Source organism: Labrus mixtus, chromosome 23 (assembly GCF_963584025.1).
Source record: "Labrus mixtus chromosome 23, fLabMix1.1, whole genome shotgun sequence".
NCBI classification, from domain to species: domain Eukaryota; kingdom Metazoa; phylum Chordata; class Actinopteri; order Labriformes; family Labridae; genus Labrus; species Labrus mixtus.
In genome coordinates, this window is record NC_083634.1 from 6,584,304 (window position 1) to 6,725,806 (window position 141,503).

The following is a 141,503-nucleotide window of genomic DNA, read 5'->3' on the forward strand; positions in this document are numbered from 1 at the left end:
AAAGTTTTCTATACAATCATACATTAGCCTATATATCCATGTGTTGAGTTAGAGTGATGTTGGCAAAATTAGTCCAGCCCACTTGAGGTGTCATTTGAACAAATCCGGCCCCCGACCCAATAGAACTTTGACATCCCTGCTTTAAACAGTCGACTGAGAGCTGGATCAAACAAAGATGAACTGTGAGCTTTGGAAATGAGTATGTACGTCTGTGTTTGCAGAAAAGTATAGATATAAGAAGATTACAAAGGTCTACATTGAATTACACTCCAATGCAGTAATATACATAAACATGTGTTTACTAAGAATATCACCTTGACCCTTTGATGTAGCTATGGTTACCGGGGGCGTGACTGTCGTGCTAACCTGTACTTCCTGCCGACGGGAGAGGCCGTCTACTTCATCGCCTGCGTCGTCGTCCTCTACCACATCAACAACCAAACGCAGAGACACTACCGGAAACACACAGACTGCGTCCGCTGGTCAGACATATTTATATTATCTACAACCATAGATCATGTGTGTGTGGCGGAGAGGTCACCTGTCTGAAAGAAAGTTTAATGGAAGAATGTGCGAAATAAATATAGCAGAGATCCAGTCTATCCTGTGTAAATGTGTCTCTGAGTCCTGACTGTCTACAATGAGTGAGAAGCTCGAGTCCCACTGGCAGTGTTGTTGTCAGAGCCTTGTTTACATGGACGGGATGGCCGGCTCCTCCCCTTGTGTATAAAAACTGTTTTAGTCAAGGACTAGAGAGAAGAAGAAGAAGAACATACTCACTGATTATTTGGATGTTAGTAAGAGTTTTTAGATCACAGTCATTCTGTGTCAGTTTAAATGCAATGTGAAGCTAACTAAAGAGCGCTAACATTAGCATGCTAACACAACAATGCAGGACACAGGTGATTGCAGCTCGAACAGAGGACCATTTTGTCCACCGCTTGCGCTTGAATTGGGAGGGGGGTTGGAGGTGTGTCTCTGGAGGAGAGCGGAGGCTTCAGTATGGAGGGGGTGTGGCCTAACAGCAGTTTGTTTTAGTGTCATGCTGGTGCTCAAGGGCGACATCTACTGGATCAAAAAGGCACACATTCTTCCTTTAAATAAAATGAGGGTTGCAAACAGAGTGAGTACGATATGTCCAAGGAGCACATGAAGGCAGCATGAGTACAGACTAGCAGAGTTGAAGGCATCGCAGATATTTTCCTCCATCAATTTCTCAGAATTCTGCTTTTCTCTTTCTACTTCCTGCGAGGCATTAATACCGTGTCAGACTCTGTTTTGTCCTCGCCTCCCTCCAGGTCAGGTAGAATCACCTGAGTTAATTCAGTTAATTCATTTGATTGATTGAGGATTTAAAACTTGGCGAGTGAGTCCGTCCTCAGATGAATCAACAGCAGACAAGCCTCGAGCTGGGGGAGTTATTTTTGTCTTAACCTAAAAATGAACTCAGGGCGGGTGCAGGATTGATTGTGTGACACGGACATGTTACCGCCTGTCCTTTAACCCCAAAATGTACAAAATATCAGAAAGGAGGGATGTGATATGAAGTCTCTATGTTCGGACAGAAACACATGTTGGGTCTCAGGTAATCAGGGGACATTCCAGCTGCTTTTAGTTCACAAACCACAGATCTGAGCAGCCGTCAGTGAACTATCTGACATTTTTTAAAAATCACTTTTAATCTCAACTCCAACCCGATGCCAGGATCCGAACATGCAGCGACCTGCAACACGAGGAGACTTATTTGTAGGAGTTTGCTGACAGTCCAGACTTTAATAGACTCAAGTTGTCAAAGTTTTCATCAGGTTTTGATTCCACATGTTTTAAAACGATATAGTCTGTGTTACATTAAGGATTGAAATAAATCTTCAGCCATGTTTCTGACCAAAGGCTGCTGCAAACCAAAGACAGAGAGCGATGTCTAAACTGCACAAACATGTTGCTGGTATTCAGAACAGAGACGTTTGTGATGTATTTGTGTAGTTTAGTCAGTGTGCAGGAGCTTAGCTGCAATTTTTGCTAATTAAAAACAGCAAATGACCAAATATCGAGTGTCTAGGACTTCTATTGTTGTCGCCGTGGTATCAAACGGGTACGGATATTGTTGGATTGAAATGTGAGGTGAGCTTCAGTTAGCTTTGCACACAAACAGCTGATAGAAAAGTCCTTCAGAGGGAGACTTCTGACTTTGACCCTGTGAACACTTTTCAGAGGAGGGTCGTCAAGTTTTAATCTTTGATATGATTCTAGTACAAATCAAATGATATGGTTACCTGTTTGTTACCACGGCAACACAAATAGAAGTCAAAGGTACCCGATATTAAGACATTTCTTGTTTTTAATCTAAATCTAAAAACTGCAGGTAAGCTCCTGCTCGCCGTCTTAAATGCTACGTTGGCAACGTTTCTGTACTGAACTTAGCCAACAGCTTTTGGTTTAAAATATGAACAATGATTTGTAGTTTCTTTAAAGGCTCAGTACTTCTCTATACACTCGATTATTGAAATAACAGAATGTATCGTTTTAAAAAACAAGGAATTGAAGTTTTGACAACCTCTGTGTTAACATCTGGACTGTCAGCAAACTCCTACAAATAAGTCTCCTCGTGTTGCAGGTCGCTGCATGTTCGGATCCTGGCATCGGGTTGGAGTTGAGATTAAAAGTGATTTTTTTATGATGTCAGATATTACATTTCTCCACAGTTCACTGACGGCTGCTCAAATCTGTGGTTTGTGAACTAAAAGCCCCTGATTACCTGAGACCCAACTTATTTACTTGTTTCTGTCAAAAAATCAATAAAATGCACAAATTCAAATGTTGCCAACGTATCAGTGAAGTGTAGGAAGTGTTCTCTTTTTGTCTCTCGTTGCAGCTTTTGGTTGAAATATGACCGAAGATTTAATTTTTTTTCATTGAAATAAGAGAGATAGTTTAATTTAAAACACACGTTATCCAAAAGTATGGAAAACATTTGGACGTTTTTCAGATCCACGGCTCACGAGCGGGAGACCCTTACCGCCTTTTTTATTCAAGTAACTTCTTCTGGACTGAAGAATGTGTGTACTCCAATTCAAACAGATGTTTCTTAAAGCTGTCTCATCATGGAGTTAAGTATTGTTGTTCTTCCTGCAGTCTGACCGTCCATCCGGATAAAATGCGAGTGGCGTCAGGTCAGACAGCTGGCGTGGACAAAGACGGCAAGGTGACGAACACTGGGTCTCTAACCATTCAAAGGTTTACATTTAGCCTCAAAGTCGTTTGTATATGTAGTTCTATCTAACGGTAAGTGTGTGTGTGTGTTTTAGCCTCTGCAGCCTTGTGTTCATATCTGGGACTCGGCCACGCTCGTTACGCTGCAGCAGATCGGTCTGGGAACCTTCCAGAGGGGAGTGGGATCTGTCGCCTTTTCCTTCGCAGTGAGTTCATTCTAATAAATCACCAACTATAGAGTAGTGAGGTATGAACTGATGACCTTGAACACATGATTCAGAACCAGATCTTTATCTGAAACAGAGATGATTCAACCTGTTGGGACAAATCGCTCCTGCTTTCACTTAAATATAATATAAATCAAGTATATCCTCTGAAAATAACTCTGTGAGTCATGACTGTCTACAATGGGTGTAACACCCGAGTCCCACTGTCTGTGATGTTTTCAAAGTTTTATGAGTCATATCTTCAGTTTGTTTACATCGGTGGGACGGCGGCTGACTCCTCCCCTCGCGTATAAAAGTTGTTTAATTGAGGGACTAGAGAAAAGAAGAATAACATACTGTACTCACTGATTAACTGTGTTTCTAGATCACGCTCATTTCAGGTAAATTTACATGCAGTGTGAAGATACCAGCATAATAAAGATCGCTAGCATTAGCATGCTAACACAACAATGCACCGGGAGTTGTTTTGGTTTCATGCTGGTGCTCAAGGGCGACATCTGCTGGATCAAAAAATCGCATATAAAGCCTTTAAGGCAAATGTATTTCCTCAGAGTCAAACAGTACAGGTAAAGATTTGAGAAAGCTAAACACACTCTTCCTAACAGCGAGACATCCTTTCCTTTTTTTACATTTTGCATCAATGAAACGTAAAGCTTCTCTCGCAGGAACATCTTGAAGAGGGGTTGAGTGTCATTATTGAGACACAGAGGGTTAAACACCAACGCTGAGTTTCTATACTCGTTGTTTCTGTTTTCAGGACAGCGGAGCGTCTCTGTGTGTGATCGACGACTCTAATGAACACATGCTGTCAGTGTGGGACTGTAACAAGGGGACCAAGATAGCAGAGGTCAAGGTAAACAACTGTTCAAATATATGATCCGTATCATGCTTCCGTAAAGATGCTTCTTCTCACCAAAGAAAACCACCAAGATTTCTTACTTTGTGTACGAGCAATTACATTTATAAGGTGTTTGATTTGGAACAAAACAAACAGCAACACCTCTACTGTCAAGAAACGTAAAGGTCAAATCAGTAAGATGTGTAGTGAGTGAAATGATAAAGTGATCTTACTATATGATCAGACATTAAGGAAACATGTTGAAGTGCTGGCTTCTCTAACAACAATGCAGCAGCCAGTATGTCCTCCTTCTAACTTTAGATTCTGATCCTGAATGATCTTGATTTGTTTGGACCAGAGAAGGTAGGCGGTTTTAAGACACCCCCACACGGCTGTTTTGGACACCCCTCTGTTTGCCAGATATGAGAGCAGTTATCAGGTCAACAGGTGTTGCAGCGATGGAAGCGGTCAAGAGAAGTGGTTCAGATAGAAGTGATTGTACTCGACCTAAAAAGCCTCTGCATGTTTCTAATAAGCTCCACGAGCAGAAACGTGCTCAAACTAGGATCAATATTGGAGATGCTTTTGAAAAATGGAGAGAGGTTAGAACACAGAAAGGTTTACAGACCGATGCAGAGCTGGATAAACACTGAAGCTTCAGTGTTCACCACATAGTGACCTGTGAGAGCATCGACTCTAGAGAGGAGGGGGGGGGGGGAGACACTAGGTTTCAGAGATACAGATTGCTCCTTTAAATAAGATAACATTGCAATAAAAAATCTAAAACTATATTATATAAACTATGTACAATCATTGACAAAAAGAGCTGGACATTTTGTGCAGAGTATATACTTAGAGTTAGACAGACAAAAATCCAGTAAGAGGAAGGAAGTCGGGGAAAAGATGGCGGACTTCTTTTTGCTTTTATGGGCTCTGATCCCAAAATGCCACAACTTCCCTCAGAGCTGGTCTGCACTGCTGCCATGGCAACAGTGTAAATATTATATACACTGAACATGTGTGTGTGTGTGTGTGTGTGTGTGTGTGTGTGTGTGTGTGCGTGTAACATAGTAGAGGAAGCACACAGTTTAAACATATGTCATGTCAGGAGTTTAATGGTCGTTGTGCAGGATTGTATGTTTTGTGAGACACACAACGTTCAGTTTTTGGACGTGTTTCAGTTCTGTGTGGGTCGACACTGACACACACCATACAGAAACACACATCTATCCAGCAGGAACCAGATAATTAACCCCCCCCCCCCCCTCTATAGGCACTTTATAGCTCTGCGGTGAAAGGAGCTTTTTGTGCAGAAATTATGCTGCTGTACTCGCTGCACTGTACATACTGTACATATGCACAGAGGCTGTGTGTGTGTGTGTGTGTGTGTGTGTGTGTGTGTGTGTGTGTGTGTGTGTGTGTGTATGGTCGCAGTAAACGTTCAAACTCTAGTCTTCAGGCCTGAGAGGAGAGTCCATAAAAAGTTTCAAAAAAGTGAGTGAATGTTGTTGTGTGTGATTTAATGATTGGTGCAGCTTTATGTCCTCGTTCATCCTCAACATTATCTTTATGTTCAAAGATAAAGTCTACCATGTAAATGATTCCCCCTGGAAGGATCCTTGATGTGAATCAGGTTGTTTTTGTGTGTCCGTGTTTTCAGAGCACCAATGAAGCTGTGTTTGAGGTCGAGTTTAATCCCAGCGATAGCTCCAACATCATCACCTGCGGGAAATCTCATGTTTACTTCTGGACGCTCAGAGACGGACAGTTCACCAAGAAACAAGGAATCTTTGGAGTAAGAGATGAATAATTATCCTCACAACAACTTTCTACTTTTCTGCTCTCCTCAGTTCCCATATCGTGTTTGAGTTTGTGTTAAATAGGAAGTTTGAAAGTTTGGTGTCAATTGAGCAGAAAATGTGAAAGCAGATTAACAAATTACACAGTGCTAGTGGAATAATTTATTCCTGCTACCTCAAGCATCTGAATATGTCTGTTCTATGATGCTCAATTATTGTGATTAAATTAAGAGTTGTTGCAAATTAACAGATTTGTTTTAATTTTTGTGAAGACAATGGCTACAGCGCCACCATCTGGGCTGTTACGATGAAAAGCCTGGACTTCTGTGCAAGGTTTTGTTGCATCTCAAAGCAGATTTCTTTGGGAAAAGAAAAAGAAAGTGTCATATTAGTAATTTGCCCACTAAAATCAGTTGTTATTTTTCCTTTCAGAAATACAAGAAGCCGAAGTTCATCCAGTGTTTTGTCTTCAGTCTGACCGGAGACGTTCTGACTGGAGACTCTGAAGGAAACATCCTGACGTGGGGAAAGTCAGCTGCAGACATTAAGACGCTCGGGAAAGGAGCTAAAGGTCGGAGCTGTGGATCAAACGGCCCTTTATCAAATCAAATATCAATATAGAAATTAACTTCTGTGCAGCCAATCAGGCTCAAATGTTTCGTGTTGTGTTGGTGAAATAATAACAAAACATCCCCAGAACGATGAATCTTTCATTTGTGTAAAACTTTGGGTCCTAGTTTGTCGACATGAATTGTGAGTCTTCTTTCTGCCCACAGAGACGTTTCAGATCATGCGTCAGACCCGAGCTCATGAGGGCAGTGTGTTTACGCTGTGCAACCTGCAGGGCGGCGCTCTGCTCAGCGGAGGAGGCAAAGACCGAAAAATCATCCGCTGGAGCGCCGACCTGGCTCCTGAGAGAGAGTGTGAGGTGAACCACAACTCTGTGTGTCTGTGTTTGTGTGTTTAAGTGCACTCGTTCTTCCATCTAAACGGGAACCAGGTTGTCGTTTACAATTCACCAACAGTGGACTATCCGATAAACAGGGAGGGCATTTTTCATTCATACTTTAAGTCATCCTAAAAGCTTGTCAAAGCCACTCTGGTTAAGTTTTAAATTTTTTGCCAACAGTGGCTGAAGGTGTGGGTGTTTATGGTCATGCTCTGCAGCGCCTCTGCTGGCTGGAGCAGGAATTTTATTGACCCATTCACATGGGCGTGTATGCATGTGTGGTTGTGTGTTATTTTGGTAGAGTTGCATTAAGATTTTAGTAGAAGGCTGATCATTGATTATTTGTGCAGATTCCAGAGAAGTACGGGGCGGTTCGTACCATCGCAGACGTAGATGGAGAGGAGCTGTTAGTTGGTACGACCAGGAACGCCGTCCTTAGAGGAACCTTCTCAGACGGCTTTGTGGCCATCGTGCAGGTGAGTTACATTTAAAGCCACTGAACACGTGTGTTTAGTCTAGCAGTATTAAAAGAATGGGTGGAAGGAAAAGTTGCACGTCACACTTTGCCCTCGGCTTTCGATGTTGGAAGTTTTGTTGACAAAACTGAATCATGAAAATCCAACGCTCAAGGCGACATCCTTTGATAATGATCATATTAATCTAAATATAATACATACACAAAGGTATGTAGAAGCAGTGTTAGCATTTAGCTTTTAAACACAACAAAAACTGGTGTTTGTGTGTCTCAGGGTCATGTAGATGAGATGTGGGGTCTGGCCACACACCCCTCTCAGAACATCTTCCTCACCTGTGGTCACGACAGACAGGTGTGTCTGTGGAACACCGAGGAGCACAAACTGGACTGGAGCATCAATCTGGAGGTGAAACACGCTGATTACTGACACTTCATACCCTGAACAAAAAAATGTTTTCCCCCGACTTATCAGAATAAGAATCAAGTTAATTGTCAACCTATAAAGGCACAACAAAAACTTGTTTAGCATCTCTCCCCTGGAGTACAGAAAACAGAGCTATTCAATACAAACTATAACAGTGCAGATTTGTTGTATATAAGAACCAAGAGCTTCGGAGCAGCTGATCAATATTTAATATCGTTAACAGCTTTAATTTTACAGCTGTGACAGATTTTGAAAAAATTAACTGTGCAGTTGCTGCAGTTTGCATTGCATCAGCTGAAGACGCAGAGTCGCAGCCCTCGTCAGAGTCACTTTTGGTCCAAGCAGCCAATAAAATCAAGTAGGAGGCTTTACCTTTTCCCTCCTCGTCCAGGAACAAAGTAACAGCAGGAGCTCTACTTTTGCTCAAATACATTTTTTTCTCACTTATTGTGTGTGTGTGTGTGTGTGTGTGTGTGTGTGTGTGTGTGTGTGTGTGTGTGTGTGTGTGTGTGTGTGTGTGTGTGTGTGTGTGTGTGTGTGTGTGTGTGTGTGTGTGTGTGTGTGTGTGTGTGTGTGTGTGTGTGTGTCTCTCTCCAACAGGAGTACGGTCTGTGTGCTGGATTTTGTCCGAATGGTTCAGTGGTTTCAGTTGGACTCAACTCAGGAAGGTAACACAACAAAGTCACAGCAATGATAGACTTTAAGAAATACTTCAGCTCATCATAAAATCATTAAACGAAACAGTATGGATTTTAGTGTTTGTTAAAAAAGAAGCCAGCTCTGCATCGGTCTGTAAACCTTTCTGTGTTCTAACCTCTCTCCATTTTTCAAAAGCATCTCCAATATTGATCCTAGTTTGAGCACGTTTCTGCTCGTGGAGCTTATTAGAAACATGCAGAGGCTTTTTAGGTCGGGTACAATCACTTCTATCTGAACCACTTCTCTTACCCACTTCCATCACTGCAACACCTGTTGACCTGATAACTGCGTCCAAAACAGCCGTGTGGGGGTGTCTTAAAACCGTCTCTGGTCCAAACAAATCCAGATCATTCAGGACCAGAATCTAAAGTTAGAAGGAGGACATACTGGCTGCTGCATTGTTGTCAGAGAAGCCAGCACTTCAACATGTTTCCTTAATGTCTGATCATATAGTAAGATCACTTTATCATCTCACTCACTACACATCTCACTGATATATACAGTATTATCTTCCCAAAATCAAGCAGCATTGATAGATAAGGCCAAAAAGGCGATCAGGAGGAGTCACATCTGGTTTTTTTTACATGTTTTTATTTTTTTTATATATTGAGGTATTAAAACATTAGAAATGATTTCCATCAACTATGTCCAGTTTCCTGTGATGTAACGCCCCCTGTGTAACTTTCTCTCTCCTTTCTCACCTGTCTCAGGTGGCTGGTCCTGGACCTGCTGACCAGAGAGGTGGTGTCTGAGTCCACTGACGGGAACGAGCAGCTGTCCGTCATGAGATACTCACCCGGTCAGACTTTATTATCTAACAGTGAACAGTATTCTGACGGACATCGTCCTTACCTACATTTCAGAGCACTTTAGAGGATATGAACACCACAGACTCTGAAGAGTTATGTTTGTTGAGATTCCTGTTTCAATGTTCAATGTTCTGCTGTGTTTTCAGACGGCAGCTTCTTAGCCGTGGGCTCTCATGATAACTTCATCTACATCTACACTGTGACCGAGTTCGGCCGGAGGTACACTCGCTTCGGGAAATGTAACGTGAGTCAAACATCAAATACACGTCTACATCAGTCCTGTTTGTTGTTCGCATGATTCAGTCTGACTCCAAGGTTTGAAGTGAATCTCAGTTTGATGAAAAATTAGCATGTTTCCACTAAAGGCTGAAATATGAGCGTGTTGGTTTGACATGGCCAGGATGAAGTGGTGATCCTGAGAGTCACGTCTGTTCATGCACCGATCCAACAGCTATTTGAATCTGATGACTGTGGGTCGGTTTGATTAAAGTCTGATGACACCAGAAGTTGGGAGTTTGTGGTCGTTAAAGTCTCAAAGTTAGAAGCTAAAGCGACTTTACCATCCAGCACACAGAATCCATTTCACAACAGCTTCACAGTATTCTCTCTCCCCGAGGTCCATGTGCGCTTCCTTTATCCTTTGAGTGTTTCATGACCATGTTATGAGTTTCTCTTTAGCACCACAAACAAAAAACTGTGAAGATGCATCCTGTAAAAGATGTGATTTGCAGAGACGTGAATGAGTAAAAATATGTTGGAAGAAGATTCATATCTGATAAGATAAATATGATAAAATAAACATAAAACACCCTTCAGAATAAAATGTTCTTACTCTGGCTTCTCGTCCAATCAGGGACACTCAAGCTTCATCACTCACCTGGACTGGTCCAAAGACGGAAAATACATCATGTCCAATTCAGGAGACTACGAGATCCTCTACTGTACGTAAACTCTTACCCAGAACTTCAACCCGATACGTGTGCGTTGCATAAACACATCAACAATGGTGTCTGACTTCCTGTCCCGCTCGGTCTGCTCTGTGGTAAATTGATGCTCCGTGCTCCGGCACAGACCGAACATGCATCTGGAACTGTAACAATGTGTGTGTGTGTGTGTGTGTGTGTGTGTGTGTGTGTGTGTGTGTGTGTGTGTAATCAGGGGACATCGCAGGGGGCTGTAAACTGCTGAGGAATCGCTACGAGAGCAAGGACAGAGAGTGGGCGTCTTACACCTGCGTGCTCGGCTTCCACGTCATGGGTGAGACATAAAACATTTCTGCTTCTTCTTCTTCTACGTGTTATAATACGTCAGGTGAATGACGGTGTTGTTCTCGTGTTACAGGTGTGTGGTTGGAGGGCTCAGACGGCACGGACATCAACGCTCTGTGTCGCTCTCACAGTGAGAGGATGGTCGCCGTCGCCGATGATTTCTGTAAAGTTCATCTCTTCCACTATCCCTGTCCTAAACCAAAGGTACCGTCTCTCCACGGCCCAATCATTAGACTTACTTGTTGGACAAAGTCGGACATTTTCAGCATTTAAATGAAAGACAACATACCTGTACAAACATTTGACAACATTTTCAACTCCAAATCACAATATTCAAGGCCTGCCAGTGCACTTAGTAAGCTCCATGTTTAATTTTAGGACCGGCAGGTGGACTAAAGAGAGCTTCAGTCTGACCTTTTTAACACATAGTCCTCATTACATCCTGCACAAACGTACTAACATCTCTGGGTTCATGCTTCACGTTAACTTTGGCCACCTCCACATGCAGAGCAAATACTCTCTTCTCACTGTTCCCTGCTCAGAGAGAGGAAAACCCTGTTTTGTTCTGACACTTCTAAACCTTCACCTGGTTCCTCGAAAGCTTTGTGCAACCAGGAGAGAAAAAGGAAAAGGATGATATCAAGTTTGTCACCATCTGAACAGGGCGTGCAAAATAGAACTTTTCTGATTAGTGTTAGTGTAAGATACAACAGTTTCCGCCTCAGCTCCAGCTCTCAGTCTGTTGTTAGGTTGCCTGAAAGTTAGACTGAGACAGCATTTCCAGCATGGAGACCACCATCGATGCGACTCCAGCGCCCCCTGCAGGAACAGACGGGGGACGTCACTCAGGCTTCAAACATACATTTTTACAGTGCACGGTCCAAACTCAGGAAATTGATTCAAGAATTACATGAATGCAGAAGAAGTCCAGATGATGTGTTCTAACTTCTCTTTTTGCGCTTTCTAAAAGTGAACTCTCATTCCTTCCTCTCCAGGCGCCGAGCCACAAGTACGAGGGCCACGGCAGCCACGTCACCAACGTCTGCTTCACGCACAGCGACTCCCACCTCCTCTCCATGGGGGGGAAGGACACCTGCATCCTCCAGTGGAGGGTGTTGGGAGGAGGAGGAGTGGGTGACAGCAGGGAGAGACTCGCTTCAGCCTCGTCCACCTCCACCAGCTCTCCAGAACCGGCAACTGGATAAACAAAAGGACATAGATCTGAACAGTGATGGAGGGGGGCGTGTTAACTCAGCCTGAGAGGAGGAAGACGATCCTCTGAGCTGCACCGCTGCGTCAGTTTCATAGAGAACATGTGGAAGAGTCCTCTCCTCTGAAACCATGTTGTGAAACTGGACGCTGTGATTCAGGATCTCTGTGGTTCTGTCGGGCGTGAGGCAAGGATGATCAGAAGTGGCCGTGTGTGTTTGCTGGTACAGAACACGACTCGACTTCTGCAGAAACTTTCTCATGAACATTTCTGCGTTTTTGTTTATCAACCCACTGCATTGTGGTGCTTGCCATCGAGCCTTAAAGACGTTTTCATGATGTTTTTACATTTTAAAGAGTCATTCTTGTATTTTTAAAGCTGGGTCCCAATGTGAAAAACAGGCTGTAACGTCTGCAGTCATAAAAAGGTCTGTCTCTGAAGGGATCCTCTCTGTATTGTTGTAGAATAACAACAGGAGCCTGACAGGGACAAAAACAACAAGTTCGAGTGGACACACTTTCTGATGGATTGAAAGATGAAATCTGTAAAAGCTCGTTTCGTGGCTGCAGGCTGAGTCGCTCCACTCGAGCAGTTTAAAATCATTTAGTTCCTGTTGTCATTGGATGCCAAAATACATCAAAAAATGGAGCCCAGGTTTAAAATATTGAAGTGACTCTTCTCAGTGTTTTCTTTAACGTCTCAGCTAAAACTGAAGCTGTCTTAATATTCATGTTTGCATTAAAAAGACTGTGACAAATCCTTCCAATGAAATCGTATCTTAATGAACTTTTATCACATCAGTACTCCTGGAAATGATTACTTTAATAACGTTTGACATATTTAATAGAAGTTTGGGAATACTGTGATGTTGTATCTGTAACGCTCCCAATAAAGAAGTGAAGACTGGAAAGTGTAATGTGTGTTACGTGTCACTAGTGGGCAGCGCTGCCTCACACATTGAGGGCTCTGCTGTTTGTGATCCCAGACCAGAATGAACCAGACCAGAGCCCTCACAGGGGTTCTGACCCTGTGTGTGGGTGAGATATTCGAGTTTAAAAGAAGGTGTTGCATCCTACAAAAACGTGTAAACAGTTAAGATTTCTGAAGACTGTGAGATGAAAAAAACATTTGTGGAAATTCAAAATAGTCACAAACACGGGTTAAGTTGTAAATATGAGATAACATTTTAAACCTCAGTTACAAAGAAGTCACACTTTCACAGAAGATGGAGGCATGGTGTTATAAGGAGTACAGGTACAGAGGAGTACAGGTAAAGAGTACAGGTACAGAAGAGTACAGGTATAGAGGAGTACAGGTAAAGAGGAGTACAGGTACAGAGGGGTACAGAGGAGTACAGAGGAGTACAGGTACAGAGGGGTACAGAGGAGTACAGGTACAGAGGGGTACAGGTACAGAGGGGTACAGAGGAGTACAGGTACAGAGGAGTACAGAGGAGTACAGAGGGGTACAGAGGAGTACAGAGGAGTACAGGTACAGAGGGGTACAGAGGAGTACAGGTACAGAGGAGTACAGAGGGGTACAGAGGGGTACAGAGGAGTACAGGTACAGAGGAGTACAGAGGGGTACAGAGGGGTACAGAGGAGTACAGGTACAGAGGAGAACAGAGGGGTACAGAGGAGTACAGGTACAGAGGAGTACAGAGGGGTACAGAGGAGTACAGAGGAGTACAGGTACAGAGGGGTACAGAGGGGTACAGAGGAGTACAGGTACAGAGGAGTACAGAGGGGTACAGAGGGGTACAGAGGAGTACAGAGGAGTACAGGTACAGAGGAGAACAGAGGGGTACAGAGGAGTACAGGTACAGAGGGGTACAGGTACAGAGGAGTACAGAGAAGTACAGGTACAGAGGAGTACAGGGGAGTACAGAGGGGTACAGAGGAGTACAGGTACAGAGGAGTACAGAGGGGTACAGAGGAGTACAGGTACAGAGGGGTACAGAGGGGTACAGAGGAGTACAGAGGAGTACAGGGGAGTACAGAGGGGTACAGAGGGGTACAGAGGAGTACAGGTACAGAGGAGTACAGAGGGGTACAGAGGAGTACAGGTACAGAGGAGTACAGAGGGGTACAGAGGGGTACAGAGGAGTACAGGTACAGAGGAGAACAGAGGGGTACAGAGGAGTACAGGTACAGAGGAGTACAGAGGGGTACAGAGGAGTACAGAGGAGTACAGGTACAGAGGGGTACAGAGGGGTACAGAGGAGTACAGGTACAGAGGAGTACAGAGGGGTACAGAGGGGTACAGAGGAGTACAGAGGAGTACAGGTACAGAGGAGAACAGAGGGGTACAGAGGAGTACAGGTACAGAGGGGTACAGGTACAGAGGAGTACAGAGAAGTACAGGTACAGAGGAGTACAGGGGAGTACAGAGGGGTACAGAGGAGTACAGAGGAGTACAGGTACAGAGGAGTACAGAGGGGTACAGAGGAGTACAGGTACAGAGGGGTACAGAGGGGTACAGAGGAGTACAGAGGAGTACAGGGGAGTACAGAGGGGTACAGAGGGGTACAGAGGAGTACAGGTACAGAGGAGTACAGAGGGGTACAGAGGAGTACAGGTACAGAGGGGTACAGAGGAGTACAGGTACAGAGGAGTACAGAGGAGTACAGGTACAGAGGGGTACAGGTACAGAGGGGTACAGAGGAGTACAGAGGAGTACAGGTACAGAGGGGTACAGAGGAGTACAGAGGAGTACAGGTACAGAGCAGTACAGGTACAGAGGGGTACAGGTACAGAGGAGTACAGAGGGGTACAGGTACAGAGGAGTACAGGTACAGAGGAGTACAGAGGAGTACAGGTACAGAGGAGTACAGAGGAGTACAGGTACAGAGGAGTACAGGTACAGAGGGGTACAGGTACAGAGGAGTACAGAGGAGTACAGAGGGGTACAGAGGAGTACAGGTACAGAGGAGTACAGAGGAGTACAGGTACAGAGGAGTACAGGTACAGAGGAGTACAGGTACAGAGGAGTACAGAGGGGTACAGAGGGGTACAGAGGAGTACAGGTACAGAGGAGTAAAGAGGGGTACAGGTACAGAGGGGTACAGAGGGGTACAGAGGGGTACAGAGGAGTACAGGTACAGAGGGGTACAGGTACAGAGGAGTACAGAGGAGTACAGAGGAGTACAGAGGGGTACAGGTACAGAGGAGTACAGGTACAGAGGGGTACAGGTACAGAGGGGTACAGGTACAGAGGAGTACAGGTACAGAGGGGTACAGAGGAGTACAGAGGGGTACAGAGGAGTACAGGTACAGAGGGGTACAGGTACAGAGGAGTACAGGTACAGAGGGGTACATGTACAGAGGAGTACATGTACAGAGGGGTACAGGTACAGAGGAGTACAGGTACAGAGGAGTACAGGTACAGAGGAGTACAGGTACAGAGGGGTACATGTACAGAGGAGTACAGGTACAGAGGGGTACAGGTACAGAGGAGTACATGTACAGAGGGGTACAGGTACAGAGGAGTACAGGTACAGAGGAGTACAGGTACAGAGGGGTACAGGTACAGAGGAGTACAGAGGAGTACAGGTACAGAGGGGTACAGGTACAGAGGGATACAGAGGAGTACAGGTACAGAGGAGTACAGAGGAGTACAGGTACAGAGGAGTACAGAGGGGTACAGAGGGGTACAGAGGGGTACAGAGGAGTACAGGTACAGAGGAGTACAGAGGGGTACAGAGGAGTACAGGTACAGAGGAGTACAGAGAAGTACAGGTACAGAGGAGTACAGGTACAGAGGAGTACAGAGAAGTACAGGTACAGAGGAGTACAGGTACAGAGGGGTACAGGGACAGAGGGGTACAGAGGAGTACAGGTACAGAGGGGTACAGAGGAGTACAGGTACAGAGGGGTACAGAGGAGTACAGAGGAGTACAGGTACAGAGGGGTACAGAGGAGTACAGGTACAGAGGGGTACAGGGACAGAGGGGTACAGAGGAGTACAGGTACAGAGGGGTACAGAGGAGTACAGGTACAGAGGGGTACAGAGGGGTACAGAGGAGTACAGAGGAGTACAGGTACAGAGGAGTACAGGTACAGAGGAGTACAGGTACAGAGGGGTACAGGTACAGAGGGGTACAGAGGAGTACAGAGGAATACAGAGGGGTACAGGTACAGAGGAGTACGGGTACAGAGGAGTACAGGTACAGAGGGGTACAGAGGAGTACAGAGGAGTACAGGTACAGAGGGGTACAGAGGAGTACAGGTACAGAGGGGTACAGGGACAGAGGGGTACAGAGGAGTACAGGTACAGAGGGGTACAGAGGAGTACAGGTACAGAGGGGTACAGAGGGGTACAGAGGAGTACAGAGGAGTACAGGTACAGAGGAGTACAGGTACAGAGGAGTACAGGTACAGAGGGGTACAGGTACAGAGGGGTACAGAGGAGTACAGAGGAATACAGAGGGGTACAGGTACAGAGGAGTACGGGTACAGAGGGGTACAGAGGGGTACAGAGGAGTACAGAGGAGTACAGAGGGGTACAGAGGGGTACAGAGGGGTACAGGTACAGAGGAGTACAGAGGAGTACAGAGGGGTACAGAGGAGTACAGGTACAGAGGAGTACAGAGGAGTACAGAGGAGTACAGGTACAGAGGAGTACAGGTACAGAGGAGTACAGAGGGGTACAGAGGGGTACAGAGGAGTACAGGTACAGAGGAGTACAGAGGGGTACAGGTACAGAGGGGTACAGAGGAGTACAGAGGAGTACAGGTACAGAGGGGTACAGGTACAGAGGAGTACAGAGGAGTACAGAGGAGTACAGAGGGGTACAGGTACAGAGGAGTACAGGTACAGAGGGGTACAGGTACAGAGGGGTACAGGTACAGAGGAGTACAGGTACAGAGGGGTACAGAGGAGTACAGAGGGGTACAGAGGAGTACAGGTACAGAGGGGTACAGGTACAGAGGAGTACAGGTACAGAGGGGTACAGGTACAGAGGAGTACAGAGAAGTACAGGTACAGAGGAGTACAGGGGAGTACAGAGGGGTACAGAGGAGTACAGGTACAGAGGAGTACAGAGGGGTACAGAGGAGTACAGGTACAGAGGGGTACAGAGGGGTACAGAGGAGTACAGAGGAGTACAGGGGAGTACAGAGGGGTACAGAGGGGTACAGAGGAGTACAGGTACAGAGGAGTACAGAGGGGTACAGAGGAGTACAGGTACAGAGGAGTACAGAGGGGTACAGAGGGGTACAGAGGAGTACAGGTACAGAGGAGAACAGAGGGGTACAGAGGAGTACAGGTACAGAGGAGTACAGAGGGGTACAGAGGAGTACAGAGGAGTACAGGTACAGAGGGGTACAGAGGGGTACAGAGGAGTACAGGTACAGAGGAGTACAGAGGGGTACAGAGGGGTACAGAGGAGTACAGAGGAGTACAGGTACAGAGGAGAACAGAGGGGTACAGAGGAGTACAGGTACAGAGGGGTACAGGTACAGAGGAGTACAGAGAAGTACAGGTACAGAGGAGTACAGGGGAGTACAGAGGGGTACAGAGGAGTACAGAGGAGTACAGGTACAGAGGAGTACAGAGGGGTACAGAGGAGTACAGGTACAGAGGGGTACAGAGGGGTACAGAGGAGTACAGAGGAGTACAGGGGAGTACAGAGGGGTACAGAGGGGTACAGAGGAGTACAGGTACAGAGGAGTACAGAGGGGTACAGAGGAGTACAGGTACAGAGGGGTACAGAGGAGTACAGGTACAGAGGAGTACAGAGGAGTACAGGTACAGAGGGGTACAGGTACAGAGGGGTACAGAGGAGTACAGAGGAGTACAGGTACAGAGGGGTACAGAGGAGTACAGAGGAGTACAGGTACAGAGCAGTACAGGTACAGAGGGGTACAGGTACAGAGGAGTACAGAGGGGTACAGGTACAGAGGAGTACAGGTACAGAGGAGTACAGAGGAGTACAGGTACAGAGGAGTACAGAGGAGTACAGGTACAGAGGAGTACAGGTACAGAGGGGTACAGGTACAGAGGAGTACAGAGGAGTACAGAGGGGTACAGAGGAGTACAGGTACAGAGGAGTACAGAGGAGTACAGGTACAGAGGAGTACAGGTACAGAGGAGTACAGGTACAGAGGAGTACAGAGGGGTACAGAGGGGTACAGAGGAGTACAGGTACAGAGGAGTAAAGAGGGGTACAGGTACAGAGGGGTACAGAGGGGTACAGAGGGGTACAGAGGAGTACAGGTACAGAGGGGTACAGGTACAGAGGAGTACAGAGGAGTACAGAGGAGTACAGAGGGGTACAGGTACAGAGGAGTACAGGTACAGAGGGGTACAGGTACAGAGGGGTACAGGTACAGAGGAGTACAGGTACAGAGGGGTACAGAGGAGTACAGAGGGGTACAGAGGAGTACAGGTACAGAGGGGTACAGGTACAGAGGAGTACAGGTACAGAGGGGTACATGTACAGAGGAGTACATGTACAGAGGGGTACAGGTACAGAGGAGTACAGGTACAGAGGAGTACAGGTACAGAGGAGTACAGGTACAGAGGGGTACATGTACAGAGGAGTACAGGTACAGAGGGGTACAGGTACAGAGGAGTACATGTACAGAGGGGTACAGGTACAGAGGAGTACAGGTACAGAGGAGTACAGGTACAGAGGGGTACAGGTACAGAGGAGTACAGAGGAGTACAGGTACAGAGGGGTACAGGTACAGAGGGATACAGAGGAGTACAGGTACAGAGGAGTACAGAGGAGTACAGGTACAGAGGAGTACAGAGGGGTACAGAGGGGTACAGAGGGGTACAGAGGAGTACAGGTACAGAGGAGTACAGAGGGGTACAGAGGAGTACAGGTACAGAGGGGTACAGGTACAGAGGAGTACAGAGAAGTACAGGTACAGAGGAGTACAGGTACAGAGGAGTACAGAGAAGTACAGGTACAGAGGAGTACAGGTACAGAGGGGTACAGGGACAGAGGGGTACAGAGGAGTACAGGTACAGAGGGGTACAGAGGAGTACAGGTACAGAGGGGTACAGAGGAGTACAGAGGAGTACAGGTACAGAGGGGTACAGAGGAGTACAGGTACAGAGGGGTACAGGGACAGAGGGGTACAGAGGAGTACAGGTACAGAGGGGTACAGAGGAGTACAGGTACAGAGGGGTACAGAGGGGTACAGAGGAGTACAGAGGAGTACAGGTACAGAGGAGTACAGGTACAGAGGAGTACAGGTACAGAGGGGTACAGGTACAGAGGGGTACAGAGGAGTACAGAGGAATACAGAGGGGTACAGGTACAGAGGAGTACGGGTACAGAGGAGTACAGGTACAGAGGGGTACAGAGGAGTACAGAGGAGTACAGGTACAGAGGGGTACAGAGGAGTACAGGTACAGAGGGGTACAGGGACAGAGGGGTACAGAGGAGTACAGGTACAGAGGGGTACAGAGGAGTACAGGTACAGAGGGGTACAGAGGGGTACAGAGGAGTACAGAGGAGTACAGGTACAGAGGAGTACAGGTACAGAGGAGTACAGGTACAGAGGGGTACAGGTACAGAGGGGTACAGAGGAGTACAGAGGAATACAGAGGGGTACAGGTACAGAGGAGTACGGGTACAGAGGGGTACAGAGGGGTACAGAGGAGTACAGAGGAGTACAGAGGGGTACAGAGGGGTACAGAGGGGTACAGGTACAGAGGAGTACAGAGGAGTACAGAGGGGTACAGAGGAGTACAGGTACAGAGGAGTACAGAGGAGTACAGAGGAGTACAGGTACAGAGGAGTACAGGTACAGAGGAGTACAGAGGGGTACAGAGGGGTACAGAGGAGTACAGGTACAGAGGAGTACAGAGGGGTACAGGTACAGAGGGGTACAGAGGAGTACAGAGGAGTACAGGTACAGAGGGGTACAGGTACAGAGGAGTACAGAGGAGTACAGAGGAGTACAGAGGGGTACAGGTACAGAGGAGTACAGGTACAGAGGGGTACAGGTACAGAGGGGTACAGGTACAGAGGAGTACAGGTACAGAGGGGTACAGAGGAGTACAGAGGGGTACAGAGGAGTACAGGTACAGAGGGGTACAGGTACAGAGGAGTACAGGTACAGAGGGGTACATGTACAGAGGAGTACATGGACAGAGGGGTACAGGTACAGAGGAGTACATGTACAGAGGGGTACAGGTACAGAGGAGTACAGGTACAGAGGAGTACAGGTACAGAGGGGTACAGGTACAGAGGAGTACATGTACAGAGGGGTACAGGTACAGAGGAGTACAGGTACAGAGGGGTACAGGTACAGAGGAGTACAGAGGAGTACAGGTACAGAGGGGTACAGGTACAGAGGGGTACAGAGGAGTACAGGTACAGAGGAGTACAGAGGAGTACAGGTACAGAGGAGTACAGAGGGGTACAGAGGGGTACAGAGGAGTACAGGTACAGAGGAGTACAGAGGGGTACAGAGGAGTACAGGTACAGAGGGGTACAGGTACAGAGGAGTACAGAGAAGTACAGGTACAGAGGAGTACAGGTACAGAGGAGTACAGAGAAGTACAGGTACAGAGGAGTACAGGTACAGAGGGGTACAGGGACAGAGGGGTACAGAGGAGTACAGGTACAGAGGGGTACAGAGGAGTACAGGTACAGAGGGGTACAGAGGAGTACAGAGGAGTACAGGTACAGAGGGGTACAGAGGAGTACAGGTACAGAGGGGTACAGGGACAGAGGGGTACAGAGGAGTACAGGTACAGAGGGGTACAGAGGAGTACAGGTACAGAGGGGTACAGAGGGGTACAGAGGAGTACAGAGGAGTACAGGTACAGAGGAGTACAGGTACAGAGGAGTACAGGTACAGAGGGGTACAGGTACAGAGGGGTACAGAGGAGTACAGAGGAATACAGAGGGGTACAGGTACAGAGGAGTACGGGTACAGAGGGGTACAGAGGGGTACAGAGGAGTACAGAGGAGTACAGAGGAGTACAGAGGAGTACAGAGGGGTACAGAGGGGTACAGAGGGGTACAGGTACAGAGGAGTACAGAGGAGTACAGAGGGGTACAGAGGAGTACAGGTACAGAGGAGTACAGAGGAGTACAGAGGAGTACAGGTACAGAGGAGTACAGGTACAGAGGAGTACAGGTACAGAGGAGTACAGAGGGGTACAGAGGGGTACAGAGGAGTACAGGTACAGAGGAGTACAGAGGGGTACAGGTACAGAGGAGTACAGGTACAGAGGAGTACAGAGGGGTACAGGTACAGAGGGGTACAGAGGAGTACAGAGGAGTACAGGTACAGAGGAGTACAGGTACAGAGGAGTACAGAGGGGTACAGAGGGGTACAGAGGAGTACAGGTACAGAGGAGTACAGAGGGGTACAGGTACAGAGGGGTACAGAGGAGTACAGAGGAGTACAGGTACAGAGGGGTACAGGTACAGAGGGGTACAGGTACAGAGGAGTACAGGTACAGAGGGGTACAGAGGAGTACAGAGGGGTACAGAGGAGTACAGGTACAGAGGGGTACAGGTACAGAGGAGTACAGGTACAGAGGGGTACATGTACAGAGGAGTACATGTACAGAGGGGTACAGGTACAGAGGAGTACATGTACAGAGGGGTACAGGTACAGAGGAGTACAGGTACAGAGGAGTACAGGTACAGAGGGGTACAGGTACAGAGGAGTACATGTACAGAGTGGTACAGGTACAGAGGAGTACAGGTACAGAGGGGTACAGGTACAGAGGAGTACAGAGGAGTACAGGTACAGAGGGGTACAGGTACAGAGGGGTACAGGGACAGAGGAGTACAGGTACAGAGGGGTACAGGTACAGAGGGGTACAGGTACAGAGGAGTACAGGTACAGAGGGGTACAGGTACAGAGGGGTACAGGTACAGAGGAGTACAGGTACAGAGGGGTACAGGTACAGAGGGGTACAGGTACAGAGAAGTACAGGTACAGAGGAGTACAGGTACAGAGGGGTACAGAGGGGTACAGAGGAGTACAGGTACAGAGGGGTACAGAGGAGTAGAGGTACAGAGGAGTACAGAGGGGTACAGAGGGGTACAGAGGGGTACAGAGGAGTACAGAGGAGTACAGGTACAGAGGAGTACAGAGGGGTACAGAGGAGTACAGGTACAGAGGGGTACAGAGGAGTACAGGTACAGAGGGGTACAGAGGAGTACAGGTACAGAGGAGTACAGAGGAGTACAGAGGAGTACAGAGGGGTACAGAGGAGTACAGAGGAGTACAGGTACAGAGGAGTACAGAGGGGTACAGAGGAGTACAGGTACAGAGGGGTACAGGTACAGAGGAGTACAGAGGAGTACAGGTACAGAGGAGTACAGAGAAGTACAGGTACAGAGGAGTACAGGTACAGAGGGGTACAGGGACAGAGGGGTACAGAGGAGTACAGGTACAGAGGGGTACAGAGGGGTACAGAGGAGTACAGGTACAGAGGGGTACAGAGGGGTACAGAGGAGTACAGAGGAGTACAGGTACAGAGGAGTACAGAGGGGTACAGAGGAGTACAGGTACAGAGGGGTACAGAGGAGTACAGGTACAGAGGAGTACAGGTACAGAGGAGTACAGAGGAGTACAGAGGGGTACAGAGGAGTACAGGTACAGAGGGGTACAGAGGAGTACAGGTACAGAGGGGTACAGAGGAGTACAGGTACAGAGGAGTACAGAGGAGTACAGGTACAGAGGAGTACAGAGGGGTACAGAGGGGTACAGAGGAGTACAGAGGAGTACAGGTACAGAGGAGTACAGAGGGGTACAGAGGAGTACAGGTACAGAGGGGTATAGGTACAGAGGAGTACAGAGGAGTACAGTTACAGAGGAGTACAGAGGAGTACAGAGGAATACAGAGGGGTACAGGTACAGAGGAGTACGGGTACAGAGGGGTACAGAGGGGTACAGAGGAGTACAGAGGAGTACAGAGGAGTACAGAGGAGTACAGAGGAGTACAGGTACAGAGGAGTACAGAGGGGTACAGAGGGGTACAGAGGGGTACAGAGGAGTACAGGTACAGAGGAGTACAGAGGAGTACAGAGGAGTACAGGTACAGAGGAGTACAGAGGGGTACAGAGGAGTACAGAGGAGTACAGGTACAGAGGAGTACAGAGGAGTACAGAGGGGTACAGAGGAGTACAGGTACAGAGGAGTACAGCGGGGTACAGAGGAGTACAGGTACAGAGGGGTACAGGTACAGAGGAGTACAGAGGAGTACAGAGGAGTACAGAGGGGTACAGAGGAGTACAGAGGAGTATAGGTACAGAGGAGTACAGAGGGGTACAGAGGAGTACAGGTACAGAGGGGTACAGAGGAGTACAGAGGGGTACAGGTACAGAGGGGTACAGGTACAGAGGGGTACAGAGGAGTACAGGTACAGAGGAGTACAGAGGAGTACAGAGGGGTACAGGTACAGAGGGGTACAGGTACAGAGGGGTACAGAGGAGTACAGGTACAGAGGAGTACAGGTACAGAGGGGTACAGGTACAGAGGAGTACAGGTACAGAGGGGTACAGAGGAGTACAGAGGGGTACAGAGGAGTACAGAGGGGTACAGAGGAGTACAGGTACAGAGGGGTAGAGAGGAGTACAGGTACAGAGGAGTACAGGTACAGAGGGGTACATGTACAGAGGGGTACATGTACAGAGGAGTACATGTACAGAGGGGTACAGCTACAGAGGGGTACAGGTACAGAGGAGTACAGAGGAGTACAGGTACAGAGGGGTATAGGTACAGAGGAGTACAGGTACAGAGGGGTACATGTACAGAGGAGTACATGTACAGAGGGGTACAGGTACAGAGGAGTACAGGTACAGAGGAGTACAGGTACAGAGGGGTACAGGTACAGAGGAGTACATGTACAGAGGGGTACAGGTACAGAGGAGTACAGGTACAGAGGAGTACAGGTACAGAGGGGTACAGGTACAGAGGAGTACAGAGGAGTACAGGTACAGAGGGGTACAGGTACAGAGGGGTACAGGTACAGAGAAGTACAGGTACAGAGGAGTACAGGTACAGAGGGGTACAGGTACAGAGGAGTACAGGTACAGAGGGGTACAGGTACAGAGGGGTACAGAGGGGTACATGTACAGAGGAGTACAGACACAGAGGGGTACATGTACAGAGGAGTACATGTACAGAGGGGTACAGGTACAGAGGAGTACAGGGACAGAGGAGTACAGGTACAGAGGGGTACAGGTACAGAGGGGTACAGGTACAGAGGGGTACAGGTACAGAGAAGTATAGGTACAGAGGAGTACAGGTACAGAGGGGTACAGGGACAGAGGGGTACAGGGACAGAGGGGTACAGGTACAGAGGAGTACAGGTACAGAGGGGTACAGGTACAGAGGGGTACAGAGGGGTACATGTACAGAGGAGTACATGTACAGAGGGGTACAGAGGGGTACAGAGGAGTACAGGTACAGAGGAGTACAGGGACAGAGGAGTACAGGTACAGAGGGGTACAGGTACAGAGAAGTACAGGTACAGAGTAGTACAGGTACAGAGGGGTACAGGGACAGAGGGGTACAGGTACAGAGGGGTACAGGTACAGAGGAGTACAGGTACAGAGGGGTACAGGTACAGAGGGGTACAGAGGGGTACAGGTACAGAGGAGTACAGGTACAGAGGGGTACAGGTACAGAGGGGTACAGAGGGGTACAGGTACGGAGGAGTACAGGTACAGAGGGGTACAGGTACAGAGGGGTACAGGTACAGAGGAGTACAGGTACAGAGGGGTACAGGTACAGAGGGGTACAGAGAGGTACAGGTACGGAGGAGTACAGGTACAGAGGGGTACAGGTACAGAGGGGTACAGGTACAGAGGAGTACAGGTACAGAGGGGTACAGGTACAGAGGGGTACAGAGGGGTACAGGTACGGAGGAGTACAGGTACAGAGGGGTACAGGTACAGAGGAGTACAGGTACAGAGGAGTACAGGTACAGAGGGGTACAGAGGAGTACAGGTACAGAGGGGTACAGGTACAGAGGGGTACAGGTACAGGTAGATTAAGTGTACATTGGCAAGTATAAAAATAAAAGGAGAAACTGTATCATGATGTGAAACAGGAATAACATATATTAGGTCTGTCAGCATTAATCTCTTTTTAATCTCGATTAAACTCATACTATTTTGTCCCTTCAGGCTCACCATAGATAGTCGTCCTCAGTGTCTCCCTGTAGTCTCAGTGAGGTAAAAGAAGGACACTGCTGCATCTTTGAATGTCTCAGTTCACTTTAACAAACTCTCAGACAGCTCAGCTGACGAGTCCAAAGTAATATCAACCTTATGACATCACACAGTGACCTATGACATCACACATTGACCTTTGTTAACGTTCCTTTGAGATGTTTGAGCTCAGTTTGGTATCCCTAACCACTTCCTGAGCTTTACTCTACCAGAAGGGCCTTACTTTATTTCAAAATAAAAGCACACAGTAAGTAAAGTACTCTCATCTTAAGACAGTACAAGAATTCAAAATAAAAAAATATATATTTTTAAATTTGAAATAATGTAATTGCAAGCATGCGATTCAAAATTGAAACCATGTGACAGCCCTATATATAGCCTGTAAATGTATTATGTGTGTATTCTTTTTCTGAGAGTTTTTCTACATTATTAATTACACAAACAAATTAACAAGGATATATATATATATATATATATATATAGTTTTTTTGCACACTGGTTGGAGATTTGCCCCGGGAGTTTTTGCCCCAAAGGTCTGCAGACCCACCGCGGTCAAAATGTACGGAAGACAATTAGGGACATGCACAGGAAATAAATCATAAGGGGAGGTAGATTATGTTTTTCATTATGCACTTCAAGGTAAAAGTAGAAATGTCGAGAATAATGTCAGAATTTCACGAATTTGTACATCAACGTAATTCTTAACATTTTGAATTTACTCATGAAATTGTATTTCAACTTTAGTTTTGAAAACTTCTACGTAATTATAGACATTTCAATTTGTCTCAAATTGCATAAGGGGAAAAACTTCCTCATCTCATAAAATTTAATAAAATTTAAACTTTTTTCTGAACATTTCAATATTTCAACATTGTTCCCAACATTTCGACCAAAAATTGGTCGACCATTAAATTCTACTTTATTCTCCCAATTTCCATTTTTCAACATAATTCTAACCCTTCATAAATTGTAGGCTATTTCAACTTAATTCTCATAGGAAAAAATGTATTCCTCCTCTCATCATTTATTTCTCATGTCTGGCCCTAATCCTCTTCCGTAATGAATCAGCTGTGAAATAAAAAATATTCCTGATTATTACATCCTAGTGTTTACATTCCCAAGTCCCTGCTTTGCCTGAATCTGACAGTAACTCTACTTTTTATGTTTGAATTTTACTAATATTTAAACTTAATATTTTTTTTAGAAATAATTTGAGATTCACTTATGAGCATTTCTCTGTAAAGTGCATAAAATAGAGTTTGTATTATTTGTGTGTGAGTTCATATCAGGACTGTTTAGTAAAACAGTAGCTAAGAGTGAAAAGTTAATTGTGAGATACCGGAGATTGTCGACAATGTCCGAAGATGACGATTATCACCCGAGCGAAGGGGGCCAGTGAGTGTGTGTTCTGTGTGTGTGTGCTGAACTGAGCGGAGGTGAAGAAGAGGAGGATGAAGCTGGGAGCGGAGGATGGGAGGAAGAGTGGAGTAAGATACAGGCTAGCTGTGAGTGAATGAGTGAGTGAGGAAGAGGAAGAGGAGAGGAAGGTCGTCCGAGGGGCCGAAAACAAATACTTGGATTTTTTGGGGATAACCTCCGGAGCATTCCTAACGGAAACTTTCAACTTTTTACCCGCCACAGCTCTCGCTCGCGGTGCCCGGAGCCGGCTTTGTTTCTCGGCGGGGGAGTCTACGATAAATGAAGGAATAAAATAGATCCCCATCGACCTTTTTCTACCGGAGCGGGGAATATCCCGGGACTTCTTATCTTACAGTGACGAGAGGATGGCGGCAAATATGTACCGAGTGGGAGGTAAAGAATGTTTTAATATTTTTAAGATCCCCCCCTACACAACGTGATTGTTCGTTTCGACAGCTAGTTGGCTAACTAGCCGCTAGCTGTCTGCGCGGCTAGCCGCTAACTGATGTTAGCTCCGTGCTAACGTCTGTACGTGACTCTTTATTAGAGGGACGCCAAATCTACTCAAACACCCAACAATGTAATCTGAATGAGCCTGTGCATAAATTAAAGAAATCATAACATTATGATTTAAATTATATCCAGCCGAAGTTAAACTGAAGACCTTCTGAATGCATATAAACGCTAAGAAGTGTGAATTCATTTAAAATAGTAACTTTTACAACAGATTTGCGTGATATCCCGACTAGTTTCCTCAAACTACGGTGGCCCGCCGCGAGTAGCGAAAACTAAAACCAACGTGAACCGGTAGAAAGTTTGTATTAAAACACACAAGCGTAATTTAGAGTTTGCAGACTCAGTCATCGGGTAGGTTGCAATTAAAAGCGAAGCAATCGTAATGTGTTTGCAATGTGGATGCAACGTCCTGGAAGTGAACACAATGCTGGTTAGCATTTGCCGCTAGCTGTCTGTGTGGTTGCTAACCAATGCTATAACACTCTGCTAGCCACCGTACGTAGGAACGTCAAATCTATAAAAGCATCCAATAGTGAAGTCAAACATGAGCTAATTATAATACAGCAAGCGTAAAAACTACGTTAATATTCAGTTGGATTTTTCTGTATATATGTTACACATGAATCTGTGTAAACTTGCAGAAAATATCAACTTTGTGAAATAATTTGCGTGACTTCCTCTCATAGTTTCTTTACGTGGCTACTGAGCAGCGTGGACCGGGCAAAAGGGTTGCTTTTAATTAAAATTCAAAACGTACTATGGGTAGTGATAGATTCACTCGTACAGCTGGGGGGTAGCCGTGTCGGAGCAGCGGGTACATTTCCTGATCGCCTCCGCCATATCACTCGTTAGCCGTGTGTGCTAACTTTGATGGCTAAGTTGTGTTAGCCGTGGCTTCGTACTGCGTGTGGGTATGTTCAAGCCGGTGTTATGCCGAGAAATGCACGTCTGCTGAAAATCCCATGGGACAATGTAAAATACGGCAGACAAAATTTTGTCTTCCACCCTTTAAGTTGCTCTAAGGACACTTAAGGTCATATTTACACAGGCTACAGAAAAAGCGTCTTCTACAAAGTCTACAGAACCACAAGGACAGTTTATGTTCATTAAGTATAAACTTTGTCATCACATATCTGCCCCCAGCGCGGTGCATGCAATTTTTCTGGCAGGCATACATTTCTCGTCATTACACCGGTGTTATTTGTTTTGGAAATATTGACGTTGAGTAACCACGCTGTTTTTGTAAGAAAGTTAATGCTTCGTATAAGTCAACACTTAACGATGACAAAACTGAACTAAGTTTGCAAACTTGCAACCTCTTGGACTCACATTATAACATGTACCATTTAAACCAGAACACTGGGAGGAACTCGTAGCATCGAAGTGAAACTACATTGGAATACAGAATCAACATTAATGGACTCAATTCAAAAGACTGTTTTGTGTTATAACAAAGTTTGCTAACAGCAGGAGAAGCATCTCTCCAACATCATTATTTACAAGTGTGTGTGTGTGTGTGTGTGTGTGTGTGTGTGTGTGTGTTAAAGTGTACCTGTGTTACTCTCTGTGTGTGTGTGTGTGTGTGTGTGTGTGTGTGTGTGCTTGTGACCGCTGTGTATTGTGTCTGAGCACTGATGGTGATATTAGGACTTGGTGTACCTTCTGTGATTCCGCTGTTGCAGCCTCAGAGATGGCTGGACTGACTGCCTGTGGGACAGCAGCCTTATCTCAGTGTGTAAGGCCGTGCATCAGTCTGTACACTATATAGGTCACTGCTGCAGAATATTTTGTGCATGCATGTAGCTGTGTTTAATGCAAAGGACGGGAAGGACTGAAGTGAAGGACAGCATGTGCAGTATAAATGTTGGCTCTGCTGTTGCATTGTTTTTTTCACACTGGTTGGTATGATTGTTGCCAGTGGCAGTCTGCTTGGTTAACATTTTATTATTAGATACGGAGCGTTGCTTATTCACACAGTTGCACAGTCCAAGGTGTGATGTAGAAACAATGCATAGCTCGTTGTGCTGATTGGGTTATATTGGATAATATCAATACCCTATGATGATTAAAAAAAAAAAACTTTTTTAAGAGCGGGCATCTGCAAGTTTTGGGGCTGCAACTGAAAAACCTTTTTTTTATTCGAATTTGGTTATTAATTAGTCGTTTATTTAGGCAAATTATTTGTTTGGTCTAGTGTCGTCATCACACCATAATTTGAAGTTTCCATATGATACCAGTAAAATCAAACAATATAGAGACCTTTTTTTTTCTCTAAGTCGACAAAACTAGACGTCTTAGAGACCCTAAATTGCGTGAGTCATTGTTTTTAATTTTATAAATTTGCAGGCGAACTCCAACACACTGTCTTAATTGCACCAAACGTTTGTACAGAAATGATAGAGTCCTTCCTCTTCTTATCACCAGTCATGATATTATTGTGACCGTGTCCTTTAAAAACACGTGGTATCAAACGCTTCGGTGACCTCAGTCGACCTCAGTCTTCAGAGGTAGTAGCAGAGGCGTCACAGAGGAGCGATGGGATCAGCTGGTCCAGCGCTGTGTGTGTGCGCATGTCTGACTGTGTGTGTAAGTGAAGCTCCTGCTGTGCCGTGCTTCCACAACGCCGAAACGCAGTGTGACCTCACAGCCTGGGACACCATTATATGACCGTACAGAGACGGTCATGACGGCTGAGCAGTCTGAAAAATGCTAACATAGTTTTGAGGGATTAATGTTAAACATATTTTAAATGAAAGAGAAAAACTTTAAGGTTGTCTTGTCATTCATCACTTTGGTGTTCCAGTGAAGCTACATCTCACACTCTGATGTTTAAGCTCAGAGTCCTTGTAAGCTTGGTCAGACTGTCAGGAAATGAACACTATTTAGCGTTTCCTTCTCCTTTTGTGTGGTTGTGCTCCACTAGTGGTTATCATCCTCACATTGAGGTAATTTGTCTGCACATGAGATGTGTTGGGATGAGCTCGATCTCTTACCACACAGATTTGTGTGTCAGTCTTGTGTACAGTCAACAGTTCAGTGTCAGTGTGTGTTGTGTCCTGGCCACACAGACCTCCTGGGTCTCTCGGGCACTGTTGTTCTTTCCGCCAGTCTGCTGGATCTTCGTGTGTGTGTGTGTGTGTGTGTGTGTGTGTGTGGAGGAGAAGCCTCAGCAGGAATCGAGTGTGATGAAGCCGTTAAAACATTAGCGTGTAATGCTAAGTCCAGCCCTTGTAATCGTGCGGCTCGCAACAAGCGTATGATTATGTAATGACTGAGAAATGTGTTTTTAAGTAGCCCACACAGCAGCAAGGTTAATAAGTAGTGTGGCGCTTTAATGCAGAAATGATAATTAAGAAATGTATCAGCGTTACTGAAGCTGTTGTTAACCCGTGTGTGTGTGTTCAGTAAGAGTCCTGTTGTTGCATCAGGCAGCTCTGTACATCACCGGTCCTCCACCAGCACATAGTGTTCAGCCTGCATGTAAGATCATTATCCTCCTCAGAGATTAGTCAAAGGGCTTCCTCCTCTTCATTCACCCTCAAGCAGCGGCACACTGCGCCACTCCAGCCGTGTACATCCACAACAAACACACACAGCAGCCTCAGCACACACACTCTTTTTAAAGATCTCTTTTTCATCCGGCTGACACTTAAATCTGTACATTAACATAAAACCCTTTCAAAGGCAATGTGATTATGCCCAATGCAGGCGCCAGCTGAAGCCAGTGTGTGTGTTTTTTTCTTGATTATTGATCCATCACCCCCTCCTTAGTTCTGCTGGAACAGGATCAGTCTCTAATATGTCCCACCAGGCTGGATTATAATAAAATAACTCCCTCTGTCCTCCATCACTGTGTCTTTTGAGGCTAGAATTAGTCATGTCAGGCACATGAGAGTGCAGATCCCCTCTCGCTGCTTCTGCCCGCGTTATGTAATGTGCTGCTGTTGTGTTCCTTCACTGTGAACAAGGAGGTGAAGCCTCTCCGCTCGGGCTCCCCATCACTGTGCTAAGTAGAGCAAGAAATCCTCTCCCCCGTCTGAATCGTCGTCTCTGCGTCTCGGCTCGTGGCGAAGCACCAGAAGTCCTCCTGAGGCTCCGTGTCCCCGCTCGTGGGAGGACCAGATGGAGCCTGACGTGAAGCTGTGCGGAGCGGCTTCAAACGGCACAACAGAAGCTCTGAGTGTGTGATAATGAACGGGCAGCTTCCATCAGTATGCTGTGTAAAGGCTGGAGTGTCTATTAAAGCTGTCGGCAGCTGCTGCTGCGAGCACTTCTTCACTAAATCTGAACATATTTACCAAAAGTCATAAAAACACTCGGGTAATTAAAGTCTGTTTAAAAGTGCAACAACCTCTTTTAAATAAGAACCCGTTTAAACGAGTGTTTAGCATAAATTACTGACGGATGTGCATAAAATAAGATTAACATAAAAAACTTCTCTGCAGATTTTCATTGAAGCGCTGCATGAAGAATGGGAGGCTGATTGACGATACGTTTCTATGCTTGAAAGTTGCTTTAACTTTCTTTCTAATAAGCTGTTTGCCTCCAGAGTGAACTCGATTCTTCCTGCAGAGTCTTCAGTGTTGAAATGAGGCAGGTGGAGCAGGTCGAACAAACTTAAGCCGTTTTCACGTCTGAACTCCTGAAATAGATATTTGTCTTTATATCAATGCTATGTGTAGTTCAACACAATCACAATATGAACTAAAGAGTGAAGAAGAACAGGAAACATTCTTATGTACATGCTCAGTCTTTGGTTTTATATCTCATGTAGTGTGTTGTGTTGAGCAGCTTTCGAGTCTGCAGATTAGGAGACTTCTCTACGTCACATTTAAAAGTGGAGAGGTCAACAGGCCGGCCGAAAGCAGCAAGACAGTGAGATGAGACAGCACAGCAGCAAACCTTCATGTCTCACATCAAATCAACTCACATCAGAGGTCATGACGAGGATCAGAGTGAGGACAGGCACGTTTATCACAACCAATAAAAGTGTTTCAGGAAAAGGAAAGGGCAGAGGAGACCTGGAGGCTTGAAGGGGGAGTTAAAGATAAATCCTGTTTTAAACAGTGAAGAGTAGGGGTGTCACCATTCCAGATCTGTTACGATACTAGTAAAAATAAAATGATATCGCTAATCCGGTTTACAGATCGTAGAGCAGGCGGTGACTTACAACCAAGCCTTGTCAGTTTGTATAGAGTCTCATTGGTCTGCAGGGCTCACATGAGCTGCACCTGGGCCTCGGCTCTCTGACAGCTAGTTTAGTAGAAGGCGTGGACAGCCTTCACTATGGAGAAATCCTGGCGTGTTCTGTCTGTATCTGACTAACATGACTCAAAGTAAGCCACAAAGTCAGTAAAGTTGCTGTCATGGAAGATCGTGCTTAAAGGGATACTTCACCCGTTGAAACATGAATCTGTATTGACATTGGGTCACACATGTAGAAATGTGAAATACATTTTGAAGTTGGTGCCTTCTTGGCCGAGAAAAGGCAGAAAGTGTCTTTTTGGCTCATGTGGATGAAAGACACCAAATCCCAGAATGAACAGCACCGCAGGCCACTTCCACTAAGGTCCTCTAGTTCAGAATCAGAATCAGAAATACTTTATTAATCCCAGAGGGAAATTTGATCGTTACAGTTTCTCCAAAATATACAGTATAACAGTAGAAATATAGTAATAAAAACATTTACAGACATATTTACTTCAACATATAAGGCTGTTTCCTCAACTGATTCAGAGATTTCTTCCAGAATTGATCTTTGAAATTCCTGGCAGAAAACAGACTCTATGTCTGTGTCCATAGGCCTGTGTCCATAACAGTGAGAGCACTGACACTACCAGTCCGCCCCAGCTCGAGCCGGCCCCGGCTCCTCGTCCTCACCGCAGCCGACAGGCAGGCCTTATGTCTCGGCTGCTGAGCTGGCGGCGGCCCCGGTGGCCAGCGGCAGCAGCAGCCAAAACACAAGACCAGCCTGTCGGCAGCAGCCGTCTCGCCGCTATATTTATATTTTTTCGCCATTATCAGCTTTCACCATAGAGCCTGTTAGCATAGCTTCCAAGCAATATGGCGGACGTTAAGTTTCGATTCTGGGAGTGAGTTCCCACCCACTGATCTGTAATAGGTCTGTAGCTTCAGTGGTGGAAAATATGAGGAACTAGCCTTGTAGTTTCACACCGCTAACCGCAACAGCTTCCAGTTTACTACTGATACAATGCTTAATGCAAATGGATGAAGTATCCCTTTAAGCGCAGTGCGGGACAACTGTGGGCTGAGTGTGAGCACGCCTTCATCATTTTTCTGTGATTTTCCGACAATGTAAAGGACGAGGAACTTTCTGTTAATGTGACCTCTGATAGAGACAATCAGTGCAGTGTGTTTGGACCAGCTCATATTTATATATACTGAGGTTAAAGGTCATAAGTGTAGAACCCAGTAAACTTTAATTAGGAATGAGGATGAATGATGTAATCATGTTTTTATGGCCGCCAAGCAGATTGACAGCTGTGTGATATCATGTGTTCTGATTTCCATATGAAGGCAACATTGAAGGTTCTAGGTTTGATTGTGAGTCTGAACAATAACAGTTATTAATAAGATGTTTTTCTGAAGATACAGAAGTTATAAAAGTAGATCACTGGATGAATGCTGCATGCTAACATGATTCAAAGTATTCTGGACATTAGATCACATGACGTCAGTCTGCAGCTCACATTATACCTGTTCATTTACTGAGCTGACGGGGTGTGGGTCTGTTAACAGCTCAGCAGACAGGCTTCATATCAGAGAGGTGTGTGTGTGTGTGTGTGTGTGTGTGTGTGTGTGTGTGTGTGTGTGTGTGTGTGTGTGTGTGTGTGTGTGTGTGTGTGTGTGTGTGTGTGTGTGTGTGTGTGTGTGTGTGTGTGTGTGTGTGTGTGTGTGTGTGTGTGTGTGTGTGTGTGTGTGTGTGTGTGTGTGTGTGTGTGTGTGTGTGTGTGTGTGTGTGTGTGTGTGTGTGTGTGTGTGTGTGTGTGTGTGTGTGTGTGTGTGTGTGTGTGTGTGTGTGTGTGTGTGTGTGTGTGTGTGTGTGTGTGTGTGTGTGTGTGTGTGTGTGTGTGTGTGTGTGTGTGTGTGTGTGTGTGTGTGTGTGTGTGTGTGAGACTGAAGGGTTTTATCCGTCAGGTGAGCCACAGTCTGTCCAAACACTCACTCACTGAGCTGCAGTCTGTGCAGAGGACGATTGACCTGATGTTGTTTAGAGGGTCATGTAGAATATGATCTTCATCATTATTCATGTGTATCCTGTGTGTTATGTCCGTGCATGTGAATCAGATACGACTCTAATGTTTCATTCTCTGTTTTTGTAGATTATGTGTACTTTGAGAACTCCTCCAGTAACCCGTACATGATCCGCAGAATAGAAGAGCTCAACAAGGTACGTGTTTTCTCCTGTTGCCTCACACTGTACGCACCAATAAAAAATGTTTTAGTATAGTTTAGGTGAGTCAACTCCGAGATATCTGCAATACAACCCAGTTTCTAAACTGTGAATTATACTTATTAAAGTGTTGCTTCATGGAGTAGTTAATGCTGGAAAGTGATAACAGCGTTATGCAAGCCACTAACCCATTTCTAAAACATGAACAGAATAAGCTCAACACTCCAGACGTTATTTCAACTTTAGACATTTGAGTTATTCTTGTTTTTATGAGCAGAGTGAACTGCGGACATGTTTTTTTTTTGTGTTTTTTGATGTCTCATTAGAAAGTGACTCCACTGTTTGTTTTTCTCATTGATATGACATATCTTTGTGAACATTTAAAGGAGCAGTATGTAACTCTGACACCTAGTGTTTTAAACATTGTAGAGAGCTGTCTCCCCCCTCCTCTCTAGAGTCGATGCTCATGTTTCCTTAATGTCTGATCATATAGTAAGGTCACTTTATCATTTCACTCTCTACACATCTCACTGATTGGACCTTTAATACTTTATATCCCCAAAATCTAAGTTTGGAAAGTAATGCTCTAGCTTTAATGGTTTTTCTATAACATTAGTTTAAACAGGAACATGCAGAAAGAGCTTGAGATCGGCAAGTTTCAGACGGCACAGGTCTTAAAGTAATGACCTCATCATTGAACGTACGTTAAGATGATTCTTAAAGAATAAATGCTCCAGCTCTTTGGGGTTTTATTGAAGCTCATTTTAGACAAGATCTTGCAAACAACCTTTTTTTTCTTCAAGCCAGTTTGTTGCCAGCTAAATGTTCTTCCCCGGTTATAAACCGCACGTAGTAAACTGTAATGGCCTCATCAACAAACCGACATGATGGTGGAGTGGAAAGCAGAAGCCTGAACTGTCAGCTGCAGGAAAACGGATTGTTTCCAAGTCTTTGAATGCTTTTAAAGCTTTTATTTAAGAAAAGATGAAATGCTCACAATTTGTCCGAGCCAGGACCGAGCTGCATGTCGTCCCCGGGTTTTACCCTGCACAGACACAAAGTGATGACAACATTAATGTTCAGACAGCAGGGTGATGCAAAAGAAAAAAGTCTGCTTCACTCTGCAGAAATAATAAAGCATCAAACTATTTCAATTATTCCGTTAAATAAATAAAAAAAATCGATTACACACACGATAATCTGGAGGTCTGCTTTCAGAGGGTCAAAATCATACATCAGGGTCCAGTCCACACACACACAGTCTCCTGGCCTCTGTTGGTAAACTGTGGTGGCCTCTGTGATGACAGGACTGTGGTACAGGAGCCTCTTATATAACAGCAGCAGCGTATGACACAGGACTCTTTCCCAGTCAAAGGATTAAGCTCATTTATGTAACACTCTTATTCTGAAGGGCTCGTGCTGCAGCGTCCTGAGTGCTAACGGCTGCTCACAGCAATGAATGAAGGGAGAGAGAGTGGACGAGTCTCAGCTCCAGCCTGTGGCTCTGTGTGTGTGTGTGTGTGTGTGTGTGTGTTCTGCTTTCTCTCTGATCAGTCAGTCCAGCCAGATAGAAATCGCTCATCATCTATCAAACCTCTCTGGATATTAGATATGGAGAGATTTGCTCCAGTATGGTGGACGTAGTATCGATGATATCTCGAGAGAATAGAGCAGAGCGAAGGGAACACTTGTCCCGTCCTGTGTGCTGAAGGTTTCATCACATAACCAGGAAAACCCCAAACCACTCTCAACACGTGCAAAGAGATGGTCGGAAAATAAAATGTAGGGGGAAGAAGTGATTCCTCCAGAGGCAGTAACAGAGGGGTGGCAGGCAGGGGCACGACCGGATCGGAGGTGCCAGCGGGGTAGAACAGCGCTGAGTGTGTGTGAGTGTGTATGTGGAGCTCCTGCTGTTTCTCTTCTGCAACACCGTGATACAATGAAAGACCGTGACACCAAAATGATGCCGTTGAAGAATCTATTTTTATTTCGCTATAATCTTAGGGCGCATTCACACTAGCAAAGTTGTCCCGTACCGTTCTTAAGCACGACTGCCCCGCTCCCCATTCCCTCTCTAGTCTGCACTCACACCGCTCCAGGACTAACCGGGCCTGAGCACGGTTACCTCTTGTACATAACGTCGTTATACAACACATGCAAGGCTTTACGTGATCATGAAGCGTGCTCAGTTCACAAGACAGGCGGACTCGAGACAAAAAATATAAATAAATAAATGAGACGCGCTGTCGAGTCCGTGTGCGCACATCCGAAACAACACAGAACTAGACAGCTACTTTACTGACTTTGTGTCTTATTTTGAGTCATGTTAGTCAGAAACAGCCTCTTCGAAATGTGCCAGGGCCAAGAAGTGTACCAAGCTTGAGCATGGATCAGAGCACTCACACTAGTCAAACAAACTTTAGGGGTTAAACGCACGGTACGGCTTGCTTAGTGTGAGTGCGCCCTTAAACTACGTCTACAAAGATAAACGCCCAGCTCACAAAAGAGGAGCGTTATTTACAGGTGGTTAAGTTAAGCCATCAGAAATAGTTCGTAAACTTTCAGGATGATTCCAGTTTGGTACACAATAAATACATTTTGCTACTCGCCACCTTAGAAGAAGTTACTGTAAGTTATGAAATATGTGAGTCATGATGAAGCAGAATCGTTGTTCCTGCACAGAGCAGAAGAGAAACAGACTCCTGACTGTGTGTAAACTGTGTGAGTGGTCTGTGTCGATATGATGGACAAACAGTGTGTCTGTCTGCAGCTGCTGATGCTTACAGCGGATTTGACTCCTGATTTGTTTTGGCTCCCTCAGATGATATAAAATAAAAACATCAGAGCAGGAGGAAAGCTGAACTGAAGCGAGAGTTGTTGTTGTTTGTGTTGAACTCCTTTTAATGAGCGCTGAACTAAACCATGCTAACATGTTACCTGGTTTCTAACCGGTGTAGTGCTTTCTAATGACGCTAACCTCTGCCTCTCTCCTCACAGACGGCCAATGGGAACGTGGAGGCGAAGGTGGTGTGTCTGTTCAGGAGGCGAGACATCTCAGGAAACCTCAACACGCTGGCTGACAGCAACGCCAGTGAGTCCTGACGCCGCTCTCTCTCTTTGTTCTGTATACTCCGTCTGTGATCCTGCTCGCTGCTTTTTAATGAAGCCGCTCCTCTTTGTGTTTCTCATCAAAACCTCAAAGCTCCTCTGCAGATTTTGTGGAGACAAATAAAACAGAACAGCTCACAGAGAGAGGAACACCGTCACGTCTGCCTCAGGATCCGGGAGGGATGACAGTTAGGAAAAGTTCTTGTGTCTTCCTCGCTCATTAGGTTATCTTATAAAGGTGTTAAATTCATTATTATTATTTAAATCCATATTGTTCAAAGACTCTTTGAAAGCACTCGAAGCTAAGTCTATTAAACTAACACTAAGAGGGGTTTCCCATCAGGGCCTGGGGGCTGATCCGAGGACGCTTGACCACAAAGTCCGGTTCATTTGATCAGCGTGAACACACATTTCACATTTCAGTCATTTTAAGGCTATTTTAGTTTTTTATGCTTCTAAAGGCCTTGGCACACCAAGCAGACCGCAAAGAACAAGAGGTGACGAAGGCCGCTTCACGTCTTGGTTAAAAAGTTGCACTTGAACACACCACAAAGACTAAAGCCGACGGTCAACCACCACGTACGTTCTGCTCATGCGTGAGAGGAAATAACTCTCCATGCCAGCAGGCGGTGATAGTCCGTTGTTGTGATACGAGAAGACAATTTTCACAGCGCTGTCGCTCACCACTCGTATTATAGGTAGACTACTAATGGAGAATAATGTCTGATAAAAAGTTGAAAATGGCGCTGGCGTTGTCAGCCCTTGATCTTTTAGTGGAAAAAGAAAAGAAGAGGAGGAGGAGACAAATAAGGAGAAACCGCACTAATGGGTGAAAGCATGGAGACTGTAGAGGCATGCTCAAGGGGCTTTACTGAACCTGAGAGAGCTGGAGAGAAATGAAACCTCCAACAGCCAATCAGAGAGATTCCTCTCACCAACCGCCAACTCCAAAATTGCCAAAAAAAAAGGCTGATGGGTGGCGACGGAGCCGGACACACCGCAAAAACTAGGGCGACGATCGCTGGACAGACGACCGGCGATTTCCTTAATGTCAGCGCGTCAAAGTCAACTTTATTGTCAATTTCAAAATATGCCAGACATCGAAATTGTGTTTGTCTCCGACCCGCGGTGCAATACAACCAAATGAGGTAAAAAGATAAAATAAAATGAGGTAAAAATAAGATAAATAATATTTACAGTAATAAATTCTAAATTGTGCAAAATGGTAAATAAAATACAATTTTAAGAAAAAGTAAACTTGTGCAATATGTGCAGTGTGCATTAAACAGATTGATAATTAGTTATTATTCCAGAGTTCTTGGTGGCAAACGGGAGGGGGTTTCAACATCCAGTGTTCGTGGGGGCAGAGGGGGGGGGGAAGGAAGAGAGGGGAGAGAGTTAAGCTTCCTGACAGCTTGGTGGAAGAAGCTGTTTCCCAGTCTGGTGGAGCCGGCCCGCAGGCTGCGGTACCGTCTCCCCGATGGCAGGAGGCTGAAGAGGCTGTGTGAGGGGTGGGTGGGGTCACGCACAGTGCTGGTTGCTTTGCGGGTGAGGCTGGTACCGTAGAGGTCCAGAAGAGAGGGGAGTGGGACACCGATAATCCGTTCAGCAGCCTTCACTGTGCGCTGCAGGGTCTTGACAGCAATGCAGCTCCCAAGCCACACAGTGATGCAGCTGGTCAGGATGCTCTCGATGGTGCCTCTGTAGAAGGAGCACATGATGGTTGGGGGGGCTCGTGCTCTCTTCAGCTTGCGGAGGAAGTAGAGGCGCTGCTGGGACTTCTTGGCCAGTGATGTGGTGTTGGTTGTCCATGAGAGATCCTCACTGATGTGAACCCCCAGGAACTTGGTGCTGCTCACTCTCTCCACAGCAGCACCGTCGATGGTCAGTAGCGTAGCTCTCGGAGGTCGTGACCTCTGCTGGACGTCTTCCATTGTTGCCCTTAGTTTACTGTGTCGCGCTTTTCTGTCCTAACGCTCTTGCTAACGGAGTAACAGAACAGTCGGCTGTGGAAACTTAAACACGATCAGGGTTTGCCGTACCAAACTGTACTGAACCAGACCGGACAGTTTGGTGGAAACACAGCTGATAACATAAACACACGCTTTCTTTTGTAGATATTCTTCTTATTTATTTGTATCGGATTAACGACTTCAGCTCGCAGTTTTCATTTTTTTCTTGAGGACCTTCAGTATTTGGATTAAGAAACCTTCAGGACATGATATTTCTAAATTTTAGCTCTGGGGAGACATTATAGTAAGAACATTATCTGACACTTTTTAGTATTATCTGTAGTATTCTCAGTATGAGGCACCTGCCCCTCCCCCTCTAGTCCGCCTGGATTAACCAATCAGCTTGCTTCTTGCCGCCTTCTTGTGTGTGTGATCAGAGAGAAGAGGAGGAGAGAGGGTGGAGGTGGTGTGATTGTGCTGCTAATAGTGTGCAGACTACTGAAGCCTGATCACATTCACTCATTACCCCCACCAGCAGCCCCCCCCCCCCCCAGCCCGCAGTGCTCCAGACAAAGACGCCTCCACACACACACACACACACACACACACACACACACACACACACACACACACACACACACACACACACACACACACACACACACACACACACACCAAGATGGATGCATGAATGCTGCTTCTTTTCATTGTGCTCAGCTTAACACACACACACACACACATGCTAACAATGCTAACTGTATTAGCTCCCTGGTCATTGAGGACATTTCTGAGTCTAATTGAAAAAACAAAACGTTTCATTCCATCATGATATTTATTTCATGGACGCTTCTTTATCAAGGTTTTTATTCTTTGACAACGTCAAACAAACATCAAATTATACTCAAACACATTCTAACGTATTTCTAAATCTAAGGCTCATTTCGTCACATTCGGGGTTATGATGAATTTATCCGGTTATGTTGCCTCTTTATGCGAAAAATAATCTTTCTCTGCTGTGTCCGATAGTTAAAGCAAAATGATCTTCCCCATTGTGTGAGCAAGCGGTGGGCAGTAAACTGGTATCAGTACCGATGTAGGTACCATCTGCTCGGGGTCCTGCGTCTGCCAGTCTGCACAAGATGATCGACTGTACATTTGTATAATGATGTAGCACGTTGTGATTGGCTGTTTGTCAGAGAGTTTACAGATGTAGTATTCACAGCTCTTCAGACGAAGAATATCAATCAATGTTGAATCCATGGAGAAAGTCAAAACTGTTGTAAACTGTCACAACAGGAAGTGAGAGCACATGGTGTACTTTTGATGTTTAACAAGTGAAACGTGTTACAGGAGGCTTACCGTCTCTTACCTGTAGGGGGCGTCTTTACAAACATTATGCATTAGCATATTAATATGTTCAGACGGGGAGTCTCATCACCCGTGTAATATTTAAGGCAGTTTGGACGCTGTGTGTCTGAGGACTTCCTCTTTCATGATCTCTCTCTGACTCTGACAGCCAATCACAATCTGCTACATCATCATACAAACGCAGGACCCCGAGCAGAACTTGTACTTACACCGGAACCCTTATTACGCTCTCCCACGCCATGGATTTTTGCCCTACAGTCATCACCGGTGAAAACAACACGTTTTGTCAAAGTGCACACGGCATAAATCGGTTTCTCAGCCTATCAGCTGCAGCGGCAGCTAAATAAAAGTGGCGTTCTTCTGCATGTTTCACTCTGACACTCAGAGTGGAGGCAGCGTCTCACCGCTTAATTCCACCAGATACGTGTTCGGTCCGTGGCCGTGGGGTTGATGTGTGCTTCCAGTTGCTGCGCTGCGTCTCCGCTTCGTCAATCCGGAGTCCTCTGCAGCAGATACACAAGGCTTCTCTTTCTGCAGGACACGTGCGCGCACACACAGGTGCACACACAGGTGAGCACACTCCCACCAGCGGACAGAGAGTGAGCGTCGGCCAAAATGTCGCGTCAACCACCTGAAAAGCAGACAAAGATATCTGCGTTTTTTAAAGGCTCCCAGGGTGGTGAAGATGGCAACACTCGCTCTCCTGCGAGTAGCAGCGGGAGTAAGGCTCCGGGTTTCATGTACAGAGAAGACCCAAGTGCTGCACGCCCTGCCCCTGACAAGCAGCAAAAGTCCAGTCACCATCAGATGACAGGTTTTGCCCCAGCTTGGCTGTCAGAGGAGAAACGCTCCCCCTGGCTCTACAAGACTGATATTGGCAAATCCTTGTTCAGTTATTATATTGACTGTCGCCATTAAAAGAAACACATGAACACCATGATTCCTTTAAGTGTTTGTGTTGGTGTCCGTCTTTTTTTTTTTTTTTTTTAAACTGCAAACCCAGGGTAAACATTGGATTCTGCCTGTTGAGGCCGCGGTCGGTTCGTCCCGTTATGATCCTGTTATAGACCTGAACCTGTGCCTTCTCCCCGCCCCTCTTTCCCACTAGACCATGATTTATTTGCCTCACTTCTTTTTTTATTACTGATCTCCTCCCCTTCCTCCTTCTTCTGCACGCACACACACATACACACATGCACACACACATACACACATGCACACACACACACACTCGCATCAAGTCTCTCTGCAGAACAAAAGGCCCTTGATCTTTCCCTGAGGGCCGCGGCACGCAACGGGTTAATTCTGACTCGCCTTGTGTCTGTCGCTCTTTTTGTGTGTGTGTGGTTTCATCGTGTGTGTGTGTGTGTGTGTGTGTGTGGCTTGAGTTGGGGATACATGTTGAGGGGGGGATGGGCGCCTCAGGTTTGGTACACAGGGTTTCCTACTTTGTCTGGCAGGGACTAGCCGGACAGGGGGGAGGAGGAGGAAGAGGGGGTTAGAGAGGTTAACAGAAAAGGGGTGTGGCTTAAGGTCCCGTCCCTCTCGCTCCCTCACTATCTCTCTGCATGTTGCTCGCTCTCTCTCTCTGTCTCTCTCTCTCTTGCCCTCACTGACAGGGTTTCCTGTGGCTGAGTGCAGGGGTGGAGTCCACGGAGATGGAGCAGTCTAGTCCCGCCCCCTCAGGCCCGCAACAAATTACTCACCCGCCTGAAATTAGGAATGCGCAATCTAGTGGCCAAACACACACACACACACACACACACAATGAGCTGCCCATGGGTTCACTCTTTAGAGCTTTTCTTGGCAGCAAACTCGACTCATGTGGTGCACAGAATGATTGTTTTACAGCGAGTCTGTTAAGACGTGCGTCTGTGGCCCTTTGCTCTAATTCTTCTTTTTATTATCTGAGGACTTTACATATCTTCAGGTCCAAATAACAGACAGGTAGAAAAGTTTGATTGCATAGCTGTCCTTGCAGCTTAAATGGCGTCTACTAAAAGTTGTTGTTTTTGTCCCTGACAGGCTCCCATAGTTATTCTCAGTCCACATCATTACAGAAAGGATCACTACAGAGAGAGACACTTTAATAAAGTTTGAGATGTTTTATTTTTTATCAGAATCAGCAGTATTTCATTAATCCCCGGGCATTACAGTCGCTCCTATACACAGAAAATATAGGATTAAAAAAAGAAATGTGACACAAATAATAAATAAGTCAACAAGTGCAGAGTATTAGAGACAAAATGTTGTGCAGAGAGTTGAAAGAAAAAACAAGGCATAACAAATGTCAGTGTTGCACCGTAGTGTAATGAATCTAATTGTCCACCGGGTAAGATATGCTCTGAGAAATAAATCAAAGAGTTCACAGCTGTTTGGGGGGAAATAAGTCGAGGTTGAGACAGAGTTTCTGACGCTTTGAGGGAGGAGTTAAACCAGAAACACGTCTCACAACGCAGCCAGACTCCATTCATAAAATTGTTGATTTGACCTCACAGAACATCGGAGTTGTTGCTTGTTTGTGTTTTGGTGTTTAAAGCACTTACCTATCCAGCTTTTTGTTTTCTTCGGGCAGAAAAGCGCCGGCTGTGCGCTCAGAACCATGCATGTCAACCTGTCTCTATGACAACAGTCTTTTAAAAACGGTGTGGTTTGACCGTCAATGCTCCGAAGGTTATTACTGCATGTATATTTTTTTCCTTCACTATGAGCATCAAGCGGACGATGTTTGTCCTCCTAATTTGTCTGCACGCGGAGCGGGGAGGATGTAAGTACAGGACACGATCTGTAGGAGACAATAAAATGTGGGTAATATCAGATATTTAAAAAAAGATGTCAACGCCTCTGAAAAGTTAAACAATTGAAAAAAACTAGCTGGACACGGTGCCTAAGTCATTTGTACTTAATTCTCGGCTCCCAGTTAAACAATCCACTGGAGCGATTCTTAAACTTTTTTAGACCCAAAATAATAAAAAATTGAGGAAACCCTAAAACGCCAAAACGGCCCTCAACCACAAGAAAACATCTGAGGAGCTCTGCAGTTGATACTTTGATGATCTCTGAACTCTAATAAAAAGCTTTATAGGGGATTAAAAATGTGTGACCTGCTGCAACAGGGTAAAAGCAAAGTCAAACATTAACTGCGAGTATAATAAAACGTCTGTACGTCGTGGCTGATTTCTCCAAACAAGGGCAGACTCTGATGAACACAAAGAGCTGCATGACATTTAGTTTTCTGCACCGACACGCTCAATGTACAACACTCACATCGAACGAGAGACAACATATCACTATGTTTGTATTACTTTATTTTGTAGCACTCACTTCCTGTCTGTGGGGACAGTTCTTGTAGTTTATGATTCTTGTAGCATTAAAAATGTAAAAAACGGCGCTCACAGTTGAACACAAACCTCAGTGAAATTCTGGACCTTTTCAAATCCTGTCAGTTTGCAACTCGCTCGTACGTCAAGTTTTGAAACAGCGGAACAAAAAGCGGACTGAAATGAAGTCATCATCTCTGTGAGTTACCGAAGCGAGATTGGTGTTAAAAAAAAAAAAAAAGGTTTGATGCTAAAATGTCAACACAACTCTGTTTCATAGTAACAGCGCTCCGCCGTCATTATGCCCTAAGATGTTGATTCCCTGGTGTGCAGAGTAATGTCGGGGTCCCAGTCTGTGAATTCAAATCACGTTTCAGTGTTGTGGAAGTGCAAGAGAGCACGGCACAGCAGGAGCTCCACAAACACAGACATGCAGACATACACACAGCCCTGCGCTCCCCCGCTGGCTCTGCTGATCTCTGTTACTACCTCCAAAGGTGGTACAGAAAGGGGGATCTCTTCGTTCCCCCCATTTCAACACCGCAAAATTCATATTGAAGGTGAAACTTCACAGGGATGTAGATAACGCGCCTTGAAACGGCGGCCTGATTAATGCTACTGACATCAACATTTCATTGTGAATACTTTCTCAGATTAGTGACAAATGTGTGACCACCAGGGGGCGTCTGAGGAAATTCCTGTCCATTGCATCTGTGACGGTTTTGTTCTTTGACACACTGGCTGAAGAGTAGTGCTGCAGTGTTGTTACTGTGTCATGTTGTGATGCTGCGTGCTCTTTGTGTGACTCTGACGCGTTTGTTTGTTTGTGTTTTAGGAGAGTTCGAGGAGGAGTCGAAGCAGCCGACTCTGGCTGAACCACAGAAACACCAGCTCAAACACAGAGAACTCTTCCTGTCCCGACAGTTCGAATCCCTACCTGCTACTCACATACGGTACGTCCTTATTCCAAGACACACACACACACACGTGCACGGTGAACGAGTGAGTCGAAGTGTGTCTGCAGACACATTCAGACAGACATGTTCTGCACGTGCTCAGACTGTCTCATTTTATTTCCTACACAGCATCCACAGCTGTTGATGAATAAATGTGCAGCACATATTTGACTTTGTGAAGCAGAGAATTAAGGACATAAACATCCAAGTATGATGTGAGGAAGTCAAACGTTTCGATGCTCCGATACCACACGTTTCAAAGCGATGCATCGCCTTTATTTTCAGGATCGATGGTGTTAAAAAGTACCTACCTTTTAAAAGAAGGACATATTATTCAGTCAGATCTTTAACAAAGAAAGAAAGAGAGCTTGTTTCAGTGAATGTTTGAAACTAAAAAAAAATTTTGTTGGAATATACTCATAAAGAAATTAGAAACAGAAATGTCCAAGTTGTTGTAATTGTAGTTTTATCCGTGTGAATCTGACTGAATACACTGACTGTCTTAAATACGTCACGGCCGATTTAAAGTCGGATCATTTGAGTTCAACCGTGGCGTCGATTTAAAGGCGTTTCTGTTGTTGGTCGTTAAGTTGTAAAAAACAAAACAGCCTGAAGTAAGAGAAGATACAATTCCCAACCCTAAGAGGTCCAACCAGTGAGATGTGTAGTGAGTGAAATGATAAAGTGATCTTACTATATGATCAGACATTAAGGAAACTTGTTGAAGTGCTGGCTTCTCTGACAACAATGCAGCAGCCAGTATGTCCTCCTTCTAACTTTAGATTCTGCTCCTGAATGATCTGGATTTGTTTGGACCAGAGAAGGTAGGCGGTTTTAAGACACCCCCACACGACCGTTTTGGACGCCCCTCGGTTTGTCAGATATGAGAGCAGTTATCAGGTCAACAGGTGTTGCAGTGATGGAAGCGGGCAAGAGAAGTGGTTCAGATAGAAGTGATTGTACCCGACCTAAAAAGCCTCTGCATGTTTCTAAGGGCGCGGTCACACTGGCCATCCGTACCGTGCTGTACTCAAGCACGATTGGTCCCCCGCTGCGGCATTCCCACCGTCCCGCGGTCACACTGCACGATTACGATTACCTCTTGTACATAATGTTGTAATACAACACATGCATGCTCTATGTTATTATGAAGCGTGCTCAGTTGACAAACAGGCGGAGTCGAGACAGAGAGAGAGAGAAAAAAGGGATGCGCAGTCAAGTCTGCGTCTCCACATCGGAGAACACAGTGACAGCTACTTTACTGACTTTGCGGCTTATTTTAAGCCATTTTAATCAGACACAGCCATAAATAAATAAAATAGACACACCAGAGAACATGACAGCTGCTATGTGTCTTATATTGTGTCATGTTAGTCAGATGTCACATGAAACTCTGGATTTCTCCATAATGAAGGCTGTCAGTGATATGTACCCACGTGCTTGTGCTCATGCATGAAGTGTACCTCTCCGAAGTGTGCCAAAGCCAAGGAAGTGTACCGTGCCTGAGCACGGCACGGTCACACTGGCCAAACGAACTGGACTTTAGAGTTGATGCGTGCTTGGGCATGGTACGGATGGCCAGTGTGGCTGCGCCCCAATAAGCTCCACGAGCAGAAACGTGCTCAAACTAGGATCAATATTGGACAGTCTGGTCTTACTGGCTGAGATGATGGAGCCACGTATCAAACCTTTATTTAGGAGCACCGATAGCCTAGTAGTTATGACGAGCACCCCATCCACAGAGGCTATAGTCCTTGCCGCAGCGGTCATGCTTATGAATCCGGCCCTGGCCCTTTGGTAGGAGAGACTGGGGGATGAAATGCAACAGTGTTTCTGGTCTCTCTTTAGCTGTCCTATCGAATAAAGGGTAAAACCTCTTTATTTATACATACATACATACAGTACATATATATTTATATAGAGTGTTAGTCTGGTATCCTCAAGCTCCTCTCTGTGTCTCCTCAGGGGGAAATGTAACGTCACCCTCCTCAATGAAACAGACGTCCTGGCCGGATACCTGGACAAAGAGGTAGGACACCACCCACTCACCTTTCTGCAGCTCAAACAAACACTATGAACGATCTGATCTCTAATCTCTTCTGTAATCTGTGTGCAGGACTGTTTCTTCTACTCGTTGGTGTTCGACCCGGTCCAAAAGACCCTGCTGGCCGATCAGGGCGAGATCCGGGTCGGCTCAAAATACCAGGCAGAGATCCCTGACAAGCTAGCAGAGGGTGAGTTAGAGAAACCAGACCTGTCTCACCTGTTAGAAACAGGAAAAAAAGCAGAAGTTGAACCTGTTTCTTTTTTTTTTTCACCTCTCAGTTGAGTCAGACACCCGGGTCCAGGAGAAGCTGGAGACCAAAGTGTGGGACCCCGACAACCAGCTCAAGGACCCCCAGATCGACCAGTTCCTGGTGGTGGCGAGGTAACAAACCCCCCCTGTCAGCCATCTGTCACCCTGTTGCATCATCATCACTAGATCCTGTTGCCATGACAACTTCGGGACAGCTTTTCTGGATGAGATGCAGGAATCGTCAACAAGCCTAAACATCTCTCACAGGATCAAAAAAATATCTTTAATTAATTTTGTCTTTAAAAAGAAAATACATCAATGAACATCTTGGTGAAGAGGTGGGAGTTTGAAAAATGCTCATTTATAACTTAAAGATACACATAAAAATAGAAGAACAACATCCGTCTATGTTCAGCAGGAATAAAGAGAACATTTTCTCAGTGCACTCGACATGTTGTCCCGAGGTTTTTTGGACGTATTTGTTTTATTTCAGCGTTTATTCTGAAAATGCAGGTAAACATAAATTATAGTTTATTTTAGCATGATATGGACGTTACACTGCAATCTTTAGTCGCTGCAGAATGATTTAAAAAAAAAAAAAAAAAAAAATCTGCATGAAGTTTGATTTTGGAGGGAATCATCCGGCTGCCTTTAAAGTGGAATGTGAGCCAAATGCTCCCCCTAGTGGTCGTTAAGTGAACATTCAGCAGTTATAGATTCACTTCTCTCCTCCTGTGAGTTAGATATTTACAGGATGTGCTGTGACGCTCTGCACGACATACAGATTATATAGAGCACACTCTTTACTGCACACGTTTCATCTTGAACTTGATAAATCCCGGTGCTCATGAGAAGATCACCGATCAGTGATAAACATGTTTGTTTGTTTGTTTCAGAGCGGTGGGGACGTTCGCTCGCGCTCTGGACTGCAGCAGCTCCATCCGTCAGCCAAGCCTCCACATGAGCGCAGCAGCAGCCTCCAGAGACATCACACTGGTGAGAAGATTTACATCGACATAAATGTATCACTTCATCAGGCCCAAATGTGTCGAAGAAAAGTTGTTCTTCCTGTTTCTGGAGGTTTTAAGGACTGTACATGGCTGAGTTTTTGGATGAGCAGTGCAGCTCATCGTGTTGTTTGTGTAAAAACTACAAAAATATTTAAGATGACTACAAAATGTGTAAAAACTACAAAAAGACTTAAGATGACTACAGAATGTGTAAAAACTACAAAAAGATTTAAGATGACTACAGAATGTGTAAAAACTACAAAAAGATTTAAGATGACTACAAAATGTTTAAAAACTACAAAAAGATGTAAGATGACTACAAAAGGGGTAAAAACTACAAAAAGATGTAAGATGACTACAAAAGGGGTAAAAACTACAAAAAGATTTAAGATGACTTCAAAATGTGTAAAAACTACAAAACTAAGCCACCGGTCAGCTGTTCAGGCTTCCTGCTGGAGTCCTCCAGGTTAAGCCTTTGATATGTAGTTTAAACTTTGCTTCAGAGGAACGATGAGCAACAGCATGATGTCACTGTGGACCGGGTGTCGATAAAACAGCACTGCTTGTTTTGTTTGTGCCTTTGTGCTCCGGCCATCATAAAAAAGATTTTGTAGTTCCCTTCTGAGAGCGGTTGTAATTCTCCTCCTCTTTGCTGTCAGTTCCACGCCATGGACACGCTGCAGAAGAACGATTACGACCTGGCCAAAGCCATGTCCACGCTGGTCCCTCAGGGGGGGCCGGTCCTCTGCCGGGACGAGATGGAGGAGTGGAGCGCCTCGGAGGCCATGCTGTTTGAGGAGGCGCTGGAGAAATACGGCAAGGACTTCAACGACATTCGCCAGGACTTTGTAAGCTCTTCATCTTCTTCTTCTTCTTTATGTTAGGTCATTTCAGGATCTTTTGGACAGCTGGAGAGAGGGGGGAAATAGAGGGGAGAGAGGGGGGATGACATGCAGCAAAGGGTCAAGGTCGGATTTGAACTCCGCTGCTGGGCCGTAGACTTTCTGTACAAAACTGCTAGGCTATTCTGAGCCCCAGATCTTCTTCATCTTTAAAGGATGTTTTTTAAAAGCTTGAATTTGAATGGTTTAAACTCTGCTTCTCCTCCCTCAGCTGCCCTGGAAGTCTCTGGCCAGTGTGGTCCAGTTTTACTACATGTGGAAGACGACAGACCGCTACATCCAGCAGGTACGTCTGCACAGACACACTTACACCAAAAGGCAGCTAAGGTGTGTTCTGACATGAAGCTATTTTAATATTTCACGTGACAAATGTCATGCAGAGTCAATGGAAGGACTCAGAGCTTGTGATGAGGACACAAATGACTGGAAGCAAATAAGTTTCAACTGGAGCGACAGATTTGCTCGACAATGTGTCATCAACACAAATCAGCTCTTAGATTCCCCTGACTCTTTATGATTCATCAGAAACATTCAAAGAAGAAGCATTTTCAAAGTGAACACGAGCCAAAATATTCAGCTTGTTTTTGTCTGAAGCGCTTTCAGATGATTGACTTCCTGTTTCTCTTCTCTGGTCAGAAACGACTAAAGGCTGCGGAGGCAGACAGTAAACTGAAGCAGGTCTACATCCCCACATAGTGAGTAGAAATCCTATAAGTCACCGGAAACTGTACCACCCCCCTTTAAGTCGAGCTCTCAGAAGAACTCTCTGTCTTCTCTTGAACAGCACCAAACCCAACCCAAACCAGATCATGGTTCCAGGGAGTAAACCGGGAATGAACGGAGCTGCAGGCTTCCAGAAAGGACTGAGCTGTGAAGGCTGCCACAGTGAGTACACTCACTCACTCACTCACTCACTCTCTCACTCACTCACTCACTCACTCACTCACTCTCTCACTCTCACTAACACTGGGAAGACAGGGTTCTGAAGTCCTGTCAGGGTTTACATGTGTACAGAAGCCTGTCGTGGTATCTTTGCACATGTAGAATGTGAAGGAATCTGACGATGTGTTCTGGTTTCTATTTATTTAGAATAACTTATTTTATATCTATTAAACCCTCCTCTCACCTCCTCAGCGGCTCAGTCTCCTCAGTGGTACGCCTGGGGGCCGTCCAACATGCAGTGCAGACTGTGCGCCTCCTGCTGGATCTACTGGAAGAAATACGGAGGCCTGAAGACCCCCACACAGCTAGAGGGCGCCGCTCGAGCTGGCTCTGTAAGTCCCCGCTGGCCCATTTCAACATACAAGCCCATACAACAGTTTTTGTTTTCTGAAAGTAAAAGTAGAAATCATCGATTCTGTTTCATCCTCATTTTTCCAGGAGTCAGGCCCCCGCGGTCACATGACCCGCCAGGAGGTCCAGGGTCTGTCCCCGTTCACCCGTAACGAGGGTCGAGCCAAGCTGCTCGCAAAGAACCGGCAGACGTTCATCCTGCAGACCACCAAGCTGACACGCATCGCCCGCCGGGTGTGTGAGGACATCCTGCAGCCTCGACGCGCTGCACGCCGACCCTACGCCTCCATCAACGCCAACGCGGTCAAGGCAGAGTGTACGTACACCTATACAAATTTTACAGGTCGTTTAAAACAACACGTTCCGTGGTTGAAGTGTTTAATCTTAAATGTGCGTGTCCTCAGGTATTATCCGGCTGCCTAAAGCCACAAAAACTCCCGTGAAGAGTAAAGTGATTCCTCGTCCGTCTCTGGCCGCCATCGTGAAGGACTTAGGTGAGAGCACATTGTGTGACATCACTCCCTTTCATCTATCTTTCCTCTGCTCTGATTGGTTGTTGAGTTTTTGTTGTCGTTGTGTCTCTGCAGCCATCTCTGCCCCTCTGAAGCTGAAGGCGTCTCGAGGACCGTCGACCCCCATCAACAGGAACCAGGCCAGCCAGCCACGAGTAGGGCAAAGCCTGCTGGGAAAGAGAGGCTTCGACAGTGTGAGTACACACACACACAAACATAGGTGGACACACACACACACACACACACACACACACATTTAAACACCCTCAGTCTGATTTTCTTTAACATCTTGGTTGATTCATTCTCCTGCTCTCTGATTGAATCACAGGCTTCAGGGGCTCCCTTCCCAGCCAATGGGAGGCCGTACACTTCAGGTATGAGGACCACCTCTCAGTCGGTCATCAAGCGGCAGAAGGTTAGCCAGGGGGAAGCTCCAAACCCGGTGGTGTTTGTGGCTACTAAGGACACCAGGTACATTTGAGTCCCTCACACCTGTTTCACCTGTCGTTATCAAACAGGCAGGTCACTGGACTGTGGTCGACCTTCTCGTTGACGTTCTGGTTCTCTCCCCCCTCAGGGCTCTGAGGAAACACCTGACTCAGTCTGAGATGCGTCGGGCAGCGAGGAAGCCTCACCTTCTGGTCCGAATCAAGCTGCCCCCTCCTCCCCGTTCCCTGGCCATGCCCCTGATCCCCTCCAGCACCAGCGAGCCAATCGTCCTGGAGGACTGAGGAGGAGAGACGGGAGGGGGGGCGGGGCTTTCAGCAGGACACGGGGTTTGGGGGGAGGGGTCTGTGCTCAGGCCGTCACATAACAGGCAGCACAGCACGCCATACCTGTAGTCTTTCTTTCCTTTTTCAGCGTCATTTTACTTTAGTCCTCTGTTACCTCCCACAGGTTGTCCCACAAACAAACACGAAAAAACACACACAAGCACTTAGACAACGACACATTTACACGCACACACACACACACACACACACACACACACACACACACACAAACACACAGCCTGCTGGGATTTGTAGTTTTTTATCAACATCATGAATTATTTTCTCCTTTTTCAGCGCTGCCTGTTTTTAAATGTGTAACTTAAATCGAGATATTTCTCCTCCTGAATCGACGGTGATAAAGCACACTTTGGTTTTTTTCCTCCATGTCTCGATCTTTGTGTAAATACCTGCACCACAGACGGTGCGTGAGACAGCTGAGGTCAGATTTGGCTCAAAAGTTTCCCTCGTCCAATGAAGTCCAGCAGGGAAACGTCCGCTTGCAGCTCATTGGTTTAAATTTAGGAGGCGTTTCGTCAGATCTGCTCTCAGTGTTCGATCCTTCAGCTGCGTTTATCCGTTAGCCAAACTATCAGGAGCCAATCACAAGCTTCTTTTAAGAGTGAATAAATCATGTTGCATCATGTTCCCACCTGCGTCTCGAAATATATAATACGCTCCGTAATACGAAAGCCTCCAAGTGTCAAAAAACTTTGAGCAAACAAAATACAGCTCCAGAAGTAAGACGGATGTGCAAGCATTTAAGAAAACTACGGAAGCCCAAAGAGGACATTCGTACATTTTGCTCCTCTTCATTTTCCAGTGATGACGAGTAATTTCTGATTTAGTTGAAGGAATCTCTTCGGCTTCAGCCGCTCCGCAGATGGTGGTCTGCGGACTTCTTCTGTCCGGCAGAATCTAAAAAAAGATCTGTTCTGATTTGTGTGTTTCAGGACTTCTCGGTTGTTTTCTGGAGATCTCAACTTGTTCCAGTTGTTACCTCGAGAACACAACGCTGGTATCCCAGTGACAACGAGTTAATTTTCCAAGATCTCGAGAAACCGACTGAAATGAACTCCTTACCACCAAAGTTCTCCAGAGAGAAAGAGATAAATAAGTGGTGATCTTTGCTGGTTCTCCTGTGTTATCACAGAAAAAGAACTCGTTATCACGAGGAAAGTGGCGTTATTATCCAGAGATCGGTTCTTATTCATGTCCTGAATTTGAGAACACAACGCTGCTTTTCCCGTGACAAGTGAACTCATCAAGATCTCAACAACACAAATGAAATAGTTTTGTTAACACGGGGACACCAGTGTTGTTATCCCGAGATAAAGAGAAAAAAAAGTCAAGATCTGAAGAACACAAACTTGTTATCAGAAAAGTAAAAAGTACGGATGTTCGTCCTCTTTGGGATCTTAAATCAGTTAAATCATTTTGAGGTCTGCAGCTCAACATTAGTAAGGATTTAATCTACCGGGATAATCTTTAAATATCTTTAGACCGACTAATCCTCCAAAACCTACACGTTCAGTTTAATACAACTTTAGCTGCAAACATAATACCGTCTCAGTCGATGAAACAAGGCACATTTGCAAAGTTAGAACTTTTTTTTCACAATGTTCTGCGTCAAAGAGCTGATCAGCGACGTCCTCACTTAGAGAAATCGTCTAACATTCAGAAAGAAGCATTTTAAGAGTTATAAGCAGCAGCTGATGCTAATTAGTGAAGGAGGAGGGTCTGAATAACTCGACGCGGACATGCAGAATTTGGTACGTTAAAAAAAAAGTTTCAGCTCGAGGGACCAAATCGCTGCGAAAGCTCGTTGAGACTCTCATGTTGCAGACGGAGCTGTCAAATCCAGACTTTTTATAGATCCTCATCCTGGTGTCATTATTTCAGCGTCCTTTAAACCAGTTTCTAGTCGTTAAATCTCCGTGAAGATCTGTTTGTTTTTGGTTCACAGCACTGCAGATCTCAGCCTTCTTTAGAAGGACTTCCAATACAGAGAAATCCTGGTCTTGACCCGAGCTAACGGGTCATCAAATTGGGACCTGGTACTGATACTAGCTAACAGGTTTTGCAGACCAGGACCTGGTCCGGGACACAGTCGATGGAGGAGGAGGGAGATTGAACGAGCTGAGAGAGAGAGGACTGAGGTGTTTGGTTTTCACAGATCTGGATCCCTGTTTGTGTTTGTTCCTCCTAAACTGAACCCCGACTTTGATTTCCTGATGTAGGTGCTTTAATCCACTTTTTTATAGTAATGATTCCTTCGTCCTTTTTAACCCTCCGTACCGGCTCCACCTGAACGCCACAGTTTTCAGTTTTTAAGAGGAGGACGAGGGTTGGAGGTCGTTCCTCTCCTCTTTGCTCGCCTACCGCTCTTTTCTGACCACTGCGAGCTGTTAGACAGTCTGACGCTGAGAGGTGTGAAAAACTGTCAAAAATCAAAAGGTGGGGGCAAATCATTTAGAGTCTGTAGTTTAACAGCGTCGGAGGGGAGACGATTGATGGGGAACTCTACAATGTTTGAGTCTGAAAAGAAGCCATAACGTGAAAAAAAAAAAAAAAAAAAGTGAAGCCGCTGCGTTTCTGACAAAGTACTGTTCGCTCTGTGAGGATGAAACTGACGCACACCGTTACTTTTGTGGTCAGTTGATGAAAAAGTCTGTTTAAAAAAAAAAAAGAAGCAGCAATATGTAAATGTATGGAAGGCAATTAGGGCCAAAAATCAAGTTCTGAAAGGTCAGAGCGGTTTTAAAAAAAACGGCCTTATTGATTGATTGGGTTTGACGTCGGCGTGAAAGTACAGCTGTCTCAACGTGTTTATTTTATTCCCCCGTTCGTGTCGCTCTGAAACGGAGAGCACTAAAAAAAATTGGGTAATTCAGTATCGAGGGGTTACTCTGGTTTTATAATCACGTCTGGTCCCAATGTGGGCTTCGTTATATTTCTCAAAAGAAGAAGAAATTGAAGTGTGGAGTTTGTAGCAAATACTAACGTGTGTAAAGAGAAGCGGGGAAACAGGCGTGTTTTAAACTTTTTTTTTTACATCTAAAGTGTGTCGTTCTTCTGCTCCGGTGTTGTGGAGATGGCTCTAACAGGCGGATGTGAAACAGCGCTCTCCTTCATCATGTGGGCGGGGCTTAGGGTAGGGTGGGGGGAAGGGTGGGGGTGGGGGTGGGGGGTGATTTGAAAAGGGACGGGGCTGATTTTTTTGTATGACGGAGAGACAAACATGCTACAACTGAAACTTTTTCTCAAGTGTTTTTTATTCCGATGTCTCTGTATCCTTTAATGTATCTTGATAAGAAAAGAAATAAAGATTTTTGTTTTCTTCGTGGTCAGTCACGGCTCTTTATGGTGTCTTTATTCCAGATTTTTCACGGTAAATAGGATCGTGGACGTAGCCAATCTAAATGGGAGCGCCACATAGCCGGTCTCTCTTTGGCTGTTTTCACAAATGAACTCCTGAAAATCTCTCAATAATTTCAGAAGGACTGCCCCTGAAATTTTCCTGATCTAGTGCTTCCAAGCAGCAATGAATGAATAATGAAGCGGATGCTGAAGTGTAAAATCCTGCAGTTCCTCGAGTGTCCACTAGAGGCTGGCTGCAGAAGCACAGGAAGTCACATACACACCCATTCTAAAAAGTCTGTTTTTACAGCAGAGATTAACATGTTTACAGTCTGGTTCAAAAAAACAAACAGGTCTGATTAGCTCATGTCTTGTTCAGCACACACTACAGAGGGTGAATGTTTTGATGACTCATCAGTTTTGATTTGATGAAGGATAAGAGTTATTCACAATAAGGCGTGTAGCTGACCTGATTGACAGGTGGGCGCGGTGTAACGGTTTGTCAGGAGGTTTAAAACCCGCCTCAGCTCCAGCTCTCAGCCTGTCGTTAGGTTGACTGAAAGTTAGACTGAGACAGCATTTCCAGCACGGAGACCGCCATCGATGGGACTCCAGCGCCCCCTGCAGGAACAGACGGAGGACCTCACTCAGGCTTCAAACATTCATATTTACAGTTAATGGGTTGTTCACACATGCACCTCACAGCAGGAGACTTCCCCTGTCAGGCGGGGGGTCTCCTGAGGTAAGACGTGATGTAAAGTGAGTGACGAAGTAGCCTACCAAGTCCTCTATACGACGCTAAAATGAGAATATGTGTCTTTGTATCAATGTAGCATTGATACAGCTAGTTGAACAGAATCTCAATGTGAAGAGTGGAGAAGAACATACTGGAGAACAGGAAACATAATGCAGCAGGTTCATTAGAGCACGGAGATGGTAGAGGTGGCGTACATGGGGGCGCAACCAAACTGCTGGGACATCTGCGCCCGTTAGCATTCATTTCTGATGTGACCCTAAGGCAGTCTGGCTGCATACCTTCACTGTGAGGCCCTTCCACTGACAGTACCGGAAATACACGCAAACCATTTCAAAATAAAATCTGGCTACACATTTATAAACTCTTTAACGGGAATTCACGCAAAAGACTTCCATTATACACGTTATAGTCACTTACATAAATACATTTGATGAAAATAAATTAATTTTACTTTACTTTACTCAACATCCTCTTTTACAGTCGCTAATTTATTCAGTTAAGAGGAGAGATGAACAGGAGTCTTCATTTAACTTTACTTGTGAAACAGGTTGAAATTGACAACATATGAATTTCACCAAAACACTTTTTTTATATCTTGTTTTGAGTTATCCATTATTCTATTCCATTCATCCTGTATCAGTTCTGTAGAGTTTTTAACAATATTTAGTTATTAATTAGTTTCGTCGTCAATGTTAACAGCTAATGTACTGAATGTTAAGATAGCGTCTCGCGCAGTGAGAAACCCCGTAGTAGTCTCTGGGGCGCAATTCTCCACATTTAACCCGAAAACATCCCTAAAAGTTGGTGCGAATTTTTAAGTCACTTTTTATTCACATTTAGAGAAATATTTGTCAACTTTGTCATATTTATTTTTTGTGAATATACATTGAAGAGAATTTAATTGACAACTATAAATGTTATTAATTTTGTTTCTAAATGTTAAATGTAAGATAAATATTAAAACTACATACCCTCTGACGAGCGCACAGAGTTTTGAGGTACACATAAATATTTGCAGGTTTGTAGTGACCCTGTGTCTCCTCTGAAGAAGTGTGCTGCTGTCTGCAGAGAGAGGAGTCTCCCTCATGTGAGTTTGCATCTCCTGATTCACGGCCCGTTGCTTTTTCCACAACATCACTGTCTTCATTTACAGAGGTAAAGAGTGAATGCAAAGGTGAAGTTACACTGAGAGCGCCCTCTGCTGGACCAAACTGCAAACTACTTCAGGCAGCCTGATAGGATGATAGACTGAATATTTTTAACTTGAACAGCAAGCCTCCTGACAAAAGGAACAAACATGTAGCCCTCTTTGTATTTACAGCTTCTTTTACAGCATTGTCATCAGAGAGTTGATCAAAGATTCATGTCATATAAATTAAAACGTGTTGGTTTTTTCCAGAGTTCAGTTGAGCAGACAGAGAGCAGAGTCTCCTGTACCCAGCTGTCTGTCTCTGAAGAGTCATCAGTCCAAAGAAGAACCTGAAAACTTCAGGAATGAACCTTGACCCTCAGACACAAAGTAAGAAAACTTACCAACTCATTACACTTCAGATTTCATTTTTACTCAGATTAATCTGCTAGCTTAAACTTTCTGATTTAAAGAGAAATCATTTGATCATTTATAAAACTCCTCCTCACTGTTCCTGTCGTCCATATTTCCTGTTTGTCAGATGTCGTAGTATTTGTCCAGTGTGTCACGTTCATCAGAGAAACATAGGAGGTGGACCTAACTGCAGAAATCAAAAAGACTTCATTTAACAAAAAGTCAAAAACAAGCTACTTCTTTAAAGATCAACATAAGTCCAGAAAAAAATATCAATCTTCTATTTTAAAGGTCCCATATTATGCTTTTTCTGGTTTTATATGCTCTTTAGTGTGTTTTCTAAGTGTCCTGTGCATGTTTAGGCACATCTATGTGCAAAAATTCAAAGTCCACAGAAACACAGCTTCTCCTACGTCCTCCTGTTAGCTGTAGCATTAGCTGCATGTAACACTCGGTTCTAGCCCCCCTCGAAAAAAATTTGTCAGTGCAGCGTCATTGTCAGTGTGAGATCACTGATCTAAGCTCATTGGCTCGTTGTGGCAAGCCCTGCAGCTCATGTTGAAATTTCCGAGAAGCGTGCTGAGTAACTGACCAATAATGACAGAGCTGATCGGCAGACCAATCAGAGCAGACTTGGCCTTCGTGGGGTCTAACAGTGTGGGCTCAGCAGAGCGTAGCTGACGGACTCAGAGCGTAGAGGGAGCAAGGAGGAGCAGTACATGAAAACAGACACTTTTTTCAGACTTTAGCTATTGTGAACGTACAAAAGTAGGTACATAGATTAAATATACGAACCCCAAAAAGGGCATAATATGGGCTCTTTAATAGCAGTTTTTTGGAAGTGGACATTTTTGTCCTTAATGACTTAAGAGGGTAGTAAATTGAACTGATACCTGAGGGTTAACACTGAAATGAACCAAATATGAAACTAAACAGGAATTATGACACAGTGATCTTCTCTGTATCACCACTGTGTGCAGGTCGGTCATTAAAAACAAGAACATCACCTCGTCTGGGTGCCCAGACTTCTGTTTTTTGCTGTGGTATCTAAAGAGGTATTCATGTGATGGAACTATAATAAAAGTTTGTTATTGCAGAGTTCAGTGGAGCAGACAGAGAGCAGAGTCTCCTGTACCCAGCTGTCTGTCTATGAAGAGTGATCAGTCCAAAGATCAACCTCTATGCTTCAGAAATGAACCTGGACCCTCAGACACAAAGTAAGTCTTCTTACTAACTCCTTTTTCACTTCAGATGTTTCCTTGTAGTGTCGGTCGGTCACCTTGTAAAGCTGAAATCTAATCTAAGAGGACTCTTACAAACCTTTGAACCTGCTCCTTATCCTCCTACTTCTCATTAGTACATTTATTACCAACCCCTGTTTCAAAGAGTTTGTTATTGTCTCCGTTTAGTCTTTTCCATCATCATCTGATATGATACTGTGTGGTCATACATAAGAAGGTATTTGAGAAACCAGAGAGCCAAAGGAAAAGGCTGTGTGACAGGTAAAGTGTAGAGATGATAAACTGAGTCTTTACTTCAGCTGAGGTGAAATTCTTTAGCTGGTTCTCTGCCGGAAAAAGGTGGATTGCTCTCTCCGGGTGGGGAGTGAGTCCTTGCCCCAAGTGGAGGAGTTCAAGTATCTCGGGGTCTTGGTCACGAGTGAGGGTAGGAAGGAGCGTGAGACTGACAGACGGATTGGCTCGGCGTCAGCAGTAATGCAGGCGTTGTGCCGGACCGTTGTGGCGAAGAGGGAGCTCAGCCTGAAGGCAAAGCTCTCGATTTACCGGTCGATCTACGTTCCAACCCTCACCTGTGGTCATGAGCTATGGGTAGTGAGCGAAAGAATGAAGTCGCGGACACAAGCAGCCGAAATGAGCTTCCTCCGGAGGGTGGCTGGGCTCAGCCTTAGAGATAGGGTGAGGAGCTCAGACATTCGGGGCAGGTGGTTTGGGCATCTGTTAAGGATGCATCCTGGACGCCTCCCTTTAGAGGTTTTCTAGGCACGACCAACTGGGAGGAGACCCCGGGGCAGACCCAGAATGCGCTGGAGGGATTATATATCCCGTCTAACCTGGGAAATAAAACTGAAATGAACTTTGATGTGATTCCTCTGTCAGTCCCTGATGGATGAAGCTCTCCTTCTCCACGCACGAGATGGTGGAGGTTCATCCTCTGTGGATCATCAGGACACAGCTGCTCCTCTCTGCACCACCAGCGTCCTGATCGCTCACATTCTGTCAGTTACCCCAGCTAATGAGAGAAGAAGACAGAACACAGAAATCATTTTCTACACTGGCTCCCTTCATCAGCTGGAAGTCATCAGATTCCCCCACAGAGCTCCAGAATCTCTCCCAGGGGATAAATACAGTATCTCTCCACCCATCCATTTATATCACAAAATGCCTCACAAGTTACCAAAATAAAGGATACTGTTTCATCAAAGGGGAGTAAAGGTGCTGTGAGGGAAATAAATACAACTATGTGACATATTTCAACAAAAAAAGAACCTGTTTGAAAAAGCCTGAATAAAAATGTTCACAATAAATGTGCATCAAATACAGAAAAGGATGAAAAGTCAAAAACCCACAAACCAGGACAAACATGCAACAGAAAGCAAACAGAGGAGCCCCAGGCCTGTAGAGGGCGCTACTTTGAACTACGTTTGAGAAATCATGTTTTTCACAGAGATTTAATTTAAATGGAGAAGTGATGACAAAAGGCTCACGAGGTAGCAAGGAACACGTAGCTACTGTAATAGTTTCTGTCGTCATGACAACTTTTAGTGACCAACCTGTGAAAATCTCCGCCCACTGACCAATCAGATCTCTTGATGGTGGAGCTCTGTGAGCTGACGGAGACAGGGGGGGACACTTCAAGTGTCCCGTATGATTTTACATTTAGTCCTTAAAATGAATGATTATTTGTTACTGATATCCTTCATCCTTTAACAAAGACTGAAAAAGCACCAGAGCCTTTGAGTTGTGTTTTTAAGATGTTAAATTATGAATATCTTCTTGTGGATTTGAATTATATCTTCATATGAATGTTTAGTGTCTCCATGCTACTCTGTTTGTTATCGTCAGAGCTGAAATATAACTTCTCAAACTGTTATACTTGCTTCATGAAAGAGTCAGAGCAACACATTTAGTTCAGAGAAAAAACAGGAGTTATTATCGTCAGTTCTAAGGTGAACTAACGATGGGAAGAAAATATAATGAGCCGTAGTTTGGACATTAATACTCGCTGATGTTTCTTCTATCTGCCAGTTGTCCTTCCTGCATTTGTTCCTGCAGCTGTGTAACTTTAGTCTCTGGGAGCCTGTTTGTCTTAAACTTCTTATTTTTAATATAGTTGGTTCAGAGTTTGTTAGATATGACGATCTGCTGACAGCAGACTCTGTGATGATTGTGATAAGTTACATGAAGCTAAACCCGCCCCCTTTTATGTGAACGTGCTCTGTGAAACTCTGGGTTTACTTCTCAGGTTGATAACCAGCTTCATGTGTCTGTTCAGCTCGATCTCTTATGTCAGGGTTAGTGAATACAGATAACAGAAAGAAAACCCTGGGTATGTTGAACTCTCTTCATAGTATAGACCCCAGAAAAGGATTCCAGACAAGAAACAAGAATCTAAATGTATTTATGACCTGTTATGGATCAACACTCTGTACCCTGAACCTCTCTCCAGATGCGTTCAAAGACAGGACGGAAACAGGGAAACAAGAAGCACTGTGAGTAGAAACTGCAGCATACAACAACGTAGATCTACATTTAGACAAAACCCATTCTCCATCAGTCTTTAAACTCTGAAACACATTAAACACCTGAAATAAAATAAATCTCAGACTTCAAATCTTTTACAGAAACTGGCTGAGAGCAAACTAGAGCTGTACCCACTTTAAAATTGTATCTTGAATCTGTAATTCAAACTGGTTTATAGCATATGTATTTTAATGTATCCTCATAAAGTGTTATGGGGTTTAATGTGTTTTTTACCAAAAGGCCCAACAAGGGACACAAGCTGGAAATTAGCAACAGCTATAAACTCTTCATGCAGCACATCAGTTTCTTTGTATTGAAACTATGTTAAATTACATTGTGCCTATTAAATGAAGAAATTCAAATTCAAATATGTGGAGGGTTTACTAAAGAACACAGAGACTGACCTCAGAGTATCCAGTCGATAGTTTAGATTCTTCTTAAGATCACACAGCAGCTTCACTCCTGAATCCTGCAGCCCGTTTCTACTCAGGTCCAGCTCTCTGAGATGGTAGGGGTTGGACTTCAGAACTGAGGCCAGAGCAGAACAGCTGATCTCTGACAAACTGCACTCTGTCAATCTGAATAAAGAATAAAAGATGTAAATGTAGATGACAGTGAGCTTTATGCATGAATGTGTGATGTTGTCCACATGAACACACTGATGTGATCATCATCTGTTCATTGATCTCTGACAAACTGCAGCCCCTCAATCTGAATAAAGAATAAAAGAAGAATAGAAATAATGTATAATCCACTCACATGTTCAGGTTGTGATGAGTATCTCAACATCACTTTGTCCTGATGAATAAAGTTTTCTCTAAATGATTAGAAGATCATTTCTGATTGTGTATTCATAAACTCTAAATCCTCATGTCAGCACAACATTCATACAGCTGTTCATGTGCACAGATGAAGAACAGGCTGCTGATCTCAGTCAGCTCTGTGATGTTAGTACATTTATCAAATCAGACATTATTGAATCCAAAGTCTTCATGATTTCATTTCTTAATAGAACCAGAGGAAACCAGAGGCTTCATGTGCACCTTGTTCAACTTTACTTCACATAGTCAGAAAAACATTTTAACATCAAATCTCTAAATTATTCAGGAACTTGAAAAACAATGGAGGATGTGGATTGAAATGATACAAATGAATGACACAGTCAGTGAACTGACCTCAGAGCCTCCAGTCTGCAGTTTGGACTCTGCAGATAATCACACAGCAGCTTCACTCCTGAATCCTTCAGGTTGTTGTAGCTCAGGTCCAGCTCTCTGAGATGGGAGGGGTTGGACTTCAGAGCTGAGACCAGAGAAGAACAGCTGATCTTTGACAAACTGCAGATTCTCAACCTGAATAAAGAATAAAAGATGTAAATGTAGATGACAGTGAGCTTTATGCATGATTGTGTGATGTTGTCCACATGAACACACTGACGTGATCATCATCTGTTCATTCCAACATTGAAGGACTTTATTAGGATGCATTAATACTTCCTGATCATTCTTAGATTCAAACACTCAAAGCTCCTGTGAGGAACTTTCATTACGTGTCTGTTTTGGCGCCCTCTGGCGCCAAAGTGAAACCTCTTCTCTCTTTACTGATCTTGTCCTGTACAGAAAACTCATCATGCTTTCTTTGAACTCTACTAACTACAAGTCAGTGTGAATCTCTTCTGTAGAAAATGTAAATAAAGACTTTTCCAGACAGCGTCCTGTGATTCTCCTCATGTGACAGCGACCAGATTGAAACAGGAAGACTTTCAAAAGGACTTTATAATGTTGTTGGTCTCATTGACTTTAGCCAATCATCAAGAGAAATCCAGATTACTTTCAGTTTGTTTCATCAGCAGATCAGACCTCCTCACTATGGCCCTCACTTATCAATCTGGTGTAGAAACCAGCACAGATTTGGGTGTAGAAATCAATGTACCACAGGGTCCACATGGGACCTATGAAACGTGCGTATCTTGCTGATTGCAGCGTATGCATGACCGGGTGGTGATAAGTGTGGCGGCTGGAAACGTTCGTCATTTAAATACCACACCCCTATTTATTCACAGTTCAGCTGTTCTTGCCCCTGTAGTTTATGGCATGGAGATACGTAACACGACAAAGACACCATAACAGAGAAGTAAAGAGGAATCACTTTGTGTTGTCTGGCAGCCTGAAATGTAGGATTAAAGAGCGTCAGAAGAAATGCGCCTGCATGGAAATCTCAACAGCGTTGGTGTGGAAACCAAACTCCAGCTGAGTTTTTAATAATTAATTTAAACATCTGTGATATGTAATTTATAATCTGGGCTGTAATATAATCACAACTTTTTACTTTCAGTTTAGAAAAACGTGGTCAGACCATATGATTGCTACAATATAGCCTAGAGTTGCGGGTCTTAGGGCGCGGTCACACTGGCAATCTGTACCGTGCCGTACTCAAGTACGATTGGCCCCCCGCTGCCCCATTCCCCCCTAGCCGGCAAAGCCCGCGGTCACACTGCACAGGACTTACAATGACTAAGCACGATTACTTCTTGTACATAACGTCATAATACAACACATGCATGCTTTATGTTATTATGAAGTGTGTTCAGTTTACAAGCAGGCGGACTACAGAAAAAAAAAAAAAGGGACGTGCAGTCGCATCTGAGAGAGAGCATGAGAGCTACTTTACTGACTTTGCAGCTTATTTTAAGTAATTTTAATCAGATGCGGCCATAAATAAATAAAAAAATGAAGCAGACGCGTGAATGAGTCTGCAGCCCCACATCGGACAACAACACAGAGAACATGACAGCTGCTTTGTGTCTTATATTGAGTCATGGGTCAGATACAACCATGAAACCCTGGATTTCTCCATAATGAAGGCTTTCAGCATTGTGTACCCGCGTGCTTGTGCTCGTGCATGAAGTGTACCGTGCCGAAGCACACCTCTCCGAAGTGTGCCAAAGCCAAGGAAGTGTACGGTGCCTGAGCACGGCACCAAACTAACTGGACTATAGGGTTGAAGCGTGCTTGGGCACGGTACGGACTGCAAGTGTGACCGCGCCTTTAGAAGCAGCTCCCGGACCGGAGAAGGCCAGCCGTACCCCATGCTGAAATCATCCCAGACCGAGGAGCGAGTGGCTTCTTTCATCGGTTCAGCCTCAATATCAGTCACAAGTGGTACAGGCGAGCCTGAATCTGTGTCAGATAATGTCGGCTGCACAAACGGGCTCTCTCCTCACCATTAATGAGACTTCAAAAGAGATGAATAAAAACCTGAAACATCCTGCATCACATGAATAAAGTGTTTGACCAAACACTGTGTCATGTGTATTTCTCAACTGAACAGCCTACTTGAAAAACGTAAGAATTTAACACTTACATATAAGAAGGTCCTGTCTCCGCCTTACAGTGCCCAGATTTCTTTATTTGTTATGTCACATGTAGTCTGGCCTCAGTGCGTCTGCTGTGCGTAATTACGCATGTGGCACATCAGCGTATTATTGATGATTTAAATATCCGGACATACTGATTAGTTATGTTCTAATGTTGATGTTCTGTATTCTTAAATATTTCCTCTGGAGGTTTGTCTGTCCTTTTAAAGTAGCTGTTTTTATCTTTTCAGTTTTAATTTGTCTCAATATTTTCTGCAGTAATATTCCTGTGCTCATGTGAACGTTTAACATGTTATTACTGAAAGCAGCCTCTCTGATCTTTAAAGTAAATCAATTAAAATAACATGAATTCATCAAATATAACACACAACTTAATAAATCACCTGACAGTTCACGCTGCTCAACATTATTTAAAAGCAATGTAGCCTACAGAGATTATTTGAGGTGTAACGTAATGTAAAATACATTTTAGAAGCAATAGGCCTGTCCTATCTAACAATCATCTGTGTACCTCTGTCTGTATTAAAAGGCACTGTTGTAGTATCATCTAATGATTCTCCGACACAGACAGATTTGCTGCACACTGAGTTGAAAACATGCGTATACGAGCTGAGACCTGGCGTGGGATTTGAGAGTACCCTCCGCTCAAGTTCAAATTGATGAGTGCCGAACTTTGTGTGCAAATGACCGTACACCCATTTTTCTGTTGTACGTACGTTTGATAAGTGAGGGCCAGTACGTTTCAAATCAGAGTTGATTTTGAAAAACATGAACGGTATGAAAAAGAGGAAGAATTAAACATATGTGATGTTAGTACATTTATCAAATCAGACATTATTGAATCCAAAGTCTTCATGATTCCACTTCTTAACAGAACCAGAGGAAACCAGAGGCTTCATGTGCACCTTGTTCAACTTTACTTCACATAGTCAGAAAAACATTTTAACATCAAATCTCTAAATTATTCAGGAACTTGAAAAACAATGGAGGATGTGGATTGAAATGATACAAATGAATGACACAGTCAGTGAACTGACCTCAGAGCCTCCAGTCTGCAGTTTGGACTCTGCAAATAATCACACAGAAGCTTCACTCCTGAATCCTCCAGGTTGTTGTCACTCAAGTCCAGCTCTCTGAGATGGGAGGGGTTGGACTTCAGAGCTGAGACCAGAGAAGAACAGCTGATCTCTGACAAACTGCAGCCACTCAATCTGAATAAAGAATAAAAGATGTAAATGTAGATGACAGTGAGCTTTATGCATGAATGTGTGATGTTGTCCACATGAACACACTGACGTGATCATCATCTGTTCATTCCAACATTGAAGGACTTTATTAGGATGCATTAATACTTCCTGATCATTCTTAGATTCAAACACTCAAAGCTCCTGTGAGGAACTTTCATAACATGTCTGTTTTGGCGCCCACTGTGGACAAAGCGAAACCTCTTCTCTCTTTACTGATCTTGTCCTGTACAGGAAACTCATCATGCTTTCTTTGAACTCTACTAACTACAAGTCAGTGTGAATCTCTTCTGTAGAAAATGTAAATAAAGGCTTTTCCAGACAGCGTCCTGTGATTCTCCTCACGTGACAGCGACCAGATTGAAACAGGAAGACTTTCAAAAGGACTTTATAATGTTGTTGGTCTCATTGACTTTAGCCAATCATCAAGAGAAATCCAGATTACTTTCAGTTTGTTTCATCAGCAGATCAGACCTCCTCACTATGGCCCTCACTTATCAATCTGGTGTAGAAACCAGCACAGATTTGGGTGTAAAAATCATTGTACCACAGGGTCCACATGGGACCTATGAAACATGCGTATCTGGCTGATTGCAGCGTATGCATGACCGGGTGGTGATAAGTGTGGCGGCTGGAAACGTTCGTCATTTAAATACCCCTATTTATTCACAGTTCAGCTGTTCTTGCCCCTGTAGTTTATGGCATGGAGATACGTAACACGACAAAGAAGAGACACGAGATATGACCGGAGTGACACCATAACAGAGAAGTAAAGAGGAATCACTTTGTGTTGTCTGGCAGCCTGAAATGTAGGATTAAAGAGCGTCAGAAGAAATGCGCCTGCATGGAAATCTCAACAGCGTTGGTGTGGAAACCAAACTCCAGCTGAGTTTTTAATAATTAATTTAAACATCTGTGATATGTAACTTATAATCTAGGCTGTAATATAATCACAACTTTTTACTTTCAGTTTAGAAAAACGTGGTCAGACCATATGATTGCTACAATATAGCCTAGAGTTGCGGGTCTTAGGGCGCGGTCACACTGGCAATCTGTACCGTGCCGTACTCAAGTACGATTGGCCCCCCGCTGCCCCATTCCCCCCTAGCCGGCAAAGCCCGCGGTCACACTGCACAGGACTTACAATGACTAAGCACAATTACTTCTTGTACATAACGTCATAATACAACACATGCATGCTTTATGTTATTATGAAGTGTGTTCAGTTTACAAGCAGGCGGACTACAGAAAAAAAAAAAGGGACGTGCAGTCGCATCTGAGAGAGAGCATGAGAGCTACTTTACTGACTTTGCGGCTTATTTTAAGTAATTTTAATCAGATGCGGCCATAAATAAATAAAAAAATGAAGCAGACGCGCGAATGAGTCTGCAGCCCCACATCGGACAACAACACAGAGAACATGACAGCTGCTTTGTGTCTTATATTGAGTCATGGGTCAGATACAGCCATGAAACTCTGGATTTCTCCATAATGAAGGCTTTCAGCGTTGTGTACCCGCATGCTTGTGCTCGTGCATGAAGTGTACCGTGCCGAAGCACACCTCTCCGAAGTGTGCCAAAGCCAAGGAAGTGTACCGTGCCTGAGCACGGCACCAAACTAACTGGACTATAGGGTTGAAGCGTGCTTGGGCACGGTACGGACTGCAAGTGTGACCGCGCCTTTAGAAGCAGCTCCCGGACCGGAGAAGGCCAGCCGTACCCCATGCTGAAATCATCCCAGACCGAGGAGCGAGTGGCTTCTTTCATCGGTTCAGCCTCAATATCAGTCACAAGTGGTACAGGCGAGCCTGAATCTGTGTCAGATAATGTCGGCTGCACAAACGGGCTCTCTCCTCACCATTAATGAGACTTCAAAAGAGATGAATAAAAACCTGAAACATCCTGCATCACATGAATAAAGTGTTTGACCAAACGCTGTGTCATGTGTATTTCTCAACTGAACAGCCTACTTGAAAAACGTAAGAATTTAACACTTACATATAAGAAGGTCCTGTCTCCGCCTTACAGTGCCCAGATTTCTTTATTTGTTATGTCACATGTAGTCTGGCCTCAGTGCGTCTGCTGTGCGTAATTACGCATGTGGCACATCAGCGTATTATTGATGATTTAAATATCCGGACATACTGATTAGTTATGTTCTAATGTTGATGTTCTGTATTCTTAAATATTTCCTCTGGAGGTTTGTCTGTCCTTTTAAAGTAGCCGTTTTTATCTTTTCAGTTTTAATTTGTCTCAATATTTTCTGCAGTAATATTCCTGTGCTCATGTGAACGTTTAACATGTTATTACTGAAAGCAGCCTCTCTGATCTTTAAAGTAAATCAATTAAAATAACATGAATTCATCAAATATAACACACAACTTAATAAATCACCTGACAGTTCACGCTGCTCAACATTATTTAAAAGCAATGTAGCCTACAGAGATTATTTGAGGTGTAACGTAATGTAAAATACATTTTAGAAGCAATAGGCCTGTCCTATCTAACAATCATCTGTGTACCTCTGTCTGTATTAAAAGGCACTGTTGTAGTATCATCTAATGATTCTCTGACACAGACAGATTTGCTGCACGCTGAGTTGAAAACATGCGTATACGAGCTGAGACCTGGCGTGAGATTTGAGAGTACCCTCCGCTCAAGTCCAAATTGATGAGTGCCGAACTTTGTGTGCAAATGACCGTACACCCATTTTTCTGTTGTACATACGTTTGATAAGTGAGGGCCAGTACGTTTCAAATCAGAGTTGATTTTGAAAAACATGAACGGTATGAAAAAGAGGAAGAATTAAACATATGTGATGTTAGTACATTTATCAAATCAGACATTATTGAATCCAAAGTCTTCATGATTCCACTTCTTAACAGAACCAGAGGAAACCAGAGGCGTCATGTGCACCTTGTTCAACTTTACTTCACATAGTCAGAAAAACATTTTAACGTCAAATCTCTAAATTATTCAGGAACTTGAAAAACAATGGAGGATGTGGATTGAAATGATACAAATGAATGACACAGTCAGTGATCTGACCTCAGAGTCTCCAGTCTGCAGTTTGGACTCTGCAGATAATCACACAGCAGCTTCACTCCTGAATCATGCAGCTCCTTGTTGTCACTCAGGACCAGCTCTCTGAGATGGGAGGGGTTGGACTTCAGAGCTGAGGCCAGAGAAGAACAGCTGATCTCTGACAAACTGCAGAGGCTCAACCTGAATAAAAAATAAAAGATGTGAATGTAGATGACAGTGAGCTTTATGCATGATTGTGTGATGTTGTCCACATGAACACACTGACGTGATCATCATCTGTTCATTCCAACATTGAAGGACTTTATTAGGATGCATTAATACTTCCTGATCATTCTTAGATTCAAACACTCAAAGCTCCTGTGAGGAACTTTCATAACATGTCTGTTTTGGCGCCCACTGTGGACAAAGCGAAACCTCTTCTCTCTTTACTGATCTTGTCCTGTACAGAAAACTCATCATGCTTTCTTTGAACTCTACTAACTACAAGTCAGTGTGAATCTCTTCTGTAGAAAATGTAAATAAAGGCTTTTCCAGACAGCGTCCTGTGATTCTCCTCATGTGACAGCGACCAGATTGAAACAGGAAGACTTTCAAAAGGACTTTACAATGTTGTTGGTCTCATCGACTTTAGCCAATCATCAAGAGAAATCCAGATTACTTTCAGTCTGTTTCATCAGCAGATCAGACCTCCTCACAGTATGTTTCAAATCAGAGAGTTTGTTTTGATATATGATCATAAAAAAACATGAACGTTATGAAAAGAGGAAGAAGGATCCATAAACATAGGTACTTCAACTCACTTGTAAAGTTGACTCTCATGAAGAATGATTAGGTCCAGCATATATGACAATAAAATAAGACAATCCACACCCATCCAAACACATGTGCCGTCTTTATGGGATCTGTTACTAAAGGACAGTTCATGGAGGTTTTTCTGAGTCGTCTCTACAATCCTAAATGTCTTTGTGCTGCTCTTCACTGTATCTGTGTATTTCATATTGAGCTTGTTTGGAAGTTAAAGGTGATGAGAGGCTCATGAACTTTTTGTGATTATCACCACACATTCTTTAAACCTGTGAGCCGTACAGGAAGCTTTTCTTAGATCAGAGGCAGGACCATCTAACAATCTAATGAGTCATGAAAGGCAGGCAGGAAAAACACAACATGACGCCCAGAAACATGTGATTAGCAGACCCTCTTCAGTGGACTCAGGAGGTCAGTGGGGGCTGGGAGCAGAGCTGCTGCTAATGTTAGCTTGTTTCATGGTGCTCATCTTGTTTTTAGGTTAGGATTCACACAGTGTTCATCATTCCTGAGGTGTTTAACAGTAGCACAGATTCAAAGAAAGAAAAGGTGTCTGACCTCAGAGTCTCCAGTCTGCAGCTTGGACTCTGCAGATAATCACACAGCAGTTTCCCGCCTGAATCCTGCAGGTAGTAGTTGTTACTCAGGTCCAGCTCTCTGAGATGGGAGGGGTTGGACTTCAGAGCTGAGGCCAGAGAAGAACAGCTGATCTCTGACAAACTGCAGTTTGTCAATCTGAATAAAGAATAAAAGATGTAAATGTAGATGACAGTGAGCTTTATGCATGAATGTGTGATGTTGTCCACATGAACACACTGATGTGATCATCATCTGTTCATTGATCTCTGACAAACTGCACCACCTCAACCTCAATAAAGAGTAAATGAAGAATAAAAATAATGTATATTCCACTCACATGTTCAGGTTGTGATGAGTATCTCAACATCACTTTGTCCTGAGAAAGTTTTCTCTAAATGATTAGAAGATCATTTCTGATTGTGTATTCGCTAAATCTAAATCCTCATAATGTCAGCACAACATCCATACAGCTGTGCACAGATGAAGAAGAGGCTGCTGATCTCAGTCAGCTCTGTGATGTTAGTACATTTATCAAATCAGACAAAATCCAAAGTCTTCATGATTTAACTTCTTAACAGAACCAGAGGCTTCATGTGCGCGTTGTTTTCAATCTTCATGAAGAAACTTTTCTCCACATTATCAGAAATCTCTGCATGAAGATGATTCCTACATCTGGAATTCTTTGACAGGATATAGAAATGTTTTAAAAACTCAATCTAAACTTGTTTTAATGATAAACTCTCTGACCTGCTCCACCTGCCTCCTTTGTGTTTCTTTTTGAACTCTTCAAGCAGAAAACGATCCCATCACATTCATTTATCTCCTTTGAGTCACTCTACATACTGTTCAGACATTTGGAAGGATCCACATCAACTAAATACATTTCCTCTGTTGGGATCTCCATGCGTTGAAACAAAGGTCCGGCCTGTAGCCAATACAGAAGCCTGAGTACGAGTATTAAATGACTCTTACTCCCAGCATGCCCTGCGGAAACGCTCACAGCATGCTCTGCAACATCTAATACATTAAGTGTAGGGTTGATAAAAGCAGTCGTCTCTCATTGTTTTATCTCTTCACATGCTGAACCCTCAGCATTCGAGGAGGCAAACCCCCTCCTCCTCGTTTACATGCTGAATTCAAGCATCAGAGGATTCAGTTGACTACTTGGACCTACTACTACTACTACTACTACTACTACTACTACTACTGCAGACCAAATATGGAAGTTGGTCTGGTAGCTGGAGAGGTGCAAGATCACTTCCTGAGCACTGCCGAGGTGCCCTTGAGCAAGGCACCAAACCCCCTCCCCACCACCAGTTAAGGAGCGCCTGCCGGGGGCCGCTCCGTCACTCTGACATCTCTCCATTAGTGCATGTCCATAGTATCTTATGTGTGTGTTGCATGACTACAGAGTGTAAAAACAGAATTTCCCCTTGCGGGATCAATAAAGTAAATCTTAATCTTAATCTTACTTCCACGGCATATTTTTGAAGTTTTTGGCACAATCAGTAACTGTGCTCCACTTCCAACAGTAACTGGAGCACAGAGTGTTCTTTCTTGGAGTGTGATTCCAAGTAAGGCTTTAGTCTGGGTACAGAATAGTTTGGGAAGGTTTATTTTTATAACAACTGATAATTGTGCATTGTTGTTGACTGAACGTCACATTCTGTTTATTATCTGCTGCATTTGTTTTTTTTGCTGAACCGCCGTGTTCACCTACCTGTGTTTAATCACTTCTGTACTAGCTTACTCTCAGTTAACAGCTTTCACAATCACAAAGACCCGTGTACCTGCCGTTGAATCAAAGTCCGGCCACTGGCTTTCTGTTGTTTAAGTTACTGAACTCAGCTCAGAGAGCTCAAGCTAAGCCACACGGCTTCCTTTGTCTTTGTCCGCCATTTTGTACCTACGTGACGTAGCTCCACATGGTGCTCTCATCTCAAGATTTTTTATTTGTCACATGCTCATACAGATGTGCAGTGAAATGTAAAGACTGTTCCGCAAGGCCGTGCAATAAACACTCAAATTACTAATACACATATATACAGTAATATAGAAATATAATGTCAAATTAAAAAAGAAATATTTGAATATACAAAATATAGAATAATGTAAACAGTGGAAAGTGTCAGTGTGTCAAGGTGCAATGTGCAGATTGGAATGTGTGGTGTGTGTGCATCATGTAGTCACAGTTCTGTTTTTTATTCATGAGGTGCTATGTTTATAACTAAGGAGAGTGGAATTAACAGTCTGGACAGCCTGAGGAAAGAAGCTCTTCCTGAGTCTTTCTGTGTTCGCCTTGATGTGTTGAAGGCGCCTGCCAGAGGGTAGCCACCAACAACCACCTTGTCATCTGCAAATTTCACGATGATGTTGGAGCTGCTTGTGGCCACAGAGTCTTGTGTGTACAGGGTCATCTGCCCTCTATCTCCCCCCCCCTCTCTCCCATCCACACACACACACACACACACGCATGCCACGCTGTTTGTAGATATTTTGGTTGCTGTAGTTTAGTTTAATAATAGTTATTTGTTTGATTGAGTTTCATTGATTGACTTGATGTGGCTTTGTTAAATAAACTGTTTTTTATTAACTGAAGTTCATAATATTGTTGATTTATATTAATAATTAATTAAGGATAATTATTACCTATAAAAGCCTCGTCACCCGACTCGGCGAACTGTGGGGACTCAAGTGTGTGTGTGTATTTGTGTGTGTGGGGCAAACATTGTATCATGTTGCGGCTGATAACGGCGCGGAGGAGTGAGTGGGGGAGTTTACCCCCGTGCCCCCCTCCCTCTCCAAGTTGATACAGTCTCCTGCTTATTCTGCTCCGGTCCCCGGCATCATAACGTGCCTCTCGCACACACCTGCTGAACACACACACTCGCCTCGTTCTCTCTCTCTCTCCTCACTCGCTCCCCCCACCCACGAGCATGCACACTGAGCCCTGATCCTGAACCACTGTGTGTGTGTGGGGCAAACATTGTATCATGTTGCAGCTGATAACGGCACAAAGCAGTGAGTGGGCGAGTTTACCCCCTTCTCCAAGTTGATACATTGACATTCTAAATGCATTTTTTTAAATTCCAGGGTAGAGCAGTACAGCTGAAAATATGGGGTTTAATTACCCTTTAATATTAATTTGATTTCCTAAATAAAACTCAACATAAATGTTGCCCGTATATTAGCTCTGCAAAACCCCAACACTTCAGATTCGAACACAAGGTAAGACTGAATATGTAACTACCAATACTGTGCACCATCAATCAAAGGATGTGGGTTCAAATAAATAAATGTTAATAATAGAATACAAATGAAAACAACCTGTTCTTGGTTTGTCTATAACTTTCAGTTTTTGAACATGTTGACGATCTTCCAAAGCAGAGAGATCGTAGAATCGGGTTAATGTGTTCGTTCTATCATGCTGCAGTTTAGGCTCCTCCCCTTCTGCTCCGCAGCGGAGCGAGATTCATCATTGCAATTGAAAACGAAACTTAAGAGTTAGTCCGTAAAAACAATCCTCCATCCCGGTTATATGGAACTGTTTTGATATTTTTCCAACCCGACACAGTGTTGAGAAACAACTTATCTGCAGAGTTTGCACAGTTTATGTTTACATCTCGAAAAGCGACACAACAAACGAATGTTTTCAAAAAAAGTTAAGATTGTATTTATTTAAACAAGACATCGTTTTTGTTTTTTTTGTGATCTAGTTGGTAGATACTTTTATTTTTTATTTTCTTAACAATTGAAGTGGACAATATATAAATATTGAGCTGCTGTATGTATCAGACAGTTTTTTGAGTTTGTGTTATTGTGTGCTGCATTGGTTATATCATGTGTTTTGTTGTATTGTCAGTATGAATGTCATGAATGTGTTTTATATCATTTAATAAAATATTGTCAATGAAGATATGGAGACCCCAGGAGAGTAGCTACTGTTTAACACAGAAGCAAATGGGGATCTTAATAAACAAACAAACTCTAAACGAACCCGAGAGACGTTAACAGTCGGCTTAGAGTCAGACAGAGCGGAGGTCAGACAGTCAGTGATGGGAGATATAACCCCGGTGTTTATAATGTTGCTGTCGGTATTTAAAAGTTACTAACGAGCCTCTCCACTCGAAGCTCGCCTGCTGTGATAACAGAACCTCTAGGGATTGAGCTAAACGGCGTTATGAAACAGAGGGAGGTGATCTTCACCTTGGCTGTTCATTTTTTTAACAGTAGGCCTTCAATCACTTATTTCTATACATGGATTTCCATGCATGATGCTTGAAGTGAAGTCAGTCAGCTGCTCTCTCTCGTCTTGTTCAGTGTGCAGCAGGCAGCTGAGAGAGAGTAACCATGGTGACTGTCTGTCTGTCAATCAACGATGTCCCGCGCCCTCTATGAATAAAACTCTTCTTTCAGTAAAACTTATTTTGATCATGTGTCACAGAATGAACACATTCTGTATTATGTTTGATTATAAACTAAACTAAAGTTAGTCCAATGATGTCATAAAAAACAACAAAGGCTGCAGAGCCGATATGAAGCTTCAGCTTTAGGAACTCTGCAGGGCTAAATACAGAAACACAAGAACTTGAAGTCTACATGTTTTCAAATGAATGCATCACTGCATGAAAATGTTCCTGATGAACACAAAGAGAGGACACATAACTAAATCATCATTTCAAAGTGGAGCAGAAAACCTTCTAATTGTGCATAAATACTGATCAAATCGAGGGAATGATATTTCTGGTGCTAAAAATGATCTGGGGGGGTGAGACCTCCAGACCCCCTACACAGGCGTTTTTCAAATAGACTAAACTGATCAGCACAGTTTTTTGTGCATTTAAACACACAGTATGTAAATTCCACCACCAGGGGGCTCTCAATCAAAACAATAACTAAAAGATGACATCAAGGCTGGCGGGGAATCATGGGAGTGATTCTCTCTGAAATAACCCGCAACATAAGTTTATTCCACTTTTAATTCATTTATATATTTGAATGTAAAAATTGTAAAAACTTTATACAGGGAAATAAGTTTGGATAAGTTTGGTTGAACTGGTCAGTAACTTGTAAATTAGTCTTTAAGAAAAAAAATTGTGATAAAATCGTGATTTCTGCATAAAAAAATTGTGATTTGATATTTTTTCCATATCCCCACAACTATTATACATATATATATTACAGTCAGTGATCTCACCTCAGAGTCTCCAGTCTGCAGTTTGGACTCTGCAGTCCCTCACACAGCAGCTTCACTCCTGAATCCTCCAGGTCGTCTTTCATATTCAGGCACAGCTCTCTGAGATGGGAGGGGTTGGACTTTAGAGCTGAGGCCACGACTTCACAGTGAGTCTTTGAGAGGTAACAGTCAGAAAGTCTGTTGTGACACATATAAAAGAAAAATATGACTTGTAAAAGAAGCGTTTGATATTTACGTCTTAAATTTGATGATTAAAGTTTGACATGTCCTGTTTGGTCTTAACTTGACACATCAGTGGAATCTGTCACTGACACAAAAAGTCTCACCACTTGTTTTCAAACCTGCACATTTTTCATCTTTCAATGGTATACTAAATGTTGCAGATGAATGTAAACAAATGTTTTTTATTTAGGATGACATCATGTCTATAGTCTGTGATCTAAAGTGTGATCTATTCAGAGGACTCTCTGGATTAGAAAACCATTTGAAACTAATTTAACAGTAACTCTGGAGGAGGAGGATCTCATTCTCGTGCTGTCTGGCTCACTTCTATAAACGGGAAAATACAGAGACTGCTGCCGAATGATCCAGAAATCAAACAAGTCAGCAAAGAATAAAATGAAGTGAGGTTAAGGATCTCCTGCCAAAACAGTTTTTCTGTGATCTACCTGCTGAGATTTTAAGAGATGATGCTTGATTTGTAATGCCTGCAGAGGCTGAAAGGGGGCACTCATGGCATCTGATATTTCCCTTTTCAGGGATAAACACTGTCAGCCATCTCAGTCACTTCTTTGGGAATTCCCTCCTGAATGTGTTCACAAAAAAACTATCTAAGCAATTTTTGAACTCAGGGCAAAAAGCTAAAAAACTATGACTGACTGTTTCTCCTTAACATTAACACTGGAACACTATTTGGTGAACAGTGAGGAAAGATAAATATGTAAATTAGTACATGACACTGATTTATAATGCTCATCACATCTGGACTTACACTGCCTTCCTGCAGTTCCTCACAGCTGGCATCAGTCTCCATCGTCCCTCATTTGATGTGTTGTACTTCTCCATGTCAAACTCATCCAGAACCTCCTCTGACATCTGCAGCATGTGGGCCAGAGCAGAGCAGTGGATCACAGAGAGTTCCTTCTTTGATCTGTTCTCTGACTTCAGGAACTCTTGGATCTCCTGATGGACTGAGAGGTCGTTCATCTCTGTCAGACAGTGGAAGATGTTGACGCTTCTGTCAGGAGAGATATCATAACTGTTCTTCTCCTTCAGGTTATTGATGACTCTTTGGATCATTTTTGGACTGTTGTCTGTCTGACCCAGCAGGCCTCCTAAGAGTCTCTGGTTGGACTCCAGAGAAAGACCATGAAGGAAGCGAACAAACAGATCCAGGTGACCATTCTTACTATTCAGGGATTTCTCTGTGGCTCTACTCAGAAAGTCTTCTAAACAAGTGGGGTCTTCGTAGACGTCGTCATCATCATCATAATAATCTTCACTGTTTTCTTGCTTCAGAAAAGCCTTCAGTACTGTTGTGTTCCTGTTGGTGAAACAGTGGAACATGTAGACTGCAGCCAGAAACTCCTGAACGCTCAGATGAACAAAGCAGTAGACTGTTTTCTGGAAGATTACACACTCTGTTTTGAAGATCTGCTTACAAACTCCTGAATACACCGAGGCCTCTGTGACACCCAGACCACACCGCTCCAGGTCTTCTTTGTAGAACATGATGCTTCCATCCTCCAGATGTTCAAACGCCAGCCTCCCCAGCTTCAGAAGAACTTCCCTGTCGGCCTCCATCAGCTCATGTGGACTCATCTGACGTCCCTCGTCATACTTGTTCTTCTTCCTCTTTGTCTGAACCAGCAGGAAGTGTGAGTACAGGTCAGTCAGGGTCTTGGGCAGCTCTCCTCTCTGCTCTGTACTCATCATGTGACCCAGAACTGTGGCAGTGATCCAGCAGAAGACCGGGATCAGACACATGATGTGGAGGCTCCTGGATGTCTTGATGTGTGAGATAATTCTGCTGGACAGATCATCATCACTGAACCTCCTCCTGAAGTACTCCTCCTTCTGGGCGTCAGTGAAGCCTCGTACTTCTGTTAACCTGTCAACACATGAAGGAGGGATCTGATTGGCTGCTGCAGGTCGAGAAGTTATCCAGATGAGAGCTGAGGGGAGCAGATTCCCCTTGATGAGGTTTGTCAACAGTGTGTTTAACGATGACTTCTGTGTGATGTCAGTAACAACCTCCATGTTTTTGAAGTCCAATGACAGTCTGCTTTCATCCAGGCCGTCAAAGATGAATAACAGTTTACAGACAGCGAGCGTCTCTGCTGTGACCTTCTGTAATGTTGGATGGAAAACATGGAGCAGATCAAGAAGACTGTACCGCTTATCTCTGATCAAGTTCAGCTCCCTGAATGAAAGCAGGATCACCAGACTGAGGTCTTGGTTCTCTGAGCCGTCTGCCCAGTCCAGAGTGAACTTCTGCACTGAGAAGGTTTTTCCAACACCAGCGACGCCGTTTGTCTGAACCACTCTGATGGGTTTCTGTTGGTCAGGTTGAGCTTCTGTCTTTTGGTTCTGTTGGTCGGGTTGAGCTTCTGTCTTTTGTTTCTGTTGGTCGGGTAAGGCTTTAAAGATGTCCTGGCACTTGATTGGAGTCTCATGGAGGGTCTTCTTTTTAGAGTCTGTCTCAATCTGTCTCACCTCATGTTGGGTGTTCACCTCTTCACTCTGTCCCTCTGTGATGTAGAGCTCAGTGTAGATCCTGTTGAGGAGGGTTCTACTTCCTGTTTCATCACTTCCTTCAGTCACACGTTCACATCTCGTCCTCAGACTGACCTTATGTTCATCTAAAACCTCCTGCAGACCTCGATCTACTGAAAGAGAGAATGATAGAATCTGCTTATTGTTTTCAAATGTTATAGTAAAAGAAGTAAAAAGAGTTTTAATTTCTATACTTTTTACATTTACCAATAAAAGTCCTGTTTTAGGAGGAGATCACAGAAGCAGAAAGGTGTACAGTCTTACTTTGTTCAGTGCTGCTCTGACTGACTGTCTGCAGTCCAGGTCCTGTTCTGGATCTTTCTCCACACTGAGGACAGGAAGAGTCTCCTGGTGAACCAGACTGGTCCCAGTATGAGGTGATGCACTGTCTGCAGAACCAGTGTCCACAGCTGGTAGAGACGGGATCCTTCAGGACGTCCTGACACACAGGACAGGACGGCTGCTCCTCTATAACATGAGTCCTCTTCGTCCCCCTGTGAAGACATGTCTTTAGATCTAAACTGATCGTTGACTGATCGAAAATATGAAGATTAATCAAACGTAATCTAAACACTCAGATGATCATAGAGCGCAGGTAACGCCTTCTTTATTATGTTTGTATTCAGCTTGTAGACTGCAGTGTAGGACGGCAGCTGGGTCTGTTTTCAGACCGGGGTCAGCCACTTGGTGACCTGTGTACTATACGATACAAGCAAAGATATGTAACAGTATGACACAGCTGAGTTTCATGGGATACTTTTGAATGGCTTTGTGTTCCCTCAGAGAGAGTGTGCTGTGCTCCTCCTGATTGAACACATTTTTATAGATTATTTTCTTCATGTTTTCTCTCCATGTTGTGAACTGTGACGTGTTCCTGATTCCTTATCATGGCCTCTCTTTAAACACACTACAGCATGCAATGACAGTCATGACAGTTTGAACAATCAGGACCTTCCATTCACGGCTCCTAAGCTTCTTAAGCCAATGAGAGCCTGAGTAGAAACAGGACTTTCTTTGTCTCCAGCTCTTATGATCAACATGTCTCCTGTCTGAAGAAGACAATCAGAGGACGGACGTGAAGCTAAGCTCTGTGCTGCTGTGGACGGCTTTGGAACAAGAAGGTCCTAAAGGCTCTTTAAAAAAAGTCCCAGCTAAAGAATTTCACCTCAGCTGAAGTAAAGACTCAGTTTATCATCTCTACACTTTACCTGTCACACAGCCTTTTCCTTTGGCTCTCTGGTTTCTCAAATACCTTCTTATGTATGACCACACAGTATCATATCAGATGATGATGGAAAAGACTAAACGGAGACAATAACAAACTCTTTGAAACAAGGGTTGGTAATAAATGTACTAATGAGAAGTAGGAGGATAACGAGCAGGTTCAAAGGTTTGTAAGAGTCCTCTTACATTAGATTTCAGCTTTACAAGGTGACCGACCGACACTACAAGGAAACATCTGAAGTGTAATGAGTTGGTAAGTTTTCTTACTTTGTGTCTGAGGGTCCAGGTTCTTTACTGAAGTTTATAAGACCACCTTTGGAATGATGACTCTTCAGAGACAGACAGCTGGGTACAGGAGACTCTGCTTTCTGTCTGCTCAACTGAACTCTGCAAAAAACCAACAAGTTTTAATTTATATGACATGAATCTTTGATCAACTCTCTGATGACAATGCTGTAAAAGAAGCTGTAAATACAAAGAGGGCTACAGCTGTGGATGATGAGAAGGTTTCCAGGTTTGTTTTTTTTGTCTGGAGGCTTACTTTGTGTGTTCACTTCTGAAGTTCAAAGGAGGATCTATGGACCGATCACTCTTCAGAGACTGACAGCTAGGTACAGGAGACTCTGCTGCGTCCTCCTCGTCCTCTAAACACACATCCATGTTCTGATCTGAAGTCAGTCTGAGAGGAAAAACAGAAACACTCACTGAGCGATCAAAACACAAGAAATAGGAGAAACCAGTTTGATATAACGCCACACCCAGGAGAGAGATATACACACACACACTCACACACACACACAGCCAGAGCTCATATTAATCGTAAGTTGTGACCTCATTTGAAACTCTCTCTGTTCAGTTCACAGGAGAAAATTGAGACTACAGAAGTGAAGATATAAAAACTCACCCCGCTTCACTCTTCAGTTCTCTGATCGGTTCTGTCGACTTAAAATTGAGTCTAAACTGACTGAACCCTTTTACTTTCACCAGCCCGCCTCCTCATGAGCCTGGATCACGTCGCCCTCCCTCCTCCATTTACAGGAAATCAGCTGGCTTCATATTCATGGAGTCATGAGAGCAACCCATCCGGGTACTTTGCCCAAACGATGCCGGCCCCGCCCCTTTCTGGGTGAAATCATTCCATCTGAATGAATGGTGGTTAATGGACAAACTGGGGTCATTACCGATTTAAAGTCAAAAATGAAAACCATACTTTCAAAACCGCAAGTATGAGCCTAACTCTGATGAGCAGTGATGTAAACATTTAAAATATGACATTTCTGAACAGAGATCGGCATCATAATGGTATAAAATTAACCATGTATGTGAGTGTCTGTTCAATCTCTCTCCGTCAAACTGCTCAAACGAGTCATCAGAGGAAACTGACTTTAAACACCTGATGAGTCATTATTAACCGTGTTACCCGAGAGGGATCTTTATTTTTAAATAATATTTATTTGTAATAGTTTCTAACAGTGTTCATAGCTGTAATGGAGTGGTTACAGACCTTTATTTTAGAGAAAAGGGGACATAAACTCTGAGTTATCAGCTGATTTAGAAAAGAATAACACATGTAAAGTCACCTGGATGATATTAAAACCTTTTGTATTCATACGTGAGTGTAAATAATGATGAGTGGGGCGAGACGAGGTGTTATATCGAGCTAGCAAACTTTTTATTTTGACATTTATTTTTCAGTAAGAGGATTTGGTGTAGTGTTCCTTCATTTAGAGACATTTTCACCAACATATTTATATGACAGTTGAAACATTGTTAATACGTTAGTGATTGAATGTGTGAAGAATCTGTTAACAGACTTCTCTTCTGTCACGGAGAGATCGCTGCCTTAAAGCCAGCAAGAACATGACAGAGGTCCCACAATTCACCACTTTAATCCTCTCTAGTTTCAGTCCAAACACACAGAGCTCTTCTTTTACCCTCCTGTGTCCTTTGTAAATCAAAACCCGATACTAAATTGTGTTTTTAAAATAGTTTGAAGTAGAAAAAGCTTCGCAATCGCGTTTAATCGCACAGCTACCAGAGTTTTCTAATCTACCGCCGAAACATTCTCAGAGCTTGTTTTCACTAGTGATGTCTGGTGTCTGTGTGTGTGTGTGTGTGTGTGTGTGTGTGTGTGTGTGTGTGTGTGTGTGTGTCTGTGTGTCTGTGTGTCTGTGTGTGTGTGTGTGTGTGTGTGTGTGTGTCTGTGTGTCTGTGTGTGTGTGTGTGTGTGTGTGTGTGTCTGTGTGTGTGTGTGTGTGTGTTTCTGTGTGTGTGTGTGTGTGTCTCTGTGTGTGTGTGTGTGTTTCTCTGTGTGTGTGTGTGTGTGTGTCTGTGTGTGTGTGTTTGTCTGTGTGTGTGTGTGTCTGTGTGTGTGTGTGTGTGTCTGTGTGTCTGTGTGTGTGTGTGTGTGTGTGTGTGTGTGTGTCTGTGTGTGTGTGTGTGTGTGTGTGTGTGTGTGTCTGGTGTCTGTGTGTCTGTGTGTGTGTGTGTGTGTGTCTGTGTGTGTGTGTGTGTGTGTGTGTGTGTGTCTGTGTGTGTGTGTGTGTGTCTGTGTGTGTGTGTGTGTGTGTGTGTCTGTGTGTGTGTGTCTGTGTGTGTGTGTGTGTGTGTGTGTGTGTGTCTGTGTGTGTGTGTGTCTGTGTGTGTGTGTGTGTGTGTGTGTGTGTGTGTGTCTTTGTGTGTGTGTGTCTGTGTGTGTGTGTGTGTGTGTGTGTGTGTGTTTCTCTGTGTGTGTGTGTGTGTGTGTGTGTGTGTGTGTGTGTGTCTGTGTGTGTGTTTGTCTGTGTGTGTGTGTGTGTGTGTGTGTGTGTGTCTGTGTCTGTGTGTGTGTGTCTGTGTGTGTGTCTGTGTGTGTGTGTGTGTGTGTGTGAGATAACTTTCTTAACTTCTCTCTCAGTCTGAACACTCTGAGTTTTATCTCTAAAGGTTCAAATGTTTGAACTCTAGCGATGTTAACATTTAGTAAAGAATCTCTGGTGAATAGAAGCTGACAAAGTCTTTTCTTTGACTTAAAGGAAACTCACTCAGTGGGTTCAAGTGAACGACTTCTTGTTGAATGAAGGACACAGAATGAAAACAGACTGCAGCTTGTTCTTCATGTGCAGCTGTTTGTTGAACAGGATGCACAGAAAAGATAAAAACCCTGCATATCCCTCTTATTGAAGCCCGTTTTATATCGTTTTTGAACATGTTGTAAACTAACTGGTAATCAGAAAGAGGTGAGACTAACGACACAATCAGGGCGATCAAAATGAGGGAATGAAGTCTTCTTGATTTCTGCAGTTAGGTCCACCTCCTATGTTTCTCTGATGAACGTGACACACTGGACAAATACTACGACGTCTGACAAACAGGAAATATGGACGACAGGAACAGTGAGGAGGAGTTTTATAAATGATCAAATGATTTCTCTTTAAATCAGAAAGTTTAAGCTAGCAGATTAATCTGAGTAAAAATGAAATCTGAAGTGTAATGAGTTGGTAAGTTTTCTTACTTTGTGTCTGAGGGTCAAGGTTCATTTCTGAAGTTTTCAGGTTCTTCTTTGGACTGATGACTCTTCAGAGACAGACAGCTGGGTACAGGAGACTCTGCTCTCTGTCTGCTCAACTGAACTCTGGAAAAAACCAACACGTTTTAATTTATATGACATGAATCTTTGATCAACTCTCTGATGACAATGCTGTAAAAGAAGCTGTAAATACAAAGAGGGCTACATGTTTGTTCCTTTTGTCAGGAGGCTTGCTGTTCAAGTTAAAAATATTCAGTCTATCATCCTATCAGGCTGCCTGAAGTAGTTTGCAGTTTGGTCCAGCAGAGGGCGCTCTCAGTGTAACTTCACCTTTGCATTCACTCTTTACCTCTGTAAATGAAGACAGTGATGTTGTGGAAAAAGCAACGGGCCGTGAATCAGGAGATGCAAACTCACATGAGGGAGACTCCTCTCTCTGCAGACAGCAGCACACTTCTTCAGAGGAGACACAGGGTCACTACAAACCTGCAAATATTTGTGTGTACCTCAAAACTGTGCGCTCTGAACGCTGCATCCAGTTCATATACTACTTGTGTTTCTGGTGAATGATGTTAAAAAATAAAATCAGTCCTTTTGGATTGTCAACAGGCTGTTTGGTTTCAGGCTCATGGAAAAAAACCCGTGAGTATGTTGTGTGTTCTGCGTTTGGTTCTGGTTTGCGGCAATAAGGGAGCTTACACACAATGTGCTCACGTTAACTGGTGGAAGTTCTCGGTTACGACGGGGTATTAGGGTCATCTTTAAGAAAGAAACATCTAAAATGTCAAGATTAAACTCGTAAATCAATTTAAATTAGGCTATGTAGATAATTATTCTGAAGTGTTGTCGCCTATCAAAAGAGCAGCCATCCATCTGTATACATGAAAATGAGGACAGGAGAACCCTTAAAGAGTTATCTTGCTCCTCCAAGGAGAACTAATAACAAATACTCTACCTCTTTTATCCCTTCAGCTATCAGGCTGTTGAATGTTGAACACCCACTTATTTTTCAGTTTCTATAGAGTAAACCCACTTCTAAATATCCTCTGATTCACACCATTGATTTATTAACAATAGTTTATAGTATGCTGTCATTTTTTTCTGAGGATGGTGAAGGGATGAGCCTCTCTACTCTGTCTTTAATCGTCTCTAATCTGTCTTAAAAGCCATTGTTTTTAACAGAGGACTTTTATCCTTTGGTGGATAAAAGAAACATTTTGGGTAAAAATTCAGAGTATACGCACTTCTTCAGGCACCACTACACCACTCCCTGTGAGGTCCATTCTTTTTATGTGTCTATTTATTAGATTTATTGTATTTATGAAATTCTAGATTGCTAGCTCTGGCTTTTCATTGGTCGACCTGTTGAATTGAATGTTCCTGACATGTGAATGTAAGTGGATGCTGCTGTGACTCTGTTTGTTTCCTTTATGATGTCTTTGCTTCTTTCAACGGCTCGATGGCTGTGAAACTGAAATGCCCTCCTGGGATAAATAAAGTTGTGTGAATCTGAAAGTCTTTTCCGAGTCAGTGTGGTTCTTTCTTCAGAAAGCCACAGTTAGTTTCCTGCAGTATCTTTTCAGGGTCCTGATATTTAATGACCATGTGATGCTGATGTTCCAAAAACATGTGTAGCCCAGTTTCACATCTTAAAGCCCCAACACAACTATCGGATATTTGTGTCAAACTGTTTTTTACAGACTACACAAGGAAGTAGCCTATTTCCTTATTTGTGAAACCTTTACTAAAGTAGCCTATAACATCACAAGACGCTCCACGTTTGTCATATTCGAGCAGGCGGCTGCTCTTCTGATAAAACTAAAACAACATTAATCTGGAAATGTACGATTTTTTTTTCTTTAACGGGCTCTAATCCTCCATACTCGGTCATTGCTGAAATTGAAAGTGAATTTGACAGGAAGCAAATGTGCAGATGTGTGTCCACTTAGGGCTTCGGTAGAGATTTTATTTTTTAATGCTTCAAATCTTGTTGTTGTTGTCGAACTTAAACAACAAACACTCTTTGAAAAGTCAGATATTAAAAAAATAACTTTAAAAGAGGGATCATCCGTCTTCTAGTTAATGAGGTTTGCCTGGCGTGTCCATGATTTGACCGATGTTGTATTTCATTGATAAATAAATGACCCCATCATGATTCAATTGAAATGTTTTATTGGTGTGAAAGCTTCAGGAATCTTTTTCTGAATTATGAAAACATGAAAAACTAAAAATCAGTGACATAAATCCCTTCACATGAAAGTTACATAAAGATAAATGTGTCTTGTTCCAACAATAACACTGATCCATATGTTTGATTTTTAACTTCTTGTTATTTTTAATAATTATATTCCTGTTTCCTGTTTTCTTGAGCTGTTGTAATGAAAAAATGTCAAAAATGGGGGATCAATAAAGTTTATCTTTATCTTATCTTTATCCTTCTTCTCTTCTGTTGTTTCCATTAAGAAGAATACATGTGCTCAGTTGGCTATATAAAAAATAAAACAGTCCGGACTTCCTGCTCTCAAAGATCTCATATCTGTGTGTTTGTGCTCAGACGGTTTTTAATTACGTTTGTTTAATGCTCAGCCTGAGGTGTAAATGTCCACACACCTTTAATGAGCAGAGCAGCTCTCCTTTAAGGATGTGGATTGAGCCCCGCGGAGGAGAAACATCCGCGCGCCGACAGAAAGTAGTCCTTCACGTTTTAATGACTTTATTCAACGACAGAAGATGATTATAAAAACATAGTGACAGCCTACAACACTTCATTTAGTCTAATGTAAATACCTGTACGCTGTAGCCGCCGCACCTGGACCTGATTGGTGGTTGTGGACATACCTGTGACGTAGCTCTCGCGCACACCTGAGGCTCGTTTGAAGAGGAGGGCGCGAGGGTTAAAAGACAAAGTGATTCAGTGTGTGTGTGTGTGTGTCTGTGTGATTCCAGCAGGTCAGCGGGTCCATAACCATCAAACCATCTCACCCTTCCACAGGTAAACTCCTGAGCCGCGCGGTTCACCTCCACGATCATCTCTAACGACCACCACACCTGTGTGCAGACATGCTGGAGGTGAGTCTCTACTTCAAACTGTCCTTCTCTCTGAGCTTTCCTTACAAAAATACAACTTTAGAGGTCGTCACATGTTCTTTAAAGGTCGATTAACTTCAATTTGTTTAAAAACTAAATGATTTAATTACCGGAGAACCTTGAATAAAATCTCACCACAATGTAAGGCCCAGTCTCTTTCACTGGCGTGGTGTTGCTCAGAGGCCTCTGTGCATTCAGTGTGGAAACACTTGGTGGATAAATCAGGGGAAAAAACAGCAACACATAAAACTAAAGTGAGCTACAACATGTTAACAAAAGCCATGAAGCAGCTTTACAAAGTAACATCACGTTGGCAATTAATTTAGTTTATTTAAATTTACTATTGTCATACTCTTTCCTCTTTGCTGTGCACCGGTTTAGTTTGAATGTGATTAAAGGCCTGTAGTAGCCTAAATAAAAGCCGGGATCTTATTAGAAGTTTTATGGTAAATCTGGATAACTTTATTTCCTCTTCTCTGGCATTAAGGAGGTTAACTCAACTCACACACACTGAACAACTTTTTATTCAAACTCATAATAAAACCAAACCCTGACTATATTAATTAAAACAATTCAGAGTTATTTAACATGAAATTAACTTACACTTTTAAAACATTCAGCTAATTGTTGAAACTTTATTTTCTAGTTTGTTTCTGTTATTATTTAATTTAAAAGATAAGGACTAAATTTGGCTTAAATCCTTTTTTAATGTGTATTACATAGACTATTGGGGCTTAAAAAAAAAAAAAGTATACTGTTTAGCTCAAGCTAACTTTCAAGTGAGCTAATGGGTTTAAGTTTTGGCAGTGTGGTGACAATTAGCATGACTGTGGTGTCTTCTATTCTGAAAGGAAGTAAAAATATTCTTGTGTAATGATGACCACATCCTGACAACCCAATAACTCAAAAGACAACCGTGTAAAGTTGAGATGTTGGGCATCTAGCGTTCAACCACATCTAGCTAATGTGACGTTTTTCAACATCACTGCTTGAGTGCTAACGTTAGCATTAAAGCGTCTGGCTGATAATTTCACGTTTATGCTGAAAGGCGTTAGCAATTAATGTTAGCTAGTTAGAGGCTAAACTTTTACCTCAGCTAATCAATTAAAACTTCACTAATTACCTCATATTAAAGTATTTTTACCTTTTCGGTTCAAGTTGCTAATCAATATGGGCGCAGTCACATGTTCACGACTAGTAACCTGGAAGGCTGAAGCTACCGCTCAACCAGTGATGTAGTGATCACTGGAACAAATTTTAACTTTTTAAAAAAATTAAGCAATAAACTGATGCTAGCAGGCTAAGTGGTTGAATGCTAATGTAGCCGTTGAACATCAGCTAGCTTAGATTTAATGCCTAAAGCTTCACTGGATACTTTCTGATGAACAGGAAGTAGTGAAAATAACATTTGTTAAAACTAGTTTAAAGTTACTGCTGTTAAAAAATGGCGCCGATGTTGACTGTTTTATTTCTTTTATCTGCAGACAAGCAGCGACGACTTGTTCCTGCCCTCCTATCAGGACGAGGAGCTGGTGGACAACCTCCTCTCCAGCGAGGAGTCTGATGGCGACGTAGGAGGCGGTCTCTCCCTGGCGAAGGCCCTGCTCCCCCTGGTGGAGTCGTCCTCCCCCCCGCTCATGCCGTGGCTCTTCTCCACCCGTTACAAGACGGAGCTCTGCACCAGCTACTCCGCCACCGGCTTCTGCAAGTACGCAGAGCGCTGCCAGTTTGCCCACGGCCTCCACGAGCTCCACGTCCCCTTCCGCCACCCCAAGTACAAGACGGAGCTGTGCCGCAGCTATCACACCACCGGCTACTGTTACTATGGCAACCGCTGCCTGTTTGTGCACAGCGCCACAGAGCAGCGCCCTGCCGTCCGCCGCCGCAGGAACGTCCCCTGCCGCACCTTCCGCTCCTTCGGCGTCTGCCCGTTTGGTACCCGCTGTAACTTCCTGCACGTTGAGGGTGGCAGCGTGGACTCCCCTGATGATGTCGAGGAGAAGACTCCGCCTCTTCCCAGCCCTCAGCCACACCCACCTCCACAGACGAAGGAGTGGAAGCCGCGTGGCGCCCTGTGCCGCACCTTCAGCTCGTTCGGCTTCTGCCTGTACGGGACGCGCTGCCGCTTCCAGCACGGCCTCCCCAGCAAGATGAAAAACTCAGAGTCGACAACGCCGCCTTACCCAAGCAGCTCAGGTTTACCTTCCCCCAACTCCCCCTTCACCTCCACCTCGCCTAATTCCTCGACCTCCTCCTCCCCTCCGTCCACCTCCCCGCTTCTAACTCCACCAGCCGAGGCCACCGCCCACAACGCCTTCACCTTCTCCAGCCAGCACCTGAGCGACCTGCTGCTGCCGCTCGCACTGCACCTGCAGCAGCTGGAGAGCAGCAAGGCGTCGGAGATCTGGGACAACCGGGCTCTCTGATTGGCCGACAACAAGCAGCACTAACAGCACAGCTCCTTTTTAAATGTTTTTGTTTTTTAACCCTCGTTCTGAGGACATTTTTTTTTTTTAAACTGAAGGTTGTTTGACTCGAGGGCTCGTGTCTGCAGGACTCGACTGGTTCTGGTCTCCTGTAACTTAAGGTGTAGCTATGAGTGTAATTTAAGTTTTTAACTATTGTAAATACTTTATTATTGAACTGAGTGAATGAAATGTCTGAGCTCAGGATCATGAATAAACTCATTTTAATCTCTAAACTCTACTTCCTGTTTGACGTGTCCTTTTATTGGTTTGAAGATTAGCTCGCACAAACACTCAAAGGGAAGAAAGACGGATTAAAATTGACTCGGATGATTAAATCTAAAACTCTCAAAGGTGAAGATAAACCTGATGCAGCTGCATCACGTCCCCCTCAGTTCAATAAAAGGAACTCTGAAGGCAACTAATTACAAAACCAACTATTTGTTTTTCAACTCACAAAATCAAAATTCATCATGCTAACTGCAATAAAGCATTTTGAGGCTTTGGATGGCCCAGAGGGGGCAGATTGGACTCTGGGGGTCCTGTAGTTCATCTCTGCTCACAGAATCCTCACTGCCTCAGTCAGCCTTTTCTTCTTTGTGCCCGTTATGACAACAAGCCTGGCCGGACCTCCTTAGTGGTCCGGCCTGTCATTGTTGAGGCCGTCCATTCCCTTTAATTGTGGCTTTAATAATAATCAAGCAAGTCTGGACATTGAAGGAGCATCTGTCTGCTTCAAGGATGTCATTGAGTTGTATTGCCCTGACCTGCAAGTGTCAACATGTATATGTATAATTTTTTTTTTTTTAATATTCATACCTTAGAATGAATCTCTTGAGCTTCAGAGGCTCTACAAATGGAGGTCTGCGCTCTTGAAAAAAGACCATAGATGTCACGTTAACAACATAATTCAGTAGCCTCCTTCTCTAAGGTGGAACCCTGATCTCTTCTGTGTTTGTAGGTCATAAAGAAGTATCAGCATATGTTTCACTACTCACAGGCACATTAATAACTCTAACTTAACCTCTTCAGCCCGCCTTTTTCGCATAAGTGTTGTAACTAAGCTCAGCCGTCATCACGTCTTTGTACATTCATATTGATTCAACAACAGTGTAATATTGGCGTCCCAGTCTATGAGGGCACATTGTGTTTCAGTGTTGTGGAAGCATGGCACAGCGGGGGCTCCACATACAGTCAGACATGCGCGCACAGCGCTGTTCTCCCCCAGCTGGCTCAGCTGATCCGGTCTCTTCTCTGTAACGCCTCTGTTGCTACCTTCAGAGACGGCACAGACAGGGTAATCACTTTGTCCCCCCCCCCATTATGCCAACAGGACATTCATATTGAAGGAGAAACGTCACAGGGGTGTAAATATTGTGGCTTGAATCATCAGTCTGAATAGGGCTAATATGTGGCCATAGGTTAAGTCTGTCTGCTCGCCCTTTTATTCATACATTTGATTAAAAACAATTTTACAATGAAAACAAATCACTGTGGATCAGTTAGTAGAATAGTCGTCTCTCAACCGAAAGGTCGAGGGTTCGATCCCCAGCTCCTGCAGCCAAATGTCCGATGTGTCCTAGGTAGAATCCATTGCCTCCCCCCATCATTAAAGTAATTCAAAGCTTAGCTCAAACCTCAAACCCACCTTGGCCTTTAAATGAGCTAAACCCATTTTAATATTTCATTAAAAATAATGTCTACATACTTTTTGTTTAATTCAATGCTCTTATGTTTGTCTGATGATCTATTATGTCTTGTCCATAAAACACTTATAGCACTTAAACGTGCTATAGAAATAAACTAGACTTGACTTGTTTCATCCAGTAGGTGGCGGTGATGCACCAAATAAGGACGCCAACCGCCATTACACACAACAGAAGAAGATCATGTAGCACTTATTGCTAGCAGTTAGCTGCGCAGATTTAAACTTTTCTACAAGTAACAAATTAAAATCAACCCACAGTCGTTCTAGAAAAGAAGGTAACGTTTATTTAAAGTGTTAAATATTCAGCTTGTAGCATTTCTTCTCTTCTTCTCTTTAACAGCTCGCCATTAGCATCTTCTGTGTTTGTAGCTAACTTAGCTACAACCGGTAACTTAACATCAGCGGCTCAAGCTGGTGACGTTACTCGGTTTATTCACACTCTTTTATACTTTTTAACAATTTCGTTCGGTTTAATAACTTTGAATATAACCGGTTAAACTTGTGACTTTTGTATTTTCCAGCCGATAGACGGACCCGCTTTTTATTTTGTTAGCATGATTGACAGCGATTCCGCGCATGCGCCTGTTCAACACAACTGCAAACCAAACCTCATTGGAAGATTTGCTAATTAAACATTATTTTAATTTTGTCACTAAAAATGAATAGATCTCCCAGAAGTCAACATCTAAAACAAATCCAATTTGTGTCTTTGTGTATTCGGAATATAAATGTTGAACAAAGCGATTCTCTATTTTTAATAAAATCGTATAATGTGAGATAAAGACGCTTGCTGTAGTAGCGTTATTGTGCAGAGTTTTTTTTTTAGTTTTTTTTTTTTTAAAGTAGTGCTAACTCTGTTTTTACATTCTTAAAGCCTTACACATGCCAGAGGTAGCAGGTGTTAATGTAAGGTGACCTTTTAAATCCCAGTGTCCGAAACTTCACGGTGAGCATGGCGGACCGGGAGGAGCGCCGCTTCGCAGAAGTCTCCCGGGACTCCGTCAAACTCATGGCCGAGAGTGCAGGCTTGGAGCTCGGGGACGATGTGGCCGCTCTGCTGGCTGAGGACGTGTGTTACCGGCTCAGGGAGGCAGCTCAGGTTAGAGCTGGACTGATGGTGTTAACACTGAAGTGTGTTATTAGACAAGAAGTATTTATGTTGTGTGATGTTTTGGACCCCACAGAGCAGCTCTCAGTTTATGAGACATGCCAAGAGGAGGAAGCTGACAGTGGAGGACTTCAACAGAGCTCTGCGCTGGAGCAACGTGGAGGTGAGAGCGATAGAAAAGTCTGTTAGATATTAAAGTAGTCACATCCTTCATCGTGTGTTTTTTTTAACCAGGCTGTTTGTGGCTACGGGGCTCAGGATGCTCTCCCTTTCCGTTCGGTGAAAGAAGGAGAGCTTTTCTTCGTCGAGGATCGGGACATCAACCTGGTGGAGCTCGCTCTGGCTACAAACATCCCTAAAGGCTGTGCTGAGACCATGGTGCGAGGTCAGACCCGAGACCCACTGCACTGTCAGAAATTCACATCACGGATCAGGAAGAAAATGTTACTGATGACTCCTCCTGTTTTCTCCTCCTGTCAGTGAACGTGTCGTACTTGGATGGAAAAGGAAACCTGGAGCCTCAGGGGACAGGTGAGACTCAGGCCTAGTCCACATATAGGGAGGTTTTCCTCTTCAGCTTAAAAAAAGAATCCTGTCCACGCACACGCTAAGTTCTCTAAAACATCTTCGTCCACATGAAAACACAACAACTTTTTTAACGACACTTCCAGGCGATCTCATCACAGTCCGTCCTTCAATGTCCTCTCACTCAGAGACAACGATGTCCTTGACATGCATACATTTTCTCCCCATTCCTCTGCAATGACCATTTCATTTTCAAAGTTGTCCCACCAACCCGGAGTCCGACAGTGTCTTGTATAATCAATTTTTTTAGTTACTTATCGCTACGTCTTTTGCTTCATATTGTTTATTGTGGATTAAATTAAATACTTTGGATTATGCAAGCGTCAGATTTCTCACTTGTCTGACTCGCCTCCGTTCTCAGTCCCGTCCGCGGTGCAGACCCTCTCAGACGACCTGCTGAAGTATTACCAGCAGATCACTCGGGCCATCCTTGGAGACGACGCTCACCTCATGAAGGTCAGAACTGGCTGCTGAACACACACACACTCTGCTGAACACACACACACTCTGTGAGGTTTGAACAAAGTGTTTATCTGGAGCTTGTGTTCTGTATGTTTTAGGTGGCTCTGCTGGATCTCCAATCCAACTCAAAGATCGCCGCTCTCCTTCCTTACTTTGTTTATGTCATCAGCGGGGTATGTTTACTTTTCATACCCACTTTTTTTAAAGACACTTCAATGGTTGTGTTTGTTTTGAATTCCAAGTTCAAAAATCTCCCTAAAAAAGCTGAGATGATGTTATTATTATTTGCATAAAATTTGTAAAATGCATCAAAGTCACATGTAACTCAAAGACGTTAAAGAACCCTCCACGTCTCGAGGTGTTGACGTCGTTGTACCTCCTGTGCAGGTGAAGTCGGTAAGTCACGACCTGGAGCAGCTCAACAGACTCCTCCACATGGTGAAGAGTCTGGTCCAGAACCCATACCTGTACCTGGGCTCGTACGTGCGCAGCCTGGTGTCCAGCGTGATGTACTGCATCCTGGAGCCGCTGGCCGCCTCCATCAACCCGCTCAACGACCACTGGACCCTCCGGGACTACGCCGCCCTGCTGCTCAGCCACATCTTCTGGTCAGTTTGTTGAAGAGGTGAAATGATCGGGGATCATATTTCACATTAATGAAGTCCTTTAAAACTCCTCATTTTACCTTTTTTGCATGTCTGGACAAAGTTTTTACTGTTCTTTGTGACAGTAAACCGTTCATGTCTGGGTTTTAGACGGTTGGTCGGGTAAAACACGAAGCTTCTGACGCTTTCAGAACAATTTTCAGGACATTTTTCACTCTTTTCTGTAACTTTATACACAGAAAAGTTTAATCAAATGAGGAACGATTCACCAAATCGTTTTTAGTCGAGCTGCAACAATCGTTAATTAAAAGTGTTAGCAACGACTTTGACAAACGATTGGTTGAGTCGTGTGATCATTACGCCCCTCACTGTGGCACCGACGCTGATGTTGCTTTAACGCCTCTGTTTTGTTTTTGTTAGAAACTGACTTACAGAAGCAGCAGAAGACGAACTACTCTCATGTCCTGCAAGAAAAATACATTTTATCTTGCAGGACATGAGAGTAGTTCGTCTTCCTCCTTTTACAGAAACGTCTTTCGTCTGTAGGATATGAGACCAGATTTTAGGACTAAGATACGATTCTGGTAAAAATCAAATAATGTCGAGAAATGTTTCAACACCACGGCAACAGAAGTAGAAGTCCTCGGCATCTAATATTGGATTTTTTTTCCTGATTGTGTCTGTACTCACTGACAGACAGCATCAGAATTACCATGACAACGGCAGGCATGTCTGGCGGAGACTGAGGTGAACAGCGCTAAAAAAGAGAAAATATAACCACAGTGAGGAGAAACACCAAGTGGATAAAGATCGTTCTAAAACGAGGGTGAACCTTGTGTTGGCTTTTACCCGTGTACGTGGAGTTGGTCTACTTCCTGTTGGACGGGCAGGTGACAAACACCGGCGGTTAGCTTGTGCTAGCGTGCGGTAGCTTGCAGTGTAGCTACAAGCAGTAAACATACACACTACATCCTGCAGGGAGTGAGCCCTGGAGCCCAGGAGGAGGGGCCCAGTTTGAATGTACAGATCAGGTCTATGTTGAAAAATACCAGACTTCCCCTTGATGCTGTTTCAATATCTGTCTCCTTTTGTTCCTTTTTTTGTTGTTGTCTCTGTAGGACTCATGGTGACCTGGTGAGCGGTCTCTACCATCAGATCTTGCTGTCGCTCCAGAAGGTTCTGTCTGACCCTGTGAGACCGCTCTGCTCTCACTATGGAGCAGTGGTCGGGCTGCACGCTCTGGGATGGAAGGTATGATCGGGATCTTTATCTGTAAAGACTCGTGATTAAGCAGAATCTTTGAAACCTTGAGCCCCCTTTTTATTTCCTTTTATTTTTATGTTCCTCTGTTTCCTTCTTGTCTGCTTGTTGCTCTCCTCTCACGTCTCCTCACTCATGTTGTGTTTGTGTGTTTTAATCTGCAGGCTGTGGAGAGAGTCCTCTTCCCTCACCTCCCTGCGTACTGGGCAAACCTTCAGGCTGTGCTGGACGACTACTCTGTTTCTAACGGTCAGGTCAAAGCAGACGGACACAAAGTCTACGGAGCCATCCTGGTGAGTGCTGCAGTGACAGAACGCCTTTTTAGTTCCCCAAAGTTATCATACGTAACGTTAAACACGCGGACAGCAGCGCACTCTTTGTCTGCTTTAAGTTTCCTGGATTCAGTTCTTCTTCGTTGCTTTGAAAGAGTAGAAACAACACAGTGCCGAAGACTTCAGATTTGGAGCAGGAAGAAGAACTGTTCCTCATCACTCTTAAGTATCAGATTAGTACACGTTAAGGCCCTGACACACCAAGGAGATCGTCGGCCGTCGGTCCTTGTTGGACTGTTGGAGACTTTTTTTTTGGTAATGAAGCTCCTTCATGAGGGCGGCTGTGGGTCAGTGGTAGAGTCGGTCGTCCCTTAACTGGAAGGTCGGGGGTTCGATGTCACAGTTGTCCTTGGTCAAGAAACTTAATCCCAAGTTGCTCCCGCTGCTTCATCGGCGGTGTATGAATGGATGAGTTAATACTGATGGTCTCTTTACTCAGCAGCCTCTACCATCAATGTGTGAATGTGTAGTTGTGACCTGCGGTGTTTTTTAGTAGTCAGAAGACTAAAAAAGAAATACAAGCTCAAGTTCCTTTTTCATTTTTAAAGAAAACACAGAAGTGAGAGATTTCATTTTGAAACTGATGACTGTTTTGCTTTCAGTGTGGTATTGTGTTCCTGCTCACGCTAGAAAATGTACATTTATATTTCTCACATGGGAAGTTTATTGTCATATGTCGGCTCTGATAGGAAAGGCAGGGTCATTTATAGAGCACCTGTCAGACACCAGGCGATTCAAAGTGCTTCACACAGACACCAAAAGCATTTAAAAAAAAATGTGTTTGCATATTAGAAATACACAATTTCTACAGAATGCATAAACAGTTTACACAAACTAGACATATGCATGAAATGCACACACCCATCCATCCGTCCATCCATTTTCCTCCGCTTAGCCGAGGTCGCAGCAGGTGCAGTTAGTCAACCCAGACTTACCTCTCCACAGAAACATTCTCCAGCTCCTCTTGGGGGATGCCTGGGTACCCCTGGGTCTCCTCCCGGTTGGGCATGCCCGGAAAACCTCTAAAGGGAGCCGTCCAGGAGGATCCCTAGCAGATGGCCAAGCTACCTCAACTCAAACATATACACGAGCATGAAAATAGACGTGCACACATGCAGACATGAACATACATGCACACACTAACGCAACAACTAAAAGTTCTAAGAAAAAGATAAATATGTGAGCTAAAAACAGGCAAAGAGAAGATTTAGATTAAAGATGATACAAGATTCAACATTATAACTGACCGGGACGAATGAGTGAATGACCTCAAACCCGCTGATTGCACATTCCACCGGTCGATCAGGTCATAAACATAAACAGTAAGACGACATTCATTATTTAGCTGTTGTGTTTGTATTCTTGTGAAATCATCTTGTTAACTACAGCAGCATGTGCATGTGTGTCACCACTCTCGGATCGTACCATCGGACTCTGGTGTAGCGCAGGTTCTTTCTCGTCTCAGCTCGTGGAGTTCATGGTCAAAAAACGGGGGGGAAAAAAATCAACATTTAAATAAAGGAAATCAGCAGATCGGTGGAGGGAGAGTGACAGTGTTTATGAAAACAGGAAATCCAGCCAACCGAGGAAGACATGGAGGAAGAAGAGTTTTTAAATAAACTACTTTTACATCCATTTTTCTCAGGGCCATTGGACACTTTGACTTATTGTCAACCCGTGTAACAACAGACAGGCCAAGTATGTTATTGTGAGTTATGATGCAACTCCCATCCCTAAATTTAATGCTGGAAAGTTTTCCACACATCCCCAGCTGTCCACCCTGACCTTATGAAAAACCCAGTTGAAACATTTTCTAATAACTTTCCTCGTGCAACAAGTCACTGTGTTCTCCCGTGTGTCCTGCAGGTGGCGGTGGAGCGTCTGCTGAAGATGAAGGCTCTGTCTCTGTCTCAGCCTGCAGAGGGGGGTGCGGGGGGTCAGTCGGGCTCTGTGGTGGGGGGTCTGGGTTACAGGGTGAGCTCCCCGGGCCTCAGCCCCCCTCCAGAGCCCCTCTCAGAGGCCGCCCTGGGCATCGCCAGCCACCTGCAGGCAGGCGGGGCCGGCTGTCCCTGGGAAGAGTGGACCCCCGTGCCCCTCCCCGACATGTACACCGAGCTCTACTCCTTCTTCGGAGACAGCCTGGCAGTCCGCTTCAGTACAGGACCCGGGTTTGGCAGCTACCCTCCTTTCACCCCCGCCCAGCTCGGTGAGGCCAGGAAGGATCCACCCGGCCCAGCTTCCAACCCGGAAACCACCAGAAAGATGCCGCAGCTCACCGCCAACCTCAACATCAGCCCGAGGCAGGATGGGAGTCCTCGCACGGATCCGCCGCCGCCCAGCCTCGCCGCCACCGGATCAGGAAGGTAACAAAAAAATACTTTTCAAAAACTTACCTCGAGGGTTTGAAGTTTTGTTTCGTAGATACTAGATTCGTATCTGAGATTTACATTCTGGTATCCTTCGCTCCTGCAGGTCCCTGGCTCGCTCCTCCTCCTCCTCTTCCTCCTCCTCTGTTCAGCGCTCCAAGTCCTCGTCCTCTCGCTCCGGCCAGCGTTCAGCCAGTCTCTCTCGGGACGTTTTCCCCAAATCTCGCTTCACCTCCCCTCAGACAGGACCTCCGGCCTTCACCTTCCTCATCGGCGGGCGTCAGATGGGTCGCCGCTGTCAGGGTCGAAGGCCTTTCCAAACAACTTTTGCCCCGACCCCTCCCCTCTCTGCTGTCCCACCCCGAGCCTACGCCCACAAGCTGCCCGTGATCGGGAGGGTGGGCAAACCTGTACGCCGCTGGGCATGCTCACATTACTCCCTTTACCTGCCTCTGTAGAGACAAGAAGGAGGTGTGACTGTTGTATACCTGCTTTATTACACCTGTAAATAGTTATTTTTATATTTACAGAGCTGATAAACGTGATGTATCTGAAATGCATTCAGGCGGCTACGTTGACACTCAACAGACAAACAACTGCAACTGCTACAAATACTGGAGCCCCACGGAGTGAAACCAGGAAATGCAAGCGCCTCGTTACTCGTTATTCCAAGATAAATATCTCTCCCAAAAAACTGAGCAGATTTCTATTTGTTTTCATGTCCTTGCAATACTCTTCCTCCCACCACAGCCTTATGCACTCCTCCCCTGAAATGTAAATACATGTGATTGGTTAGCTTGTTAGCTTAGCTCACACCAAAACAGTGGACCCTGTACGTGATGCTAGTGTGTAGCTAGCTGCTACAGCCCGTTAGCTTCCACATGAAGCGCAAACTTGAGTGAAGGTTGTTAGTCTCACACTTTACAGGTGTGTGCTTATTTTCTGTGATGGCGTCACGTGTTGTTGTGTGTTACTGTTATGCTCCAGGTTTATGTCGTGTTACCGTCATAAGTCTGAGTGATCTGAACTCACCTGAACTGTTTTCATTTCAAGGCTTTACGGTTGATGAGAAAGTACACAGACAATGGAGACACAGCAGGCCTTATTCTGACTTTTAAAAAAAAATCAGAACATGACGTTGCGGCGTCATGGTCTTCTTTGGAATATGATCCATTGTTCAAAGTGTATGATCTCAAACTGGCTATTTGAAGTCAGAGTAGAAACTAAATAAAAGCTCAAACAGCAGCCAGCTAGTGTTGGGGTAACCCAGACATATAACGTAACATATAGGGATTATTCCTAACCACTAATGCAGCTGTAAAGTTGGATATTTTAACATGGGACTCTATGAGGACTGACTCACTGCAGGAGACAGACTCTAGTGGACACTGGAGGTACTGCATTTTGGCACTTCTGAAGGGAGACTGAAATATGGGAGTAAAGAACGCAGTAATGTATCGTTTTGACAGTTTTTGAGGCCTGCTTTGTATTTGTCAGAAAAATGTCGACATCTTGTCCATTTCTTTTTGTTTATGCCGAATAAAAGATGTATTGTTGTAATTCTAAAGGTTAATTTGATCTTTTTGAGTCCTAAGAAGCCTGTGGAGTTTCTTCATTGTTAAACTGATCTGTTTGTGAGCTGCTCCTCTGTTTTATTATTTAAACCGTCCTCGCTCTCAGTGTCGTGTTTCAGTCTGCAGTCAGATCCAGCCATGGCCCGGCTCCTCTCCTCTCTGGGACTCTTCTTCAGGATCAACACGTTCCTCTGTCTGCTCCTCCTCTACCTCCTCTTGATCGCGCTGGGAGCCCTGGTGTTCTCGGCCGTGGAGAAGCCGGTGGAGGAGGAGCTGAGGGCGGAGGTGCAGGAGGTGTGGCGCTCCTTCCTGCAGGAGAACCCGTGTGTGGAGGAGAGCAGGCTGAGGGAGGTGCTGCGGAGAACTCTGTCTGCTCATCAGAGGGATGTTCCTGTCCTGAAGGAGGAAGAGGACGAGGAGGAGAGACGTCAGGGTTTCACGTCATCACTTTACTTTGTCATCGTCACGCTCACCACCATGGGTAAGATCAACACGATCAGTATGATGTCCAAAAATGTTTGTTTTCCAATAACTGGCATTCAAATTAGGGGCTGTCGATACTAGAATTTTAACTTTTAATTGACTAACCCTAACCTTAGTAAAAATCAAAGAATATTATACCTGTTTTGCTACCATGGCAACAAAAATAGAAGTCCTAGGCACCCATTGTGGGTAGTTTATTGTTTTTAATTATCTAAACTTGCAGACAAACTTCTCTACACTAACGTCTAAATTGCACAAATAAGTACGTGAGATATTTGCTTTTTTAATTCTAGCTGTATATAAAAGGGGTTATGATGAATTGTGATGGGACATTTTCCAGTAAGAGACACAGATAATGAACTGAAACTCCTCTGTGGTATCTTCCTCTTTCTCCTCCTCCTCCTCCTCCTCTTCCTCTTCTTCCTCAGGTTCCGACTCTTACACGCCCAAATCAGACGAGGCCAAACTCTTCTGTATCTTCTACTGCACCCTGGGGATCCCCCTCACCCTGTTCCTCCTCACCCTCCTCTCCAACCTGCTCCTCCCCGTCCTCACCCACGCTCCTGTCCACCTCCTGCACACTCTGTGGGGTTTCCCTTACACCCAGGCCGCTCTCCTCCACGCTGGCCTCCTCTCCGTGCTCGTCCTCTGCCTCCTCTTCCTCCTCCCCGCCCTCCTGGTGCTCCTGCTGGAGCCAAACTGGAACTTCCTGGACGCACTCTTCTTCTGCTTCCTCACCCTGAGCACCGTCGGCCAGGGGGGAGACACTTTGGGGAGGAGCTGGAGTCCTGGAGCAAAGGAGACCCTGGAGCTCCTCACCACGTGTAAGTGATGTGATTTGTAAGAATCATTTTTTGGTAGAAATGGAAACCGGGGGAGAACAAATCCAGGCTGCTCGGATGATTTTTAAAGAGAAGTGATTGAACGTTATTGTTTTTTTAAATGCTCCTCTCTCCTCAGGTTACCTGGTGGGGGGTCTGGTGGTTCTCATCACCTTTAAGGACACCGTGCTGCAGGTCCCTCAGGTGTGCGCGCTGCTCAGGCTCCTCTCCGGTCCTCAGTATGCAGAGCTGGAAGGTTTCTACCTGAATGAAATGACCGTGAGCGAGTGTGAGGAGGAGCCCCAGTACTCCCAGTCCATCTGCACCATCTCCTCCCCCCCTCTCCGCCTTCCGAGCCCTCGTACAGACCGACAGACCGCTGAAACAGAGCTCCACGCCACCACAACCTCTACGGACAAAACCAGCTGAGCCTCAGCACACAAAGACGCTCCACAGCATGACGTTCAAATCTACGATTACATTTAATTTGTTTCCAAAGCTGCACTGCTCACACGACGGATCTTTGGCCCAACATTAATAATTAAGATTCAGATTAACTGATTCAAATATTTAAATTAGCATAAAGTTGACGTCTGACCAAAACCTCCAAGAACGCAAATAACAGAGTGTCACAGCATTATCAGTTCTACTTAAAAAAAAAAAAAAAAAGAAGCTCTATTTAGACTGACGAGTCGGTCGTCTCTCAACCGGAAAGTCGTGGGTTCGATCCCCAGTTCCTGCAGTTACATGTCTGATGTGTCCTTGGGCGAGACACTTAACCCCAAGTTGCTCCCGCTGCTTTGTCGGCGGCGTTTGAATGTGTATGAATGGGATTCGATACTTGTGTGTGTGTGTGGAGCTCCTGCTGTGCCTGACTTCTGCAACGCTGAAACACAATTTGACCTCGCAGTCTGGGACACCAATGTTATGCCGTTGCGGATTCAATATGAGTGTAAAAAGACGTGATGAGGGCGGAGCTTACTGACGGCACTTTTGACGAAGGTCTCTGAATTTCAACCTTTTGCTGCAGAAGTTGGTAACTTCCAACATTCATCCACACTAGGGATTTTAAGTTTACGCTTTACACTCTCATTTCTAGTCTGCTTTACTTTGTAAGTGTCTTAATTTAAAATAAAGATTGAAATCTGTTCGGCTGATATCGTTGCTTATTACAGTCAGTCCATGCCTGATGTTTAGCTCTTTAGATCTTGATGTAAGGCGTGTTTCTTGTCAGGGGAAGGATGCTTATTTAAAATGTAGTGAGATATTTTTGACTATAAATTAAACAAATACACTTTGTAAGATTTGAGTTTCTGCAGTGCAGTCCCTTACACTGAGGAGAAATCTAGCCTGTGGGTGGAGATACCAGGGGAGGGGAAGGTGTTTTTTTTTTTTTTACCAAAATCCCACTGTGACATCACAAGCACATTTGAAACGGAGCATTTTTCTCTGTGTTGTAAGACTTATACAGACCACAAACAAAGGACTGGATGGGTTTATTTCACATTTTGTGGGTCAGTAGACGCTCAGGTTACACAAATATATGTTCAAAAACACTGTAAAGATCTGAATGAGTCCAGAGAGGTCTGACCAATCTACCCTCCCACATACAATGCAGGAAAGTTCCTGTTTCAGTTTGACATTCCCATCACAAGTTATCATTCAACAGTTTCATTCTAAGTCTGGATGGTGTGTGATAATATTGATGTAATAGCTTATGCTGTGTGAGCTTACCCCAAGCCTCTCTCATGTTTACCACATTCAATCTCTTTCTCAAGGTCCTTCTGCCAAATCATTTTCAAATAGTTACACGCTTTTTATGCTTTTATTTTAGAGATGGATAGAGTCTGGAATCAGAGAGAGAGAGAGAGAGGAACATTGTCAGAAAGGAACCACTGGTCTGATTTGAACCGGAAACGCCCACTTGGAGTACTCAAGCCTCGGTACATTTGGCGCACAAATTAACCACTAGGCCACCAGCACCTCAAAGGCCATGAAAGGTTTTTGATTTAATTTGCTTTAAAGCACAGTTTGTAAAATCCCACCACCAGGGGGCTCTCAATCAAAACAATAACAAAAGGTTGGCCGGGAATCATGGCAGTGATTCTCTCTGCTACTCCCCCCCCACTCCCGATGAAAACGTCCTCTGAGTTGACCGTAGTCATGACGACCAGGTGAAGCCAACCTGTACCGACCTGAGTATAATTCACATGACGTTTTTATCACAGCAGCACATACAGCAACAGTACGGCAGCTTTCAGTAGCAGCTCATGCTAGCTTATGTAGCTGTCTTTGACTTAACACCCGGTGTTTCCACGGCAACGATAAACATGGCGGCCGTTATATTTCTAAAATGAAGGATTTCTCTGACTTTGATAACTGTTGGAAATATCTGAAGTATTGTAAGAACTCAACATAAACATTTATGACAAAGGTTTAGTCTCTTTTTAATTAATTTAGATATTTTATGTAAACATTCTTCATATTGTACGTTTAAATGGCGAGATTAGAGGTAGAAAACTAACCACTGGGTGTCATAACTGACTCGTGTACAGCTGCAGGAGAGTAGAGGAATGATCCCTCTGGGTTGAGGTGTCTCTTCTCCCCAGAGTCTCACGGCTTCGCTCCGAGCTCTGACAGAGACCTGCTGTGTCTCTCAGTATGACACACACACACACACACACACACACACACACACACACACACACACACACACACACACACACACACACACACACACACACACACACACACACAGAGACGCCATCGATCTGACTGTGTGCCTAGTACTGCCAAACACTCGGCACGCCCTCACCACACACACACTCAGACGCTCGCCTTTGTTCATAAATGAGGTTATCAATCTTTGGCCAACCCCTCAACAGTTCAAGTGTTTACATTCTGATCACTGGTTGGAGATTAACGCTGGCCTTATTGAGAGTTATTATGAAACCTCGTGAACAAACTTTCTTCTTTTAAACTCGTTTTAAAAATTGTTCAGTGAAAGTTTTTAGACTTTAAACAGTTTAAATTACTTCAACTGCCAATAAAAAATGATCTGTCATCCTGCATATTCTAACAAATACCTAAAACTCAGTTTTAAAGACCGCATTACAACGTGACTTCCAGGATTTGTATCGTATCATCGAAAAGCGATCACCTCTGAATCGTGCCAGCGCTAACAAAGGACGACCTGTCAATCAAATTGAATATTGTTGCTTTTAAAAAAAAAACTGAGATCAAATCAAAGATTCTTGTACTCTTTCTGCTGCAGCAACTTCCAAGAACGTCCCAGCAACACCCGAGAGACCGCGATCGAAAAGTAAAAAAACTGCCCAAGACAAGAATACCTTTCAACGTCCTCAAACTTTAGCAGCTGTCCAGAATCCCAAAGCAGCTGCCTTGCAACCGCCATAGCTGATTAATCTCCTCGCAGATAGGCCTTATAACCAGAACAACACATCAATCTGTGCAATGCTCAATCTCGAAGACTCATGCAACTACTGGTTTTACTTCAGCAACTTCCCAGAAGACCAAAGCCACCCCCTGATATCCAATCAAAAAACTGGAAAACAGTGCAACTTCCTAGAACCCTGTTGCGGGCTCTGGGCATCCATCTTGCAACCACCAACAGCAATCTAACAAAAATTGCCTAGGATAGCCTTTATATCTACTAGAATGTCCTTACAGCTGCCTTAAACCCAGGTTCAAGGAACTTAAGACCCATTTAGACCTACATCAATTACCCCAAAAACTGTAGAAATTGCCAAGAACAACCAATCACCCCCTTGATATTCTCGCAACTATTTTAAAATCTAATTCCAAGCAACTACCTGGCTTCCAAGAACTCAAAAGTAACCACCGGTAAAACATGAAAACTTCCCAAAACAACCCATCTATCCCTGTGAATATCTGTGCAATTACTCTATTGCAATGACTCATGCAACCACGACTTTAGCAACTTCCCAGAAGACCATGGCAACCCCCTAAACCCCCTAGAACCCCTTTTCAGACACCAAATCCATTTAGCAACCACCAACAAATATCTGTCAAAATTTCCCAGAGAAAACAATACATCAACTTAAATACCCCTGCAGCAACCACAACAAAAAACCTTCAAACGCTGCTGAATAAGCAGAATATCTTTCTATCCTTAAGCCCATAGCAACGATACGGTACTACTTTAGTAACGGCCCTAAATCCCAAAGCAACAGCCAATACAACCACACGGACAAACTGTTCATTCATTCTTCAAACACTTTCAAACACTAGAATCTTCAGTTCACTTTTATAACCACAGTCAATATTTGCAATCATTAAAAAGAAAACAAATCACCCGTAACAACTTGTCCTTTCATTCCAGACCGTGCCAACGTATTATCGAGTGTCAAGTCTGCACAAAGGTCAAACATGTGACCGTCGTTCTGACTGCTGCGTCACGCTGCAGGGACGCCATGATGCTCTGTGACCTTATTATTAACGTGGAGAATGCTGTGGCTGCCTGTCGCCCTCTCTGAGCCCCCTGACAGACAGCTCACAGGTGTTTCACTGAGCTCGGCTATTTTTACAAAGGTCAGAGATGAAACTGGGACAGGAGACCGACAGAGCGCCTGATTGCTCCCCCACTCGTTAATCTGAAATGTTCATCCATACCTGGAGAGAAAGTGATTGTGTCGGGTTCATTTAGAAAACATTGTTCACTCAGATGATTCAGTGAACTGTAGAAACACAAGAGAGAGAAATGGCAGCTGTTCTTTTTGTTGGAGTCAAATTGTGTTAGTTCAAAATGTAAATATTGGATTACATTCTGTAAAACTTATCTCTTTAGACTGGCTACGCACCAGACGATTATCAGCCTTATACACCCTCCAACGATCATGTGAGTGGTGTCAATACGATTATTTTACTGCTCCTGATCAACTCAGAACCTTCCCTTACAATTCTAGATCGGGCTCCACCAGAATACAGCCAATGAGAGCGAGCAGACCGGATGTTGTGTACTTTTACAGCTCTCAAACATGGCAGCGAAAATAAACACAACTGAGCGCCGAGCCAAGTGGAATATTGAAGAAGAGCAGCTTGTGGAGTTATGGCAACAACATTATGGCAACAACATTAGTGCCTTTATAATGTCTCATTCCGCCTGAGGACGTCGATGGTCATCCATATTTTTTTTTCTGTTGAAGTCGTGTCGTCTAACTGTCCTTATGTCTAAGTTTGGGGGGCGGGGGATCGACCTAACGTCTAGCCTTAAATCATTTGGTGTGAGTTCACGCCTACCCGCTGATCTGGTCGATTATGTAAAGAAATCAACTTTATCGTCAATCTCCCCACGTTGGCCTTTTATGTGATTTTAAATGTACTTAACACTGAAAGCCCTGGACTCCAAACAGGATGCCCACTGACTGCCCTGCAGACAGGAAGTGGATTGTTTAGGAATGACCTCACCTCGAGTTACCACCATGACCCCCTCCCCATCTAAATACCACCATGCATGACCCCTTCCCCTCCATCCTCAGAAACCCAGGCCTGGTTTAAAAATATCATCAACCTTAAAACAAAGCTGCTTTTATTCCCTGGATGAATTTTCTCTGGTATGTCTGTAATTGAGTGTACGGTCTCTGAACTGTGAGGGTCTTAGATAAAGGAAACCCCCCTTTTAATGTGACCCACTCCATCATGTCCAAATGAAGAGCTGCCACTGACCCACAGGAAGCAGGAAATGCAAAAAAACAAACAGAATAGTTTCTCAGATAAACATGACCTCACCAGAAAAAAACACAACACCAGCTTTAAGAAACTGCTGTTCCCACATGTGGAGACTCCCCTCTGCTCTGCTCTTCCTCCTTTCTTTGCTTTATGTTTGACGCCCAGATGCAGCTGTTTCCCCACACGCCTGCAGAGAAACCTGCTGGGAGGACGAGGAGGATGAGAGACACTGACAGGGAGGGAGGTACAGTCCCAAAACAGAAACACCAGGGACTTAACGCAGTCTGATGAAACACTCATCAACGAATGAGCACGTGAGAGTGTAAGAATGTGTAGCTGGTGTCTTTTTAATCTGCAGGACATCTGGTCCAATCATGTTACCCCCTGATTTTATTACACATTTTCAGCGACCTGTGAAGCCCCTAACATGATAAGTAGCTGAAACGAGACCTGTTGACATCATTCCCTGAAATACTTTAGACAAAGTGTTCGTTTGCTGTTGTATAATCGAATCCAGGATGCCAACCTAGATTTCTGTTGGCTGCATTCTCATAAGTTGTATATAATTTCATAGATTGCATGTCTTATAGTAATGTAACTATACAGCTGCTTTGTTTCTTCTTTTTTGTTTGTATTCGTTGTGGGATTCCACAGGGCTCAATACTCGGCCCAATCATATTTATTTAATATTGTTAAAGCTCTCTGTTTCTTAGCTGATGAACGTCAGCTTGTTGTTATTTTTTATGGTTCATTCTTAGGCCTTTATTTAGAGATGGGACAGTGGATAGAGTCAGATATCGTTGCGAGAAAGAGAGAGAGAGAGGAATGACAAGCGGGAAAGGATTTGAAGAAGCAGAGTGGGATTTTCTGGCACAACTTCACCAACTAACAAGGTGCATGAAGTGGTCAGATAGCTCCAGCAACACTTGTAGTATGAAGATCAACATAATTAACAAATTAAGCGGACGTGTTTCGGCTTGTGGCCTTCATCAGGGTCAAAGGATTTGAACCCAAGCTGCCCGCTACAAGCACCATCACCTCATTACATGGGGCGTCCACACTAACCAATAGGCTACGAGCGCCCCTGTACGTTAGCTTGTTTTGCACGCTGCAAGGCGCTCAGAAATGTGTAGAAACTTCATGAGCTTTAGATACTTTTTAAAAACGGTCCTATAATGGTCCACATGGTAAAACGTCTGCACACTGCTATCATAGAAAGTTGAAAGTTTTATTGTTCATCTACATCCTGTTTATGCACTTCACGTAGTACCACGAAGAAGAGACAGGACAGTTGGAGATCAGATGCATTGTTTATAAATTGTCCTTTTTGTATGAATTGTACGAAGTCAAAGTACTTGATTTGAAAGCGTTATTCTCTGTTTATACTTCAGGGTGTTTATCTGTGTGTTCTTTCAGATGCTACATTATCTTCCCAGCTGCTCCATGTGTCAGCGGCTGATTAAAAATAGACTCAGAGCTCAACTGGTGAAGTCCCTCATGACTCGTGACAGACGGGCGGGGGGTCAAACTTTCTGTGACAGACTCACAGGTAATTTCTGTTTCCTGTTAAGTCCCTGATGATGTTCATAAACATGGATTCATGGGAACCAATCATCACCTGTTTGTTGTGGGGGATTTCTTAAACAGGATTACAGCTGGTTCATGTTTCAAGTCACTCATAGGAGTGTGATTCAGACAAGAAGAAAGTCTTAATATAGAATATTTAAAGTAACCTTCTGTACAGCGAACCAAGCCCTAATGAAAGCTTCAACATTCATTTATATATTTAACAGTCCTGCAGAATATGAAGTCATTTAGGTGTGACTTGTAAAGTCAAGCATGTTGTCTCAGAGCCGTCTCAGCTGCATCAAGTCAGCAACAACAAACTGAAGAGAAACAGGAAGTGATGACCTTCAAGTGGAACAAAATGTCTGAGATTACATTTGTTTTAAAATGTTGTTTTTGGACTGAAATAAACAAAAAACAAACAAACGTAAGGGTTCCTGCATGGGCCAACCAGAAATAAAAAAATAAAACGTTATTATTAAACACAATGGTCATAGTTATACACACCATCCAGTGAGTTGTACTTTTTCTTTTTCTCTGTTCATGACCTGCTAAGTTATTGTTGCACCCAAAGCGGCATCCTCCTGTGTTTAATAAAGGAGCCGATGCTGAAGTGTAAAATCCTGCAGTTCCTCAAATGTCCACTAGAGGCTGGCTGCAGAAGCACAGGAAGTCACATACACACCCATTCTAAAAAGTCTGTTTTTACAGCAGAGATTAACATGTTTACAGCCTGGTTCAAAAAAACAAATAGTTCTGATTAGCTCATGTCTTGTTCAGCACACACTACAGGGGGTGAATGTTTTGATGACTCATCAGTTTTGATTTGATGAAGGATAAGAGTTATTCACAATAAGGTGTGTAGCTGACCTGATTGACAGGTGGGCGCGGTGTAACAGTTTGTCAGGAGGTTTAAAACCCGCCTCAGCTCCAGCTCTCAGCCTGTCGTTAGGTTGACTGAAAGTTAGGATGAGACAGCATTTCCAGCATGGAGACCGCCATCGATGGGACTCCAGCGCCCCCTGCAGGAACAGATGAAAACAATTTAAATTAAACTACTTTTAGAACAAATAGTGTTTTTAACGTGACAAAGGAACCTCGTCACACATGAAATTGTGGCTTAGACCGACTGGAGGGGCACGTATTCTATTTTGAAAGTTCTCTTCATCCGTATTCCGGTTCATGATGTGGAGCTTCACAGCTCTCTCTCTGGTTTGGGGCGTGTGTGTGTTGTAAGTGTGTGTTGGTTTGAGAGGTGTGTGTGTGTGTTTCAGTGTGTGTATGGAGCTGTCAGAGAGGCAGGTGGACCCTTCACTTCCCCCGGTGTAGTCCCCGCGGAGGGACACCACCACATACGCACACGGTTACCGGATTACTTCACGTTAATGTCGCTTCTTCTTCTTCATCATCGTGAACATGACTTCTGTGTGGAAGAGACTCCAGCGGGTCGGAAAGAAAGCGGCGAAGTTCCAGTTTGCTGCTTCGTTTCAAGAACTGACGATAGAGTGCACGAATAAATGGTGAGTAATGGTTATAACACTTTAAACGGATAACACAAGGGATGGGTGTTATGTTTGGTTTGGTAAAACCTTCCTAATGTGTCCCTGTTAGTGTTAAAGGGACTCAGCGTCATCATGTTCGAGAGGAGAAAGTGATGCCAAACCCCGCTCAGAAAAATCTAAATTAAACTGCCTGTTCGCTGTAGGATGAAACCGCCTTTAATGGCTCATTCAGACTCTTTTCAGTGTGCCACCAATAGCCGAATTAATATTTATTTTATTAAAATTGAGAATCCAACTAATAATCTTACTATTTCATTGTTATTACGACACGATAATGGCAAACATCGGAGGTCGGAATCTGCACCAAAAGCAGATGAGATGTTGTATTGAGTTACGTTTGGGAGTTTTTAAACGATTCCTTTTGATTCCGCGAAGTAATTAATTCATTATGTTGAATCAAAATTACATTTTTAATCTTAATTAATTGTGTAACTAGTGGGACAGTTTGTTTATTTATGTTGATATTAATAATCATTTAATCACGCCCCAATAACTCGCTTACTTCCGTGTCTGTGTTTTGTTATTGCATGTGTTCAGTGTGGTAGCATCCTGTTCACTATGCAGGCTTTAGTGTTGTAAAAAATCAGTTATATTAACTAACCTCTGTCACAAGAGAGTTTCTTCATCCACATCTTCAGCATCACCAGGGCCACACTTAGGGATTCAGGGGCCCCTGAAGAGTCTCATACCGGGGCCCCATCACCAGCGAACCTGCCGGGTGTAATTGCTCTTAATTCTCCATCATGAGAACTCGGATCAACACTTTGTAAAACTTCTACCAAAATGCACTTGAAGGTTTATTTTTCCACATGAAGGCTCAGACCTCCCGAGAGTAACGTCGAATGCAGTGTCTTTATCCGAGGTGGGATCTATCTCTGATTTCCGACTCTATGCTCTGTCCCATCTCTACATAAAGGCACAAAGATGAACCTTCAAAACAAAATAAGAAGAGGGCAGTGGTATTCCATGTCAAAGATACATTTTTGGATTTGCTCTTCGGGCACCTTAATGTCTGATTTTTATTTTCACAATGTCCATGGGCACGTTCTGCAGGATTCTGATGGAAACAATCCGAGTTTGGAGCTGGATGTCGTCACCCCGACGTTCATCCACATCATAATGAACATCACACTCTGATGGTGTGTGAGCGGCTGCAGTCTTGGCTCTGCAGGACTTCCTTTAATTCCATTTCCATTAGTCACAGTGCAGTCAGCACGTCCTCAGATCCTCCAGCCTCGGCTTGTATATCGTCGACTCACTTCATGTGGTTCAGTTCTCTCCTCTTCAGCGAACTTTCATTCATACAGACCAGTGAGAACACGCCTGAGCTGACGTACTCGCTGTTTAGCAACACCGTGATGCACTCGTCTCCAGATGACCTCTGCCCTCAGGCTCAACATTCATTACGTGTGTTTGATACAACAGACGATGTGAAGGGAACAACCGCCAGTTAACGTAACACACACTCAGCAATGACATGAGCTCACGATGTTTATATCGGGTCTTTTTCTGTACGGGGCGATTTAAGGTTAGCCTCCTTTTTTAAGGTGGTAAATAAAATATAAACAGTGAAAAGAAGAAGTTTACTGGTAGTTAATCAAAATGAAGATTTACAAAACCAGTGTTCGATTTGAAATTAACTTGAGCTACTTGTGTCCTGATGAAAGGATAAGCACTCAGTGAAGACACCCCTCATCCCAATGACCCCATAATGACCTCCCATAACCCCACTAAGCCCGACTCATACTCACATATCCTACCTTAGGGGTTGTCATAGAGACAAGACGGACGTGCAGCGTTTTTCTTCTCAGCGCACAAACACTCGCACAGCCAGTGCTTTTCTGACCGGAAAAAAAAAGTGAGGTGGACACAGGACCTTTGTCGCCACCGCAACCAAATCAGCATCGCCACCGTCAACAGACCCGGGCTGTGTTGACGCGAGCTCCAGGTAGTGACAATGCACGGCCCCTTCACCCCCCACAACTCAACCGTGTAGGCAGAAAGAGCCAGGACAGCGCTTCAAATATCTATATTCCCAGAGATCCGGTGTGTTTGCAGAACGTGTGTGGTTTAAAAACTCCGTGACGAAAAGGTCTCTCTCTGTAGGGATCCTTTCTGTAACGTTGTCACAACTGAAAGAACCACACCTGAGCCCCGAGACAGGTGGAACATCGAAGAAGAAGCTGCACAACTGAACGCACGCCAGCTGACCACAGCCAGCTGGCCACGTCCATCGTCCTCCTTGTTTGTCTTTTCTTCTGAAGTCACGTCTGATCACGCGGGTTTCTGTGAGATCTCGTGTGTGTGACATCGTTTCTACAAACAGCAGGTGTGTGGTCTCGGGGTCTGAGATGTCTAGTGTGTTCTCATGTCGGTGGTCTCCAACGTTTTTTAACATCAGTTAAGATTTGGAAATCGTCTGGTGTGAAGTCGGCCTTCGACAGAAACGAAGGCAGCAAAGTGTCATACTGAAAACAGAACGGAAAACACTTTCTCTCTACGTGTGCATGCAGAAAGACAGAAACCAGAGACAGAGTGTCATTTCATTTGTCAGAGTTGGAAACAATAAATCTCCCAATATCGGCGCCTTCTCCATGTTCCGTGGTATCAGAACATGTATCACATCACAGTTTAAAGTCTGAGGATCCTGACGGCCCTGTCTTTGAGTAAGATTGAGACGTGCTGTTTGGACCTGCAGGGGCTTTGAAATGTAAACAAAACACATTGTTGGCCGACAGTATGGGTGACATCACCGTCGTGTTTCCGAGTCTATGAAAAGAATGTGTAAAATGTGGATCAGCTGGACCGGCCGTCTCCGTCATCTGATTAGAGAAACGCTGCAGTAGTGAAGAAACTGAGCGTTTAGACGGCGAGTTTCAATGTGTCGAAGATTTATGATCAGCAGCGTTTCTCTCACAGCCTGCAGCGTTCACTCGGGAAGAGCTTAAAGATGGTGTCAGCAGCTTGTTCCTTCAAAATAAAACACAGACTTCTCCTAAAGTAAAGCTGCTTCATCATCCCTTCTGGGCCTCCATACATGTGTGGTGGTGACTGTGTCTGCAGAGACTCTGTACTCTGACTGGATTTTACTGTTCTGCTTTGTTCTGGTTGACTCGGGACGTTTCTGGGCGGAGCTGGTGTGTTTCCTCCAGCCAATGAGAGTGCAGCAGGTGAGTTTAGGAGTGGATATAATTCAGTGATTGGACGCCATTCAACCCATTGAATATGACGGACGTGGATGTAGCATCAAAGAAGAGAAAATATAATCACAGTGAGGAGAAACACCAAGCGGATAAAGCTCGTTCTAAAACCAGGGTGAACCTTGTGTTGACGTGGAGTTTGTCTGCTTCCTGTTGGACAGGCAGGGGACAAACACCGGTGGTTAGCTTGTACTAGTGTGCGTTAGCTTGCAGTGTAGGTACAAGCAGTAAACGTACATACTACGTGCTGCAGGGAGTGGGCGTGACTTCAGGAGGAGGGGCCCAGTTTGAAAGTTGTGTTTACAAACATTTCTACGGACTCCACCTTTAAACATGTTGTTCTTCAAAATAAAAGCTCTTATAAAGGTTATATGCAGTGTTTTCTGTAGTAGCAGTTACACCTGGCTCCTTCAAACATTAGTAGGTCACCGTCTTTAAACAGCTCAGGATCATGACTGAGGTAAACAGAGCTGCAGCAGGTGTTGGATTTCTATAAAGCCTGTGTGAAGTCCAGAGAGGCAGACGTTGTTTATTTCTGTCCTCTCTCTCTCTGAACACATCTCACCGTGCACACTGAGCAGGAGCCTGCAGCATGAGGAGCTCAGAGGTTTACCAGAAGATACTAATAATAAAGGCTGTCAAACAGTTAAACTTTTAATAGCAATTAATCCCTATATTTCAACAGTTAATCTCGATAAATCATATTTTTAATTGCATGTTTTTATTTCACTTTTAAAAATTGTTAGGCTTTTATTTTGTCCTGTCTTAAGCTGAGTGTACTTTACTTGCTGCAATGCTTTTATTTTGAAATACAGTAAGGCCCTTCCTGTAGATGGAAGGTTAGGACAGGAAGTTAGGCACAAAAACAGGAAGTGGGTAGGGATCCCAAACTGACGTCAAACAGCTCAAAGGAGCGATAACAAAGGTCAATGTGTGATGTCATCAGGTGGATATTACTTTAGACTCAGAGAGTTTGTTAAAGTGAGATGAGACGAAGGAGTCCCATCGATGGCGGTCTCCGTGCTGGAAATGCTGTCTCATCCTAACTTTCAGTCAACCTAACGACAGGCTGAGAGCTGGAGCTGAGGCGGGTTTTAAACCTCCTGACAAACTGTTACACCGCGCCCACCTGTCAATCAGGTCAGCTACACGCCTTATTGTGAATAACTCTTATCCTTCATCAAATCAAAACTGATGAGTCATCAAAACATTCACCCCCCCGTACAGTGTGTGTCGATCGAGACATGAGCTAATCAGACCTATTTGTTTTTTTGAACCAGGCTGTAAACATGTTAATCTCTGCTGTAAAAACAGACTTTTTAGAATGGGTGTGTATGTGACTTGCTGTGCTTCTGCAGCCAGCCTCTAGTGGACACTCGAGGAACTGCAGGATTTTACACTTCAGCATTGGCTTCATTTTTCAACATCAGAGGATGCTGCTTGGTCCAAACAGCTTCACTGTCTCTCTGTTTACAGTCTGTGTTGTCTTGGATTAGATGTTTTTGTTACCTGCATCAGAATGTTCCCATCGTGTCCGTCTGAACGATGGGAAGATTTAAACAGAACATGTTGTAACGACACCTGAAGCTGTTTTCACATCAGCGTCTTCATTTCAATCTCACAATAATTCCTAATCCACTAATCCCTCTCTCACAGGAGGAAGTTTGTTTCCCAGCATTCATAAAGTGATTCACACACACACACACACACACACACACACACGCACACACACACACACACACACACACACACACACACACACACACACACACACACACACACACACACACACACACACACACACACACACACACAGTCCTGTCTGTCCTGAGCACACTGACTCCATCACTCACTCCACTCAGAGTCACAGGATTTAGATTTTCTGCTGGCCGAGCTCCTCGCCTCACACTGATCAGTTTGTGTGTTTGCTGTCGAGCTGCAGGGTCTCTGCTCTTCTTCTGAACTCAGTTTTCATATCAGTGAATTATGTGATCATTAAAGAAGGGTTCATGCAGCCACAAAGAGTTTTAGAAGGATTATTGTAATAACATACATTAAGACTTTAAGTATCTGTGGTCTTGTTCACAGCGAGGGTCAGATGGACGGTGAGAGTGCCGGTTTCACCCGGTCGTGGTGAAGAGCGAGCTGAGCTGAAGGCAAAGCTCTCGATTTACCCGTCGACCTCCGTAACCAACCGTCACCTGTGGTCATGAGCTTTGGGTCGTGACCGGAAGAATAAGATCGTGGATACAAGCGGCTGCAATGAGTTTCCTCTGGAGGGTGTCTGGGCTCAGCCCTAGAGAGAGGGGGAGGAGCTTGGAGTAGAGCCGTTACTCCTTCACATCGAAAGGAGCCAGGTGATGTGGTTGAGGCATCTGATTCGGAGCCACCTGGACGCCTCCCTTTGGAGGTTTTCTGGGCACGCCGTACTGGGAGGAGACCCCGGGGTAGACCCAGAGTTTGGAGTTTCAGCAGATCTCAACAGTTTCAGCGTCCTTTCTCAGACAGCCTGATCTCTCAGCTCAGAGTTTAAGTTACAACGATTTAGAGAAAGAGGCTCACACCCTGGTAACCTTTGCACTTAGCTCTCAGGACACACGGCTTCGGCCTGTCCTTAGACTTATAAAAAACTTTACTGTGAACCCTCTAATCTCATCACGCGTCTCATTTCTCATGAAGAACGTCTCTTTACACTTCAAGTCACATTCACGTAAAAAGTCCAGATAAACATCTTATTTCAAGACTTAAAAAAAAAAATTCCAAAGCAGCGAGCGGCGTTTACTCGAGTGTCTGAAAGTTGGATATCGTATCACGTTTCACTTCAAGACATCAACAAGTCCGTGGTGCTCTGACTCCGGACCCTCCTGCCTGCTAGCGTCGTTGTTGTTGGTGTTGAGGGTCTCTGTGCGGTCTCTCCTGATGATGCTCCTCCATTTATCACCTGACCACGAGGGGATCAGCTCCTCATTCACCCTGGCTCTGTGGGGGCCTCCTCTGTCTCATAAGAGAGATGTCAGAGACTTTACCTCCAGATGCTACGTTCATGCAGAGACCTCTGTGGTTAAAGATGTCGTTGATGATCGTATTTATATATTTCAGCTGGATGTAAATAATTTAATGTTTTTGACCTCTGCTTTGTTTTCAGGCAACCAGACAAACTGCGTGTGGTTTGGATCCGGAGGAACAGACGTCACAGCACAAAGGTAAAGAAATGCTTTAGGGTTTTGTTTTGGTCTGGTGTTCATAAAGTGCTCTGCAGACACTTAAGTACAACCTTCAGATATTGAACCTTCCTCTAATCTGTTCTGTTTCAGCTCCACGGCTGGCAGCCGGGGATTAAGAACCCGTACAGAGGCGTGGTGCTGTGGCAGGTTCCAGAGAGTTTAGACATCACTGTCACACTCTTTAAGGTACACAGAGACGTCTCCCAGTTTGTTTATTACCCAGTTTGCAGATAAGACATGCATTAGCATCTGTACTTGTCCATCCACAGGAGCCTACTGCAGACGAGTTTGAGGACAAGGACTGGACCTTTGTCATCGAAAATGTGAGTCCGCTGAACGTTTGCTTTTCTAAACGTGGGTGAGACTGAAGGGGAAGCGGAGAGGACATCTGTAGAGAGACAGGAAGTGTTGGGAGGAGAGAGAGCGGGGGGATGACATGCAGCAGAGGGCGGAGGCTGGATTCGAACCCACATCAGAAAATAATATTACAACCAGTTTGACAAACAAATCCACATTTCATGACACCCCGCTAGGCTATCAGCATCTGAGGAAGCAGAGTTTTGAACATTGCAAAGTGAGAAACTGTAAACCTGTGGAGGGGGAAACATGACAAACATGAAATCTGTAACCTCTAGATCAGATCCACTTTAGTGTCCCCAGAGGCGCTGCTTGTCAACAGGCAAGGCAGGCAACTGTTTGGGGCCCCAGACCAGTAGGGGGCCCCAGAGGGCTGACAAAGTTTAAACTAAAGCAGCGACCCATAATGTGCACATTTTTCAATGACAGTAGAATAACGTCCCTAAGATGGCCCCATCTGACAGCCTTCACTCTCGTTGCCCTGCTGAAAGTTGGTTGGAGGGTCCCCCAGCTGATTTTAGCCTTGGGCCCCAACTGACTCTAGAATCGCCACTGAGTGTCCCCAAAGGGAAATGTGTCTGTGACTCCGTCCTGCAGGTACAAGAGGACTAAAGGAACGCTCTTTAGTGTATTTTATTTTGAAAGACAAAGCTGCTGAGTGTCTTTAAGCTCTGTATTTTATTTTGAAGGAACAAGCTGCTGACTCTATCTTTAAGCTCTGTATTTTATTTTGAAAGACAAAGCTGCTGAGTGTCTTTAAGCTCTGTATTTTATTTTGAAGGAACAAGCTGCTGACTGTCTTTAATAGGTTTTTTTAATTTGTCGTCTGATTCTCTTCACCAGGAGACTAAAGGTCGCAGGAAGGTTTTGGCGTCGGCTGACGTGAACATGAAGAAGTTTGCGAGTGCGACGCCGGCTCAGTTCGACGTCACCCTGAAGCTCAAACCGCTCTCGGTCAAAGTGATCGACGCCACGCTGAAACTCAACCTGTCCTGTGTGTTTCTCAAAGAGGGGAAAGCCACGTGAGTCGTCAGACCGCCGGCGGTGTGTTCTTCTGATGGATCACAGATGTTACTTCATGTTATTAAATGATTCCCTTTCTTCTCGCCACAGAGACGAGGACATGCAGAGCTTAGCGAGTCTCATGAGTATAAAAATGAGCGACGTCGGGAACATGGACGACTTCAATGACAGTGATGACGAAGGCGGCGGCGGCGAGGAGAAGAGGTCGAGCTTTGGGAGCGGACAGTCTCCTCATGTTACGGGTAAGAGAAGGAGGAGAGGGAGCGTCGTTAGCAGGAACAAAGCAGCCAATCACAGGAATCCCACATGGCTGCTCTACTTTTAGCAAAGAATGAATGACCTGTGCGTTGCGGCGTTCACGCCATGACAGGTGTTTGATTTCAAAGGAGAGTCCACAGATCCTCTGTCCCCCTCTCACCCTGTGCCTTCCTCTTCTGTTCCCTTTTCACATCGTCTTTCTTTCTGCTCTTCGTCTTTCTCTTCACGTCAGCTTCTTCTGCAAACAGACTTCATGATCTGGCCTGGAGGCCCGTGGTCGGATCAGGACCCACAGGTAACTCTCCGCTCCCTCTACGACTCCAAAGTGAACTTTTAATAACACAAACATTTACGAGAGAGAGTCTGCAATTTCTGATTTAGTTGTTATTTTTTACGTACTCCCTGAAGGCGTACGATTGTAGAAAAGTCGTGGCAGAATGTCGGCTCACTCTGAACGACTGAATCCATTACGACGCACGACCATAGCTCACGATTTATGTCCTCACACTGTACGAGCCGATGGTCGGACACGACCTGAGAGCTCACACTGCACGCGTTCAATCAGGACGGAGCGTTCACTACTGTCAGTAGAAAAGAACCACAGACGGAGGTTGTAGTAAGATATGTGTATTTATTATTCACGGCTCAAATACACACACCAGCAAAACACTCTCTCTCTCTCTCTCTCTTTCTCCCTCTCTCTCTCTCTCTTTCTCCCTCTCTCCCTCTCTCTCTCTGTCTCTCTCTCTGTCCCTCTCTCTCTCTCTCTGTCTCTTTCTCCCTCTCTCTCTCTCTGTCTCTTTCTCCCTCTCTCCCTCTCTCTCTCTCTCTGTCTCTTTCTCCCTCTCTCTCTCTCTGTCTCTTTCTCCCTATCTCTCTCTCTGTCTCTTTCTCCCTCTCTCTCTCTGTCTCTTTCTCCCTCTCTCTCTCTCTCTGTCCCTCTCTCTCTCTATGTCTCTTTCTCCCTCTCTCCCTCTCTCTCTCTCTCTGTCTCTTTCTCCCTCTCTCTCTCTCTGTCTCTTTCTCCCTCTCTCTCTCTGTCTCTTTCTCCCTCTCTCCCTCTCTCTCTCTTTGTCCCTCTCTCTCTCTCTCTCTGTCCCTCTCTCTCTCTCTCTCTGTCCCTCTCTCTCTCTCTCTGTCCCTCTCTCTCTCTCTCTCTCTCTCTCTCTGTCCCTCTCGCTCTCTCTCTCTGTCTCTTTCTCTCTCTCTCGCTCTCTCGCTCTTTCTCTTTCTCTTGCTCTCTCGCTCAGCATCACAGATAATCAGGAGCTAGCTAGCAGCTATATCAGAAGAAATATTCTCTGTCAGCTGGAGGTCTGCAGATATTTGCTGCTAACATTTCTTTCATGATCGGAGGGGGAAGACTGATAAACAGGCAATGCCTGCTGTTGCCATGGTGATTTCTGACACCGTCTGTCAGGTTGTGCAGGTGTAATCAGTAAAAGGAAAAGTCCTGAAGTTGGGGAATGATCTTGTGCCTTTGCTCTCTCTGTGTGGGTGTGAGCAGTCATACTACCAAAATATCAAACATGTCCGAAAGCAGCTGATCGAACCGTGATCGCCCGTCGTGTTTGGTTTACACTGCACGACTTATGACATCATAAAAAGTACTGTACACCCTGGTTAAGAGGACAAAATAGAAAAAATTGTTTCTGATGCTGACCTGAAACTATCCCATGCCCACCAGCAAATACTGTGAGAACGTTTCTCACCATCACAGATTTTATCTGTCCTTTGTTTTCTCCATGAGCCAGAGATATTCAAAGATGCATCACCCAAACACTGCTCAGTTCTCTTCTTATATAAGCTGCAAAACCTCATTCTTACATTTCAACTTTCATTCTGTATTCATTCTTTTCATTCTGTATTTCACATCTGCACCTCCATTTACTCTTTGATTCTCTCCTCCTCCTCTTCCTCCTCATCCTCGTCCTCCTCTTCCTCCTCCTCTTCCTCCTCCTCCTCTCCATGCATCCCTCCATCTCATCCAGTCACCTCAGAGATGGACTGGAAAACCTCCTCCCCCATCTCAGTCCCATCTTGTCCTCCTCTGCCTGAGCCCCCCTTCTCCTCTGTCCCGTCCTGTTTACACTCTCACTCCCCGACCTCCACCCAGCAGGCTCGGCCCTCCATCTACGCCTACTCACTGCCCGCCTTCACCCGAGCTCACCCTCCCGCTCTGCCCAAAATCTTCCAGCCAGGTGCCGGATCAGGTATCGAGCAACAAATGTCCTTATTCTGTGTGGTGTCTCCCAAGTCGGATTATTTAACGGATTTGTCTTTTTAAATTAAAAGTTGGAAAATGAAAAGACATAATTTCAAAGAACTCAGATCTAAAAACAAGCCGTTAATAACAGACTAGACGAGAGGCAGACGAAGCTGTAAAGTCTGTTAAATGAACGCCAATGCATGCATTCTTTCTAATGTCCAGCAGGGGGAAACTCCTCTGGTCAGTGCAGCTGTTTTTATACTTTAATAGAGATTCAGTGACGGCGTAATATTTTGTCCCAGTCTGTGGTTTCATATCACTTTACAACGTTGCAGAAGCACGGCTTAAATCATCTGTAGAAAACCTTCTGCCTCATTGGTGTGCATTTTCATATTTGAGGCACTTTGCATTAACCCTTTAAGGTTCAATATGAGCATCTGGAGGGATTATGGGTGGATTGTAATTTATGAGGGGATCAATGCCTGAGTGTCCACTAGAGACTGGATGCAGAAGCACAGGAAGTCACATACACACCCATTCTAAAAAGTCTGTTTTTACAGCAGAGATTAACATGTTTACAGCCTGGTTCAAAAAGACAAATAGGTCTGATTAGCTCATGTCTCGATTGGCACACACTGTACGGGGGGTGAATGTTTTGATGACTCATCAGTTTTGATTTGATGAAGGATAAGAGTTATTCACAATAAGGCGTGTAGCTGACATGATTGACAGGTGGGCACGGTGTAACAGTTTGTCAGGAGGTTTAAAACCCGCCTCAGCTCCAGCTCTCAGCCTGTCGTTAGGTTGACTGAAAGTTAGACTGAGACAGCATTTCCAGCACGGAGACCGCCATCGATGGGACTCCAGCACCCCCTGCAGGAACAGATGGTTGACGTCACTCAGGCTGAGTCCAGTAATATTTACAGTGTATTGCCTGAAAGTGTTCATGCACACTGTTTTAAAATCTCAAATATTTTGGGGTAGATTTGTATTCAGAATAGGATGATAACTGATTCATTTTCTGCACAAAGTTTTACACAGAGAGGTGATAACATGCCGTTTGGTTGGATGTTATCATTCTGTAAATGTTCACTGTTACTACCCTGCTCCTCTTTCTCCTCCTTTATTTTTATCCACTTTAAGTTTTTTCTCCTTCATCTCTTCAGCTCCTCGGAGGCCTCACAGCTTCCACTGTGACTCCTCTCCAGCTGAAGCTTTGGAGGCCACAGCTTTCTCCTCCATCACTCCTTCTTCTAAAGCCCTCTCCAGCTCCTCCCTGTCCTCTGCACCCTCTGATCCATCCCTATTTCCTCTCCCTGTGTTTGATACCTCACAGACAGGTAGGACACATCAACAGGTTAACGCTGCATTCAGTTGAAAAGACTGAAATAACAGACTTGAAGATCCAATCAGTAAGCTGTGTAGTGAGTGAAATGATAAAGTGATCTTACTATATGATCAGACATTAAGGAAACATGCTATGTTGAAGTGCTGGCTTCTCTGACAACAATGCAGCAGCCAGTATGTCCTCCTTCTAACTTTAGATTCTGGTCCTGAACGCTCTGGATTTTTTTTTATTCTCTCGTCTTCTTCTCTCAGCCTGGAGTGCACAGAGCATGCCCTCCTCTTCCTCTGTCTCCTCCTCATCTTCAGCTCCCCTCAGCACCTTTGCTCTTTTACCTCCACCTCCTCCTACTCTCCGACAGCCCAAAACTCGCCTCTCCTCTGCGGGGGAGTCAGGCTCTGTCCTCACCCGTCCCACCAGTCTGCCGTCTGCACCCGAGACAGGTACAGAGAGGAGGAGGAGCTTCATCCTGTCACACACTGATTCATACACCTGTTACTGCACCTCACCTGTATTTCTCCCTCTTCCTCCCCCCCCCTCTGTCCTCCTCCTCTTCCTCCTCCTCCTCCTCCTCCTCTTTCTCCTCCTCCTCCTCCTCCTGCTCCTCCTCCTCATCCTCCTCCTCCTCTTTCTCCTCCTCCTCCTCCTCTCCCCCCCTCCTCTTCCTCAGCCTCCTGGCAGAGTGAATGGAGGCCTCCTAAATCCCAGGCCCCGTTAGCCCAGCCGGTTCGCTCTCCCAAGTTTCTGCGTCTCTCTGCGAGTGATCCCGTTCAGCCTGCAGTGCTGCAGAAAAAGCAGAGACTCGAGACGCCATGTAATGCTGCTCCACCATTCACCTGATGTTCTCACCTTCCCTAAAGCTCGCCTTAAACCTGTCATATATTTGATCTTTTCTTATCTACACTCCCCGCCTCCTCTTCTAACAATTCAGTCCCTAATCCATTGTTTTGATTTATCCTCTGATTCTGCATGTTTGATTCCATTTAGTATTCGCTGCATGTTTTAAAAAGTGTGGCGGCGCTGAGGTCAAGAAAATGTTTGATACTTTTAGAGTTTTAATACGATACCATTGCTGTTATTTTGATGATCAGCTGCATTGCTTTAAAATAAATACTTCTATATCATCAGACGTGTGTAGGAGAGGACTGAAACCATCAGATACTCCTGCTCACTCTCTAAATTCTCCCATGCTGTGTTTTTGCAGATCTTGTGCTGTATGTGTTGTGTTGTTTTGCATGTTGTGTGTTATTCGTTGTCTCTTCCACCCTGTTTTTATTCACCTTCTGAACTAGATACATCTGTTTCGAGCCGCGATTTCTCCTTCATTTAGAACGTCACTGAGGAGTAATGGGGGAGCAACCTGACCCCCCCCTCTGTACCGTCTTCAGAGGCGTTACAGAGGAGAGACGGGATCAGCTGAGCCAGTGGGGGAGAACAGCGCTGTGTGTGTGTGTGCATGTCTGACTGTGTGTATATGTGGAGCTCCTGCTGTGCTTACGCAACGCTGAAACGCAATGTGACCTCAGAGACTGGGACGCCAATATTACGCCGCCACAGAATCAATCAATATGAACGTACAAAGATGTGATGACGGCAGAGCTTAGTAACAGTACTTTGCAGTAAAAGCAGTCTGAAATTGCTCCTGAAAATGTCCGCTGTCTGAATTTGTAAAGCCTGTGTTAGTTTAAAATCTTTCATATTTCCCGTCCACTCACTTTCTTCTCTATCTTCTTCTTCCTCCCGTCATCCCTCGCTCCCTCACCCCATCATTTCCTGTCGCTCAGCTTCATTCTCTCTGTCCACCGCTCACTCTGTGGAGCAGAAACTAGATGGAAAGTCTGAGTTCGTCCCCTCATGGAGACCCCATGTCACCCCGACTGTTGAGGCTCCCTCACACTCTTCTTTAAGTCCTTCTTCTGTTCTCTGTGGGCCTTCGGCTCCTCTTCCTCCTCCTCCTCCTCCTCGTCCTCTTCAGACTCATATTTTCCAAACTGCCTCAGCCTTCCCCTGTGACACTGATGCAGGTACAGGATCCAAAAGGACCATCCAAGATCATACATCATCGACGTATCGTGTTTACTCTCTCTCTCATATTCTCCTGTTTCTTTTTAGAATTTAAGAGACAGCTGAGCACGCTGAGTGAAGAGGACAACCAGAGTACAACACCAACAAGTGAGCATGATGAGAAACCAAGGCAGCAGTGATACAGCAGCTTTATACAGTGAACACAAGGCTAACTTTACATTTCTATTTGTTGTTTAGCCTCTGATCCTCGACCCCCTGCAGGCCGGAGGTCAGAGCCGTTCAGGGCCTCAGAACGGAAAAGAGATGCACATTTTGGATACGAGGTTGTGAGAGCATCAGCAGGGTGAGTTCATAAACTTCTTTGAGGTTTGATTGTTCTTAAGGATTGGCGTGGCATGGCTGTGAAACAAAACCCCCCACTAAGATACACTAACACTTTTAACCATTGGTTGGTTTCAAATAAATGTAATGAGCTCAAAGTGAGTATGCATCAAATGTGTGTTAATTGAATCAATTAAAGCAAAAAACTAGAGAACTCTTTGCAACTTATTGTCACTGTAAGAAATTAAAATGTTTCCCCAGTAAGATTCGCCATAATCGGAAAAAAAAGGAAATTCACGTCTATTTAAACGTTCAATGAACATGGAGCCTGAGTGACGTCACCCTTTGGTGTCTGAAGGGCTGTTTCGCAAGCCTATCCATGGCGGTCGCCATATTGGAAATGCTGACTCTTATCAAACCTTCATTCATTTTAATGACAGGCACAGAGCTGTCAAATCGGCCACGCCCCTAATTACACAAAACTCGTGTCCTGCATAAAATAAAAACTGGTGAATTATCAAAAGATAAACTTCTGTACTGTGTGTGCTGATAAATACATAATCAGAACAAACATTATTTTTTCAACCCGGCTGTAAACATGTTAATTTCTGCTGTCAAAACTGACATTCAGAGGTTGGTAATGCAGGTTCACGTTTCTTACTACAGAAATGAAAATCAAATTAAGATATCCAGAGTCAGGGCACCGGTAGCCTAGCGGTTAGTGCATGCACCCCATGTACACAGGCTTAAGTCCTTGAGAGCAGACGGCCTGGGTTCAAATTCGACCTGTGGCTTCTTCTTTCCTGCATGTCGTTCCCCTCTCTGTCTCTCTCTGGTTTCAGACTCTATCCACTGTGCCATCTCGGGAATAAAGGCATGAAAAGCCCACCACCAAGATATCCAAAGACTTTGAAAAAACCTGAGTTTATTTTAAAAATCTGGTGCAAACTTTGTGCCTCTGTATTGCAGCTTCCTGTGTTTGCTACCCTAAAGCTATGGTTTCCTATGGCAATTTGGTGTCATATTTCTTTTTGAGCTGTGGAAGGAATTGCTCAACATCTGTTTAAAATGATTATTTTACTTTGAAGGCATCTTGTTCAAAGTCATATTATTGTGTTTGATCTGGTTGATGTAGAGTATTTATTAAAAAGCTGCTGCTTGGCAAGACCGAGTCATTACTACTGTGGTTTATCACATAATGCTTGTTTGGTTGGCTACACTGTATGGTGTGAAACTTCTGTTGTGTATGGAACTTTTTAGTTCTCATTGCTCATTTGCTTGTGTGGTGTTAACTTTACTTGGATATGGGCTGTATTAGGACCTGTGTCCACCAAATCATTGTTTCCCAGTTGAAAACGCTAGGGGTTCTTTTGAATCAGCCTGCTTTGGAGGTGCAGCCATTTTTCAGCTAATAGGCTTCAGTTGCGTCTGTTTGCTATATTCAATAGTAAACATGGTAGAGAACTTGTTGCGGATCTTGTTCTGACTGAAGGGAAGGCTAAGGCAGGTACTTAGAGAGGAAGGACCTGCAAAACTATTTCAGATGTTGTTTTTGTTCAGAACTTGTTCATGTAGATGTGACAGTTGGTCTTTCTGGCATTTGTCCTACCCTCTCATGAACTGTGGTTGGACAATGGAAAAAGGCGATAGTAGACGAGTTTACCAAAAGTGAGCACAGAAGGGAGGCTGGTGTTTGTATCGTCGTTTAAATACAAGGCCCCCTGCCATTGCAAAGAATGGAAAAAATAAGTTGACTTCCAGAAACAATACGCTTTGGTGGACACACAGCCTAACTGCACTGGAGTGAATCCTTGAGTCTTAACAAATCTTCATTTGTTTGTCCTTCAGGCCTGAGAGTATGGCCTCACTTTTACCCCCAAACCCCACAACACCCTCAGCCCCAGGGCTTAAGTATTTTGAGATGCCTAAGACACAGATGGATCAGACAGAATCAAGGCCAACAAGGACATTCCCAATCGTCCAGCCGACAGTTCCTCCCTTTCACTTCACTTCTTCAACTACGCGAAACCCTGATCTCCAAGATCACACATCTGCCTCGGACAAGGAGCTCTCACATAAATCAAGAGGTCATCAGTCCAAGATGTCCATTCAGTTAGTGAATACGATAGTCCAACCAGAGCCCGTTGAACATACACCAGTTTCTCCTACCAAACTACAACCTACTTCCAGATCTCTCCAGGGACCTTTGTTGCATTTGCCTAAAACTGCTGCAATTTCTGACACAAAAACAGTTTCAAGGATAGGAGTGGGCCAGAACAAAGAATCTGCAACTATGGACGATGGGTAAGTTTAGTGTGGTTAGTTAAATCCCAACTCTTTAGAACTTAATGCAACAAGTTTGTATCAATGTTTAGACTTTGGGGTACCAAAGTCAATCATGATAAATAAATTAGTTTTTGCTCATTCATTTTCAAACATTTCTAAAGCACATGAGTCTTATTGTTCTGACATCAGTCTTTGGTGTACTCCTTCAGAAATGAGAACAGTTCATCTCGTCCCAGAGAGGCCAACTCTGCTTTTCTGCCAATGGTGATGAACACAAAAACTGAAGTTCAGTTTGGACAACAGTCCATTGTGAAAACCCCACAGAGTGAAAAGCCCCAAGGTGACACTAAAGAAATTTGCCCTACTATTCCAATACTCAGTATCGAAGAGCAAACACTGTGCAGCACATCTGCCTCTGACCAAGCCCCTCCAAGATTGGACGCTCATCTAAGGTATTCCTCAGCACAGAAGACCATGTCTGACCATTCATCAGAAGTGAGAGAAGGAGCTAAAGTGAAAGTTGAATTGTCTGTCACAAAAAGTGTTGATATGCATGGTTCAGATCAAGAACATTGTTTGGAAAAAGAGAGAACTGGAAATGCGTCCTGGTCTTTTGATAAGAAACAATTGTGTGAAAGGGATGGGAGAATTACACAGGAACTTGTGTTACCAAGCTCTGCAGTCAGCATTGAGGAAAAGTGTGCATACAAATCTAAGCTGGAACTTGGTCAGTTGTCTCCAAGAGGGAGAGCTGTTTCTCAATTACCTTCCACTGTAAAGCCTGAACCTCAGGTCGAAGGAACTGTCAGAGTACAGAGTATGATTACGTTTCAGTCAAGTTGCCCACAATTTTCTAAGATTCCTGGTGTTCCATCATTCGATGAATCTCAACTTTTAGATTGGCCTACCAAATGGAGCTCACCTTTTCAAATGTTACCAAGCAAGAGATTTCCTTTACTCCTGAAATCAGGTTATTTTACTTCACTTTATACAGGTGGAAAAGAAATTGCTAAAATGGTTGACTTAACCCCATCCTGCTCCAGGTCTGCCAGTATTCCTGGATTTCCTTCTGCTTTGAAGCGCGAGCCAAATATGACCTACCTTTTACCTACATGTCCCAGAGTTTGTAAAATTCCGGGATTAGCTTCTTCTGAAACAGTGATGGGCTATGACATGAGTGTTTGGGACAGGTGTTCTCTGTGGAAGTTACCGTTGCAGACAAAAGAATTTGTTTTGGACATGTCTTGTATTGAGGCACTGGTAGGCAGTGATCCTAATATCATTAAAGCCATGGTTTCCATGTTGCCAACGTGTTCTACAAAGGTCAGGGTGCCAGGGTTTCCTTCTGTGCCACTGCAGGAGGCTCCAAGTACTCCGAGTATGGCAAGTCTTCTCCCTACATGCCCCAAACAGACAACAATTGCAGGTATGCCGTTTAAAGAAGTTGTTATGGCAAATTATGACGGCTGGCATTTTGCAGGGAAATTAATCACAGATAGACAAGTTGAAAAGTCATACCGGGACAAAGAACATATAAAACAAATGATGGATATGATATCATCTTCTGCCTTGAAGGCAACCATTCCTAGTTTTACCCCCCAAAGAGAAATATTCTGTTCAGTAACAATGTCACCCTTGTGTCCTGTGAGAACTTGCATTTGGGGGATTCCCACAAGACCCCAGAAAGTGATACCCAGCATTGTAAGTCTGATGCCTATGTGTCCTAAACAGTCCAAAACTCCCGGTTTGCCATCACATGACCAAAACTTGTCAAATGACATAGATTGGCCTGCCTTAGGAAAATTAATCAATAAGATACCAGAAAAGAAAACACAAGCCTACATTGTTCAGTGGATACCAAAAGCCACAGGAACCGTTCACAATATGGTAGATATGTTGTTAAGCTGCCCACAAAAAGCCCAAGTTTGTGGCATACCCTCTGCTCCACAAAAAGAGCCCAGTATGGTAAATATAATTCCCTCGTTCCCCAAGCATAGTGGAGTCCCAGGTTTACCTTCAAAGATTGACTTAAAACTTTGCAATGAATGGTTTTCTTTTAAAAGTTTGCAGTTGGAAAACCAATTTATAAAAAGGAAAGTGGAGTCCCTGACTACAGGTCTGTCATTTGATAAGAAGTCTGCTGAAATGATGAATGCGTTATCACCCTCCTGCCCTGATATTTCTAGTGTGCCTGGGTTTCCTTCTCTTTTGACAACCCCATTACCTGATGATCCAGCTATAATGATCGTAACGCCATGTTGTACCAAGGAATCAAGAGTTCCTGGATTACCACTTAGACACAGGACCTTATTGCCCCACTGCCCTCACACAGCATGTTTGAGTGGCTTTCCATCAGAGCTATGTCAGATGTTGGAACATTTACCAAGTATGGTCAGCCTGCTGCCTATGTGTCCAAGACAATCTAGGGTTTGTGGAATAGCTTCCAGATTCCACAATGACTCTGATGAAGCAGAATGGAGTGATTGGAATGAGTGGCCATTTACAAATCAAAGGAGACTGCCACTAGTACATGACCTGATGAAGACATATTTAAAAGAAAAGGTACTGGTTAGAATTATGATTTCAATGTTGCCGCCCTGTCCCAAACACTCTCTTATTCATGGAATACCCTCAAAGGTAGAACAGAGACCAGTGAAGTCTTTGTTGAAAGAGGCTCCCAGCATGTTGAAATATTTTGCTAGTTTCCCAGAACACAGTAAAATCCCAGGTTTACCTGCAAAGAATAAGGGAAAAGAATATGATTGCTGGAATTTAGAAGGGATTGTAATTTGGGAAAAACCAGTTCACAGAAGGTATGTAGTTATTCAGCAAGATTTCACTGTTCAGGAAATGTCGATTAGGGAGATAGAAATAATGTTGAGCATGCTTCCATCATGTCCAAGACAAGCCCTAAACCCTGGATTTCCATCTGCTCCACGACCCCAAGATGGTGACGCCATCATGGACAAAAATCCAGTCATGGCACAGTTGCTGCCATGTTGCCCAACACAGTCAAGTGTTATTGGTTTGCCTTCCAGAGTGTCATTTGATTCTGAACCCAAAGAAATGGGTTGGCCAGAGGCAATTGCTAAACATGGTGCTCCTCAGAAAGATAAAATGAAGGAATTCTCTCGTCCAAACATTTCTCTCAGTACTGGCCCCTCATCGTTGACACCATCGGATGTAGAGTGGCTTGCAAATATGGTGCATATTGTACCATCTTGCCCAGAGGAAGCTTCTGTTTATGGGGCTCCATCGATACACCATTCAGGACAGGTTTGCTCAGACAAATCACCTCCTTCACTGAAGTCTGGAACAAAAGCAGTTGAAAAGGAAAGAGAAAACCTGACAGGTCAACAGCTGTCAAATTCAGCAAGCCTACTGAATCAGCCATCCTCTAGAGTTATTAAAATTGGGACGCTATTGGATGAAGCTAGCCCAATCACCTTAGATCTTGACACAAAGAAAGTACCATTTGATGTATGCTCATCTTCGGAGATGCATAGAGATGAACAGGCCTCATGGATACCGATTGAAGCTGAAGAAACAGCAGTTCTAGAAAAAGGGTGAGTGAGTTGGAGAGTCTGAGTTTTCTCTGCATTGTCAGAGGTGAATTTTTTTTTAAATGCTTTTCAACTCTGTTTCAGAAACTTGCATTGCAGTTTGTGGCACTCAGTCCCGGACATGCCACTAATCTTGAGTGTTAGGAAGAGGTGGGTTGTTTAATTTGCACATTGATGCATTTTCATAAATAATGCATTTGCATCTAACTGACTAATTTATGGCACCATTTGCATTTTTAGTGTGTGCCATACTTAGCGTATACTGGAGTTATTTTGTGGATGACCAAATTTGAACAGGTTTTATCACTAATGCTTGGCCGTTTCTCTGCCTGTTGGGTCAAAAGGATTCTCCAGAAATATATTTATCATTGTACAAGAAGGGATATACGCAGTCTGCTGTTGTCACTGTGGAGAACAATGGTTTCACACTTTGTCAGTGGAGTTGTGTAATGTCTCTGTACTGCATACAGTATAATATACTGTATGCTATGACACTGTGGATTAAGGCTGTGAGATACTCTGAGAGTAAGTGTGACAGAGGGTAGTACCTTTGTTCTGTGTTTGTCAATTTGAGCTAAGTGTAATGAAGTGTTGCATGGTTCTATTTATAATGTCCTCTTAAGGTAGCATCATTCTTGCTCATAGTTCAATGGTGGTGCTTCTGCTACTGAATCAAAAGGGTTACCATAGAGAAACAAAACACCTGAAATACACAACCACAAGTCAGTCTGGAAATCCAAGAGTATTAATAAATAATTAAAAATTGTAATAAGGAACCAATACACAAAGATTCTTAATGCAGTCTGACCACTACACAAACACTCATTCTAAAAGTCAAACATTAAAACATGTCTTTACATATATATCTGGAAGTATTAACTTGGAAAGAAACATTTGATTTTCAGAGAAGTTCTTTGTACAACTAAACATTTGAGCAGTACCCAAGGAGAAAGTTTTCTCTTTAAAATGTTCTTTAACCAAGAAACAATACTGGTTTTACAGCAGTTTGAGTAAACCTTGGTAAAGAATATGGTGTGAGGTTGTGTTTGCAGGAGTGCACGTTATTGGCATTAGTAGTGGTTTATTCTTATACTGACTGAAGAAAGTTTGGTGTGAAAAGCATTTGTTGAAATTGCATGGATTTGCATTTCATTGCATGTGGAAATTATTTTGTGGAGCAAAGATAATCTGTCTAATTGAAGTACACTGCACATGCTTTCTAAAGAATTTGGCTGTAGGTATTTGGAATTGCAGTGGTAACTATGGGAACATCGCCAATATTAATAATTTTTTGGTATTTCATAAGTAAACACTGGGTATAACTTTGTATTTACCTCCTTTTTAGACCTGTTGCTGATATGGCAGAACTCCCATCCCACACCCAAATAAATAACACTGAGCAGCAGTTACAAGAATACCCCACCAACAGAACCACAGTATGGGAGGAGCTACCTAAGGCAACACCAGTAAAATATCCTACAGACAAGTCTATACTATGGGAGGAGCTACCAAAGGTGTCTATAGAGTTAAACAAATCAGTGGAGGGAATTAAAACTTTAAAAGAAATGGTCAGGATGGTCCCACCGTTATCTGATGCTGCAATCACTACAGGTCAACCTGCAATGTCAGAAAAAACGGATGAAATAAACACGAAGACTGAAGCTGGAATGGCAGATCTGTTGCCTGAATGCCCAAATGAATGCCCAACATTCATGGACAGTGAATTGAGCTGGGATAAGAGCAGGAATAAGCCAATAAAGGATAATGAAGTTAAAGATGCTCTTTGTTTCAAAGGACATGTAGATCTAGTGGAACATGAGATGGATAAAAAGAAATTCTTATCTAGTGAACAACTTGTTTCATACAATGCAAACCCTTTGTTTTGTCAGTCCACTTTTTCGGACATCTGTCCCAGTTTGACAAACATCCCTGGCATGCCATCGAAATTATCAGTAAAAAAAGACAATCAATTGTTTATAGATCAAAAGCCGATCTGGGAGAAGCAATCAAATAATAAGGAAGTTTTACAGCTTTGTGCATCAAAAGACGATGAAAAGAACAAGAAGGAAATGGTTTTACTGGTACCATCTTGCCCCAGTGAAGCCAGAAATCCAGGGTTCCCATCTGTACCACAAAACAGTCAAGGGCCAAGTATGTTTTATTTGAGTCCTTGTTGTCCAACTGTATCTGTTATACCTGGTTCACCATCTATTTGTGAAGCCAATATCAGATCATGGGAATCACAGCAGGAACCATTTTTAGAGAGGAAATTACAAAGCGAACCTGCTGTCATGACAGTGTCACTAAGGGAGAAGAATAATGAAAGTAAACCAATGGGAGTTTTGGTAGGGACTTGCCCAAAACATTCTTGCATAACAGGCATCCCCTCGATTCCCCAAACTCCTGTATCACATCTGGAATCAGGTATGATGAGCCTTTTGAGCCCTTGTCCTAAAACTTCTGAACCTGAAGCCAATATAATGGAAAACATGGTCAGTCTATTAAACTTGTGCTCAAAAATGTCACAAATACCAGGATTCCCATCTTCTGATAACTCAAGAGAGTGGACAACCAACAGGGAGCAACTATGTGCACCAAGAAGACAAGGAAGGCAGGTGTCATTGATTGGCAAATGTCATAGAGATAAGACAGCAATAAAAGCAATGGTGTCTCTCGTACCATCCTGTCCAAAAGAAGCACGGACATCAGGATTTCCTTCTTGTCCAAATCCCGAAACTGTTTATTTTGGACCAAGTATTATCAGTCTTTTTACAATGTGCTCCCAAGTTTCCAAAATATCTGGATTCCCATCAGTTGATTTGGATAATAGTCTGGGATGGGTTACAGAAAAAGATTCTTTGCTGAAAAAGAAACCAAAGACAGGGATCATATTTGACACATTAAATGATAACAAAAAGATAATGAGGAATATGATTTCCTGCGTCCCATCCTGTCCTAAAGTGTCAAGTATTCCTGGTTTCCCATCTATTCCAAATCCCCAAAGTGTTTATTATGGCCTTAGTGTTGTCAGCCTCCTTCCTTTGTGCCCTCTAACTTCTCACATCCCTGGATTTTCATCAGTTGAAGAGAAAAAGCAAGAGGGATGGGCTGCTGAACTTGGTTCAATTGTGCACAGACCACAAAAGAAAATTCAGTTTAGTATTTACAACTGGCCAATGAGCATAGACAAACCAAACACAATGTTTTCATTGGTTCCTTCTTGCCCAAGAGCGTCACAAATTACAGGCATCCCATCTGTCCCCCGATACAATATGTTGAGTCTTGTACCTGTTTGCCCCAAAGTATCCAGCTTTCCTGGATTATCATCCTTTGAAGGTGCCTCAGAACTCCACTGGCTTTTTGATCCACACAGTTGTTGTGCTAAGCCATCGAAGGAGACAGTTTTTATGATACACAGTTTTGATCAAGACTTAAAAACTGTGAAGAAAATGTTGGCCTTTGCACCATCTTGCCCAGAAGCTTCCAGGATCCCTGGGTTTCCCTCTGCACCTCAAACTAAATCCAAGGTTGAACCCAATATGATAAGTTTTGTACCTTGCTGCTCCAGCGCATCGAATCTTCGAGGATTTGCATCCATGACAACAATCCCAAGCACATGGTTACTGCATGAAACGGAAACAATCTCAATGAAGCATCAAGAGAAGAGGGCAGAAATGCTTGTGCCACACTTTAGACAGGACCAGGTTTATTATTATAAGCTAAAAAGCATGGTGACATTAGTGACATCCTGCCCAAAAGAGGCCAGAGTAAATGGCTTGCCCTCTGCTCAAGTGTTAAACAGACCACCAAACATCGTCAGCTTATACACAACTGCTCCATGTGTTTCATGCATTCAAGGTTTCCCATCAGCAAGGATGCTTAGCTATGAAAGTACAGATAAACAAACTCAGCTAACACACAGCAAGTCCCTGTTTGAGAAACTGAAGATTGAGAGGATTTCTCTTTTTGATAACATTGGAGCAAAACTTGAACATGGACAAGAAGAACTGAAGTACATGGTAGCAATGGCTCCTTCATGTCCACATTTGACTGGGAGTCCTGGATTTCCCAGCATTTCACAACTGATTCCATCTCAGAAAGAAACAATGACCAACCCACTCCCTTGTTCTTCTGAGGAGCATTCATGTCAAGAACTGCCTCATGCAAAGTCGACACAGTCAAACCTCAAAGATGCAAGAAGTGATAGTGTTCCTTCCACACACAGCAAAGCTCTTGCATACGGTGAGACATTGTTAAGATTTAAGATGTATTCATCTTTCTTTACCTTGTTTCTATTTGTGTATTTTACTATATTTGCTTCTATGACAGAGGGCAAATTTGAAGGTGAAGCAACGCTAAACGTAGACCTTTGTGTAGATGACGGGTAAGTGGAAGAGCCTGTTGCTTTAGCATTGTTTGCTGTGAGAGTGACCAGTGTAGTGCTTGCCTACCATTGGACTGTTTGGACCAATGAACAGTAGCCTTTGAAACTTGACAATACTTTACAATGCAAATCTTTGAATCCCTTTGGAAGGCTGATTATTAAACTTTTTATTGCATGGCTGTGTGACTGGTTTGAATCACATTGAAATCCTTTATATTTGGGTTCTCAGCAAACCCCAAGAAGAGAGGAAAGCAAAAGACGAAGCCCAAACACTGATTAAGCCGCTGCATGCATCAGAGCCGGTGAGAGTGTTGGGTTGGGAAGTATTGGAGGCAGAGGGAACACTGACAGAAAAACAGGCATCTTCTTTGGCGGCAAAAGAGGAAGACAGCTCAGGATTAGTAAAGGCTATTGTAGGTGTTTTCCACAAAGGGTAAGTGACCTTGATCTCAAATAAATGTTGTGAAGCATGCAACAGTGCATCATTTATTAGAGTCCGTTTGTCATGGTTCATCATTTGTGTCAATGTTTGGCATCATGTAAAAACTGGACTTCATTTGCATGAGAAGTGATTCTAATAGTCACTGGTTTCCTCAATCAGCTACATATCCACTAAAACCATTGTTTCTGCATGGTTCCATGTCTCACAGTTATGAAACAGTAGCATCTATTTTGGGGCCATCTACCTCTACTGTAGCTGAAGTGGATCACCAACACAAGGCTGTCCCCTCGGTTGATCTAAAAGATACAACACTGATGCCATCAGATGTGTTTCTTCCTGAATGCACAGACAACGGTACTCCGATAGAGAAAATAGAGGCCCCGTTTGAAGACAATCAAAACATTGAAAATCCAACAATTGCCGAGCCATACATGTTGGACTTGGAAGGTGATCAGTCTGCGTCTCTGTTACCAATCACTGACAACGATGATGGATTTTTGAAAAATGCAAACATGAAGAAATGGCCCCCGCTGACGGAGGCAGATATCACTGAAATCTCAAAGGACGATGGTGAACAAGTAGAGGAACAAGACATCAGTATTGATCAAACAACAGAGAATTCCCTGACAGAGCAGGATTCTGTTCAAAAATCAAGAGACATTGAAAGTTTGTTAGTAAGGCACCAGACTGAGACAGAACAGCCTGACGTTAAAACAGTGTCACAGCTGGATGAAGGGTGAGTGCTGGAGTACATTGACCCGGTGTTTGGTTGCATGGTGTGGAAGTGTACATGTCCCTCATTCTTGGTGATAACTTGTTTTGCTTTTGAGCTTTACTACTCTGAAGGTTGTGATGGTTATTTATTTGTAATAGCTGTAAGGTATTGCGATGTGGAGTGGTTATATTGTTGTTTTGAACCGGGGTTAACTTTGTCACCGTATCCTTGATGTGCTGCTTTGTTGTTCATGTGAGAGTCTGCATGAGAAAAGTCAAGAAGACAGTTTGAAATGTATGGTTTTGTTTTGCGTATGCAATAAGCTGAGTTGCTGTCTCGTTGGTTGAGAAGAAGTTGGTTGAAGATATGGTGCATGGTATAACTATATGACAAAGCAAAAAAAGATCCAATTCTGAAGCTTTTCATTTCTTTTTCTTAAGCACCCAACAAATGAGCATGGAAGAAATTGTTGCCACACCCCTGCAGCCCTCATCAAATGATTCACTGGCAGTTCCTGATGTACATAGGGAGATACTCATGGAGAAAACTGCTGATTTGAAGGACATTAGTCCAGTTGGCCCACAAGCTGACATAGTTGTCCCAAAGCGAGGCAGAAGACCAAAGAGAAAAGTGCAAGAACCTCCACAGAAATTCAGTGATCAAGAAAGACACACTGCTCCAGTACGACCACTCAGAAGGAAGGATAGTTTAACACCAGACCGGAAACAAAATACTAACAGCGTCTTGGGCAAGAATATCCCTGAAGTTATTCCTTTGGAGGCTGTGAGGAAAGATGCTTCTGCTGAGACAGTTGCCACACAATCAGCCATTTCCACATCTTGCAGCATGAAGAAAGAAGAACAAGACAGTACAATTCTTCTAGGTGTTCCTCAAAACGATCACGTCGGAGAAAGTCCCATTACTCAAGTAAAACAAGATGGAGCGGACCATAGACAAGCTACAGAGACTGAACCTGTGATTACATCCGTAGATGAAGTCCCTCCTCATCATGGAAAAAGAAGAGATGGTAGTTTTCCGCCTGATACTCCACAAAGAACTGCCCCTTGCAAGCCTCAGAGGAGAAAAGACAGATCCAGCAGAGATTCATCCATTCCAAAAGCTCCAGACCAACAAGATTTAAATGCCCAAATGACCTCTGCTCCAAAAAGTCCTGATCCTGTTCCTACTCAACCTTGTGAGCAAAACCCAGAAGCTCACGGAATAAAGAACATTGGCAAACTTTTTCAAAATGCTGCCGAAATTATTCCTTCAGGACAAGTTGAAACCAAAGACCTAACACCTACCAGTTCTTTTGGGAGTGGAGACACAGAATTGGTCATCTCAAAGGACAAAGAAAAGATACATTGTTCATTGGAAAGCACCTCTGTCCAGGACTCTTCTAACGCCAGTCCTTCCTTGGAAATAAAAGAATGTGAGAGTGTCACCAAAATGCAAGAGCCGGAGATCTTTCCTGTTGAGCAAACTACTTCTCTCTCAATCATCAAGAAGATACGTCTTCCACAACGTGGCAAGAGATTGCCTTCAAGAAAGTCTGGCAAAAACAACTTTGAAAAGGAAAATATAGAACAAAAATTAAATGTTACAAATGAGGAGTCTGTAAAACCAACCCAGATTGTCGACGATGCTATTGGTCATACAGAAGAAGAGAAGCAGACAACTATATCTAAAGACACATCTGTTGAAACGATCAACATCACAACCTCTAAGAAAGCTGAGGATACATTAGAGAAAGCAGATGCAGAGAGTAACAAAGATATAACTCTTCAAATCCCAAAGCCTCGTGCTAGAAAACGTCTCAGTGGCTCTTTCCCTGAAAACATTACAGCTATAGAGAGCACTTCTAAGGCTACCCTTGGCGGCAGCGGTCCTCCATCCTTTTCCTCAAACTCTCGGAGTGATGAACCTTCTACGTCTCCTGAAGAAGTGGCTCCTGTAAAGTTGAGAAGCAGAAAACGCGTTGAGAGCAGTGGGAAAGTCAAAGAAGAAGCATCAAGCTTACCTGTACCAAAACCTCGAGTAAAGAAGCGTCTGAGTGGCTCGTTCCCAGATGACACTACGGTTTCTGGTCCCTGCCCATCAGACACAGCAACTGACAACATTGGTCAGGAATCAGTTCAACATAATGAACAGTCAGGGTTGCTTGTTCCGTTGCCTCGGACAAAGAAACGTCTCAGTGCAACTTATTCAGATAGCACACCACCCGTAGACAATTTCTTCCCCCCAGAAATAGAATCGTCCCAAAAATCTCAGGCGGAAACATCTGTCCTTAGCAAGGAACCGAAGGAAGGTTCAACATCGATGGATTCAAGCGTGGTCTCTGTAGGCGATTTTGTCACAGTCCAAGGAGAAGATGATGCAACGTCAGAGCTGGAACGAGAAGTTCTGGCAGCAATGAGAGAAGAGTTTCCACATGCAGATTCTGTTGAAGATACGGCAAAGGCACTGGAAGAAATCATTGAAGGCTGGACCTTTACAGATAAACCTGTTGTTGCAGACAAACTTGCTGTTGGGGCGATGTCGGAGCTGGCTGACATGGAACAAGTCCTGGGAGCAGAGGTTGACAGGTCCTTGGCTTCCACTGTTGCATCTTCTCCAGATGACTGGCTGCATGTAGGGGCTGATAAAGATGGTGAACACGTGGAAACAACCTCGAGGAAGGAATTGAGAGATGAAGAGTTGGACTTTGGCTTTGTGTCAGTAGAAGTAGCTGCTGGTTGTTTAGAGGAACAACAAAGGTAAGGTTAGTCTGATCACATGAAGGTGTGGGGAGTGAGTTCATAACAGTGATATGTGTGTTTCACATCATCATATCGACAAAAATAAACTCTAATTTCATTGTATTTCTAACCGTTTAACCTGTGTGGTTTTTTTTTATCAACAAGTGTTTCGTCGTCTTGACATGTTTTCAAAGAAGTGTTTTTAGTTTATTCCCAACTTAGCTTGTGTTTTTGTGTCTTTCCAGGAAAACTGAGCACACAGACGAATCTTCAGGACAACCTGCAGGCCTTCATCAAAAAACAGAACCAACAACACCTCAGAAAACACCTGCAGAGGGAGCCGCCTCGTCAGATGTATGTAAAACGCACTTCTTCACTTGTATTTACAAAGAGAAATAGAAGCTGAAATGAAAGAAACTTGTTGGTGTTGTTCATGGTTCATGCAGTGGGCGGGGCTTCACCCCTGCTCTTACACAGACGGAGCTCAGCAGAGCCGAGGAGAGACAGAGGGTTGATCATGACTGCTCTCGTTGTATTGCTCACTACAATCAGTCCCTTATAAAGTTTATGTGTGTGTTCTGCAGAATTTTACCGCGAGTCCAAGCCTGGTGACATCCAGTCACTCTCTGCTACAGTGGTGTCAGGAGGTCACACAGGGTCACAAGGGAGTAAAGATCACCAACTTCAGCACATCCTGGAGGAACGGCTTCGCCTTCTGCGCCATCTTACATCACTTCCACCCAGAACAGATGTAAGAAAAACGTTAAATAGGCTGTTTTGTAAACCGTCTACTACACTAGTAGTTTGTACTGATTGGTCCAAAAATGCAATATGTGAACAAATGTGAAGGGCTTGGGTGTCTCTGGCTTTCTCGCTCCATGTCCTATTGATTACGGTGAGAAGGCAGACTCAGAGGGCAGAACAAACACCTAGCTGTGGGAGTGTCACCCACCTGGGGGAGGGGTTACTGCCCTTTGTGATGTCATGAAGGGAAAATCTCCAAACGGCCTGTTTGAGCACACATTTTCTGAAAAGTGGAGCAGGCAAAAGACGGAGAGGATGAACTTTTCTCATCATTGGAGGGTTTATAGACTAGAGACACATATTAGAGTTAGAAAAACAGGGTGAAGTGGATTTTACAGAATATGGGACCTTTAAGTATTAACTCTGTTATTTTCTGTCTTTTTCTTTGTTTAGAAACTTTGAAATGCTGGACCCGTATGACATCAAGTCAAACAACAAAAAGGTAAATTATTAAAGAGTTTATTTCGTACGTTTATGAATGTGTATATAATAAATAAATATAAAGTTAGACTTGTTCAGCTTGCAGCAATGAAACCGACTTTAACGACTGTTTGGGGAAATGTTCTTGGCTAAAGTTCGTTATAACAGAAAGGATCCTTGCAGAGAGAGACCTTTTTGTTTCAGAGGAAGATGATTATTTAAACCCCAAACAGCTGTTACAAATCCCTCTCTGCAAACACACCACACTACTGCAATATATCCAAAACTCAGCTGCTCGTCTTCTCACTCACTCCTGCACCCGTGACCACATCACCCCCGTCCTTCATGACCTCCACTGGCTCCCCATCCCTCCCCCCCTACCTGTCTGAGCTCCTCCCCCCCACCTGTCTGAGCTCCCCCCCCCCCCCCACCTGTCTGAGCTCCTCCGACCCGCACGCTCAGGTCTGCTGACACAAACCTCCTGCCCCCCCCTGCAGGACAAACCACCAGTCCTGGGGGGACAGGACTAATTTATTTTTATTTTTAACCACCGTGCAGCCCTCTAACGATGCGTTGATCAGATTATTTGTTACCTGAATAAAAAGTTGGATCAAACATTAAAATGATGATTACTTTGCATTATTGTAATTTATGTTGTTTTAATGTGCTGGTGTATAATTCCTAATCTGACCCTACATCTCACGTCCTCCTGCAGGCGTTTGACGGCTTTGCTGAACTTGGTATTTCCCGTCTGATGGAGCCTTCAGACATGGACATGTTAGCCGTACCTGACCGTCTCATCGTCATGACCTACCTCAACCAGATCCGCACACATTTCACGGGCCAGCAGCTGAGCGTGCTGCACATCGACAAGGACAGCAGCGAGTCCAGCTACGCGGTCGCAGCGGACAGGGAGACCCCCGAGGACCCCGAGGCGACGGTGCGTTACTGCGCCCAGAGGCTGCAGGAGGAGGGGATCAGCCTGGAGGCTAATAGGACAGCAGGCATTGCAGAGGAGAGTCAAACCAGTACAGACGTGGTTCCTCCTCCGAGAACCAAACGGATGCAGGTCGCTGGGGCGCAGATACCTGTCGCACCACCCAGGACTCATTTCCTGTCCAAGTCAGCATTCTCTCATGTCAAAGACGCCGATCTGGTGAAGAAGAGGAGGTCACAGCGGCGAAGTGGATCACTGGACGAAGGAGAAATATCAGTGGTATGATCCGTTTTTCAGTTATTTTATTTAGAACATAAGTAAAACTTTCCCGTGAAATATAAAGAACTCTTCTGTCTGCAGGTCGTAGCAGGGGCGGAGGAAAGTGTAATCACCCGGAGAAAGTCAGAAACTGGTGAGTCTCTCCGTCAGAAACAGTTTCAGCTCAAACAGACATCAGCCTTTTTTAAAGGGCCGGCGCAGCAACACCTGCTGCAACAGCCTTTCCTGGTTTATTTATGAGTTCTCTTATTTTTCTTCCAAAGTGTTTATGCAGCTAACAATTTTAGGCACAAGTCAAGGTGAGGTTACAACTTCCACCCACGACCCAGGAACATCAAATCAAACACACTTAGCTCAAGATGGCGTCATAAAAAAACTCAGAGTTCAAACATAACGTTTACCTCCTAACTCAGCGGTAACATACATTTTGTAACTTTCTCAGTTTTCTAAAAGTCCTTAAGGCCCCGACACATCAAGGAGATCGTCAGCTGTCGGTCCTAGTTGGACTGTCGGCGAGTGGTTGTCACGACCTGTCGGCCTTTTTCCGGCCGATTGGACATGTTGAATCGGCATTGGTCAGCATCAGCGCGGTCGGTGAGAGGGATCTCTCTGATTGGCTGTTGGGAGGTTTAATTTCTCTCCAGCTCTCTGAGGTTCAGTAAAGCCCCTTGAGCATGCTGCTGTAGTCTCCATGCTTTCACCCATTAGTGCGGTTTCTCCTTATTTGTCTCCTCTTCTTTTCTTTTTCCACTAAAAGACCAAGGACTGACAACGCCAGCGCCATTTTCAACTTTTTATCAGACATTATTCTCCATTAGTATACTACCTATAATACGAGTGGTGAGCGACAGCGGTGTGGTCTTCTGATATCATAACAACGAACTATTGCCGCCGGCTGGCATGGAGAGTTATTTCCTCTCACTCATGAGCAGAACGTACGTGGTGGTTGGCCGTCGGCTGTAGTCTTTGCGGTGTGTTCAAGTGCAACTTTTTAACCAAGACGTGAGGCGACGCCACAGACGCCTTCGTCGCCACTAGTTCTTTGCCGCCTGGCATGTGTGTTAGGGCCTTTAAAGCTTTGTGACTGGGTGAAAGCATGAAGACTGAAGCTTCAAACACTTTTAACATGAGTACAATTACACAAGTCAGAGGGAAGCAGGTTCAGTACTGATCAAGCGGGAACCTCCGGTGTTGAAACATGAAGCCGATGGTGAAGTGCAAAATGCCGACGATTTAGTGTTTGAAGAGACAATGCAGGCCTTGCAGGTTTATTTTGAAATGTTTATTCCCCCAGTTCGTTAACACCAGCTGTTTATTTGATTTGTGTTGGTGTCACAGAGGGAACAGACGCCGTGGTCGAGGAGGGACGAGCAGAAGGCCAGGTCGGTTATCAGCTCATTCTTTCATTCTGTAACAGAGAGAGTCCGTCTGTACATCTGGAAGTGTTTCTGAATGAATGTAATGTATCCAGGACGCCAGTCAGTATGTGCTGAGTCAGATGGAAGCTCTGGAGGCCGAACAAAACCACATCGACAACAGAGCCGGGGTGGTGGAGAGGAAACTCCGACAGCTGCTGGAAACAGGTGACACGTTCAGAAATCAGGAAGTTGTTGGAGACAACAGGCAAAATAACGCTGTACTCTTTATGTTTAATGAAGTCAGAGAGACGAGGACTGACAGCGCGGGGATGTTTATGCTGATGTGGTTTGTGTTGCAGGAAGTGATAAGGTGGAGGAGGAGCGTCTGATCCAGGAATGGTTCACGCTGGTCAACAAGAAGAACGCTTTAATCAGGAGGCAGGACCAGCTGCAGCTGCTGTAAGACTTCTACACACACACACACACACACACACACACACACACACACACACACACACACACACACACTCACATGCACATAAACACACACAAAACCCCACACTCACACATGACACACAACCACAGACACACACACACAACCACACACACACACACTCACACACACACACACACACACACACACACACACACACACACACACACACAACCACAACCACATGCGCACACACACACACACACACACACACACACACACACACACACACACACACACACACACACACTTCTGTTACAGAGGAGGAGGGCGCCACCCTCTGGTGACTTTCTTTTGACAATAAATAATTAAAACATTTTCCCCATCAATGCATTTTTTTACATTTTATTTGCTG

At 44.3% G+C, this 141,503-nt stretch overlaps 7 protein-coding genes across 17 annotated transcripts in view; 6 read left to right on the top strand and 1 right to left on the bottom strand.

The window, feature by feature from the left end:
- Nucleotides 1-12,818, top strand: part of eml3 (EMAP like 3) — a 41,509-nt gene extending 28,691 nt beyond the window's left edge. For both annotated transcript variants that reach the window (XM_061031427.1, XM_061031428.1), the window contains 16 exons: nt 333-482; nt 3,133-3,202; nt 3,306-3,416; nt 4,195-4,290; nt 5,936-6,070; nt 6,507-6,645; nt 6,851-7,002; nt 7,374-7,499; nt 7,773-7,904; nt 8,523-8,590; nt 9,332-9,420; nt 9,577-9,674; nt 10,284-10,371; nt 10,589-10,687; nt 10,772-10,902; nt 11,694-12,818. In XM_061031427.1, the coding sequence (XP_060887410.1) occupies nt 333-482; nt 3,133-3,202; nt 3,306-3,416; nt 4,195-4,290; nt 5,936-6,070; nt 6,507-6,645; nt 6,851-7,002; nt 7,374-7,499; nt 7,773-7,904; nt 8,523-8,590; nt 9,332-9,420; nt 9,577-9,674; nt 10,284-10,371; nt 10,589-10,687; nt 10,772-10,902; nt 11,694-11,903 (1,894 nt within the window). In that variant the 3' untranslated portion in view covers nt 11,904-12,818. The remainder of the gene's footprint in view (nt 1-332; nt 483-3,132; nt 3,203-3,305; nt 3,417-4,194; nt 4,291-5,935; nt 6,071-6,506; nt 6,646-6,850; nt 7,003-7,373; nt 7,500-7,772; nt 7,905-8,522; nt 8,591-9,331; nt 9,421-9,576; nt 9,675-10,283; nt 10,372-10,588; nt 10,688-10,771; nt 10,903-11,693) is intronic.
- A 13,665-nt stretch (nt 12,819-26,483) lies between these two features.
- mta2 (metastasis associated 1 family, member 2) lies at nt 26,484-52,288 on the top strand. The gene is made up of 18 exons (XM_061032065.1): nt 26,484-26,881; nt 34,348-34,415; nt 37,416-37,509; nt 45,002-45,119; nt 47,088-47,151; nt 47,239-47,356; nt 47,448-47,550; nt 48,315-48,414; nt 49,088-49,276; nt 49,542-49,616; nt 49,967-50,025; nt 50,115-50,215; nt 50,465-50,604; nt 50,711-50,939; nt 51,028-51,117; nt 51,211-51,329; nt 51,464-51,606; nt 51,713-52,288. Exons 1-18 carry the CDS (start codon nt 26,854-26,856, stop codon nt 51,864-51,866), a joined length of 1,992 nt encoding a protein of 663 aa, XP_060888048.1. The 5' UTR covers nt 26,484-26,853; the 3' UTR covers nt 51,867-52,288.
- Nucleotides 52,289-59,692: 7,404 nt separating this feature from the next.
- LOC132958854 (NACHT, LRR and PYD domains-containing protein 12-like) lies at nt 59,693-80,581 on the bottom strand. 3 transcript variants are annotated; one of them, XM_061031931.1, is made up of 12 exons: nt 80,471-80,581; nt 80,108-80,245; nt 79,834-79,953; nt 78,607-78,836; nt 76,559-78,455; nt 75,568-75,744; nt 70,350-70,526; nt 68,991-69,167; nt 65,737-65,910; nt 62,502-62,675; nt 61,731-61,904; nt 59,693-59,815 (listed from the first exon to the last, which is right to left on the bottom strand). In XM_061031931.1, the coding sequence occupies exons 2-12, from the start codon at nt 80,224-80,226 to the stop codon at nt 59,803-59,805; spliced, it is 3,432 nt and encodes a 1,143-aa protein (XP_060887914.1). In that variant the 5' UTR covers nt 80,227-80,245; nt 80,471-80,581; the 3' UTR covers nt 59,693-59,802. The 3 variants fall into 3 exon arrangements, with proteins under 3 accessions (XP_060887914.1, XP_060887915.1, XP_060887916.1); XM_061031932.1 differs by having other exon boundaries at nt 59,730-59,805; nt 61,716-61,904; nt 79,834-79,915; nt 80,178-80,241; nt 80,471-80,506; XM_061031933.1 differs by lacking the exons at nt 59,693-59,815; nt 61,731-61,904; nt 62,502-62,675; ... (2 more) ...; nt 70,350-70,526; nt 75,568-75,744 and having other exon boundaries at nt 76,555-78,455.
- Nucleotides 80,582-85,957: 5,376 nt separating this feature from the next.
- On the top strand, nt 85,958-88,867 carry cth1 (cysteine three histidine 1). Its single transcript, XM_061031787.1, has 2 exons — nt 85,958-86,143; nt 87,646-88,867. Exons 1-2 carry the CDS (start codon nt 86,135-86,137, stop codon nt 88,585-88,587), a joined length of 951 nt encoding a protein of 316 aa, XP_060887770.1. The 5' UTR covers nt 85,958-86,134; the 3' UTR covers nt 88,588-88,867.
- Nucleotides 88,868-90,466: 1,599 nt separating this feature from the next.
- taf6l (TAF6-like RNA polymerase II, p300/CBP-associated factor (PCAF)-associated factor) lies at nt 90,467-98,619 on the top strand. Its single transcript, XM_061031048.1, has 12 exons — nt 90,467-90,609; nt 91,265-91,433; nt 91,519-91,605; nt 91,677-91,827; nt 91,923-91,973; nt 92,389-92,483; nt 92,588-92,662; nt 92,877-93,097; nt 94,213-94,345; nt 94,519-94,647; nt 96,553-97,049; nt 97,159-98,619. The coding sequence occupies exons 2-12, from the start codon at nt 91,287-91,289 to the stop codon at nt 97,508-97,510; spliced, it is 1,938 nt and encodes a 645-aa protein (XP_060887031.1). The 5' UTR covers nt 90,467-90,609; nt 91,265-91,286; the 3' UTR covers nt 97,511-98,619.
- Nucleotides 98,620-98,755: 136 nt separating this feature from the next.
- On the top strand, nt 98,756-100,374 carry LOC132958310 (potassium channel subfamily K member 1-like). The gene is made up of 3 exons (XM_061031049.1): nt 98,756-99,107; nt 99,538-99,933; nt 100,070-100,374. Exons 1-3 carry the CDS (start codon nt 98,765-98,767, stop codon nt 100,357-100,359), a joined length of 1,029 nt encoding a protein of 342 aa, XP_060887032.1. The 5' UTR covers nt 98,756-98,764; the 3' UTR covers nt 100,360-100,374.
- An 8,011-nt stretch (nt 100,375-108,385) lies between these two features.
- Nucleotides 108,386-141,503, top strand: part of ehbp1l1a (EH domain binding protein 1-like 1a) — a 35,502-nt gene continuing 2,384 nt past the window's right edge. Inside the window, exons 1-30 of one of the 8 annotated variants that reach the window (XM_061031499.1) lie at nt 108,386-108,725; nt 115,113-115,170; nt 115,282-115,377; nt 115,461-115,514; nt 116,392-116,570; nt 116,662-116,813; nt 117,062-117,124; nt 118,821-119,042; nt 120,205-120,378; nt 120,638-120,826; nt 121,054-121,197; nt 122,168-122,407; nt 122,496-122,555; nt 122,646-122,751; nt 124,578-125,033; nt 125,225-128,581; nt 128,663-128,728; nt 129,924-132,820; nt 132,908-132,962; nt 133,192-133,395; nt 133,613-134,140; nt 134,560-136,875; nt 137,103-137,211; nt 137,442-137,608; nt 138,055-138,103; nt 138,797-139,297; nt 139,379-139,428; nt 140,625-140,679; nt 140,769-140,880; nt 141,015-141,114. In XM_061031499.1, coding sequence (XP_060887482.1) covers nt 108,622-108,725; nt 115,113-115,170; nt 115,282-115,377; nt 115,461-115,514; nt 116,392-116,570; nt 116,662-116,813; nt 117,062-117,124; nt 118,821-119,042; nt 120,205-120,378; nt 120,638-120,826; nt 121,054-121,197; nt 122,168-122,407; nt 122,496-122,555; nt 122,646-122,751; nt 124,578-125,033; nt 125,225-128,581; nt 128,663-128,728; nt 129,924-132,820; nt 132,908-132,962; nt 133,192-133,395; nt 133,613-134,140; nt 134,560-136,875; nt 137,103-137,211; nt 137,442-137,608; nt 138,055-138,103; nt 138,797-139,297; nt 139,379-139,428; nt 140,625-140,679; nt 140,769-140,880; nt 141,015-141,114 — 12,863 coding nt within the window. In that variant the 5' untranslated portion in view covers nt 108,386-108,621. Of the gene's footprint in view, nt 108,726-115,112; nt 115,171-115,281; nt 115,378-115,460; nt 115,515-116,391; nt 116,571-116,661; nt 116,814-117,061; nt 117,125-118,820; nt 119,043-120,204; nt 120,379-120,637; nt 120,827-121,053; nt 121,198-122,167; nt 122,408-122,495; nt 122,556-122,645; nt 122,752-124,577; nt 125,034-125,224; nt 128,582-128,662; nt 128,729-129,923; nt 132,821-132,907; nt 132,963-133,191; nt 133,396-133,612; nt 134,141-134,559; nt 136,876-137,102; nt 137,212-137,441; nt 137,609-138,054; nt 138,104-138,796; nt 139,298-139,378; nt 139,431-140,624; nt 140,680-140,768; nt 140,881-141,014; nt 141,115-141,503 lie in introns of all 8 variants that reach the window. The other 7 variants (XM_061031500.1, XM_061031501.1, XM_061031503.1 and 4 more) reach the window with 7 other exon arrangements.

Bases quoted from the DNA above. Each gene is read 5' to 3' on its own strand.
- LOC132958310 (XM_061031049.1), top strand. From the start codon at position 98,765: ATGGCCCGGCTCCTCTCCTCTCTGGGACTCTTCTTCAGGATCAACACG. The intron at 99,108-99,537 runs GTAAGATCAACA...CTTCTTCCTCAG, and splicing joins CGTCACGCTCACCACCATGG to GTTCCGACTCTTACACGCCC. The intron at 99,934-100,069 runs GTAAGTGATGTG...CTCTCTCCTCAG, and splicing joins CCTGGAGCTCCTCACCACGT to GTTACCTGGTGGGGGGTCTG.
- LOC132958854 (XM_061031931.1), bottom strand. From the start codon at position 80,226: ATGGATGTGTGTTTAGAGGACGAGGAGGACGCAGCAGAGTCTCCTGTA. The intron at 70,527-75,567 runs GTGAGATCACTG...TTCTTTATTCAG, and splicing joins TGCAGACTGGAGACTCTGAG to ATTGACAAACTGCAGTTTGT. The intron at 65,911-68,990 runs GTCAGATCACTG...TTCTTTATTCAG, and splicing joins TGCAGACTGGAGACTCTGAG to ATTGAGTGGCTGCAGTTTGT.
- taf6l (XM_061031048.1), top strand. From the start codon at position 91,287: ATGGCGGACCGGGAGGAGCGCCGCTTCGCAGAAGTCTCCCGGGACTCC. The intron at 91,606-91,676 runs GTGAGAGCGATA...TTTTTTAACCAG, and splicing joins TGCGCTGGAGCAACGTGGAG to GCTGTTTGTGGCTACGGGGC. The intron at 93,098-94,212 runs GTCAGTTTGTTG...TTGTCTCTGTAG, and splicing joins CTGCTCAGCCACATCTTCTG to GACTCATGGTGACCTGGTGA.
- mta2 (XM_061032065.1), top strand. From the start codon at position 26,854: ATGGCGGCAAATATGTACCGAGTGGGAG. The intron at 47,551-48,314 runs GTAACAAACCCC...TGTTTGTTTCAG, and splicing joins CAGTTCCTGGTGGTGGCGAG to AGCGGTGGGGACGTTCGCTC. The intron at 50,216-50,464 runs GTGAGTACACTC...TCACCTCCTCAG, and splicing joins GAGCTGTGAAGGCTGCCACA to CGGCTCAGTCTCCTCAGTGG.